Raw genomic sequence first — 144,179 nt, forward strand, 5'->3', positions numbered from 1 at the left:
TGATGCGACTTACCAGCAGCGAGAGATGTGAAACTCTGCTGGCGATGACGTAGCTCCGCCCTTAATGTCACGCGCATAATTGCGAGTGATGCAACAGCCAATGGCGAGTTTGCCCATTTAAAGCATGAATTTAACAACATTTAAACTCCGTTACATATATATATATATATTATAAAGTTGTGAGGAAGAAGTTGAAACATGAAGCAAAATGGACTTGAAATTGAACTGAAAATGAACGAGTCCCTATGGACCTCTGCTGGATATATGTGGTCATTGCACATTCTTTCTTTAACTATAATATCTTAAGATTTTCCTCTTACTGCAGATGCCAGTTCCCTTTCAAGGGAACTTCGAACTGCGTCCTCTAGAGGTCGCTATGGGGAACTCCATCTATGTGACCCGTGTCTGAAGCATATATACAAAAACACCAAATTTTGGCCGGCGACAGTCTATGACGTCACTCCCGGTGCGACCATAGTATAAGAGGGCGCCGGGAGAAAGCATCATCCTCTTCTTCGTCTTCAATGACTGGTTTGTTTGAAGCGTACATTTACGAGGTAAGAACGTTTTTTCTAAACTTATTATGGCGAGCACTAGCAAGGCGTTCAAGAGATGTGTGCATCCGTGTCCGCGTTATCTGACACCTGATGACTCGCATAATCTTTGCGTCTTTTGTTTGGTTGAAGAGCACGCACGCGGCGTTCTCGAGGGAGCAGTTTGCGTGCACTGTGAGCGTTTTTCTATGAAAAAGCTCCGCTCTCGTTTGTCTCTCTTTTTGAGGAAAGAGGGACAGCCATCTTCTTCTCACGGCTCAGGACCCTCTGCTGCTGAGGCACGGAGGAAAATGAGCTCGTGGGGCTCGCAGGTGAGTTAGAGAAGGGGCTTTCCTTCTCGCGCTCATCAGTCGCGGGCGAGGGCGAGCTGCTGGATGACGATGACGCGATTTCGCTGACGTCATCTGATCCAGCGGCTAGTGCTCTGCTGGGCTCTGCCCAGGAAGAGCAGGAGATGTCTGAGGGTGAAGAAGTCGAGACTGAGCTCTCTCAATCCTCCTGCCCTGCGTATGATGAGTTGTTGGAGGTTATGGAACGCGCCTCGGCGAGGCTTGACTTGCCGTGGAAGCGGGCCAAGGTAGTGGCCCCACGAGGTCATCTCGATGAGCGCTATCTTTCTGGCCAGCTCAAGTGAGCCTTCCTTTCCTTCCTGATCTTCATGCGGAGGTTGAGAAGGAATGGAAAAAGCCGTTTTCCTCTCGTATTTATAGATTGGATGCCCCCCATAGAAGCGTATATATAGCGGATGCCCCCCATAGAAGAGACGCTAGCTAGCTATCTCTCTGAGGGCAAGACATCCTCTCTTCAGGTTCCTTCCTTGCCATCTAAGCCCCTTCAGACTACATCTCGCTTAAGTGGTAAGGCGTACGCAGCAGCAGGTCAGGCTGTCGCCTCGTTGCACACTATGGCAGTGCTTCAGGCGTATCAGGCTGATCTGAAGGACCTGGATAAAGGTCAGGGTCTTTCACCTGACGAGGTGGCTGAGTTGCGCCGCACCACTGATCTGGCTCTCCGAGCCACTAAGCAGGCCGCCTCTGCTATGGGCAGGTCCATGGCGGCCATGGTGGTAACGGAGAGACAGCTGTGGCTGAACCTGGCAGACGTTGGGAGGAAAGAGAAGGGCTTTCTTCTCGATGCTCCAGTTTCGCCTTCCGAACTTTTTGGTACCTCCGTCGAGGCGGTGGTTGAAAAGTTTAGGGAGGCGAAGGCGCGCTCAGCGGCTTTTAAAACCTTCATCCCGAAAAGGTCCAGGTCTGAACCCAAACAACGCGGGGGTCCTGGCCCATCTAGATCTAAGGATCAAAGGTGGGTGCAGAAGGCTAGTGTCGCGACTCGCACCCCTCCCCCGCCTCCGGGTAGGGCCTCAGGGAAGCGCAGGTCGAAGAGAGGTAGGCAGAACCTGAGGGACGTGGTCCGGATGAGGCGTTCTCAACGCTCTCAACCGGGCCAGGGTGAGAGTTGAGACATCTCTCTTTCCTTCAGGGGGCCTGTACATCTGCCCTCATTTCCCTCTCTAATTCCCCTGCAACCTCCGTTCAATCCACCTAACTGAGGTTAGGTGAGCACCTCCTGCGCTCACATTTTTCATAACATCACCGGACCTATGATGTTTTGTTTAGGTTCTATGTTTTTAGAACCTACCTTACTGATGGTCTGGACCTAAGGCTACTTCTTTCTCCGCCTCTGGTCTGTTCTTATGCGCGGGATCTTTGGAGTACTATCCAATTTTATTCAAAAAGCAGGTGGTATCAGGTGTGGTACTGAGCTACTTTATTACAATGCTTGGCTCTGAGGAGCAGCATTTTCTAGTCTGGCCCTTTTGTTGTTCAAACGAGGCCATGTTAGGTTTAGCTTAGACCTGCCACCCTTATTAGGGTTTTAAGAGCAGTTTCCCTGAGCCCTTGTTGCCTTCTGTTCAGTTACCTATTATCCTGATACTAGTTCCAGCAGCTTGTTCGGGTTGTTAGGTATCTTCTGTTTGTAGGTCGAGCTAGCGTTGCTCCCCTCGCTTAGAATGTGTAGGGTTATTTTGAGCATGCCGCTCCCTCATGAGTAAGTCTGAGCCTCTACCCTGTTGGTCGAGTTGGCATTGCTCCCCTCACTATAGAGGGTTGCCTATGAGCATGCCGCTCCCTGTTGAGCATTTGAGTTTCCTCTCATCAGAGTTGAGCCTCCGCTCCCAGAGCTCCGTTATTCAGAAACCTCAGCACTCAGGCCTTTCTTTAGACCTCCTTGTCAGGTTGTTCTCATAGTTGGTCGAGCTAGCATTGCTCTCCTTACTTAGAGGGTTGTTGATGAGCATGTTGCTCCCTTTTTGAGCTCTCTTTGTTGATTGAGCTGGCATCGCTCCCCTTATTTAGAGGGTCGCTTATGAGCGTGTCGCTCCCTTCTGAGCGTCTGAGTCCCCTCTCATGTTGAGAGTTAAGCTCTCCGCTCTCCAGAGCTCTTTCTTGGTAGAGCTAGCATTGCTCCCCTCTTTTTAGAGGGTCATCTATGATCGTACTGCTCCCTCCAGAGAGCATCTGACAGTACGGTTTCCAAAATCCATATTTGGTGGTAGAGATAGCGTTGCTCCCCTCTTTTTAGAGGGTCATCTATGAGCATGCTGCTCCCTCAGGAGCTCTCTCTCTCTCTCTCTGCTGGTCGAGATAGCATTGATCCCCTCTCTTAGAGGGTTACTTTTGAGCATGCCGCTCCCTTATGAGCGTCTGAGTTCCCTCTCATACTGAGAGTTAAGTTCTCCGCTCTCCAGAGCTCTTTCTTGGTAGAGCTAGCATTGCCTCCCTCGCTATGGAGGGTCACTTATGAGCATGCTGCTCCCTTACGAGCTCTCCCTGTTGGTCGAGCTGGCATTACTCCTCTCTCGATAGAGGATCACCTATGAGCATGCTGCTCCCTCCAGAGAGCATCTGATACAGATAAACGTTATTAAAATCCATGTTATGGTAAGCGCGCACGCTAGTCTCTGTGCACTTTCTGAAAGCCACGCTGTGGTAAGATCGCACACTAAGTGTTTTGCGGTCTTTTCTAAAATCCTGTATGGTATGGGTTACGCGCTGAGGCTTCGTACCATTCTTTGAGTTGGTCAGGCCTCGGTTCTCACCTTGGGCCTCACTCTACTTATGTATGTGCTGAGTATCCTTTCATGCTGAGAGTTAAGTTCTCTGCTCTCCAGAGCTCTGTCTTGGTAGAGCTAGCATTGCTCCCCTCTTTAGAGGGTCACCTATGAGCATGCTGCTCCCTCACGAGCTCTCCTGGTTGGTCGAGCTGGCATTGCTCCCCTCGTTATAGAGGATTACCTACGAGCATGCCGCTCCCTTTTTTTTGGAGCGTTTGAGTTTCATCTCATGCTGAGAGTTGAGTTCTCTGCTCTCCAGAGCTCTGTCTTGGTAGAGCTAGCATTGCTCCCCTCACTATAGAGGGTCACCTATGAGCATGCTGCTCTCCTTGTGGGTCTAGCTGGCATTTCTCTCCTCTCTTTAGAGAGTCAATATAAGCATGCCGCTCCCTTATGAGCGTCTGAGTCCCCTCTCATGTTGAGAGTTGAGTTCTCCGCTCTTCAGAGCTCTGCCTTGGTAGAGCTAGCATCGCTCCCCTAAATATTGAGGGTCACCTACGAGCCTGCTGCTCCCTCCAGAGCATTTGGAGAATAGAATGTGCAAATCCATGTTATGGTAAGTGCGCACGCTAGTCTCTGTGCACTTTCTGAAAGCCACGCTGTGGTAAGATCGCACACCAAGTGTTTTGCGGTCTTTTCTAAAATCCTGTATGGTATGGGTTACGCGCTGAGGCTTCGTACCCATTCTTTGAGTCAGTCAGGCCCCGGTTTTCACCTTGGGCCCCACTCTACTTATGTAGGTGCTCCGCCCTCCAGAGCTCTGCCTTGGTAGAGCTAGCATTGCTCCCCTCATTATAGAGGGTCTCCTATGAGCATGCTGCTCCCTCATGAGCTCTCCTTGTTGGTCGAGCTGGTACTGTTCCCCTCTTTATAGAGGGTCACCTATGAGCATGCCGCTCCCTTCTGAGTGTCTGAGCCCCTCTCATGCTGAGAGTTAAGTTCTCTGCTCTCCAGACCTCTGTCTTGGTAGAGCTAGCATTGCTCCCCTCGCTATAGAGGGTCACCTATGAGCATGCTGCTCCCTCACAAGCTCTCCTTGATGGTCGAGCTGGCATTGCTCCCCTCTCTATAGAGGGTCACCTATGAGCATGCCGCTCCCTTTTTGAGCGTCTGAGTTCCTTTCATGCTGAGAGTTGAGTTCTCTGCTCTCCAGAGCTCTGTCTTGGTAGAGCTAGCATTGCTCCCCTCGTTATAGAGGGTCACCTATGAGCATGCCGCTCCCTTTTTGAGCGTCTGAGTTTCCTCTCATGCTGAGAGTTGAGTTCTCCGCTCTCCAGAGCTCTGCCTTGGTAGAGCTAGCTTTGCTCCCCTCACTATAGAGGGTCACCTTTTGAGCATGCTGCTCTCTCCAGAGCATTTGAAAAGAACGATGTTTACAAATCCATGTTATGGTAAGTGTGCACGCTAGTCTTTGTGCACTTTCTGAAAGCCACGCTGTGGTAAGATCGCACACCGAGTGTTTTGCGGTCTTTTCTAAAATCCTGTATGGTATGGGTTACGCGCTGCGGCTTCGTACCCATTCTTTGAGTCGGTTAGGCCCATTTTCACCTTGGGCCCCACTCTACCTATGTATCCCCAGTGATACTACTTGAACAGGGGCTACTACCAAGGATCTGTTGATACAGTTCCTTCAGCTAGCTCTTGTAGGAGCAAGCAGTAGCCCCTGGGTGGCAGGCCAGGCTTAGTTACTATCCTAAGCGCTTGGACGTATCCCCTTGAAGGAATCCCTTTTCTGATTCCAAGCCTTGAGCTCTACCCTGGGTCCAGGAGCTCTATCATGTGAGTTCCGGGGTATGCAACTCAGGCCTTTGGCCGAAGGGGATAATGTCACTGACAGCCGTCAATTCATCCCAGGGACAACTCCCTTATTCTTTTTGGTAGAGTTGATGCTTAGTGCTCGCCTTTGTGGAATGGCATGCACACCCCTCAGCATGGCGGCGTGGGTATATCGTTCCCCATAGCGATCTCTAGAGGACGCAGTTCGAAGTTCCCTTGAAAGGGAACGTCTCAGGTTACGTATGTAACCATGGTTCCCTGAGAGGGAACGAGACACTGCGTCCTCTAGACTTCAGGCCATGCTTCAGATGCCGCTTCAGACGAAGAAGTGGATGATGCTTTCTCCCGGCGCCCTCTTATACTATGGTCGCACCGGGAGTGACGTCATAGGCTGTCGCCGGCCAAAATTTGGTGTTTTTGTATATATGCTTCAGACACGGGTCACGTAGATGGAGTTCCCCATACCGACCTCTAGAGGACGCAGTGTCTCGTTCCCTCTCAGGGAACCATGGTTACATACGTAACCTGAGACGTTTTCTATGCCTAACATATGGGCCAATATCCAGAAACCTTTTATATTTAATTTAGGTCATAATTCAAGGGATTTTTTCATTGAAAAACAAATCATAAACAAATTTATGGCATAGTTGATTATTTGTGCAGTAAATAGGTAAAAACCTACCAGATTTCCACAAAAACAAGGCATAAATGTATAGCTGACAAGTAAAATAAATAAATAAAATAATATATATATATATATATATATATATATATATATATATATATATATATATATATATATATACACACACGAATGTATAGTTTTTGTCATGACAATAAAGCATACTTAAAATGTTTTAAAAAAAATGAGAGAGAGAGAGAGACAAACACACACACACACACACACACACACACACAGAGATAAAGACACTCTCACCCCAGCATAGTCGGAGCGGAACTCCTGTCGGACAACATCTCCAGGATGCTATGCTCCATCTGACTAGTAAGCCAATTCTCAAATAACTGCTATGATGACTTTTGTTCTACCCACTTAAAAGATAGAAGTACTTGCGTTGTCCAATCTATACAGACTGTGTCTGTTCCCCGAATAGCGAAGTCAAAATATAAATTTAATGCAGGATCTAGAAACAATCTGACCGTGATTAAACCAGAAAAACACAAAATAAATGAACAAAAACAATTTTTAAAACTTGGGCTCCTAAATATTAGATCACTCGGACCAAAAGCAGTTATTGTAAATGAAATGATCACAGATAATCATTTTGATGTACTCTGCCTGACTGAAACCTGGCTGAAACCAAATGAATATTTTGGTCTAAATGAGTCTACTCCACCAAGCTACTGTTATAAACATGAGCCCTGTCAGACTGGTTGTGGTGGAGGTGTGGCAACAATATATAGTGCTATTCTCAATGTTACTCAGAAAACAGGATACAGGAGGTTTAACTCATTCAAATTAGTTCTGCTCAATGTTACACTGTTAGATATGCAAAAGAAATCTCTCTTATCTCTTGCTCTGGCTACTGTGTATAGACTGCCAGGGCCATATACAGATTTCCTAAAAGAATTTGCAGATTTCCTCTCAGATCTACTAGTTAATGTTGATAAACTGCTAATCATCTGAGATTTTAACATTCACGTTGATAATACAAATGATGCGTTAGGACTTGCGTTTACTGAACTAATAAACTCTCTTGGAGTCAAGCAAAATGTCACCGAGCCCACTCATCGTTTTAATCATTCGCTAGATTTAATTATATCGGACATGGACTTGATCTTACCGATATAGATATCGTACCTCAAAGTGATGATGTTACTGATCATTTCCTTGTATCGTGCATGCTGCATATTACTGATATTAATTATATGGCTCCGCGTTATCGTCCGGGCAGAACTATTGTTCCAGCCACCAAAGACAGATTCACAAATAACCTGCCTGATTTATCTCAACTGCTCTGTGTACCCATAAATACGCATGAACTAGATGAAATGACTAGCAACATGGGCACTATCTTCTCTAATACATTAGAAGCTGTTGCCCCCCTCAAATTGAAAAAGGTTAGAGAAAAACGTACTGCGCCATGGTACAACAGTTATACCCATTCTCTTAAGAAAGAAACTCGTATTCTTGAGCGCAAATGGAGAAAAACTAACTTAGAAGTTTTTAGAATTGCGTGGAAAAACAGTATGTCCAGCTATAGGCAGGCTCTAAAAGCTGCAGGGTAGAGCATATCCGCAAACTCGTAGATAATAACCAAAACAATCCAAGGTTCTTATTTAGCACAGTGGCTAGACTAACAAATAACAGACACCACCCGATCTAAATATTCCCTCACAGTTTAATAGTAATGACTTTATGAATTTCTTTACTGATAAAATAGATAACATCAGAAATACAATATCAAATGTAGATTCTACTGCGTCTAGTATTTCAGCTTCATTCATCGCACCCAAAGAAAAACTGCAGTGCTTTACAACTATAAGACAGGAAGAGCTAAATAAACTTATCAGTGCATCTAAACCAACAACGTGTTTATTAGATCCTGTACCTACTAAATTGTTGAAAGAGTTGTTACTCGTAGCAGAAAAACAGCTTCTCAATATTATTAACTCATCGTTATATTTAGGTCACGTCCCAAAGCCATTCAAGGTGGCGGTTATTAAGCCTCTTATTAAGAAACCACAACTAGATTCAAATGAACTGGCAATTTACAGACCCATTTCAAATCTTCCGTTTGTGTCTAAAATTTTAGAAAAAGTTGTGTCTACTCAATTATGCTCCTTTTTGCAAAAAAAATGATCTCTATGAAGAATTTCAGTCAGGTTTCATGCCCAATCGTAGTACAGAAACTGCACTTGTTAAAATTACGAATGACTTACTACTTGCTTCAGATCAAGGCTGCATCTCATTGCTAGTATTACTTGATCTTAGTGCTGCGTTTGACACTATAGACCATAATATACTCATAGATCGATTACAAAACTATATTGGTATTCAAGGACAGGCTTTAAGATGGTTTAGATCCTACCTGTCCGATCGCTACCACTTTGTTCATTTAACACTAGAAATCCCAGAGTTTTTTAACCCTCCTTTAGCCAAGTGGATGCTAACTGGCTAGTCTTTTGGCTATCATTAGCATCAATTCATGTGTAAATGTGGTCATGTGTAAACCTGAGCAATCTGCAGGGGGGTTGGGGGTGTGTGTGTGAATGGTTGCTGGTGGCTTGTTTGTATGTGTGGGGGAGGGAGGGCTGCTAAAAGCAGAGAACTTGATTGAATATGTCTCACATTGGCATGTAGGGTCTTGCCCATGTGTAAACAGGTATGAATTAGCCTGACAAGTTTGGGATCAAGTTTTGGGTGGCTTGCGACCTAAAATCCAAGTACATTTGTAATGTCCTCCCATATCTTGGCAAAGACCCTAGTCGTCCCAGTGGAGAGAGACTGTCTGAAAATGTAGTGATGAGGCTGATGGAACCATTCCTAGACAAGGGCAGAAATGTTACCACGGACAATTTCTTCACATCGCTGTCACTTGCGCATAAACTTCTTAGCCGGAGCCACCATCCTCGGCACAGTCAACAAGATTCGCCGGGAAATCCCTCAATCCGCTAGACACACAGATCGCAATGAATTCACCACTCAGGTATGTTGCAGGTCTTTTGTGGTTCTATGTTTATGTGTTTCTAATTTTTAGAATCAACACCGCCAAGTGTGTCATTGTGTCATTGTGTGTAAAAGTGCTATGAAAATAACAATTTATCTTATTTATTAGGTGTTTTCAACCACTGCTGCTACGCTGACGGCGTATGCGCCCAAACGGAAGAAGACCGTCTACATTCTTAGCAGCATGCACAGCGTGATTCAGACTGATAATACCACCAAAAGGAAGCCAAACACTGTCACCCTTTACAACACCACAAAGTGCGGCGTGGATGTGATGGACCAGATGGTGCGGGAGTACACTGTCCGCACAGGGACACGGCGCTGGCCAGTTGCCGTGTTCTATAACATGATTGACATGGCAGCACTGAATGCACATGTGCTGTATCAAGCATGCACCGGAAGGCAGGAAAGACGGGTGGACTTCCTGGTGGAGCTTGCAAGAGAGTTGGCTAACTCTCATATGTGTGCGAAGAAGGCAAGAAAAGAACAATTGCTTCGGACACAACCCTCCACACCTAGCCCTGGAAAAAGAGCCATGTGTCAGGTCAAACACCAATGCAAGAACAATCATGCCACTGTGCGATGTGTTCACTGCTACAGATACACATGTGGTAAATGCAGACGGGAGATACCATGGCAGTGCCAGGATTGTGAGTGATTGCTGGAATGTACCCACTCACTTTTTAATATTATTTGTAAATATGTGTACAAATGGTTGGTTTCTTTTTTATTTTATTTTGTACTGTTTTTATCAATAAATCTCAGCAACAAAGGAAAAAAAAACATGTGTGTTGATTTCTCCCTAAGATGGCAAAGTGAAACACAAGTTTCCTTGAAGTGGCTCAGCATGGCCCCACATTGTTTACATAACAAAAGCAACTGTTCACAGCTGATTAAGGATATTAGCCTAAAGCCTTCCAGCCCATCGGCTGTCCTGCGGGTTTTATAGGTAGAAAAGCCAAATGGCTGCTCTCTGGGAGTTCTAGTGTTAAATGGAGAGTCATCTCAATTATCCCCAGTAAAGTATGGAGTACCACAAGGATCTGTCCTAGGTCCTCTGCTATTTTCAATATACATGTTGCCCCTTGGAAATATTATTAGAAAACACGGGATAAGTTTTCATTGCTATGTTGATGATACTCAATTATATATCTCAACAAGACCAGATGAAACTTCTCAACTATCTAAGCTAATAGATTGTGTAAAAAGTGTAAAAGATTGGATGACCAATAATTTCTTCCTACTAAATTCAGATAAGACAGAGATATTACTTATTGGACCAAAAAACAGTACACAGAATCTCGTGGATTATAATTTGCAACTAGACGGATGCACTGTTACGTCCTCTAAAGTCAAAAATCTGGGTGTTATATTAGACAGCAACTTGTCCTTTGAAAATCATATCTCCCATGTTACAAAAACAGCATTCTTCCATCTCAGGAAAATGGCTAAGCTTCGAAGCATGCTACCTGTTTTTGATGCAGAAAAACTAATTCATGCATTCATGACCTCTAGACTGGACTACTGTAATGCACTGCTAGGTGGTTGTCCTGCATCTTCAATAAACAAGCTACAGATAGTCCAAAATGCAGCGGCTAGAGTTCTTACCAGATCAAGAAAATATGATCATATTACTCCAATTTTACACCCAGCAGGCACCGGACGTCAATATGACGTCAGATTGACGTTGGACCCCAACGTCGGAGAGACGTTGTATTTTGGTTGAAAGTGAAAATCGGGTTGACGTCAGAAACCAACGTCAGATTGACGTCAATCTCCGACGTTGGACAGACGTTGCATTTTGGTTGAAAATGAAAATCGGGTTGACGTCAGAACCCAACGTCAGATTGACGTCAATCTCCGACGTTGGACAGACGTTGCATTTTGGTTGAAAATGAAAATCGGGTTGACGTCAGAACCCAGCGTCAGATTGATGTCAGAACCCAACGTCAGATTGATGTCAGAAACCAACGTCAGATTGACGTCAATCTCCGACGTTGGACAGATGTTGCATTTTGGTTGAAAATGAAAATCGGGTTGACGTCAGAACCCAACGTCAGATTGACGTCAATCTCCGACGTTGGACAGACGTTGCATTTTGGTTGAAAATGAAAATCGGGTTGACGTCAGAACCAACGTCATATTGACGTCAGAACCCAACGTCAGAATGATGTCAGAACCCAACGTCAGATTGACGTCAATCTCCAACGTTGGACAGACGTTGCATTTTGGTTGAAAATGAAAATCGGGTTGACGTCAGAATCAAACGTCAGACTGATGTCAAAACCCAACGTCAGATTGACGTCAATCTCCGACGTTGGACAGATGTTGCATTTTGGTTGAAAATGAAAATCGGGTTGATGTCAGAACCCAACGTCAGATTGACGTCAATCTCCAACGTTGGACAGACGTTGCATTTTGGTTGAAAATGAAAATCGGGTTGACGTCAGAACCCAACGTCAGGTTGATGTCAGAACCCAACGTCGGATTGACGTCAATCTCCGACGTTGGACAGACGTTGTATTTTGGTTGAAAATGAAAATCGGGTTGACGTCAGAATCAAACGTCAGACTGATGTCAAAACCCAACGTCAGATTGACGTCAATCTCCGACGTTGGACAGATGTTGCATTTTGGTTGAAAATGAAAATCGGGTTGATGTCAGAACCCAACGTCAGATTGACGTCAATCTCCGACGTTGGACAGACGTTGCATTTTGGTTGAAAATGAAAATCGGGTTGACATCAGAACCCAACGTCATATTGACGTCAGAACCCAACGTCAGTGATGTCAGAACCCAACGTCAGATTGACGTCAATCTCCGACGTTGGACAGACGTTGTATTTTGGTTGAAAATGAAAATCGGGTTGACGTCAGAATCCAACGTCAGACTGATGTCAAAACCCAACGTCAGATTGACGTCAATCTCCGACGTTGGACAGACGTTGTTTTTTGGTTGAAAATGAAAATCGGGTTGACGTCAGAACCCAACGTCAGATTGACGTCAGAACCCAACGTTGGACAGACATTGTATTTTGGTTGAAAATGAAAATCAGGTTGATGTCAGAACCCAACGTTGGACAGATGTTGCATTTTGGTTGAAAATGAAAAATGCAACATCTATCCAACATTAGAGGTTGACGTCAATCTTACATTAAGTTCTGATGTCAACCTGATTTTTGTCAGCCTCCAACAGTGGACAAACATTGCATTACATCCCTATCGAAACTGGCCATTACCACATTTGTTATCAACCTGTGAATACAAAAGGAAGAGGAGTTAAATGTCCAAATAATTAATTATACATAACACATTATGAACCGCTTGTTATAGTTTGTGTTAGGTTTGTCATATCTAATGTAGATGTCACATTGGTTCTACTGTGGTGCTAGATGGAAGATCATGGGCCCACCCAAATTGCTATGCTTTTATCTTCTGAAGACAAAACTGATATTGCACAATTTTGAAACCTAAAACCTTCCTGGTGTTAATGCTAAAAGGCAGTGAGGAAAAATCTCTAAACATTTACTTGGGTCTGTTGTATGTACACAAAAGTGAGAGAACAAACAACTGACTGAGCAAATTATGACTCTTATATGGTACCAAAAGCAATGTTTTGGGATATTTCATACTATGAGTTCAGTAATATCAGCAGTCTGTCATTATTTTGTAAGTTGGCAATATTAGCACACATTTGCAAACAAGGCTTGACATTAACATAGAATCATCCCGTATTTAAGGCATATGAATGGTATTCCACATCACATCAATATGAGCGTGGTTTGTCCCATTTTTTTATTTACTTCAATTTTATGTTTTTTGTTTGGCAACCGTTACTGCCAGTCATTTGACCGTTTCTTTATTTTTTTTAACAGTGTAAAACTGTTATTTTATCGATTTTTTACTGACCAATTAAATAAAGTGATATCACTAAACCGTGTACAGAGGAACACTGTCCTTTCACAGATTTTCCTAGATTATTATGATCAAACGCATTCAATAAAGTGCTAAAAGTAAAATACTAGCCTAAACGTTCTACAGAGAAACACTTCTTATTTTACAGGTTATTAAAAAACAAAAAATTATAGTGTTAAAGGATGCTGACAATTGTAAATTAAACGTTTTATTTTGAAAGACAAAATACAAAGTCTCTACATATACTGTACAAAACTGAAAATGTAATCATTCAGTTTTTGAAGTAAAACAGTGCAAATTTGAAAGGAAATACATTTCAACATTTAAAATACTGTACCAATTAACAGAACAGTTTGATGAGAAGTTAATGAGTTGAATTAAATATTCTCAGCACAAGCAATACAAAACATCTAGAAGTTTCAAACGACTATTAATTCTAAAGGCTGGATTACACTACATGACTTTTCAAATCTGAACAGATTTTTAAAACACTAGGCATCATACATACAGTCAGGTCCATAAATATTGGGACATCGACACAATTCTAACATGTTTGGCTCTATACACCACCACAATGGATTTCAAATGAAACGAACAAGATGTGGTTTAACTGCAGACTGTCAGCTTTAATTTGAGGGTATTTACATCCAAATCAGGTGAACGGTGTAGGAATTACAATAGTTTGCATATGTGCCTCCCACTTGTTAAGGGACCAAAAGTAATGGGACAATTGGCTTCTCAGCTGTTCCATGGCAAGGTGTGTGTTATTCCCTCATTATCCCAATTACAATGAGCAGATAAAAGGTCCAGAGTTAATTTCAAGTGTGCTATTTGCATTTGGAATCTATTGCTGTCAACTGTCAAGATGAGATCCAAAGAGCTGTCCCTATCAGTGAAGCAAGCCATCATTAGGCTGAAAAAACAAAACAAACCCATCAGAGAGATAGGCCAAAACAACTGTTTGGAACATTCTTAAAAAGAAGGAACGCTCCGGTGATCTCAGCAACACCAAAAGACCCGGAAGACCACGGAAAACAACTGTGGTGGATGACCGAAGAATTCTTTCCCTGGTGAAGAAAACACCCTTCACAACAGTTGGCCAGATCAAGAACACTCTCCAGGAGGTAGGTGTATGTGTGTCAAAGTCATCAATCAAGAGAAGACTTCACCAGAGTGAATAGAGAGGGTTCACCACAAGATGTAAACCATTGGTGAGCCTCAAAAACAGGAAGGCATCTAAAAAAGCCTTCACAGTTCTGGAACAACATCCTATGGACAGATGAGACCAAGATCAACTTGTACCAGAGTGATGGGAAGAGAAGAGTATGGAGAAGGAAAGGAACTGCTCATGATCCTAAGCATACCACCTCATCAGTGAAGCATGGTGGTGTTAGTGTCATGGCGTGGGCATGTATGGCTGCCAGTGGAACTGGTTCTCTTGTATTTATTGATGACGTGACTGCAGACAAAAGCAGCAGGATGAATTCTGAAGTGTTTCGGGCAATATTATCTGCTCATATTCAGCCAAATGCTTCAGAACTCACTGGACGGCGCTTCACAGTGCAGATGGACAATGACCCAAAGCATACTGCAAAAGCAACCAAAGAGTTTTTGAAAGGAAAGAAGTGGACTGTTATGCAATGGCCAAGTCAATCACCTGACCTGAATCCGATTGAGCATCCATTTCACTTGCTGAAGACAAAACTGAACAAGCAGGAACTGAAGACGGTTGCAGTAGAGGCCTGGCAGAGCATCACCAGGGATGAAACCCAGCATCTGGTGATGTCTATGCATTCCAGACTTCAGGCTGTAATTGACTGCAAAGGATTTGCAACCAAGTATTAAAAAGTGAAAGTTTGATTTGATTATTATTCTGTCCCATTACTTTTGGTCCCTTAACAAGTGGGAGGCACATACGCAAACTGTTGTAATTCCTACACCGTTCACTTGATTTGGATGTAAATACCATCAAATTAAAGCTGACAGTCTGCAGTTAAAGCACATCTTGTTCGTTTCATTTGAAATCCATTGTGGTGGTGTATAGAGCCAAAAATGTTAGAATTGTGTCGATGTCCCAATATTTATGGACCTGGCTGTATACTGACTTTGTAAATCGTGACAAAGGAAAACTGGGCATCATACACTACATGACCGAGGATCATACACTACCAGACTTTAAAGTTGTTCTGAGCACAACAAACTCACTCAGAAACATGAGCCTTGGAGACGCGTGACAAATGGAAAAAATATACGTTCTAAAATCGGCTGAAAATATCAAGCATTTTTGATATCCTCCAACTTGATAGAATCTGAGTCTGAAGCTAAAAAACCGGAGTCTGTGACTATCATACACTATGCGATTTTCTGTTGAATCGGTCAACTATCAAATCTGCAGACTGGCTCTGACTTTCGGCAACTAGTGTCAACTTCTCCAGACTGTAAATTGGCGGAAAATCAGGACAAAAAACGTGTAGTGTATTCCAGGCCTAATTATATATGATGCCCAGCTTTCCTTTGTCATTATTTACAAAATCGGTAAGTGTATGATGCCTGGTGATTTAAAAATCTGTTCAGATTTTTAAAAGTCGTGTAGTGTATTCCAGGCTTAAAGGGATACTCCACCCCAAAATGAAAATTGTCATTAATCACTTTCCCCCATGTCGTTCCAAGCCTGTAAAAGCTTCATTCATCTTCGGAACACAATTTAAGATATTTTGGATGAAACCCGGGAGGCTTGTGTCTGTCCCATTGACTGCCAAGTAAATTACACTGTCAAGGTCCAGAAAAGTATGAAACACATTGTCAGAATATGTTATGTAATGTTATGAAGCGATGAGAATACTTTTTATATAGAAATACAACAAAAATAATGACTTTATTCAACAATTAGGCACCGTAACGTCTCTTCTGCATCAGCACAGCGCCATTTTGGAGATTATGCCCTGGACGCAAAACACATACACTCTTCTGTATCAGCCTTGACACAGGGATGCGCTGTTTGCGTTCAAATCAAAGCATAAATCAACGCAGAAGACGCATCCCTGTGTCGAGGCTGATACAGAAGAGTGTATGTGTTTTGCGTCCAGGGCATAATCTCCAAAATGGCGCTACGTTGACACAAACAGTATTCTTGTCGCTTCATAACATAATGATTGAACCATTGATGGCAGACGGAGTATTCTGGCGATGTGTTTCATACTTTTCTGGACCTTGACTGTGTAATGTACTTGGCAGTCAATGGAACATTGACAAGCCTCCCGGTTTTCATCCAAAATATCTTAAATTGTGTTCAGAAGACGAACAAAGCTTTTATGGGTTTGGAACAACATGGTGGTAATTGATTAATGACAAAATTTTCATTTTGGGGTGGAGTATCTCTTTAAAACTGTTTCATTATTCAGATGTAAATTTGTGTAAACAAATTTCCTGAAGAGGAATTCTTGAGAAGCAATTGAAAAAATTAGGGTTAGTAGTTAGGGTTAGTATCATAATTTTTTTCTTTGAAAAAGATTGTGCAGGGAACTGTACTTTAGCTTGTATTATCCCAATCAGGTTTATAGTGTTTTTATCAATATTCGATTGACCCTTTTGGGCTACAATATAGCTCTGATAATATATGTGGAAAAAAATGACATTGCATTTTAATCCTGAATACTAGCTACACAAGTGTAATAAAAAGTAAAATCAAAACATACAAATAAAGGTCCATGATTCTGCACCAGAAGTGACAGACACAGTAGATAAAGAGCAGTCCTCCAAATCTGAAGTAATCAGCTGGATCCTTGCTGCATCTGGGGGTTAAAAACAAAACAAAAAAAAATATAGCTGCAAGCAGCGATTACGGGCCCAAGCCGTCAGCATACGCCACCCCGGTGGCATCGATAAAACGGTGCCCAGCGAGCACACACATTACAGTAACCCTCTGGCAGTTTGGTTTTAAGGGATACAGCAATTAAAGGGTTATTCCAAACCATCAACTCTGTGAAACACACACACACAGAACAACATATAAAACTTTAAATTCTGTGAAAATATATTTTTCATTGGTAGCTGATGTTAGTTAATGCATTTACTAATGCTAACAAATGAGAAATTATTATAGTTACCAAAGGTTTTAATGATTTATAAGCATTTTTTTAATGATTTATTTTTCCATTAACTAACATGAATAATTTTTTTCTAACACAAATGAATAAAGTAAAAAATATATTGTTAATATTTAATGTTATTTGTGAATTAACCAATGTTAAAAAACAACATTATTTAACTGTTGTTAATTTACATCATTAATAAATATATACCATTTAATGTTTATCAAAATCAATTCCAAAATGTGTTAATATATTATTACATTTTAAAGTTTTATCTTTTGAACATGACTATTTTTCTAATATTAAAAATATTTTGTTCATTGTTAGTTCATTGTAAGTTCATACTATCAATGAAGAATTAACATGCTGTAAAAAATATTAATGCATTCCCTACTGTTAACAAATGAGACTTAATTATCAGAATCAGAATCAGAATCAGAATGCGAATTATAAAGTGTTATCAAAACCTTTAATGCTTTATAAGCATTTAAGGATTTTATTGAGAAGTTTAAACAGACCCTCTCTCTCTCTCTCTCTCTCTCTCTCTCTCCCCCTCCCCCTCACTGAACTCACACAGTCAGTCACCCACCCAGTCACCCACCGCACACATTAGAAGCACAGTGACAGGAGAACTCTGATAGTTTTAATTTTCTGCTCTCCATAGTGTATTGTAAATTCATGAAATTAATCACATATCCTCAGACTGTCTTGTTCTGTGTATGTAATTTTTTATGAAGTGTTTGGAAGCTGCTCTTAAAAGATAAAAAAAAAACGTTTTCTCTTTTTCTGTAACTTTAATAAATTGCCATTAAAACACTGTTCAAGATATCCTAAATCCGTCCGCAATTTAGCATCTTCAGTATTTTGGCATCATGAGAAAAAATGTTTGGTGTGATTTCTGTGTTTCTGCTTGAAGGAGTATGAATTTGTTTACAGCCCGTTTTAAAAACAAAACCCACATTAAAATAAATATAGCCGACGTCCTGTTGGTCGTAGCTAATGACTGTGAATTAGAAAGTTGTCCGGATTAATAAGAACAATTTATGTACCGAGTTTGGTGTCTGTACCTATCATTATATATATATATATAAACATGAATAATTATATACCATTTAATGTTGATCAATATTAATTCCAAAATGTGTTAATATATTATTAAATTTTAAAGTTTATCTTTTGAACATGACTATTTTTCTAACATTAAAAAGATTAATAAATGCTTTAAAAAAAATTGTTCTTTGTTAGTTAATACTATCATGGAAGAATTAACATGCTGTAAAAATATATTTTTCATTGTTAGTTCACGTTAATTAATGCATTTCCTAATGTTAAGAAATGAGACCTTATTATAAAGTGTTATCAAAATCTTTAATGATTTATAAGCATTTTTTTAAGATTTTAAAAAACAGACCCCCTCTCTCTATTTTTTTTGTATTCAGCACAAACTATGCTACAATAGTATGTGACCAAGGTGGATGTACATGTTTGCATTTGTTAGAAAAAAAATATTATGCGTGGTTAGTAAGTTTTGGGGGAAAAAAAGTAGCTGAAATAAGGCATAAAAGCCACACTAAATCGTCCTGAATAAGACTTTTGTGTAATCAGTCTTCTAGGCTAGAATATTTACTTCACAATTATGCGAAAATCATTCAGCTTACTCATTCACAGAAAACAATATATTGATTTAAATTTTTAAAGACATGTTTTGTGATAGAAAGCGTATATGCCAGGGAGTGGTAATGTCCTTGAATATTAAGTGATTCTCACCTGAGAGACAAAGGGCCCTCCCCTAAAGCTGCTAATGGCCCATCAGTGTGACTGTGACTGAGGCAGGTAAGACAGAGAGTGTGAGGAGACTGAAAAAATTGGGTTTTTAAATTATTTGTATTTTATTTACAACACAGTATAATCAAAACATACATAATGAAGGTAAAAGACACATTATTGTGCACACTGATCTAACCACAGAGATGTGAACAGACTTTGAGTCATTCCTGCAACAGATTCTGTTCAACAACATTTACTTATTTCCATGGATTCAAGAAGAAAAAAACATAATCAGTAGTCAAGGATCTTGTTTTACCATATAATATCAGTGTAGTTGACCATCTGATGTTGGTACAGCGCTCTCAGAGGAAAACATCTTGAAGAAAGTCATCAGGATTCATCTGTGGTTCAGGTACCTGATTCAATAAAATACAAACAACCAAAAACATTTGTGAGCATAGACTCATGCATGCTTTGTACTATCGTACACAAAAAAAGACATTTTATATCTGAGAAACTAATTATTATTGTTTAGTACGTTATTAAAATCTATTTTTGAACAGAGTAGGCTAAATAATAAACATGTTGTAAACATACTTAGACTCGTAGCATTCATCATTACAATGTACTCTCATATTACTTTTATTGTTTTATATAGAGCATGAAAACAACAGTTTGGGGAAAAAAACCCAAAAAAAACAACTATGATTTTGTAGTCATACTGTCACGAATCTGGTCCATGCTCTCCCGGTTAACCACCACCAGAGGTCACCCGCTCACCACATTGACTTTCACTCACAACACACTGGACTCCATTTCCCACAATGCATTGCACAGATCACAGCTGTCACCATTCTCACATCACACACCTGATGCTCATTTCACAATCACCACCACACACCATATAAGCCTGGGACTTGCTCTTGCTCAGGGCCGAGTATTGTTAGCGCATATCACTCATCTAGAGATAGCAACTTTACAGAGCCATTCTTATAGTCTTAGTCTTGCCTTGTTTTCCTGCCGTGTTTGACCCTGCTCTTGTTTCCTGGATTTACCCTTTGCCTCTGCCGTTTGGACTCTGTTCGCTCCCTGTTTGGATTATTGCTCTCGTCTCTGGATTATCTCTCTGCCTTGCCCCTTTGGATACTGTTCGCCGATCGTTGACCCACGCTTGCTCCACGGATTGCTCTGTCTTGCCCTTGCCATACCTGTTTGCCGATGTCTGACCCTGCCTGTTTCTGACCATGTTTCTTAATAAAGCTTTGCACATGGATCCGCACGTCTCACGTCTCGTCAGCCCCGTAACAGAATACTCGGACACACAAGGATCCAGCGGCTTTTCCAGAGGACATTGGCCAGGTATGGACTGTGCACGACTGTTATTAACCCTCGAGCAGGGCTCGCGACCGCTCGAGGATTATATTCAGGAGTATTTAGACCTTGCCTATTTTTCTGATCTGCCGGACTACGCACTCATAGATTTTTTCTGTGAGGGCATTAATCAGCCGCTCAAGACTCAGTTAATCCGCGAGGGTCCCCGTTCATCTCTCAGTCAATTTATGGACTATGCCTTGCTGTGTGTGGGCTCTCCGTTCACTGTGGGTGTTGTGGAGGAATGCAACACCGCACTCGCTCACAAAATGGCGGCAACAACAACACCCCTTCACGTCGTCGCTGTCAAGCCAGAGTCTGCTCACGTCGTCGCTGTCAAGCCAGAGTCTGCTCACGTCGTCGCTGTCAAGCCAGAGTCTGCTCACGTCGTCGCTGTCAAGCCAGAGTCTGCTCACGTCGTCGCTGTCAAGCCAGAGTCTGCTCACGTCGTCGCTGTCAAGCCAGAGTCTGCTCACGTCATGCCTGCCAAGCCAGAGTCTGCTCACGTCATGCCTGTCAAGCCAGAGTCTGCTCACGTCGTCGCTGTCAAGCCAGAGTCTGCTCACGTCGTCGCTGTCAAGCCAGAGTCTGCTCACGTCGTCGCTGTCAAGCCAGAGTCTGCTCACGTCGTCGCTGTCAAGCCAGAGTCTGCTCACGTCGTCGCTGTCAAGCCAGAGTCTGCTCACGTCGTCGCTGTCAAGCCAGAGTCTGCTCACGTCGTCGCTGTCAAGCCAGAGTCTGCTCACGTCGTCGCTGTCAAGCCAGAGTCACACCACGTCTCCGCTGTCAAGCCAGAGTCACACCACGTCACAGTGCTCCAGCCAGAGTCTGTCACACCCAAGGATTCAAGGTCGGTCCTTCGAGTTCTGATATCCAGTGTGATGGACCCACCACTGATGTCAGTGCGAGTAGCTGGCATTCCCAGGGCCTCAACCCTGTCTGTTACAGAGACTGTTCCCCTGACCTCAGTACTTCCCGTTATGGCGGTTGCCATTTTGAGTGTGTGGGCTGCACACTGTGCTCCTGAGGCCTCTCCTGTCCACGAGTCTGCTCCAGTGCCTCCAGAGGTGGCGGCTTCCGCTGCAGAACCTCCCGAAGTGGTGGCACCCGTCCCTGAACTCGCTGTCTGCCCTGTCACGGCCACGGAGGCCGTTCCTGACCTCATGGTCTGCCCTGTCACGGCCATGGAGGCTGTTCCTGAACTCACGGTCTGCCTTGTCATGGCCACGGAGGCCGTTCCTCACCTCATGGTCTGCCCTGTCATGGCCATGGAGGCTGTTCCTGAACTTACGGTCTGCCCTGTCACGGCCACGGAGGCCGTTCTTGAACTCACTGTCTGCCCTGTCACGGCCATGGAGGCCGTTCCTGAACTCACTGTCTGCCCTGTCACGGCCATGGAGACAGTTTCTGAACTCACTGTCTGCCCTGTCACGGCCATGGAGGCCGTTCCTGAACTCACTGTCTGCCCTGTCACGGTCATGAAGGCCGCCCCTGAACTCACTGTCTGTCCTGTCACGGCCAAAGAGGCCGTCTGTGAGCTCACGCCCTGTCCTGTCACGGCCAAGGAGGCCGTCTGTGAACTCACGCCCTGTCCTGTCACGGCCAAGGAGGCCGTCTGTGAACTCACGCCACGTCCTGTCACGGCCAAGGAGGCCGTCTGTGAGCTCTCGCCCTGTCCTGTCACGGCTAAAGAGGCCGTCTGTGAGCTCTCGCCCTGTCCTGTCACGGCTAAAGAGGCCGTCTGTGAGCTCTCGCCCTGTCCTGTCACGGCTAAAGAGGCCGTCTGTGAGCTCTCGCCCTGTCCTGTCACGGCTAAAAACGCAGTCTATGAATCCTCGTCCTGCCCTGCCACGCCCCCTGAGATCATGAATGCTCTCCCTGTATTGTCTGTCTCTGCTCTCCCTGTGTTGTCTGTCTCTGTTTCCCCCAGATCTCAGACTCTGCCATGGTTTCCTGCCCAGTCTGCTTCCTGGCGAGGGTCTTCTGCTCAGGTCTGGTGGTCCTCTGCCCCGCCATGGTGGTCTTCTGCTCGGGTCTGGTGGTCATCTGCTCCGCCGTGGTGGTCTTCTACTCCGGTCTGGTGGGCTCCTGGTCCGTCTACTCCGCCCTGGTGGGCTCTTGCTTGGGTCTGGTGGTCGTCTGCCCCGCCATGGTGGTCTTCTGCTCGGGTCTGCTGGTCGTCTGCTCCGCCGTGGGGGTCTTCTGCTCGGGTCTGGTGGTCGTCTGCTCCGCCGTGGTGGTCTTCTACTCCGGTCTGGTGGTCATCTACTCCGCCCTGGTGGGCTCCTGGTCCGTCTGCTCCGCCCTGGTGGGCTCTTGCTCTGTCCTGGTCTCCGGTTCCGCCTGGGTGTCCTGCTCTGCCGGTTCTGCCTCAGTCCCCGGTCTTCCCACTTCCTCACGGACCTGGCCCTCCGTCCCTCCCCCTGTTCCGCCTCCACTCCACCGCCCTCCTGGAGTATTTAGGAGCGTCTGGAAGCCGCTCCTTGGGGGGGGGCTATGTCACGAATCTGGTCCATGCTCTCCCGGTTAACCACCACCAGAGGTCACCCGCTCACCACATTGACTTTCACTCACAACACACTGGACTCCATTTCCCACAATGCATTGCACAGATCACAGCTGTCACCATTCTCACATCACACACCTGATGCTCATTTCACAATCACCACCACACACCATATAAGCCTGGGACTTGCTCTTGCTCAGGGCCGAGTATTGTTAGCGCATATCACTCATCTAGAGATAGCAACTTTACAGAGCCATTCTTATAGTCTTAGTCTTGCCTTGTTTTCCTGCCGTGTTTGACCCTGCTCTTGTTTCCTGGATTTACCCTTTGCCTCTGCCGTTTGGACTCTGTTCGCTCCCTGTTTGGATTATTGCTCTCGTCTCTGGATTATCTCTCTGCCTTGCCCCTTTGGATACTGTTCGCCGATCGTTGACCCACGCTTGCTCCACGGATTGCTCTGTCTTGCCCTTGCCATACCTGTTTGCCGATGTCTGACCCTGCCTGTTTCTGACCATGTTTCTTAATAAAGCTTTGCACATGGATCCGCACGTCTCACGTCTCGTCAGCCCCGTAACACATACAGCCTAGTATGCATGATTTTATAGAAGCTGTTATGATTCTGCAGCATAGACTCATGTATGCTGTGAACCACAAAAGGATGTACTTTGTACTATAAAAAATATTTTATATCTGAGAAACTATTTATTATTGTTTAGCACTTTATTTAAATCTATTTTTTGAACAGAGAAGACTATTCATAATGAACATGTTGTAAACATACTTAGACTCGTAGCATTCATCATGTTACAATATACTCTCATATTATTGTTTTATATAGGGCATGAAAACATCATCGTGCCGTAAGAAATTTAAATACAATGAATTGTCCATCATATTACAGTTTTACAGTTTGGGAGAAAAACAACTATGATTTTGCAGTCATGTATACTCACGTATGCTGTGAACTACAAAAGGATGTACTTTGTACCATTAAAAAAAGGATATTTTATATCTGAGAAACTAATTGTTATTGTTTAGCACGATATTAAATCTATTTGTGAACATTAAACATTCTTAGATGCGTAGCATTCATCATGTTGTCCTTTGGGGAAAACCCAACTAAACGCGTTCAGGTTTGGCACAATAACACGCTAACTAATGCAAAAAAGAAGCATTTACTTACTTATCAGATCGATCGATGTATTCTGGACTCTGTAACTCTCCTCTCATTCTGAGGTAAATCCAGCCTTTACTCAGCGCGTCTTCTTCCAGAAACTTGTTTGTTGTTGGGCGTCTCCAAGCGCGCGCGCGTCACGTGGTTATTTACATGTGAACACGAGGGGGGCGGGATCTCATTAGAAATAATGAGTTAGACTGGACAGACTGAACATCGTGTCGGTTTCATACGGATTACTTTATCACAGAACATTTGTTTTCGGCAACACTTACTTCAGTTGAAAGCAGACACGCCAGGCTTTCTATAGATATAACTCTCATGTTTCTGTGTTGAGTATTTGCTGAGTTACACTTCATTTTAGTGACACGTTACTATAAACATATCGCGGAGAAGGAGAAGACCGAGAGCGCATCCTGTTTGTTTTCTTTTTTCCCCAAAACCACAAAGTTTTGTTGTAATCGTGAGTGTACTGAAAAAAAAGTAGACACTTAACAGTTTCGATTGATGTATAACACTTATTTGTGTGACCAAAATCAACAGAGCATTTTTAGTGTCTTTTGCACTTATCGTAAAAAAACCGAGTTCGTATCGCCGGCGATACAGCCAACCCCAAAGGGTTAATGATTTATAAGCATTTAAGATTTTAAAAAACAGACCCTCTCTCTCTTTCTCTCTCTCACCCACTGGCTCAATCCACACAGTCACTCACACAGTCACTCACACCCCACCCCTCACTCAGAAGCAGGCTGGCAGGAGCTCTCACTCAGAAGCAGTATAACAACTGTCTGATAGTTTTTAAATTTTCTCCTCTGCATAGTGTATTGTAAATTCATGAAATTAATCACACATCCTCAGACTGTATTGTTCTGTGTATGTAATTTTTTTATGAAGTGTTTGGAAGCTGCTCTTAAAAGATAAAAAAAAAAAAGTTTTCTCTTTTTTACTGTAACTTTAATAAATTGCCATTAAATCATCGTTCAAGATATCCTAAATCCGGCCGCAATTTAGCATCTTCAGTATTTTGGCATCATGAGAAAAAATGTTTGGTGTGATTTCCGTGTTTCTGTTTGGAGGAGTATGAATTTGTTTACAGCCCGTTTTTAAAAAAAACCCACATTAAAATAAATATAGCCGACGTCCTGTTGGTCGTAGCTAATGACTGTTAATTAGAAAGTTGTCCGGATTAATAAGACCAATTTATGTCCCGAGTTTGGTGTCTGTAGCTAAAACTAACCCCCCCATTTTTGACAAAAGGTGGCGCTATAGAGTGCCTCTTCCACGCCCGTTTATGAGCTTTTTCCAGTGTCTAACTATCATTAATACTGATATGTGTGTTGAGTTTCATGACATTCTAAACATGTTATCTGCCTCAAAATCACCAGAAACGAATTTTCAACTTTGACACGTTGCCATGGCAACATAATTTTAGATATCAATATTCCCTTCACAGTTTTACATCGGCCGTGTTTTGACATTATTCTGGTGAAGTTTGAAGCAAATCGAGTACAAATAAAATGCTGAATTCAAAGCATTTTGAAAACGACACACTTCCTGCAGCCAGTTGGTGGCGCTATAACTTTCAGTCATAATAGTCACATCTATCCGATCGGCATCATACAACGAACAAATCACTGAAGTTTGATCTACATCATACAATGTATGTGGACGATATTACGCATTTCCTGGGTCTCATTTTTCGCCATAACTTCATCGCCTCGCCACGGGCAAACCGTTCGACATATCAAAAATATCTTCGCAATTTAGCGTCCCCAATGTCTTGAGATCATGTTCACCGAGTTTGGTGGCAATCGTATGGAAATCCTCAGAGGAGTATATCAAATTCCAGAGCATGTGCTTTTTAAACAGCCCTGAATAGCAGACTTCCTGTTGGGCGGAGCCTATGACATGCTGCGCGGAAGTTGTTTGGCTCAATGAGTTCTATATGTGTACCGAGTTTCATATGAATACGTGCAAGTATGTGTGAGCTATACATCAAGTTTTCTGACAATTTTCCAGGGGGCGCCGTAGAGCCCCTGTGCCACGCCCGGGTCCCAGCCTCAGCGGCGTCCTAATGGCCGCAGGTTCCAATGTGCGTGCCAATTTTCAAGAGTTTTCGGGCACGTTAAGGCCCCCAAAAGTGCCCGGATGATTTAAATAAAAAAAAAAAAAAAAAAACCTTAGGGGAACAATAGGGCCCTGCGCCTTACTGGCTTGGGCCCTAATAATCCTTAGGGGAACAATAGGGCTCTGCGCCTTACTGGCTTGGGCCCTAATAATAATCCTTAGGGGAACAATAGGATTTATATACCTAAAAATACAATAAAAAAAGACGACAGATTTATTGAAAAGTCCTTAAAAAGGAGGATTCCATTTGTGTACCTTTTCTTTAAACAACATTTGACATTATGAGATATTCTGACTAATTTAATTATTTAGCTGTGACCTAATGGTTAGAGAGGCAGACTTGTAGCCTGAAGGTCATGGGTTCGAGTCTCAGTCCTGGCAGGAAACCCACTAGTGTAAACAGGGCTTGAGGTACCCTTGAGCAAGTTACAAGTTAACCCTACTTGTAATTATAAATACATTTACATTTAGCAGACGCTTTTATCCAAAGCGGCTTACATTGCATTCAAGTTACAGTTTCTACATTTTATCAGCTCTTGCTTTCCCTGGGAATCGAACCCATGATCTTGGCGTTGCTAGCGCCATGCTCTACTATTTGAGAGATGTAAAAAATGGCAATTAGTACACAAAAAAAAAAAATATATAATATTTTTATCAATTGCTAAAATGCTAATACCTGTATATTTATAACTAATAAAATTATTAATCTGTTTACACTGCTTTTCTATCACACGTCGGTGATGTCTAACAAATGTACTTGAGGAGATCATTAAATTACTCAAGTATCTTCATACTTCATCCACCTTATTCCTAAACGCAGAAGTAAGCCTATGGGCGAGACTTCAAGTTCATTAGCCTTAAATAACAATAACAACATGCAGTAAATAGTAAAACTGTATGTATTACAAACCAGTGTGTTCATAATTAAGATAATACACTAAAATAATATGGTATGACAAACCAATTTGCAATATCAAGCAGCAAAACGAGCAGTTCTGTACAGCTAAAAAAGTAAAAATATCTGGAAGCAAGACCCATAAAATCTATAAATGGGCCATTTTTATGTGAAGAATAAGGTGGATATGATGAAAATGATGTCATCATTTACTCACTTATGTCTTTTCCAACCTGCATAACTGACTTTTTTTTTCTGTGGAACACAAAAGAAGATTAAAAAAGACATGAGGGTTAGAAAATGATGAGGGAGTTTTGATTTTGAGTGAGCTAAACTCAAGAATTAAGTTTGAATCAGAGTGGTGCCTTGGTGCAGAGTTTGCCTGCTTTGCCCATGTTCACATTTCAGCACATATACCCACTGAGCAAAGACACGTCCAAACGACGTCAATTTAACGTCTTTGTCGTACGTTCAAAAGACGTCCACTGAGTAGCCAGAATGAAAGTTTTTGCAACGTCTTTTTTAGACGTCTTTTTGGCGTTCAGTATTAACGTCCATATGACATGAATATTTAACGTTCAATAGACGTCCTCTGAGGGGCCAGAATGAAAGTTTTTGCAACGTCTTTTTTAGACGTCTTTTTGGCGTTCAGTATTAACGTCCATATGACATAAATATTTAACGTTCAATAGACGTCCTCTGAGGGGCCAGAATGAAAGTTTATGCGACGTCTTTTTTAGACGTCTTTGTAGCGTTCAGTATTAACGTCCATATGACATAAATATTTAACGTTCAATAGACGTCCTCTGAGGGGCCAGAATGAAAGTTTTTGCAACGTCTTTTTTAGACGTCTTTTTGGCGTTCAGTATTAACGTCCATATGACATGAATATTTAACGTTCAATAGACGTCCTCTGAGGGGCCAGAATGAAAGTTTTTGCAACATCGACGTTCATTCTAGTCATAGTAAAGGCAGTGTGCAGAAGTACTGCTTTAAAATTGTTAATAATAAATTAATACCCCTTACCTGTCCAAGACATATAGCAAAGACATTTTAGTAGCCTTATTTGCAATTGGAAATATGTGATCTGATCAATTAAAAAGGGACAGAAAAAAAATAGTTTGAAACGACAAGTGAGCACTTTTTTTAACCATCTTTAATGACCTTTTCAGCAAAATATTAACAAGCTGATAAAACTAAATTCTAAAAGCTAAATTTAACTCTCAAGTGAACAACAACAACAAAAAAATCCCCCAAGACCCCTATAGTCAAGTAAATTCACCTTTATTTATATAGTGTTTTTACAATACAGATGGTGTCAAAGCACTTAACAGTATCAAATTGGAGGATAGAGTGTTAGTAATGTATAATGATAAGATTACACACTCAATTTTCAGTTAAAGGCATTTCATTATTGAATTAAGAGATGTCATTGTCTAGCTCAGTTTAGTTTAAATAGTATCTGTGAAATCAAATTGACGATAATCGCTAGAAATTAAGTGTCCCAAACTGAGCAAGCCAGAGGCGACAGCAGCAAGGAACCAAAACTCCCTCTGTGATAGAATGGAGAAAAAAACCTTGTGAGAAACCAGGCTCAGTCGGGGGTCAGTTCTCCTCTACAATGGAAATAAACACAAATGCCTTACAGTACTCATTCAAAAGTCCTCAGTTATTTTCCACCCCTGTATGCCCTCCATCTCCCTTCCTCCCAGGTGCATGTTTGAGATGTTCTGCTGCAAGATGCTTTATTGTAGCCTCTGTAGCTTCTTTGTCCCATTTCATGACTGCAGCTGCAAGAGTTGAACAAAAACAAAAATTACAAATATGTAAAGAAACCAACTTATTAATAGGTTTGCAGTGGGCAAAACCATTAATATATGCAGACCAATAATATATTTTTTGCAGAGAAATGTTTAGATACTTCTCAGATGAACTGAATAATTTGTTTTCCCTGAAGATCCTCCGCTAAATGTATATAGGGTTTGAAATTAACAGTCCTCTGTCTGTGCCGCCTTCATTTACTTGGCAATTTTCATCTCTTTCACTTTAATTCTCGGGCACTGACTTGTTCGCTAAACTGAGCATCCAATCAGATTTCTCTCTCTTACCGACAGTCCCGACACCGATTCAACATGTCAAATTAGGCAAACTACCGCTGACGTGAGCCCGATGAGAGCTGAGTGGAACACACCAAACAAACTAGCCCGACAGACTCGGACTGATGGCCCAATGGCCGACTGTCGGCTTGGTGTGTCCCAGGCTTTAGGCTACAGACAAATGAGTTGTTTTTTTCCCAAGGGTTGGAGCTAAACTCTAATGCTTTTGAATTTGAAGTTTGTCCAATAGGTTACCATTTAAAAAAAAAAAAAAAAAAAAAAAAAAAAGGTCCAAGATCCAATTAGGTATACTTTTATTATAATAACACTAACAGAATATTTTTCTTAGTTAAGCTTTTTTGAGCATTCAGTTGCCATTGAAATTAAGATTCAAGGCCAGATTTCTTTTCTGGTTTTGGCCACGCATCTCAGGTTCGACTTGAGTGCAACGCACAGATTTTTTGACTTGCCTCTAATGTTCCTTAATTATTTTTTCTTGCTGAACAAAACTATTCTCTATTGGGTGAACATTCTATATAACAGACCTGTACAGCATGCACAAACACAGAAAAAGTGTGTAACTTTTAATTATGATGTGGTATTTATATTTGATTTGACCCTTGATGTAACTAAATGATGCACATTTAAATTTACCTGAGAAAACTTTTAAAGTGCTGTGTTACTTACCAAGAAACTCTATTAAAAATCCTTAAAGTCTTACACAGAACATTTCAAATCTTTATGTACATTCAATTTTTTTAAAGTTTATTAAAACTGTGCACAATTTATTTATTTCAATTTAAGTTGCAATTAGATGTCATCTGATTATATTTGAGGACACCCATTTGCTGACACTTGTCACAGTCATGATATGCATTGTGTAACTTGATTGTATCACACACAACATATGTGTGAAGAGTTCAGATGCAAAAGCCTCCAAGTGCCATCTGAAATTCTCTTCTAAAATGGCCATTTTTATCAGGCTCCTATATTTATATTAAGCTATTTTACTTTAATTGCATAGAAAATGACCTATACATTGCTATTACTGAACCTAGGAGCCTGATAGAAATGCTCATTTTAGATGAAAATTTCAGACGGCATTTAGAGGCTGTTGCTTATGAACTCTTCATATATATAAGGTTTTCTGCTTGAACAGAAACTTACCTTTTTAAGCCTTGTGCTTCAACCTGAAAGAGATTAAGAAGAATATTCGTTATTACAAAACTAACGTTAATTATATAAAATTATATCTTTGTTGATCAAATGAGAAATACTCCGATATATCGCTCTGACATGAAATAACAGTTATATAAATCAGATTAATTTCAAGATTACTTGCACTGCTAAGCGTTCCATATTTTAAATGTTGCACTCCACAACTGGCGCCAAACCCAATAAGTTAAGTTACTCTCCTGGAAACACTAAAGCGCCTTAAATTGTTTTGGTTAACATTACTTAACAATAATAGGCATTAAAAAAATAATTGTTAATTTTCGGTCTTCTGTCCGACTATATGACGCAATGATTCATTATCATGCGTTGATACTAACAAGATATAATATTAACCATGGAAATTTTAACCTGCAAAATGTGCGTGTCACGTTACAGAAACGAGGTCTGGGTCCAAGAATGCAGGGAGGTGTCTTTAATAAAACAAACTAACACAAAGGCCAACCCGGCACAATAAACAGAAACCAAAACAAAACATAAGCAGATCTCAGAACAGGAAGCAGGACATGAATCACGGGTAACAAACATATAATGAAAGCACACAGAGTGGTGAGAAGGTGGAAGCTATATAGTCCGTGGTGATGGGGATCAGCTGTGGGTGTAATGATTAGCCAGGTGTGTGCAATGAAACAGGTGTATGCGTGTAATCCTGTGAGTGGAGTCCGGGAGGAAGGGAGATGGCGACCTCTGGTGGGGAAGGGCAGACCTGCAGTCCGGCCTCGTGACAGTACCCCACCTTAAAGGAACGGCTTCCAGACGTTCCCCAAGATCCAACAGTCCGGAGGGGGGTGAAACAGTGAACAGGGGGAGGGATGGCGGGCCAGGTCCGTGTGGGGGCAGAGGGTCTGGAGATGGAGGCAGCGCAGGAAGCCAGGGCGGGTCTGGAGATGGAGGCAGCGCAGGAAGCCAGGGCGGGTCTGGAGGAACGGACCAGGGGGGCTCCAGCCCAACAGGAACCCCAGGGCCCAGCCAGGGTGGGGCCGGAGGGACAAACCAGGCAGTGAGTTTAAGAACGGCCTCTGTGGCCGTGACAGGGCAGACAGTGAGTTCAGGAACGGCCTCTGTGGCCGTGACAGGGCAAACAGTGAGCTCAGGAACGGTCTCTGTGGCCGTGTCAGGGCAGACAGAGAGCTCAGGAACGGTCTCTGTGGCCGTGACAGGGCAGACAGTGAGTTCAGGAACGGCCTCTGGCAGGGTAAGGAGCTCGAGTGGAGCCGGCAGGGCAAGGAGTCTGGGTGGCGCCGGCAGGGCAAGGAGTCTGGGTGGCGCCGGCAGGGCAAGGAGTCTGGGTGGCACCGGCAGGGCAAGGAGTCTGGGTGGCGCCGGCAGGGCAAGGCGCTTGGGTGGCGCCGGCAGGGCGAGGAGCACGGGTGGCGCCGGCAAGGCGAGGAGCACGGGTGGCGCCGGCAGGGCGAGGAGCTTGAGTGGCTCTAACACGGCCTCCTGGCCAGCAGTGAGCTCTTGGGAGGCCTCCTGGCCTTGTGAGACGGAAGCCTTCTTCCGTCTCTTCCTCCGTTTCCGGGAGCGGGATGCCGTGGCATACTCAGCCTCCACAGTGGGCGCCGCTGCGGCATTCTCGGCCACCTCTGGGGGATAGAGAGCGGCCACCGCCGCCTCGGGAGCGCTGTGCACGGCCACCGCTGCCTCGGGAGCGCTGCGAGCGTGCCCCGCCGACATCTCCGCCGCTAACTCCACCCTGAAGGCTGAGCCGCTCACCTGAAGAATCCTGTCGATGTAACCATCCAACGACTCCTCAGGGTCCCAGTATGGTGCTCGGGACCTGAACGGCTCAGCTAGACCACTCCAGAAAAAGACCACCAGACACTCCTTCTCAACGGTCGACTGCCGAGCCAACCCGATGAACTCCTTGGAGTAATCCTCCACGCTCCGATCCCCCTGGCGCATGTTCAATAACCTCCCCGCTGGACCCATCTTTGTTGCTTTCATTCTGTCACGTTACAGAAACGAGGTCTGGGTCCAAGAATGCAGGGAGGTGTCTTTAATAAAACAAACTAACACAAAGGCCAACCCGGCACAATAAACAGAAACCAAAACAAAACATAACATAAGCAGATCTCAGAACAGGAAGCAGGACATGAATCACGGGTAACAAACATATAATGAAAGCACACAGAGTGGTGAGAAGGTGGAAGCTATATAGTCCGTGGTGATGGGGATCAGCTGTGGGTGTAATGATTAGCCAGGTGTGTGCAATGAAACAGGTGTATGCGTGTAATCCTGTGAGTGGAGTCCGGGAGGAAGGGAGATGGCGACCTCTGGTGGGGAAGGGCAGACCTGCAGTCCGGCCTCGTGACAGTGCGTCCACGGTCGCAAAGTCTCATAGAAGGTTAACCCCAATTGGTTACGATCATATTTAGAGTAACTTACAAATTTCAAAACATGCTGAAACCTAGACACTGGATCGGGATATTTGTGTTAATGTGATGGGCCTGGAATGCCCGCGCAAAATGCCGCCATCGGCATCTAATGTCATAAACTTAACTGGAAAACACAAATTTTTTTGTTTTTACTTACCTGTTTGCTTGCATTCAAATTTTCGGCGGTGTCTGTCGATCGTACATCTGCAGAATCTCTTTTCAGTTGACGTTACGTGTGACGTCACTGACGTGGCGAATCGATTTTGATACGCTAGCTGGATAAGAGTCCGACTAAATAAAATATTTGCCAATTCTGTGTATTTTTTTTTCTGTCTGTATGTGTGTGTGTGTGTATATATATATATATATTTATTTTTATTTTTTTTTACATTTTGAAAGCATGTTCTCTGCAAATACAAATTGAGATTAAAGTTAACACCCATTGTATGGCCATGAATGTATATCATTTTGGCTTTATGCATAACCTATAAGACTTCAAACAACTTCAAAAAAAGCGAAAATAGACTAAACTTGTTGACCTTATTTGATGCTGGAATGATGGAACTATTGCTATCGACTGTATGAAAACATTTAATATTTGAAATATTTGGGACAAGACCGGGTACATTTTGGTCCAAATATTATTTACAACATTTGGCCTATGTCTTGCAGCATATCTGCTTGGTTCATGGCTATGCCAGTTTATGCAAAATCTGGGTCTTAGTGAAATAAATACATATGTATAGGGTTGCACAATTTTTGGGAATATTTAAGTGCACTCCATGGGAATTAATGAGGGGTATTTAGGCTTTGTATAACTAAAGCAAACATTATCACTGTGATTTAAAAATGTAATGATAATAGAGAGAAAGACCTTTATTGGCAGGTATGTTTACACATAAGATGAATATGTTTTGGTGACAGAAGCTTCCACAGCACAAACAGAATGACAGTGGCAAGACACAGATAATAAAAAGAACAAAAATGTGTAAATAGGAAATTACAATATATACAAAAAAATAAAAGATATATAATACACAATATACAAAAAATTAGGATATTAAGATGGTATCTGTGTGTACAGGTATGTTATGTACAATGCAAGGAAATGTAAATAAAGTGTGTTAAATAAATGTATAAATAGTGTTGTGTATTACACATTTATTGTAAAGTTGTTCATAGATTGCCTGAGGGAAGAAACTGTTCCTGTGCTGGCCGTTCTGGTGCTCAGAGCTCTGTAGCGTCAGCCCTTTTGCTCTCTCTGGATGAGTTCAGTTCTTGGAGAGTGGGGAGGGTACCAGTGATTTAATAACTGAGATAACTGAGCTAAACCAGACAGTTATTGAAGTGCAGAGGATTCAATGATGGCAGAGTAGAACTGTATCAGCAGCTCCTGTGGCAGGTTGTACTTCCTCAGCTGGCGAAGGAAGTACAACCTCTGCTGGGCCTTTTTAACAATGGAGTCAATGTGAATGTCCCACTTCAGGTCCTGAGAGATATGGTGGTGCCCAGAAACCGAGAACCAGTTTTGCATGTCCAGAAGACGTCCAAGATGGGTCCTTTTGAGACGTTCAGATATTGAACCAGTTGTACACGTCCACAGACGTCCAAGATGGGTCCTTTTGAGACGTTCAGATATTGAACCAGTTGTACACATCCACAGACGTCCAAGATGGGTCCTTTTGAGACGTTCAGATATTGAACCAGTTTTGCATGTCCAGAAGACGTCCAAGAAAATCCCTAGTGAGACGTTTAGATATTTAAACAGTTTTGCATGTCCAGAAGACGTCCAAGAGGGGTCCCCATCAGACGTTCAGATATTGAACTAGTTTTGCACGTCCACAGACGTCCAAGATGGGTCCTTTTGAGACGTTCAGATATTGAACCAGTTGTACACGTCCACAGACGTCCAAGATGGGTCCTTTTGAGACGTTCAGATATTGAACCAGTTTTGCATGTCCAGAAGACGTCCAAGAAAATCCCTAGTGAGACGTTTAGATATTTAAACAGTTTTGCATGTCCAGAAGACGTCCAAGAGGGGTCCCCATCAGACGTTCAGATATTGAACTAGTTTTGCACGTCCACAGACATACAAAAAAAGTCTCCATCAGACGTTCAGATGTTGAACCAGTTTTGCACGTTGTGGCGGGAGGAGCCAACGACAGACACAGTGGGCGTGGCGTCAAGCCTCGGAGAGGTTTTTATTAAACAATATTTAAAATAAAGTGTCCAAAGGGGGAAAAGTGTCCAAAATAAACGGGAATCTGGTGTCCTCGTCGTGCTGCGGGGCTGTGCAGGAGGGCAGTGTTCAGGAGGGAAGGGTCCAGGGAAGGGGCGGAGTCCGGTGGCCGCACGCGCTCCCCTCTCGGGGCCGGGAGCGAGTGGCGGCGGCGTCTCTGGCGCGGCTTCGTCCATCTTCGGGATCCCGGCACTTCTGGGGGACTCGGCGGCTCGGCATCCTAGCCCGTCAGCCGCCTAACGGGTGCGGCAGTCCTCCTCGACGCTCCCTTCCTGGACCCACGAGGACACCAGCGTGCATGCACGGGGGAGAGACCGGTCTCCCGAGGAGAGGCGCGTTCGGCATTTAACGGCGGCGGTGATGAGGCTCTATTCACGTCAGGTGCGCCTCATCACACGCCGCCAGCCATGGCTGTTTCAGCGCCCCTCCTCTCTCACACACCCACTCCTGTCGGGAGCCTGGTGAAGGGCGGCGAATACGGGACGGGGTGGTGATGATAGACAGGGGGGAGGCAGCCGACTCGTCACATTCCCCCCCCCAAGCGACATCCCCGTCCTAGGGTCGCCGCCCACGCAGGAGTGCTACCTTCCTCAACCAGGCTCCAGCGGTCGGAGTGGGCGGGGCAGGGATTCCTCTCCGGGCAACGCTCCCTCTCGCACCGCGCCGGAACCGGGACAGAGAAACCGGGTATTAGTTGTCAGCCTCAACCAGCCACAGGGTAAATGACCAATAAAAAGAACGTCACTTACCCCTTTGGTGGCTGGGAGGCTGTCCCCGTCGTTCCTCTGTCCCCATGCAGGTTCCACGGCTTTTTTTTGCGAGCGAGAGGGGATGACGTCATCAGATGTTGCCCAACTGCGCTGTCTAGGCTCCGCCTGCCCGCATTCTCCACCACTGTGGCGGGAGGAGCCAACGACAGACACAGTGGGCGTGGCGTCAAGCCTCGGAGAGGTTTTTATTAAACAATATTTAAAATAAAGTGTCCAAAGGGGGAAAAGTGTCCAAAATAAACGGGAATCTGGTGTCCTCGTCGTGCTGCGGGGCTGTGCAGGAGGGCAGTGTTCAGGAGGGAAGGGTCCAGGGAAGGGGCGGAGTCCGGTGGCCGCACGCGCTCCCCTCTCGGGGCCGGGAGCGAGTGGCGGCGGCGTCTCTGGTGCGGCTTCGTCCATCTTCGGGATCCCGGCACTTCTGGGGGACTCGGCGGCTCGGCATCCTAGCCCGTCAGCCGCCTAACGGGTGCGGCAGTCCTCCTCGACGCTCCCTTCCTGGACCCACGAGGACACCAGCGTGCATGCACGGGGGAGAGACCGGTCTCCCGAGGAGAGGCGCGTTCGGCATTTAACGGCGGCGGTGATGAGGCTCTATTCACGTCAGGTGCGCCTCATCACACGCCGCCAGCCATGGCTGTTTCAGCGCCCCTCCTCTCTCACACACCCACTCCTGTCGGGAGCCTGGTGAAGGGCGGCGAATACGGGACGGGGTGGTGATGATAGACAGGGGGGAGGCAGCCGACTCGTCACAACGTACATAGACATACAAAACAGGTCCCCATCAGACGTTCAGATATTGAACCAGTTTTGCACATCCACAGACGTCCAAGATGGGTCCTTTTGAGACGTTTAGATATTTAAACAGTTTTGCATGTCCAGAAGACGTCCAAGAGGGGTCCCCATCAGACGTTCAGATATTGAACTAGTTTTGCACGTCCACAGACATACAAAAAAAGTCTCCGTCAGACGTTCAGATATTGAACCGGTTTTGCACGTCCACAGACATACAAAAAAAGGTCTCAGTCAGACGTTCAGATATTGAACCGGTTTTGCACGTCCACAGACGTACAAAACGGGTCCCCATCAGACGTTCAGATATTGAACCGGTTTTGCACGTCCACAGACGTACAAAACGGGTCCCCATCAGACGTTCAGATATTGAACCGGTTTTGCACGTCCACAGACGTACAAAACGGGTCCCCATCAGACGTTCAGATATTGAACCGGTTTTGCACGTCCACAGACGTACAAAACGGGTCCCCATCAGACGTTCAGATATTGAACCGGTTTTGCACGTCCACAGACGTACAAAACGGGTCCCCATCAGACGTTCAGATATTGAACCAGTTTTGCACGTCCAGTAGACTTCCAAAAGTGGTTCTGAACTGACAGACGTTATACAGACATGATCTGAACGTCTCTCTGACGTCACATGTTTGCTGGGTAACGGCACATGATCATTAAAGCATTATGAATACTCACTTTTACAGAAGATCATATGGCAGAATCCCAAAACCTCTGGACCATGAGAGGGAAAACACACACAAATATTTAACAGGTTTAATAAAACAATAGTAATTGTTGACTTACTGACAGAGACAGACAGGCTTACAAAAAGTTTGGCTACTCACCAGCTTTATACAAACACTTAGCAGTAAGTTGGATCCGAAAGCATGGTTTGCATAGTATTCTTCAGGTGGTTTCATGATCTCTCTGTTGAACACATGTCAGTTGTTCATGTTCCAGAGTGAGACATTTTATTTTACAATAAAATAACAATATCGTTATTTTTACTATTTCATTCTGTTATTAAAAATAAGATCAGCAAAAGGCGGCCTTCAGTACTTAACTCATATTAAGGTCAAGCATCCCGCTATTTATTCTGTCATTCATGTGTATGTATCTATTACATAAACCTCCAGAGCTTGTAGTACTAACGCTACGCGGATATATTTACATTTCGCGATATAAAAACAACAACAACGAGTCACTTTTAATCATGCCCAAGACATCCTCACACAGCCTTATCTGGACAGTATTAAAACATAATAACAAAACACAGTAACAGATTATGTCATCGCGATTATCATATCACTTTAACAGTAACAAAAAAACAATTATAAAAGGTACTTACCTTCTCTGTTTCCATTATGTGTCCATAGCCATTGTGTCTGTGTTCTCAATCGACACCGCATAACTCAAAATCGGTCAAAATAATAACTCATCTGTCAGATATGAGACAATCATGTGAAAGCCATTCCTAGAGCACTGAACGGAGCAGGACTGCAGATAAACAGAGCTGCTGTAATGACTGAGCTCAATATTCAAATCTGAGCGGGAGGAGGCGTGCCCTGCTGTCATTGGTCAGATTCCTGGATGACATTCAGATTAACCAATCACGAACAAAGCAACATAGAGAGACGTCAAACAACATTGTAACTGTAGAAAAAAAATGTTTTAAACAAAAGATAGCAAATATGTATTGATTTTTTTTTAGGCTGTTACATGTAAGTAATTGGTAAAATTATGTTTTCACTTATGCTCACAACCAGGGTCAGGCACATTTGTGCCATTCACTATTCACCTATAATTTCCATATGAATTTACAATTAAAATAGGGTTAGGTTTAGGAGTACAGAGAAGGTGTGTACATGTCTGGCTATACTTGTAAATTACAGTTACATTCACATGGAGGAAGTCATGGCCAAATGGTTAGAGAGTCGGACTCATAATCGAAAGGTTGCGAGTTCGAGCCCCCGGCCGGCAGGAATTGTAGGTGGGGGGAGTGAATGTCCAGCGCTCTCTCCACCCTCAATACCACGACTGAGGTGCCCTTGAGCAAGGCACCGAACCCCCAATTGCTCCCCGGGCGCTGCAGCATGGCTGCCCACTGCTCCGGGTGTGTGTTCACGGTGTGTGTGTGTGTGTGTGTGTGTGTGCATTTGTTCACTACTCACTGCTGTGTGTGTGCACTTGGATGGGTTAAACGCAGAGCACCAATTTCGAGTATGGGTCACCATACTTGACAATACGTCACGACTTTACTTTTTTTTTACTTTACTTTACATGACCAATGATGACCCTTTTGAACTTTAACAAATCCCTTGCCTCAACTGTATAACCACTCTTATGCCTAAATGCAGCTGTGCCTACAACTGTGGCATTTTCTATATCTGACCCTTTGCTGTAAGTGTTACACCACCTGTTGGTTTAGGTTTATTCCTTTGTCCACAGTAAAACTTACTACAAACACTGTCATAATTGCAACATTTGTCTACAGATTACACTGTTGACTGCAGTGGCAATGCTGTTACAGCATTCGTGGTATGGGAAAATGTAAACTGTAAATGTTGATGTGCGACTAATTCAACAATAATTGAGGCCTTTGATAATGAATATACTCTTATTCATTTCATCACTGTATTGCTTGCAACAGCAAATGACTCAAGGTGTTTCCATAACGCAGACATGCACATTTGACAAATTGAGGATTCTACATTTTCCATATTTGAATGTATGTTTTCTACACATTGCATGGAATGTATGCATTCCAGTCCTCTCAGACCCTTTTCTCTATGCTCTTGTTTTTTTCTCATTTCAAATTTCTCAGTAGGTATAGGGTTTCTCTCACACAAATAACAAATGCATACTGATCAGATAACATACCAATATTTTTCGATGGCTGTATGACGTGTTTGTGAAGTCAATGTTTTTTTGTTTGTTTTTGTTTGAGCTTTTAAAGATTATGCATACTTTTCTCTGTTCACAATTTCCATTGCAAAGCAATTTGGTTCAGCTGGTGTGTGAGCAGAGGCATGAAAGTTTCAAGCTGGAGAGTAGTGCAGCTTTAAAAAACAGAGTATGCATATTTTGATGTAATGAAATAAGTCAGCTATATTTGTGTTCAGAATTGCAGAGTTTAAATGTAAAAACACCTAAATATAAAACTGATATGATGTGCTTTAAAATTACAAAGAAAAATGCTAAATAGCTAGTATGGACATAAACCTTTAATGAGCTACATATTACAGATTATTTGTGTGAATTTACATTAATTTATATGCAATTTAAGACAACAGAAAAAAATTGAGTATAAATAATACAACCATTTTCCTGTCTTAAAAAATTAGAACTACTATCATTTGTGATTAATAACATTTATTAATTTATAGAAGTTGTTCTAAAGAATTTTGCTAATAATTTAAAATAACAGAAAAATACTGTAACAGCATTAAATGTGCAGTTCTCTTGTGAAAATTGTTGTTGTTTTTTTTACCTCATGACTATATCAGTATTTGACATCAATATGACATCGGCTTAAGACGTTGGCTCGACGTTGGATTTTGGTTATTTTATGCCACAACCTAATACTAACTATAGATCAACGTCAAACAATGTTATAATTTGACGTTGTGTGGACGTTACCATTATGACGTCTAGGCGACGTTGGGTTTTGGTTGCCATACCCGACGACTGTATATCAGTATTTGACGTCAATATGACGTTGGCTTAAGACGTTGGCTCGATGTTGGATTTTGGTTAGTTAATGCCACAACCTAAAAACAACGTCAAATGATGTTAGAATCTGACGTTGTGTGGACATTACCATTATGACGCCTAGTCGACGTTGGGTTTTGGTTGCCATACCCGACGACTGTATATCAGTATTTGACGTCAATATGACGTTGGCTTAAGACGTTGGCTCGACGCTGGATTTTGGTTAGTTAATGCCACAACCTAAAAACAACGTCAAATGATGTTAGAATCTGACGTTGTGTGGACGTTACCATTATGACGTCTAGGCGACGTTGGGTTTTGGTTGCCATACCTGACGACTGTATATCAGTATTTGACGTCAATATGACGTTGGCTTAAGACGTTGGCTCGACGCTGGATTTTGGTTAGTTAATGCCACAACCTAAAAACAACGTCAAATGATGTTAGAATCTGACGTTGTGTGGACGTTACCATTATGACGTCTAGGCGACGTTGGGTTTTGGTTGCCATACCTGACGACTGTATATCAGTATTCGACGTCAATATGACGTTGGCTTAAGACGTTGGCTCGACGTTGGATTTTGGTTAGTTAATGCCACAACCTAAAAACAACGTCAAATGACGTTAGAATCTGACGTTGTGTGGACGTTACCATTATGACGTCTAGGCGACGTTGGGTTTTGGTTGCCATACCTGACCACTGTATATCAGTATTTGACGTCAATATGACGTTGGCTTGAGACGTTGGCTCGACGTTGGATTTTGGTTAGTTAATGCCACAACCTAAAAACAACTGAAGATCAACGTCAAATGATGTTAGAATCTGACGTTGTGTGGACGTTACCATAACGACGTCTAGGCGACGTTGGGTTTTGGTTGCCATACCCGACGACTGTATATCAGTAATTGACGTCAATATGACGTTGGCTTTAGACGTTGGCTCGACGTTGGATTTTGGTTAGTTAATGCCACAACCTAAAAACAACGTCAAATGATGTTAGAATCTGACGTTGTGTGGACGTTACCATTATGACGTCTAAGCGACGTTGGGTTTTGGTTGCCATACCTGACCACTGTATATCAGTATTTGACGTCAATATGACGTTGGCTTTAGACGTTGGCTCGACGTTGGATTTTGGTTAGTTAATGCCACAACCTAAAAACAACGTCAAATGATGTTAGAATCTGACGTTGTGTGGACGTTACCATTATGACGTCTAGGCGACATTGGGTTTTGGTTGCCATACCCGACGACTGTATATCAGTGTTTGACGTCAATATGACGTTGGCTTAAGACGTTGGCTCGACGTTGGATTTTGGTTAGTTAATGCCACAACCTAAAAACAACGTCAAATGATGTTAGAATCTGACGTTGTGTGGACGTTACCATTATGACGTCTAGCCGACGTTGGGTTTTGGTTGCCATACCCGACGACTGTATATCAGTATTTGACGTCAATATGACGTTGGCTTTAGACGTTGGCTCGACGTTGGATTTTGGTTACTTCACAACACAACCTGAAAACAACTAAATATCAACGTCAATTGATGTCGGTCTTGGACGTCAAATAAACGTTGTCATTAGACGTTGGCTTGACGTTGAATTTTGGTCACCTGACGTCGCGACCTAAATCCAACCTAATATTAACGTCATATGACGTTGTGTGCCTGCTGGGCAGTCTCTGCACTGGCTACCTATTAAGTTCCGTATCATTTACAAATTATTATTACTTGCCTATAAGGCCCTAAATGGTTTAGCATCTGCGTACCTAACTTGTCTTCTACCACGCTATATCCAACCCGCTCTCTAAGGTCACAAAACTCTGGACTTTTGGTAATACCTAGGATAGCAAAGTCCACTAAAGGAGGTAGAGCTTTTTCACATTTGGCTCCCAAACTCTGGAATAGCCTTCCTGATAACGTTCGGGGTTCAGACACACTCTCTCTGTTTAAATCTAGATTAAAGACACATATCGTTAGCCAAGCATTCACATAATGCATCTTATAATCTTGTACTGCAGTTATATCTGATCAGATGTACATTATTATTATTCTTTAGCTTGGGTTGAACAATTCATTTTTGCTTAGATGGAACAGCATCAAGAGTTTCTGGGTAAAGTCAAATGCATTGTCCAGCTCTTTTGGGGAACTTAGATCCAAGCCGTACGTTAGTCCAAAAAGCATGACAAATGCATGAGCCGATGTGGGGAAATCGTTTACTAGGTTACCCAAGGTATAATTTCAGTCTTCTCTGAGCCGAAGAATAACTGTTGAACTGTCACTAACGGAGAGGAAACAAAGGGATAAATCATCAGCGTCTGGTTCATCAGATTGTTCTACCTGAAGACAAAAACAGAGTAATGTTACTCTAAACTTCCAAAGGCTGAATGCTAATAAGCGACATATGTTTACATCTACCCCAAACCGTCATATCCCACACAATCCTTCTGTCACTCCTATTTGCACTAATATTTTGGATCCGTTTGAACCTGTAACTTTGTCTTTTTTGCAAGATATCGTAGGTCAGCTTAAACCATCTGGATCTACCCTGGATTTTATATTTAATTTAGTTCATAATTCAAGCGATTTTTTCATTGAAAAAAAAAAAAAATCATAAACCAATTTATGGCATAGTTGATTATTTGTGCAGTAAATAGGTAAAAACCTACCAGATTTCCACAAAAGCATGGGCCGGAAGCCCGGAGTATGATGTTAGAGGGAACCCGCGATGAATCAACCATCAAATAAGCCCAAGATAAGACTGCTTTTGATGAGAATTATTGTTCTAATAGCGTCTGATAGTTTAATACATAAAACAGCCTATATTAGAATATCCTATTAAAATATAGGCTAACTAAGAGTTTATTATTGATGTTACGTTTTATTGGTGCTGTTGTTTTGTTTTGTATTTTGTTGGTTTTATTTACTTTTTAAAATTCATCTCTTGTTCTAAAAAAATTAATAATTTGTGATAAATATATTTTTTTAATACATAGTTTGTGATTACAGGCATGTCTTTTAGTGGTGACTTGTAAAATTTCTGCAAATTTATGTATAATAATTAGCAAAAGCAAACAATTCAAAATATATCAGACAACAACAAAAATACATACAAAATTACAGAGTTTTAATCTATTTTAGAATGTTTAAATATATATTCACTATATATATATATATATATATATATATATATATATATATATATATATATATATATAAATATATATATCATAAAGTTGTGAGGAAGAAGTTGAAACATGAAGCAAAATGGACTTGAAATTGAACTGAAAATGAATGAGTCCCTATGGACCTCTGCTGGATATATGTGGTCATTGCACATTCTTTCTTTAACTATAATATCTTAAGATTTTCCTCTAACCTGCAGATGCCAGTATTCTATGCCTAACATATGGGCCAATATCCAGAAACCTTTTATATTTTATTTAGGTCATAATTCAAGGGATATTTTTTATTGAAAAAAAAAATCATAAACCAATTTATGGCATAGTTGATTATTTGTGCAGTAAATAGGTAAAAACCTACCAGATTTCCACAAACACACAGCATAAATGTATAGCTGATGAGTAAAAAAAAAAAAAAAACTATACTTAAAATGTTTTTAAAAAAATGAGAGAGAGAGAGAGACAAACACACACACACACACACACACACACACAGATAAAGACACTCTCACACAAACACACAGAGACAGAGAAACAGAGGGAGACAGAGAGACACTGACACACAAACAGAGAGAGAGAGAGAGAGAATTTGAATTTTAAAACTCAATTTTATTACAAATCAATTGAAAGTCAATACATCATCAATAATGTTACAAAGAACATTTTTTACCATCTTTGTTCAAAAACATCAGGTTTTTTGTTGTTTTATAGTAACGAAAGTCAACTAAAACTCTTGACTTAACCAAGATTGAAAAGAGCATTGTAACATCTGTGTCCACATTTCCTTCCATTTTCCTTTTTCTACTTAAATAAATTGCCATTTTCGTTTGGCCTAGCAAGAAGTTGAGCAATTGACATTCAAAGGAACATTTTCTCGAATACTTAAAACCACAAATAAAAGTTTCCATAGAAAACAATTCATCAAAACACATAAACAGATCATGTAACAAAGAAAATAAAGGTCTTAATCTACTATAATGCATAAAAGCATGAAACACTGTTTCTCTTTGTAAGCAAAAAAGACATTCTTGATTGACTTCTCGATTCATTATTGAAACAAACGCGTTGACAGCAATAATACCGTGTAAGACTCTCCACTGTAAATCACCTGTTTTTTTACTTAATGGTGACTTATAAAGTGCTCCCCACTCAGGTCTAACATCCTCACTTAAATGTAAAACATTATGCCAAGGTGTATCTATTTTTCCATCAAGACTCTTCTTATTAAAGACTTTTACACAGCACCTGTACATTGTTTTACTAGATGCTCTTCTTTCTCCCGAAAAAACTAAATTATTACACTTTAAAAGAAAACCATTACACATCTCCAGATCAGGAACCAAACACAAACTTGGAAAACAGTCCTCTTTCACCAGCTGAATCCGCCCTTCAGCAAAGTCTTTGATGATTCTGAGTTCTGCTTCAGCGATGTTTTCCTTCCACTTCGTCAACAGCTGAGTTGTTACTCTTATTGATTTCAGATTCAGCTTTTCCGCCATTGCTTTGTGATTAGAAAAGTCAGGTCCAGTAATGTGAATAAGTCTCTCAAGAGTGATGGCATTGTGCTTGATAAGCAAGTCCGTCAAAACAGGAAAGAAATTTTCACTTGATACATCCAAACGTGAACCAAAAATCAACGGTTCCTGTAGAGTCCAGTACAAAGAGTCAGTCTTTTCACCTCTCAAATCTTTAAAATGTGACCACACCTTAAACAAGTTACTATAATAAATGGGTAACTTAGATAAAACCAATTTCTTGGGGTCCATCCAAAACAAAGACTTGTCTAGGCCCAAACCTCCACAACACTTTAAAATGATGGAGGCAGCTAAACTCCAGTTTTCATTAACAGGGTTATTAATAAACCTTTGTACAAAGTTCAGTCTAAAAGCTGCCGCTCTACTCTGCAAATGAATCAGGCCTTGTCCCCCTTCATCTTTGGACAAAAACAACACACTTTGTGGGACCCAGTGTAAATTATCCCAAAAGAAATTAACCAGAATGGATTGAACTTTTCTTAAAAGAAGTGGCGGAGAATCAATGCAAGTCAACCAATGTCAAAGAGTGGAAGCTGCTAAATTATTGATAATTAAAACCCGTCCTCTGTAAGACACATTAGAGATTAAAAACTTCCATTTATTCAGACGACCCACTATTTTTTCTTCTACACCTTCAAAATTTTTCCGAACAGCCAAATCATCCCCCAAATAAACACCGAGGTATTTAAACCCATCTTTGCCCCATTTTAAACCCACAGGGAGGGTAGGATGTCCATTTGGCCATTTACCAAATAAAAAAGCCTCACTTTTTTTCCAGTTTACTTTGGCTGAATATATAGACATTAAATCCCTTAAAAGTTCTGTTATTTTAAACACATCCCCTTGTTCTTTAATGAGAATAACAATATCATCAGCATAAGCTGATAATTTAAAAACACTCTCACAATTGGGGATGTTAACACCCTTTAGTTCAGCTCTAAATTTTCCCAACAGAGGTTCAATTGCCAAACTGTATAGCATGCCAGACAGAGCACACCCCTGTCTAATACCTCGAAAAACTCTAAAGGGAGCACATAAGTCACCATTAACTTTCAGTAGACTTTCAACATCACAATATAAGACCTTTAACTTATTAATAAAATTTTCATTAAAACCAAAAGCTTTTAGAACACCCCACAAATAACTGTGCTCCACTCTATCAAATGCTTTTTCCTGATCTATTGATATTAAACCAAAATCAATATCCAAGAACTTACCAATATCAAGAAAATCTCTAATAAACGAAACATTGTCAAAGATCTGCCTACCTGGAACACAATAGGTCTGATCAGAATGAACGATTTCAGCTAAAACCTTACTTAACCTATTCGTAATATTTTGGATATAATTTTATAATCACTGCATAGCAACGAGACAGGCCTCCAGTTTTTGATGTCACTAAGGTCTCCTTTCTTAGGCAGTAGAGTGAGGACTGCTCTGCGGCAGCTCAGTGGTAGTCTTCCACTGCTCAGACGCTCATTGATGACAGCAAACAGATCTGCACCAATCTCAGGCCAGAAAGACTTATAAAAGTCTACAGATAGACCATCTATTCCGGGTGCTCTGCCGCTTTCTATGCTCTGAAGAGCTTTCTGTAGCTCCTCTAAAGACAAAGCTCTACCGAGCTCTCCATTGGCATCATCTGATACCTGAGGTAGACCCTCTAAAAACACAGTATCACTGTGTGGCCTGTGTGCAAGTTCACTGCTATACAGATCTTTATAAAATTCTGCTGCTCTTTTACGGATTTCTGTATGGTCTGTTAAAAGTGTACCATCCTTAGAGCGTAAGCCATAAATACATCTTCTTTGACCATTTTTTTTTTCCCGATTAAAAAAGAATTTTGTGGGTACATCCATCCACTCTATACTCTGAAAACGAGATCTGATCAGTGCCCCTTGTGCTTTCCGGTTTAAAAGTTCAGACAAATCTTTCTTTTTTTTTATCTAAAATTGCAATAAGCTCTTGATTTTATTCAGTATTAATAGATTCTTCAAGCTTCTTTATATCGTTTTCTAAGTGTACCATTAAATCATTACGGTCTCTGGTGATGTTGTAAGAATACTGTTGACTCAATTGCTTAATTTGTACTTTCCCAAAGTCCCACCATTGCTGCAAAGACTGGAAATCAGACTTTTTGGTTCTAAAATCTCTCCAAAAAAAACTAAAAATATCCCTAAAATTCAGATCAGTCAATAAATTACTGTTAAAATGCCACAGTGCACTTTTGGGTTTAATGGATTCCAAAGTTAGGGAACACCAGACTAAGCTATGATCCGAAAAACTGACTGGAATGATATAACAATCTCTAAAGATATTGAGTTGGTGACTAAAACCATAGAATCTGTCCAGCCTTGCTAGGGACAACATGTTGTTATAAGAATGGACCCAGGTAGACTGTCTATGTGTCTTATGAAAATTTTTCCAAATATACACTAAATCATGCTTTTCAATTAATTGGTTTAACCTTTTTCGAGAAGCCATGTGAGGCTCAACATGATTCCTATCAGATTCATTCTGTGTACAATTAAAATCCCCTCCCAACAAGAACAAATCTTCAGTGTTACAATCACTTATTGCTTTACACAATATATTTAAAAAAGACATTCTTTCAACTGCATTAGTAGGAGCATAGACACACACAAAAACATAAAATTGATTTTCAAATTGAGCTCTTATCTTTAAACATCTTCCTTTAACAATTTCCTCCACCTGGTAGGATATTGGTATAAAGTCCTTTGAGAACAGAATAGCTACACCTCCACTTAGAGATGTGTTATGACTACAAACGGATAAACCCTCAAATTCACTCGCCCAGTCAGCTTCATTTGAAGCATCACTATGTGTTTCCTGTGCAAATAAGACATTAATTTTTTTTAAATTAATTAGTTCATATAGTTCGAACCTTTTCTTCCCTTCACGTGCTCCATTTAAATTGAGAGAAGCAATGTGAAACTCCCTCATCAAAGAGAAGAAAAGGATACACAGGAAACACAGAAAGAAACTCATCTCAAAAGTATTGGTTTAATTTTAATCAGTATCAACACCAATGCCCAACTGAAGATTAACTTTGGTAATAAACTTTTTCAGCCTATAGACCTCCTGATCAGAAAACAGACCCTCGCTCCTAAAGATTTTTGCTTTCTCAGCAAATTGTTTCAAATCTGGAAAATGTTCAGAAATGCGCACATTTCTTGCATTCTTAGTCACTCTTAAAAAGAGCTTAATGTCATCTACAGTGTAGGATTGAGTAGTCGACTCATCTTGGGAATGATCGAAGGAAACACTACATTCAGAAAGATCAGTTTCGCTCTCTGTATCAGTTTGATCAACATTTTCTGCTCTTTTTGGTTTACTGTAGTGACGCTGCTTCATTCTCCTTTTTTGTGGTGCCTTAAAAACACACTCATCCTGTTTTTTTAGATCCTGATCTCCTTCCAACTCCATATCTTGACTCTTATCAGAATTCTGCGCATCTCCTAAACCATCAATTGACTGTGTCTTATTCACTACAGGAGCTTCATCCATAGCCATTACTGTCAGTCCTTCACCACTTATTTGTTTTGAAGCTGCTGCAACACCTGATGAATCTGTTGGGTTTACAACCTTAGATGTTTCTGCACTGTTGTGCCCAACATCAACAGATGTTACAGGCAACTCCTCTCTAACATTTTCCCCTTCAATCACACCTGTTTTCTCAGTCAATGCAGATGAAGCATTTTGCTTGGACTTATCCTCCTTTCTTGGACAAGCTCTCGCAAAATGTCCAAAATCACCACAATTTAGACACTTCATGTTATTAGTTGTAGCAAAGATAGCATAGTTGAACTCTTCGTGCTTAAGATTGAACGTTAGGTCTAATTCTTCCGTGCTATCGTTTAAAACCATGTACATGGAAGTCGTTTTGGAGAAGTCGTGGCCTAATGGTTAGAGAGTCGGACTTGTAATCCGAAGGTTGCAGGTTCGAGTCTCCGGCCAGCAGGAATTGTAGGTGGGGGGAGTGAATGTCCAGCGCTCTCTCCACCCTCAATACCACGACTGAGGTGCCCTTGAGCAAGGCACCGAACCCCCAACTGCTCCCCGGGCGCTGCAACATAAAATGGCTGCCCACTGCTCCGGGTGTGTGTTCACGGTGTGTGTGTGTTCACTGCTGTGTGTGTGCACGTTGGATGGGTTAAATGCAGAGCACGAATTCCGAGTATGGGTCACCATACTTGGCTGAATGTCACTTCACTCACTTTCACGAAGCGTCTAAACGACACTACATGCTTCAGTAAAGGTGATTTACAACCAATTTGAATCATCTTTATAGGTGAAATCATCTTGCCATACCGCTCTAACATTTGTGCAAGTACGTCATTTTTAATGAAAGGCGGCACGTTCGAAAGAATGACTTTCTTAGATGGCAAAGACAACGGCAACACAGAAAAAAATACATTGTCAATCACAACACCACTCTCAACCACATTGTTTGCTAATTCGGTGGTTCTCAAAAAAACAACAACCGCGTTGTTCATCCTCGAAGCGGATATCACATACCCCACCACTTCACCTACTGCCAAACTACAGTCCTCTACACTTTCCTTTAACACAATTTTAACGCCGTGACGGCGTGTGAGGAAGTCAAAACTCCTCGCGCCTGAAATCATTCTGCCAGTAAAAAAATACTGGCAGATAGACAACCTGCACAGACTCAGCTCTAAAACAAATGTCTAATGTCTAGTACAAGTGAAAGGACGAAAAAATAGAAAAAAAGAAAACTTTTTGGCACTACGGCCAGAAAGAAAATCACACACTCACCACACTCCGTTCACCCGCTCACACGCTCAGCAAACGCTCACGCTCACGCATGCGCAAAGAGAGAGAGAGAGAGAGAGAGAGAGAGGGAGAGAGAGAGACCATACAGTTGGGTTGAAAACTCACAGAGACAAACACACACACACACACAGACATTCACACTCAGAGAGAGAGAGATAGACTATACAGTTGGGCTGAACACAGCGCTGAAGAATATCAGAAAGCACTTAGCTGCCAAAAAACAGAAGCGCTGGTACAGATCTGGCCACTGAGATTGCATCAGCATACTGATTTAATTAGCCCTACTAAAAGTAAATTAAAAAGCAACAAATTGAGTGATGCCAAAGTGGTCATTCATGCATGCACTGTAAAACCAGATAAGTTAAAAATAGATAAAATTAAAATGAAAACTGATTACATCAAAACTTTTAAGTTATTTTAACTCAATTGGATAAGTTAAAGAAACATCCTTTTTGTAACTCAAGTCACCCTTATTTATCAAAGCACTGCACAATATCAAAAAAAAAAAAAAAAAAAAAAAAAGGAAAATAATGTGTCAATAAGTTTAAATAGTGTCTTTGCAATAAGGTCGGCGATGTCGCTGGAAATGAAGCATCCCCAACTAAGCAAGCCAGAGGCGACAGCGGCAAGGAACCAAAACTCCATCGGTGACAGAATGGAGAAAAAAACCTTGGGAGAAACCAGGCTCAGTCGGGGGGCCAATTCTCCTCTGGCCAAACAAACCAGCAGTTCGGTTCCAAACTGCAGTAAGTCAGATTGAATGGGCTCAGCTGGTTCCAGTGGTCTTTTCCGATGGCTGTCTAAGTGGCGGGGTCCTCAATGGGGATCTGTCTCTGGCGTTCATCCAGGTGTCTGGCCTCTGCCTACGATCAGGGACACATACGTCATCTCCCGGCGCTGATCCTCCATCTCAGGTGTTCGGTCATCTCAGATCATGTAATGGTTAGATCCAGACTGAAGTTCTGTAATTCCTAGCTACCACGGGATGTTAATCCCGTGGCAGAAACGGAGAGACAAGCAGAGACATGATTAGCGTAGCTGCTGTTCCATCTAAGCAAAAATAAATTAAATTGTTCAACCCAAGCTAAAGAATAATAATAATGTACATTTGATCAGATATAACTGCAGTACAAGATTATAAAATGCATTGTGTGTATGCTTGGCTAAAGAGATGTGTCTTTAATCTAGATTTTGTCACGGTTCATGAATTCACTGGTTTCTTCATGTCTCGTGCATTGTTGTTCTCTGTGTGTGTGTGTGTATGTGTGAGTGGGCGTCGCCGCCCAGTGCTCATCAGTGCGCCAGCTGATCTCATTACCCGCACCAGCTGCTGCCAATCCACTCACCTATAAAGTCTCACCGCACTCTCCTGTCTTTGTCAGATCGTTGTTTGATGTCCTCCGTATCGTGCTTCGTGTGTCGTCTGCTTCAATGTTCCTGGTCCTCGTCTGTCTGGAGTCTTCGTGGTTTTCGTCATCTGGATATTCACCGTCACTGGATTCACCGTCACCACTCATCATCAGCACGCTGTCCATCTTGTCCCTGCGTCACCATCCCATCCGAGAGACTGTGCTGTGCTCATGTCATCAGACTAAATAAACATCTTTGTTTCACCTGCATCTCTGCTTCCTCCTTCTTGTCGTGACAGAACGATCTGACCTACATGGAAGCAGCAGGTGGAACTACTTCTTCACAAGAGGATTTTCTAAGATCCAGCGTCTCTCGGATGGATGCCCAGGAAAGGAGCATGAAGGAGTCGGGACAGGCGATTCGTGCTCTTGTGGCGCAGGTGTCTGAGCTCACCCAGCAAATGCAACATCTGCAAAGTCCCGCTGCGCCACCCACACCGCCAGCTCCCTTCGTACCACCGGAGAGCGTCTCCCAGTCAGAGCCCCGCCTACCAACTCCGGAACTATACAGCGGTGAGCCGAACTTTTGCCGTGCCTTTCTGACTCGCTGTGCTATGCATTTCTCCCTGCAGCCCAAGACCTTTGCCAGCGAGCAGACCAAGGTGGCGTTCGTGCTCACGCTGCTGACTGGGAGAGCAGCATTATGGGGAACAGTGGTGTGGGAGAACCAGGATCCATGCTGCGCCTCGTTTCAGACACTCTCCGCCGAGATGAAGAGAGTGTTTGACCGCGCGGTCGCTGGGAGAGAAGCCGCGCGGAGTCTGGCGGATCTCAAACAGGGGGAGAGATCCGTCTCTGACTACTCCATTGACTTCAGGACCTTGGCGGCAGAGTGTCAGTGGAACGAGGAGGCGCAGTGGGATATGTTCCTGCATGGGCTGGCTGATCGCGTCCAGAAGGAGATCTATGCCCTGGACCTACCCCCCACACTCAATGGGCTTGTCGATCTGGCGTTGCGTGTAGACTCCCGGCTCTCTCGAGTCGAGCGGCGGAGGTTACCCGCTCGGCTTCCCGGGGAGACGTCTACACCACGAGCCAGCGGCAGGGACACGGTCAGTCCCGTCTACGATCACGAGCCCATGCAGGTCGGGCGAGCTCGGCTTTCCCGGGAGGAGAAGGAGAGGCGGAGATCCCAGGGCTTGTGCCTGTACTGTGGCACGGCAGGACATTTCGCCCACAACTGTCCAGCAAAGGGGGCAAGCACGACAGTAGGTCTGAGGCTACTGTCGGGTGGGATCTCCGCTGAGAAGACCTCATCGACATCTACACTCCTCCCGGTAAGACTACGATGGTCAGCCCACACTCAGGACTGTCCCGCACTGCTGGATTCTGGGGCTGAGGGTAATTTCATGGACTCTGCTTTTGCACATAGGACTCAAGTTCCCCTTCGACCCCTCACACAGACCATCGCAGTTCACGCCCTCAATGGCCAAGCCCTTCCCATCATTTCCTTCACCACCGGACCCGTCACACTCATTGTATCTGGCAACCACTCTGAAACCATCTCCTTTTACATTCTGGACTCCCCCCCTCGCACCCATTGTTTTAGGTCACCCCTGGCTCATCAAGCACAACCCCAGAATCGATTGGCAGCAGAGAACAGTATCGGAGTGGAGCAGTAAATGTTATGAGTCTTGTCTTATGTCTGCTTGTCCGTCTGTTTATGTTTCTACGTTTCAGGAGGAGGCAGTGGATTGGTCAAACGTGCCCACGGAGTATCACGACCTGAAGGAGGTGTTCAGTAAGTCTTGGGCTGCTTCTCTCCCTCCACATCGTCCCTATGACTGTGCTATAGAGTTACTGCCAGGTACGTCTCCGCCTAAGGGCAAATTATATTCACTTTCTGTTCCAGAGAGAGAGGCTATGGAGAAATATATTTCTGATTCTCTAGCAGCAGGGTTCATCCGTCCCTCCTCTTCTCCAGCGGGGGCGGGGTTCTTTTTTGTGGGGAAGAAGGACGGGTCCCTGCGACCTTGTATTGATTACCGGAGACTGAACAACATCACGGTAAAGAATACTTATCCTTTGCCGTTAATGTCTTCAGCCTTCGAGAGATTGCAGGGAGCGTCTATTTTCACAAAATTGGATTTACGTAATGCTTATCATTTGGTCCGCATTAGGAAGGGGGATGAGTGGAAGATTGCTTTTAACACCCCTAGGGGGCACTTTGAATACTTGGTCATGCCCTTCGGGCTGTCCAACTCCCCAGCGGTCTTCCAGGCACTCGTCAATGACGTGCTGCGAGATATGGTAGATCAGTTCATATATGTTTACCTGGATGACATACTGATTTTTTCTTCATCTCTCCAGGAACATGTGCAGCACGTCCGGCGAGTGCTTCAGAGGCTGCTAGAGAATGGGCTTTTTGTCAAGGCGGAGAAATGCGCTTTTCATGCACAGTCTGTTCCTTTTCTAGGGTACATTGTGTCGTCCGAGGGAGTGCGCATGGATCCTGACAAGGTTAAGGCTGTGGTGGAGTGGCCAAGTCCAGATTCCCGTAAGGCCCTACAGAGGTTTCTGGGCTTCGCCAACTTCTACCGGCGTTTTATTCGCAATTTCAGCCAACTAGCCGCGCCTCTGACCGCCTTGACCTCCCCCAGGACTACGTTCAGGTGGTCAGACGCAGCTGAGGCTGCGTTTGCCAAACTGAAGGGCCGCTTTGTTTCAGCCCCCATCTTAGTCACCCCTGATCCATCACGTCAGTTCGTGGTGGAGGTCGATGCGTCAGAGGTGGGGGTAGGTGCAGTGCTATCCCAGCGCTCTCCGGCGGACGACAGAATGCATCCATGCGCGTTTTTGTCCCATCGTTTGTCCCCTGCCGAGAGTAATTATGACATTGGTAACCGAGAGTTGTTGGCAGTCAAGTTAGCATTGGAGGAATGGCGTCACTGGTTAGAAGGGTCGGGGGTACCTTTTATCGTATGGACCGATCATAAGAACTTGGAATACATTAGAACTGCCAAAAGATTGAACTCCAGGCAGGCTCGGTGGGCACTTTTTTTCGGACGTTTTGATTTCACTCTCTCGTACCGCCCGGGTTCCAAGAAGATCAAACCCGATTCCTTATCACGTATTTTTGACCGTTCCGATCGCCCGTCTACTCCCGAGTGCATTTTTCCAGAGACACTAATTGTCTCCACACTCACATGGGAGGTCGAATCGAAGGTCAAAACAGCCTTACAAGGGGTAACGCCTCCGGTCGGCTGCCCACCGAACCGGTTATTTGTGCCGGAGGGATTACGGTCCAACGTTATTCAGTGGGGTCATTGTTCCAATGTGGCTTGTCATCCAGGAGTCAGTCGCACTACATCTTTAGTCAAGCAACGATTTTGGTGGCCACTTATGGCTCGTGATGTTCACAGTTTTGTTTTGGCTTGCTCAGTTTGTGCCACTGGTAAGACTTCCAATAGACCCCCAGATGGGCTCCTTCAACCGCTGCCGGTCCCTTCAAGACCCTGGTCCCATATCGCTCTAGATTTTGTCACCGCCCTCCCACCCTCTCAGGGTAACACGGTAGTTTTAACCGTGGTGGACCGATTCTCGAAGGCGGCCCACTTTATTCCCTTGCCCAAATTACCCTCAGCCAAGGAGACAGCGGTAACAGTCGTTGACCACGTCTTTCGGTTACATGGCCTCCCGACGGACGTGGTTTCCGACAGAGGTCCCCAATTTGTGTCCAAATTTTGACGAGAGTTTTGTAAGTTGCTGGGTGCTACTGTTAGTCTGTCCTCAGGGTTTCATCCCCAGAGCAATGGTCAAACTGAGAGAGCCAACCAGGATTTGGAGAGAACGTTGCGATGTCTGGTCTCCAAGAATCCTTCCTCATGGAGCCAACAACTGTCAATGGTGGAGTACGCCCACAATTCGTTACCAGTGTCATCTACGGGCCTGTCTCCGTTTGAATGCAGTATAGGTTACCAGCCACCAATTTTTCCTAGTCTGGAATCCGAAGTCGCGGTTCCCTCCGCCCACGCCTTTGTCCAGAGGTGTCATCGCACTTGGACTAGAGCCCGCGAGACTCTACTCCAGGTGGGAGCGCGCACCAAGGCCAAGGCCGATCGCCACCGGTCTAGACCTCCCGTATACGTCGTCGGTTCCAAAGTGTGGCTTTCTACTAAGAACATTCCTCTCCGCTCCGTGTCTAATAAACTTGCTCCTAAATTCATTGGCCCGTTCGCTGTCACCAAGATCATTAGTCCGGTGACAGTCCGCCTCAAACTCCCTCCAGTGAACAGGAGGATTCATCCCGTTTTCCATGTGTCCAAAATTAAACCCGTGTTTTATGCACGCATAAATCCGCCAGCCCCGGTTCCCCCACCGCCGCGACTCGTAGAAGGGGAACCCGCTTATTCGGTCAATCGTATTCTGGACTCTAGGAGGAGGGGACGCGGATTCCAGTACTTGGTGGACTGGGAAGGTTACGGTCCGGAGGAGAGAAGTTGGGTACCTGCTAGAGACATTCTGGATCACTCCCTTATTGATGATTACAATCGACAGGTAAGGGAGTCTGGGAACGCCAGGAGGCGTTCCTAGGAGGGAGGGTACTGTCACGGTTCATGAATTCACTGGTTTCTTCATGTCTCGTGCATTGTTGTTCTCTGTGTGTGTGTGTATGTTTGAGTGGGCGTCGCTGCCCAGTGCTCATCAGCGCGCCAGCTGATCTCATTACCCGCACCAGCTGCTGCCAATCCACTCACCTATAAAGTCTCACCGCACTCTCCTGTCTTTGTCAGATCGTTGTTTGATGTCCTCCCAGATAGCAGACGGATGTGGGCCACTTCAGGCATTGATGCGGCACTGGTGGCCTTCTTATGGCCCGCATCAAATGTGTCTGAGCCTGAAGTGGCCCACATGTAAAATGGCAAATATGGCCCAAAAAATGTAAATCACATCTGGGCCATTTTAGGCAAAGATGCGGCACTCATGACAATGTGTAATCTGAATCTGAGCCTAAAGTGGCCCATATGATAGATAATAAACATGGCCCAAATATGACAAACCAAATGTGGGCCACCTATGGCAAAAACGTGGCACAATTGACAATGACTAATCTGGATGTAAACCAAATATGGCCCACATATGTTTCAGCAAATGTGGCCCAATTATCTTAAAACATATCTGGGCCAGGTTGGGCAAAGATATGGCACAGTGGCACTGGCTCATCTGGATGTGAGCCAAAAGTGGCCCACATATAATCCTGAAAATGTGGCCCAGTTATCTCAAAACATATCTGGGCCCGGTTTGGCAAAGATATGGCTCAGTGAATACTGGCTCATCTGGATGTGAGCCAAAAGTGGCCCACATATAATGTCGCAAATGTGGCCCAGTTATCTTAAAACATATCTTTGCCAGGTTTGGCAAATATATGGCACAGTGGCACTGGCTCATCTGGATGTGAGCCAAAAGTGGCCCACATATAATGTTGCAAATGTGGCCCAGTTATCATATAACACATCTGAGCCAGGTTTGGCAAAGATATGGCACAGTGACCACTGGCTCATCTGGATGTGAGCCAAAAGTGGCCCACATATAATGTTGCTAATGTGGCCCAGTTATCTTATAACACATCTGGGCCAGGTTTGGCAAAGATATGGCTAAGTGACCACTGGCTCATCTGGATGTGAGCCAAAAATGGCCCACATATAATGTTGAAAATGTGGCCCAGTTATCTTATAACACATCTGGGACAGGTTTGGCAAATATATGGCTCAGTGACCCCTGGCTCATCTGGATGTGAGCCAAAAATGGCCCACATATAATGTTGAAAATGTGGCCCAGTTATCTTAACACACATTTGGACCAGGTTTGGCAAAGATATGGCTCAGTGACCACTGGCTCATCTGGATGTGAGCCAAAAGTGGCCCACATATAATGTTGCAAATGTGGCCCAGTTATCTTATAACACATCTGGGCCAGGTTTGGCAAAGATATGGCTCGGTGACCACTGGCTCATCTGGATGTGAGCCAAAAGTGGCCCACATATAATATTGAAAATGTGGCCCAGTTATCTTATAACACATCTGGGCCAGGTTTGGAAAAGATATGGCTAAGTGACCACTGGCTCATCTGGATGTGAGCCAAAAGTGGCCCACATATAATGTTGCTAATGTGGCCCAGTTATCTTATAACACATCTGGGCCAGGTTTGGCAAAGATATGGCTAAGTGACCACTGGCTCATCTGGATGTGAGCCAAAAATGGCCCACATATAATGTTGAAAATGTGGCCCAGTTATCTTAAAACACATCTGGGCCAGGTTTGGCAAAGATATGGCTCAGTGACCACTGGCTCATCTGGATGTGAGCCAAAAGTGGCCCACATATAATGTCGCAAATGTGGCCCAGTTATCTTAAAACATATCTTTGCCAGGTTTGGCAAATATATGGCACAGTGGCACTGGCTCATCTGGATGTGAGCCAAAAGTGGCCCACATATAATGTTGCAAATGTGGCCCAGTTATCTTATAACACATCTGGGCCAGGTTTGGCAAAGATATGGCACAGTGACCACTGGCTCATCTGGATGTGAGCCAAAAGTGGCCCACATATAATGTTGCTAATGTGGCCCAGTTATCTTATAACACATCTGGGCCAGGTTTGGCAAAGATATGGCTAAGTGACCACTGGCTCATCTGGATGTGAGCCAAAAATGGCCCACATATAATGTTGAAAATGTGGCCCAGTTATCTTAAAACACATCTGGGCCAGGTTTGGCAAAGATATGGCTCAGTGACCACTGGCTCATCTGGATGTGAGCCAAAAGTGGCCCACATATAATGTTGCAAATGTGGCCCAGTTATCTTATAACACATCTGGGCCAGGTTTGGCAAAGATATGGCTCAGTGACCACTGGCTCACCTGGATGTGAGCCAAAAGTGGCCCACATATAATGTTGCAAATGTGGCCCAGTTATCTTATAACACATCTGGGCCAGGTTTGGCAAATATATGGCTGAGTGACCACTGGCCCATCAGGATGTGAGCCAAAAGTGGCCCACATATAATGTTGCTAATGTGGCCCAGTTATCTTATAACACATCTGGGCCAGGTTTGGCAAATATATGGCTCAGTGACCACTGGCTCATCTGGATGTGAGCCAAAAGTGGCCCACATATAATGTTGCTAATGTGGCCCAGTTATCTTATAACACATCTGGGCCAGGTTTGGCAAATATATGGCTCAGTGACCACTGGCTCATCTGGATGTGAGCCAAAAGTGGCCCACATATAATGTTGCTAATGTGGCCCGTTATCTTATAACACATCTGGGACAGGTTTGGCAAATATATGGCTCAGTGACCCCTGGCTCATCTGGATGTGAGCCAAAAATGGCCCACATATAATGTTGAAAATGTGGCCCAGTTATCTTAACACACATTTGGGCCAGGTTTGGCAAAGATATGGCTCAGTGACCACTGGCTCATCTGGATGTGAGCCAAAAGTGGCCCACATATAATGTTGCAAATGTGGCCCAGTTATCTTATAACACATCTGGGCCAGGTTTGGCAAAGATATGGCTCGGTGACCACTGGCTCATCTGGATGTGAGCCAAAAGTGGCCCACATATAATATTGAAAATGTGGCCCAGTTATCTTATAACACATCTGGGCCAGGTTTGGCAAAGATATGGCTAAGTGACCACTGGCTCATCTGGATGTGAGCCAAAAGTGGCCCACATATAATATTGAAAATGTGGCCCAGTTATCTTATAACACATCTGGGCCAGGTTTGGCAAAGATATGGCTAAGTGACCACTGGCTCATCTGGATGTGAGCCAAAAGTGGCCCACATATAATGTTGCAAATTTGGCCCAGTTATCTCAAAACATATCTGGGCCAGGTTTGGCAAAGATATGGCTGAGTGACCACTGGCTCATCAGGATGTGAGCCAAAAGTGGCCCACATATAATTTTGCAAATGTGGCCCAGTTATCTTATAACACATCTGGGCCAGGTTTGGCAAAGTTATGGCTAAGTGACCACTGGCTCATCTGGATGTGAGCCAAAAGTGGCCCACATATAATATTGAAAATGTGGCCCAGTTATCTTATAACACATCTGGGCCAGGTTTGGCAAAGATATGGCTCAGTGACCACTGGCTCATCTGGATGTGAGCCAAAAGTGGCCCACATATAATATTGAAAATGTGGCCCAGTTATCTTATAACACATCTGGGCCAGGTTTGGCAAAGATATGGCTAAGTGACCACTGGCTCATCTGGATGTGAGCCAAAAGTGGCCCACATATAATATTGAAAATGTGGCCCAGTTATCTTATAACACATCTGGGCCAGGTTTGGCAAAGATATGGCTGAGTGACCACTGGCTCATCTGGATGTGAGCCAAAAGTGGCCCACATATAATGTTGCAAGTGTCACCCAGTTATCTTATAACACATCTGGGCCAGGTTTGGCAAAGATATGGCTAAGTGACCACTGGCTCATCTGGATGTGAGCCAAAAGTGGCCCACATATAATATTGAAAATGTGGCCCAGTTATCTTATAACACATCTGAGCCAGGTTTGGCAAAGATATGGCTAAGTGACCACTGGCTCATCTGGATGTGAGCCAAAAGTGGCCCACATATAATGTTGCAAATTTGGGCCACATTTGGAAAATATACGGCACAGTCAGCATTGGCTAATCAGGGTGTAAGTCTAACTTGGCCCACATTCGAAATATGCCCCCCAAAAATGTAAACCTACGTGGTAAGTCCATTTCTGGCTTAGATGCAACACTTCTGACAATAGCTAATTTAGCTTAAAAAGGACAGACTTTGAAACTGCCTTGAATTTTTTTTTAACAACGTTTAACAATATTTTTTGGTATAGATGCAGCAGGCACTTAGGCTTTTTTTCACGCGACTGGTGTGTTTATTCAATTGTTTTCAATGGGAGTGCCGCGTTTTTAAAACGCCATGCATTTTTATGGCTATAAAGCGCTGAACACTCAGCGTTTTTTATAGATCGGCGAGAGTTAAAGAATGTTAAACTTTGGTTAAAACACTCATTACTGTCACTTTCTACCAGACCGTCCAATCACAATGGAGGAGGGGCGGGAAAAATACCACACCGACCAACTGTCACAACATTCTTTCTGTACAACATCAAATAGCAGAGTAGATGGAAAAATTATATTTCTGGTTTCCGAACATACGTGTCTATACCATATGACATCCGTACTATACAAACATTATTATTATACAAATTATCAGCGAAATCAGTTACAAGTAAACTGTGCTACGGATATTCTGTATAGCAACAAAGCGTCTCAAAAAAAAAAAAAAAAAAAAAACAACAACAAAAACGCTGCACTGCCAAAACACTTTCAATCGCCCACAGCTAGGCGTTTTCAGTAGATTGCCTAGCATTTTCGGCTGACTAAAAACGTTTTGGTGGACATGTCCTTAGGCTGGATGTGAGGCTACATGTACTTACATCTATAACATATATGCTATTGCTGACATATGTTTTGTAGGTAGAGTGTCTCGAAAAGTTCAAGTGTCTAAGTTCAAACTTATGAAGAGTTTTTTATGGTTTTGGGATGTGCAAGAAGATACTTTAGTTGCTGTTTGTGCAGAGCTTGGGGCACAATGATTTTGCCAAGTACTGTATCAACATATTTTTGTTGATCTTGGAACATCATTCCTGTCCATAAAAATAGTCCTAACCCTAACCCTGCAATCAGAGGGAAATGATAATAACACTGATCTAGAAGCATGGTTGAAAGCCTAAACTTGGCATAACTTCAAACTTCAATTCTAATTGGTCGATATGAATGCTGTTCCAGGATCAATAAAGATGTTGAGCCAGGAACATGTTGTAGCCTACTCGGTGAAACCTTGCTTATCTTGCTAGCAGTGTCATATAGGCCTAACTTCTAGAGCAGACACGGATAAACTTCCAATGAGGCCTGAAGATGAGTTAAAATTATGACAAATTAGTCAATCAAGATATTTCTTATTATTTGGCTATTTTTATAACAAATGTACTGGATTTGTTGTGGAGAATAGGACTATAAGGAGACATTGAAGTCAAAAAGGTTGTGATTCACTGTTCCTATGTGTCTCAAGTGACCCCACAAAGGGTAATATTTGAAACCCCCTTAAAATATTCAAATATTTAAAAATAATCCAATTAAAATATTCAAATATTGAAAATATATTAAAAAAATAATATTTAAAAAATGAAATAAACATTTTAAATAAATAAATAAACATTTAATTTTATTACATTCAGGGTTCTCAAGTTTTATCAAAATCTTGATGCGGTTAGGGGAGGAGCCCTAATGGAGCCCCAATTTTACCCATTGTTCATAATTAACCAGCACAAATTGAAATTATAACAATTGGTAAATCTGATAAATGACAGAGCAATTCATCACATTAAAAATACTCTTTAATGTTATATTTCAAAATGACAAATATACACAAATTACAAAAATATAACAAGTTGCTCAAGAGTACACACTCCAGCTTATGAAATGTGTTTTGTGTTGTAAGTGTTTGTTGCACATTTTGATGCCTTGATAACAGGGGTAGGGGGCTCCCAGACATTTTCACTGTCATAATGGATGCCAGTGTTCCGTCCAGAGCCAACCTGTTTCTAGTTTTGGTTTTGTTCAAACCTATCTCCATCAGGACGTGTGTTCGCGCGATGTTGTTGGTTGCCTAGTAACGAACTTAGAGTGGCCGAGAATGTTCCGTCAACTTTGTTCGCGCATCTATGTTGCCTACACGTGCTGGCAGCAGGAAACTTCACTTTGGCTGTATCCGAAATCGCCCCCGGTTGGCATTGCCTTTTCAGCGTGAGAAATACACGGTGTGGCGTACAGCGTGTGAACTGGTTGAATTGCGTGTGTCTCACGCCCACATTTCTGGCTTAATATAATTTACATTTATACAACTGTCATTTTTAGGCTATAAATAATCTTTCTTAAAGATAAAAAATATATAATTTTAATTGACATTATAATTGATGAAATACGATTAAATGAACGGCAAAGCTCTTGTGAGAAAATATTATTATTTTGATAATTAACTTTTTCAGCCCCCTGCATTCATGAAAAAATTGTCACATTTTTTTGCTTCAGCTTACTTATTTATTAGAGATACGATCTCTATTTTGTTTATAACAAAATATTTACTGCATTTGAAGTTGTCTTTGAAAAAAAAAAATCAAACTGATTCGGCCCTTTAAATTTAAACAGCCGTAAGGCGCGAAAAAGGCGCTCGAAACCAGAAGGATTGTCGGTTGGAGGGAGGACGAATACAACAAACAATCAATCAAGGTAAGATCGATACATTTATATTTTCTTAGCGATTGCTTCGTTATATCCATGTTGTATGAGTTAATGGAATAACTTCTAATTTCGAAGTAACATTATTTTGGCAGTTTATAGCTCTAAGGTAGATCTATTATGGTTATCGAATGCGAAATGAACAAGTATCGATTGAACGGCGCGCCAATACATTTAGATTTGCTCATGTTGCTCCGATCTTGCCAACCTTCAGTCAGTTCTGCACGGTGAAAGGATTTAACTCTTGTCTTATTTTGGCACAACAATGAAAAATGTATATATAATAGCCTATAGTGTAATTTTTCATTCATGTTTATACATTGGGCATACAGTAATACTGCAGTAACTGCACTAGTTTTATTACTTTGTGACAGCATTTTTCGTTAACTAGCAATAATGCACAAATTACTACATGCTTTTTCTTAAAATAATAGCTTTTATGAGATGATTACAAAGTAACAATAGCCTAATAGATATTATTGAGCAAGTTGGTTCAGGTATTATTACTCTATGTATTTCACATTTTTAGTATACCCTAGTAATTTTAAAATTAGTTTGCCTGCTTTTTTTTTTTTTTTTTTTCATTTAATGTTTTGAGTCAGGATGTTTTTCACCTTAATAACACATGTCAATGTGATTTGCTACAGAAAACTGCTGGTGGGAATAAAATGCTACAGTTTAGAGTTCACTGTCACCATTAAGGTAAGCTGCTGATACATTTCATGTGGTACAAAATAAAAAAGTATCAAGGAATTTTTTTTTTGTTTTGTTCGTTTATATAAGCTACAATTTAAAAGTGTAATTTAAAGTGTAAAACTTAAAACTTTAAAGTGTAATTATTATTTTTAAACAGTTCTTATAAATACATACAGTATGTAATTCCATCCCAAAAATTTTTTTGAGGTGACTCAATCATGATCATGAGGTGACTAAAGATTCCCAGTTCCCAGCCATATTATACAATGATTTATTGCTTGTCTTTGTTGAATAATACAGAAGATAAAGAGCTTAAACAACTAGTATATTAAATCACACTATTAGTAAAAAAAAAAAAAAAGTAAAAAAAATAATTTTTAAATAAAAAACACATTTAGATTATTTTCCAAAATCGTTCGACTAACATTATTACTTGTTCGGCCTCAAACTCTGACCATGATGACATTGTGTCACTACTAAAAGAGATTGAATCTGATCTTAGATTTGTTAGTCTACCTCTACTCCGTGTGTTTCTCTGCACAGACCCTGTGCACCCAGAATGCGATCTTCCCAGATGTCCTTCATCTCCACCCGAAACCGCTTCGCCCCCCTCCGCGAGACGGAACGCGATGCTGTGATCGTCGGAGGCTCCTTCGTCCGGCACGTCCGTGCTACGTCAGCTGAAGGTAGAGTGCACACTAACTGTTTCCCCGGTGCTCGTGTTCTCAATGTTTCTGCGAATGTTTACCCGCGATCCTGAAGGGCAACGAGAACATCGGTGCTGTCGTGCTGCACGCGGGGGCAAACGACATCAAGCTGCGGCAGATGGAGACACTGAAGAGGGACTACAGGAGCCTGATCGAGACGGTACGCAGCACATCGCCCGCGGCGACGATCATCGTGTTAGGACTGCTTCCCACGTATCGACAAGGAAACGAAAGGTTCAGTAGACTGTTTGCTTTAAACGAATGGTTATCGTCATGGTGTAAAGAACAGAAACTGGTCTTTGTTAATAATTGGAATCTTTTCTGGGAGCGTCCTAGGCTTTTCCGTGCTGATGACCTGCACCCCAGCAGAGTCGGAGCAGAACTCCTGTCGGACAACATCTCCAGGACGCTACGCTCCATCTGACTAGTAAGCCAGCTCTCAAATAACTGCCATGAGGACTTTTGTTCTACCCACTTAAAAGATAGAAGTACTTGCGTTGTCCAATCTATACAGACTGTGTCTGTTCACCGAATAGCGAGGTCTAAATATAAATTTAATGCAGGATCTAGAAAAAATCTGACCGTGATTAAACCAGAAAAACACAAAATAAACGAACAAAAACTATTTTTAAAGCTTGGGCTCCTAAATATTAGATCACTCGCACCCAAAGCAGTTATTGTAAATGAAATGATCACAGATAATCATTTTGATGTACTCTGCCTGACTCGATAAAACAAAAACAACAAGCAGCCGAAAATGAATAGTGGAATAAAGTCGTTATTTTTGTTTGTTTTTTTGCGCACAAAAAGTATTCTCGTCGCTTGATAAACTTATGGTTGAACTAACATGAACAAACAGTGAATGACTGTAACATTAAAAAAGCTTAATAAATAATGCAGTTCATGTTAGTTAATACTAGTTAATACATTAATTAATGTTAACAATTAAGGCCTTAGAGTTACCAAACTGTTTAATGCATTGGTAGTTCCAGTCCATTTTTTCCCCATTCAGTATTAATGTGCTATTGCTATTAAAACACTATTGTAAAATCAGCATTCAACAGTGTATTTTGTTTTTGTGTGTATCCAATAAAGGCTTGCAAGATTGCCATGATGACACAGATGGCCCAGCCAAGGTGGTCAAATTCTTTAATTTTGGATGGCTCCATTTGCCAATGTCTTCTAGTGTGTTTACTTCTGCGTTGTCTGTTTTTTTTTGGATGACCAACTGGAAACATGTTTTGTTTTGTTTTTTGTTTAGTTCTAAGATGCTTTATATGCACATATTTTGTGTTTTTATTATTATTGCTATTTTTTTTTTTTAGATTGCTTTCCAGTTTTGAAAATGGAAACTTGCACTTGGTTGTTCTTTGACAATATTAATAAATAATGCAAATGTTTTCAGAAATGTGTTTAAATCATCTGTTGTAACTTCTCTTAACATAAAAAGGGGGCATTTTTAATATCCATGTTTATATCTCTTAGTGTCAATGATATGGCACAGCATGCACACACAAAAACACACAGTTATGGTTTATTTATGTAATTCTTGGCTAACATGCGGCTGAACAACTGGCCTACTTGTGGAGCAGATCTGCAAACAGGAGTGCATTGCAAAAGTGCCACCATTCCATGCTGCATGAGGAATGTTGGGAAAGACCAGGGTTTGTATAAAAATCAACTGTGGCCAGGTGTGGTTTATTTGGTTTGTTGTTGGGTTACATGTGGCATTGCTATGGCTTAATTGTGGCCCAAATCTGGCAAGCAGGAGTGGACTGCCTTAAGTGCCATAATGTTCATCTGGCCCACATACCGCGTGGAATGATGGCACTTGGGCGGTCCGCTCCTGTTTGCCAGATTTGGGCCACAATTAGGCCAAAGCAATGCCGCATGTCAGCCGTAAACAAAACAAATGAAGCAGAACTGGCCCACATCTGGCCCAGACACCAAAATTGCTGTGGCCCAGATCTGGCCCACACTTGACATTTTCATCTGGCCCACATACCGCGTGGAATGATGGCACTTGGGCGGTCCGCTCCTGTTTGCCAGATTTGGGCCACAATTAAGCCATAGCAATGCCGCATGTCAGCCGTAAACAAAACAAATGAAGCAGAACTGGCCCACAACTGGCCCAGACACCAAAATTGCTGTGGCCCAGATCTGGCCCACACTTGACATTTTCATCTGGCCCACATACCACGTGGAATGATGGCACTTGGGCGGTCCGCTCCTGTTTGCCAGATTTGGGCCACAATTAGGCCAAAGCAATGCCGCATGTCAGCCGTAAACAAAACAAATGAAGCAGAACTGGCCCACATCTGGCCCAGACACCAAAATTGCTGTGGCCCAGATCCGGCCCACACTTTACGTTTTCATCTGGCCCACATACCGCGTGGAATGATGGCACTTGGGCGGTCCGCTCCTGTTTGCCAGATTTGGGCCACAATTAAGCCATAGCAATGCCGCATGTCAGCCGTAAACAAAACAAATGAAGCAGAACTGGCCCACAACTGGCCCAGACACCAAAATTGCTGTGGCCCAGATCTGGCCCACACTTGACATTTTCATCTGGCCCACATACCGTGTGGAATGATGGCACTTGGGCGGTCCGCTCCTGTTTGCCAGATTTGGGCCACAATTAGGCCAAAGCAATGCCGCATGTCAGCCATAAACAAAACAAATGAAGCAGAACTGGCCCACATCTGGCCCAGACACCAAAATTGCTGTGGCCCAGATCCGGCCCACACTTGACGTTTTCATCTGGCCCACATACCGCGTGGAATGATGGCACTTGGGCGGTCCGCTCCTGTTTGCCAGATTTGGGCCACAATTAGGCCAAAGCAATGCCGCATGTCAGCCGTAAACAAAACAAATGAAGCAGAACTGGCCCACATCTGGCCCAGACACCAAAATTGCTGTGGCCCAGATCCGGCCCACACTTTACGTTTTCATCTGGCCCACATACCGCGTGGAATGATGGCACTTGGGCGGTCCGCTCCTGTTTGCCAGATTTGGGCCACAATTAAGCCATAGCAATGCCGCATGTCAGCCGTAAACAAAACAAATGAAGCAGAACTGGCCCACAACTGGCCCAGACACCAAAATTGCTGTGGCCCAGATCTGGCCCACACTTGACATTTTCATCTGGCCCACATACCGTGTGGAATGATGGCACTTGGGCGGTCCGATCCTGTTTGCCAGATTTGGGCCACAATTAGGCCAAAGCAATGCCGCATGTCAGCCGTAAACAAAACAAATGAAGCAGAACTGGCCCACATCTGGCCCAGACACCAAAATTGCTGTGGCCCAGATCCGGCCCACACTTGGCCAGTTCTGCTTCATTTGTTTTTTTTTTACGGCTGACATGCGGCATTGCTATGGCTTAATTGTGGCCCAAATCTGGCAAACAGGAGCGGACCGCCCAAGTGCCATCATTCCATACGGTATGTGGGCCAGATGAAAGTGTCAAGTGTGGGCCGGATCTGGGCCACAGCAATTTTGCTATCTGGGCTCCGTATCGTGCTTCGTGTGTCGTCTGCTTCAATGTTCCTGGTCCTCGTCTGTCTGGAGTCTTCGTGGTTTTCGTCATCTGGATATTCACCGTCACTGGATTCACCGTCACCACTCATCATCAGCACGCTGTCCATCTTGTCCCTGCGTCACCATCCCATCCGAGAGACTGTGCTGTGCTCATGTCATCAGACTAAATAAACATCTTTGTTTCACCTGCATCTCTGCTTCCTCCTTCTTGTCGTGACAGATTTAAACGGAGAGAGTGTGTCTGAACCCCGAATGTTATCAGGAAGGCTATTCCAGAGTTTGGGAGCCAAATGTGAAAAAGCTCTACCTCCTTTAGTGGACTTTGCTATCCTAGGTACTACCAAAAGTCCAGAGTTTTGCGACCTTAGAGAGCGGGTTGGATTATAGCGTGGTAGAAGACAAGTTAGGTACGCAGGTGCTAAACCATTTAGGGCCTTATAGGCAAGTAATAATAATTTGTAAATGATACGGAACTTAATAGGTAGCCAGTGCAGAGACTGTAAAATTGGAGTGATATGATCATATTTTCTTGATCTGGTAAGAACTCTAGCCGCTGCATTTTGGACTATCTGTAGCTTGTTTATTGAAGATGCAGGACAACCACCTAGCAGTGCATTACAATAGTCCAGTCTAGAGGTCATGAATGCATGAACTAGCTTTTCTGCATCAGAAACAGGTAGCATGCTTCAAAGCTTGGCAATGTTTCTAAGATGGAAGAATGCTGTTTTTGTAACATGGGAAATATGATTTTCAAAGGACAAGTTGCTGTCTAAAATAACACCCAGATTTTTGACTTTAGAGGACGTAACAGTACATCCGTCTAGTTGCAAATTATAATCCACAAGATTCTGTGTACTGTTTTTTGGTCCAATAAGTAATATCTCTGTCTTATCTGAATTTAGTAGGAGGAAATTATTGGTCATCCAATCTTTTACATTTTTTATACAATCTATTAGCTTAGATAGTTGAGAAGTTTCATCTGGTCTTGTTGAGATATATAATTGAGTATCATCAGCATAGCAATGAAAACTTATCCCGTGTTTTCTAATAATATTTCCAAGGGGCAACATGTAAATTGAAAATAGCAGAGGACCTAGGACAGATCCTGTCCTTGAATACCAATATAGTTTTGTAATCGATCTATGAGTATATTATGGTCTATAGTGTCAAACGCAACACTAAGATCAAGTAATACTAGCAATGAGGTGCAGCCTTGATCTGAAGCAATTACCCAGCTAGAAATTTTTTGTTCTAAAAATGTTCTAAGAACATTACCATTAATTGTTCTATCAATATTTTTAGCGGGTAGTTTTATTTTGGTTCCCAGAACGTTCTCTCAGAAGATAGGATAACATTCTCTAAAAACATTCTAAAAATGTTTATTGATAACAGTGTTAGAACATAATTCCCTAACATTCTTACAATGTTTTTAGCGGGTAGTTTTATTTTTGTTCCCAGAATGTTCTCTCTAATGGTAGTATAACGTTCTCCAAAAGACATTCTAAAAATGTTTATTGATAATATTATTAGAACATTATTCTCTAACATTCTTATAATGTTTTTAGCAGGTAGTTTTATTTTTGTTCCTAGAACGTTCTCTCAAAAGATAGTATAACGTTCTCCAAAAGACATTCTAAAATTGTTTAGTGATAATATTGTTAGAACATCATTCCCTAACATTATTAAAATGTTTTTAGTGGGTAGTTTTATTTTTGTTCCCAGAATGTTCTCTCTAATGGTAGTATAACGCTCTCCAAAAGACATTCTAAAAATGTTTATTGATAATATTATTAGAACATTATTCCCTAACATTCTTATAATGTTTTTAGCAGGTAGTTTTATTTTTGTTCCCAGAACGTTCTCTCAAAAGATAGTATAACGTTCTCCAAAAGACATTCTAAAAATGTTTATTGATAATATTATTAGAACATTATTCCCTAACATTCTTATAATGTTTTTAGCAGGTAGTTTTATTTTTGTTCCCAGAATGTTCTGAGAAATGATAGGATAACATACTCTAAAAACATTCTAAAATTGTTTAGTGACAACATTGTTAAAACATTATTCCCTAACATTCTTATGAAGTTTTTAGTGGGTAGTTCTATTTTTGTTCTTAGAACATTCTTCTAAAAGGTAGGATGACATTCTCTAAAAACACTCAAAAAAAAGTTACGTGATGACCTTCTGTAAATGTTTAGTCACAACATTATTAGAACATTATCCCCTAACATTCTTCTAAAGGTTTTAACAGGTAGTTTTATTTTTGTTCCCAGAATCCTAAACACACACACACACACACACACACACACACACACAAAGCTTAGCTATTACATTGTTAAAACATACAATTTTATTGATCTCAAAAATAAAACATCAAAATCTAACAGGTTTATAAATGGCATCCACATAAATTATTACTAGTTTTACATGCAGTAACTGCTCAGCATCACATGTTGAAGAACTCAGTAAAGTGCAGTGCATAATCAAGCGTCTGGCTGTTGTTTGCTCAGAGTGGTTCTTGCAGAAAAATAATACAGTCGTCTGTATTGATAGGTGTTCAACTGTTCTTCTCCAGTTTTCCAGCTGCTCTCCCAGTTAGCAGCACTGAGCTCTATTCTCTGTGTGCATGATAGAGTTCTTCCTCATGGCCTATAACAGAGGAGCATACAACAGTGTAAACAGAAAAAATACAAATACACATTACATCTTAAGATCACAAACAATACTGACATTGAAAGCTTTAGAAATTAGCCAGCCTAATTAGTATTCAGAAACTATGTAAAGACTAATTTATTGAAAGTATAGATATGAACCCTTATGAGTATCTATATTGTTTCTATAATTTAAAACACAGCTACGTAATCCATTATACATTAATAACACAACTACAGGCTAAATTTGTGAACAACATTGACATTGGCTTGAAAAGCCTGAACCTTTAGCCAAGACTTGAACTCAGGTCACTTTGTGCACAGCTGTAGCATATGTCAGAACGTGGGCCACAAGGCTATTGCTCCGACGTAACAGCTCATTTTCATCATTTATATTGTCTATGGATCATTACATTTCTTACAGATTTCAGATATAAAGTGGCACTGTATTTGAAGTGTGAATTTTTCAGTTCAAGTTTGTTTGTATAGCGCTTTTCACGATACAAATCGCTGCAAAGCAGCTTTGCAGAAAATTAAGTTTTGATTATATTTAGTAGTAGCTTATCAGTGGTGACTATGTCAAGCTGATGTACAGGTGCATATCAATAAAATAAAATGTCGTGAAAAAGTTAATTTTTTTCTTGTAACATTTCAAAAAGTGAAACTTTCATATATTTTAGATTCATTACATGTAAAGTAAAACATTTAAAAAAAAAAAAATAATTTTGAGGATTAGAGCTTACAGCTGATGAAAGTCAAACATCAGTTTCTCAAAATATTAGAATATTTACATTTGAGTTTCAGTTAATGGCCATCCCTACAGTATAAATTCCGGGTATCTCTTGTTCTTTGAAACCACAATAATGGGGAAGACTGCTGACTTTGAAGACGAACATTGACGCCCTCCACAAAGAGGGTAAGTCACAGAGGGTCATTACTGAAAGCTGTGGCTGTTTACAGAGTGCTGTATCAAAGCATATTAAATGCAAAGTTGACTGGAAGGAAGAAATTGGGTAGGAAAAGGTGCACAAGCAACAGGGATGACCGCAAGCTTGAGAATACTGTCAAGCAAAGCTGATTCAAACACTTGTGAGAGCTTCACAAGGAGTGGACTGAAGCTGGAGTCGGTGCATCAAGAGTCTCCACGCTCAGACGTCTTCAGGAAAAGGGCTACCAAGCCACTTCTGAACCAGAGACAATGTCAGAAGCATCTTACCTGGGCTGTGGAGAAAAAGAACTGGACTGTTGCTCAGTGCTCCAAAGTCCTCTTTTCAGATGAAAGTAAATTTTGCATTTTTTCATTTGTAAATCAAGGTCCCAGAGTCTGGAGGAAGAGTGGAGAGGCACAGAATCCATGTTGCTTGAAGTCCAGTGTGACGTTTCCACAGTCAGTGATGATTTAGGCTGCCATGTCATCTGCTGGTGTTGGTCCACTGTGTTTTCTGAAGTCCACAGTCAACGCAGCCATCTACCAGGAGATATTAGAGCACTTCATGCTTTCTTCTGCTGAGAAGCTTTATGGAGATGCTGATTTCATTTTCCAGCAGGACTTGGCACCTGCCCACACTGCCAAAGGTACCAAAAGCTGGTTCAATGACCATGATATTACTGTGCTTGATTGGCCAGCAAACTCACCTGACCTGAACCCCATAGAGAATCTATGGGGTATTGTCAAGAGGAAGATGAGAGACACCAGACCCAACAATGCAGATGAGCTGAAGGCCACTGTCAAAGAAACCTGGGCTTGCCACGCCGAATTGAGGCAGTAATTAAAGCAAAAGGAGCCCCTACCAAGTATTGAGTGCATATACAGTAAAAGAACATACTTTCCAGAAGGCCAACAATTCACTGAAAAAGTTTTTTTTATTGGCCTTATGAAGTATTCTAATTTGATGAGATGAATTGTGAATTGGTGGGTTTTTGTTAAATGTGAGCCTAAATCATCACAATTAAAAGAACCAAAGACTTAAATTACAAACCCGATTCCAAAAAAGTTGGGACACTGTACAAATTGTGAATAAAAACAGAATGCAATGATTATTAATTAAACTGAGAAAATGTATCATTTTAAGGGAAAAATAAGTTGATTTTAAATTATTATTATTATTATTTCATGGCATCAACATCTCAAAAAAGTTGGGACAAGGCCATGTTTACCACTGTGTGGCATCCCTCTTCTTTTTTATAACAGTCTGCAAACGTCTGGGGACTGAGGAGACAAGTTGCTCAAGTTTAGGAATAGGAATGTTGTCCCATTCTTGTCTAATACAGGCTTCTAGTTGCTCAACTGTCTTAGGTATTCTTTGTCGCATCTTCCTCTTTATGATGCGCCAAATGTTTTCTATGGGTGAAAGATGATGTAGATGATGATAACTTCAAACTCTTTGCAATTTTTCTCTGAGAAACTCCTTTCTGATATTGCTCCACTATTTTTCGCCGCAGCATTGGGGGAATTGGTGATCCTCTTGCCATCTTGACTTCTGAGAGACACTGCCACTCTGAGAGGCTCTTTTTATACCCAATCATGTTGCCAATTGACCTAATAAGTTGCAAATTGGTCCTCCAGCTGTTCCTTATATGTACATTTAACTTTTCCGGCCTCTTTTGCTACCTGTCCCAACTTTTTTGGAATGTGTAGCTCTCATGAAATCCAAAATGAGCCAATATTTGGCATGACATTTCAAAATGTCTCACTTTCAACATTTGATATGTTATCTATATTCTATTATGAATAAAATATAAGTTCATGAGATTAAGTTTATGAGTAAATTATTGCATTCCTTTTTTGTTCACAATTTGTACAGTGTCCCAACTTTTTTGGAATCGGGTTTGTACTTCAGTTCGTGTGCATTGAATTTATTTAATACACGAGTTTCACAATTTTAGTTGAATTACTGAAATAAATTTACTTTTCCACCACATTCTAATTTATTGAGATGCACCTGTACATGTGGCAGAGATGTACCGTAAAAATCAATTAAAGACGTAATCAAACAGACGATGAACACTAACAGCAATAAGTTGTAATCAAACTTTTCTCAGTATTGTGAGATAAAAAGTTGCAATTGTCAAATTCTGACAGGAAAAATGTCAGCTCACAATTCTGACATTTTCTTGCAACTGTGTGTTTATACATTACAATACTGAGGAAAGGAAGAAAAAAAAGAATTGAGAATTATATCAGGGTGTCTACAGACCTTTTTAATACCACCTTTCGTGAAATTTAAGACTAAACCTGTGATGGAAATACACATTATATTACATGCATGTGTGATATTTAATGTTAAAAGAAAACAAAATATCCTCCTGAACCCCAAGCATAGCATTTTGTTCACTGTAATGAACAAAGACTTACAGCATGTAAATCAGGCAAACACAACAAATAAACAGGGAAAGAAATTAAATATCAATATTCCCATGAAATATTAGATATTCTAATGAAAATGTTGCTAATTACTACTCCCATTATTACTACTATCTCCACTTCTTTTTTCATTTATTTATGGCTATTTTACACACATAATGCATAAAATAATAGTATATCAATTCATTATGTTTTATCTTTCATAACAGTTGAGAATCATCTTTATACAAAGTTTGGTTAACAAAAATCCTGAAACATAAAAATTGATTGATTGATTCCGTCAAAAATTGTTTTTGCCAATACATGTCTTTTGAACAACACATAAAATGTCCCCTAAAAGCCTAATTTCACAAAACATTTTCCCCCTGGTTATCAGGAGGATATTATCACTGTCAAAATGCTATCCATTATTACCATACAATGAACTTTTCATATCAGCAGACAATATCCCATACAAAATATCCTCACAAAAGCACTGCATCACCAAGATTTTTGGTGGTATAAACATAAGAAGCTATATTTTCATCAGTGCTCTATCAGCTTTTACATGCTTAAATCTTCTTATTTTTTTATATTTAACCCAGGATGTTATTTACCTTAATAAAGGCCATTTTTTTTAACATTAATAAATGTATGCATCATCTTTAATGTCTAATAATTAGTTAACAAAACAAAAACAAAAATCAGAAAATCAAAATGCACTTATAGGGCTGTTGCCAATCAAATAAAATGTACAGTGCAAAATTACAACTGCAATAACATTTTGAATAGGCCTATAGAAAAAAGATATGCTGAGGAAAAAGCATACTTTTAAATACACTAAACCGCCAGTAGATGATGTTAATTTGCTTATTAATTTAACCGATTGGTTGGTTCAAAACGCTGTACTAAAACAATACGGAGTGTTTCTTGGAGAATGTGAAATACTTCTGCTGTCATGTTTCTTTGGAACTATTTTCAATGGTGAAACAGAACAAACCAGTCAATATTGTGCCTAAAATTAACTTGTTTGTTGAACTAAAATCAAGGCAATATTTGCACTCGTGAAAATATTGAGCAAAATAGCTCCCTTGTCATGGTATGTTACTTAAATATATTAAACATGTTAAATTTTTACCTCTGTATGTTTCTGTTTCTGTGAATTTCTTTATGAGTGCCGTTACACATTTCAAGCCTCAACAACAGCTGTTTGCGTTGAATGTAATAAAATCAAAAGAATCATTTTAACCCACGGCCACCGGTGAAATCCGAGAGCTCTCTGACTCTCCATAGACAGCAATGGTACTACCACTACAGTCAAGGCACAGAAACATAGTAAGGACGTCGTTAAAATGGTCAGTGATTCAATCATAATTTTACGAAGCTACGAGAATACTTTTTGTACCCCCCCCCCACCAAAAAAAAAAAAAAAAACGATTTTATTCAACAATTCTTCTCCTCCGTGTGTGTTCCAGAGATGAACGAAGGTCTTACGGGTTTGGAACGACATTAGGGTGAGTAATTAATGACCGAATTTTCATTTTTGGATGAGCTATCCTTTTAAAGCTCTATAGGAGGAGTTAAGAGTTGAAAATTTCAGTCTCTAAAGAAAACATAATAATAATAATAATATTAAGTTTAAATAGGTTAATATACAATGATATACTTTAAAGCCTTACCTAAGACTGCTATTACCAGTACATTCAATATTTGCTAAACTAACAAATCAAAACAGTCTTAGAATTAATGCTTATTTCCCATTACCCCATTATGAATTACTGAACGATTATTAACTTTTAAGTTCAAAAGACAATCAAATTAACACTTAAGTAGCAAATGTACAGTATTCATATGCATAGAACATAATATTACAGTAAAACTACAACAGGAGTTGTCAAACCTGTCCTGGAGGACCCCCTTCCCTGCACATTTTGTATGTCTCCATCATCAAACACACCTGATTCGACTCATCTTGTTAGTAGAGACTGCAAGAACTAAACTGGGTGTGTCTGATAAGGGAGACATACAAAATATGCAGGGCTGGAGGTCCTCCAGGACAGGGTTGAAAACCACTGCACTACAGTATAGGGAACATATTCTCTATTAACTACAATTTTTGCCTTAATTAACTCCCAATTTACTGCTTATTAATAGTTGGTAAGGTAGTTTTTGTAGCATTTACATTTAGGTATTGGGTAGGATATAGGGATGTAGAATAAGGTCATGCAGAATAAGGCATTAATAAGTGCTTATAATATACTAGTAATATGCAAGCTAATAAGCAACTAGTTAAAAGTGAGAGTTGAACTCTACACTAAAGTGTTATCAATATTAATGTCACCAAGAAAGTAGAAACGGATTACAGTACCTTTGTTGTAAAAGGAGATATTTTATTGCTTCATCAGTGTTCATCTTCAAGCAGGCAGTTTGGGTTCTGGATGAAAACAAATCTAACGTTAGTTGTTATTCAAAAGCAGCATTACACCCCAAATTAATGCAACTGTCACATAGTACTGAATGTGCATGTGAAACAAAGGTATAAAGATAAAAAAAATCATGTCATTCTCGATTGAAACTGATTTTTGTTTGTGTAAATACGTAAAGGATAAAAAAGAAATACGTAAACTGAAAAATACATTAATAAACGTACAGTCCAGTAATTATTGTGGAAGGGAGAGTTCCGCTGACCGCTGATACAGGTTTGTTGTGTGGTCCACACACTGTAACTCACCAGCGAGTAAAACATCCTCCAGCACCTCTGTGTCCGATTCCGCCGCGTTTGAATGTGAAAGACTCCGAGTCCCTACTCACTTAGTTCTGTCAGATAACACCATCCCGACCACGAACATTTTACTCCAATTTCTTCAACAACCGTTCGGGCGGCTCGTCGATTTCAAATGTTCCTACGTCACGAGAAAAGTACGCAGTGATTGGTGGTTTTAAACGGCAATCTACCGTGGCCCAATCAGCGCTTCTCGTCTCCTGTAGGGGATGAAAGTAACACCTTTTTTTCTCTCTCTCTCTCTTTCAAAATCACTTTTTCAAACATAACTCACACACACACAAAAATTAAAAATACCTATAACAAATATACATCATGTAAGATAAAGCATTACATTTTACAAATAACATTTTTTAATATGAGAGATGTTTTTGTACATTTCTTGTTTCTAGTAACTGATGTCAGTGAGTCATAAAATATATTAAGTTCTTTACAAAAAAACTTAAAAGAGGGACTAATAGACGTTATTTTTGCTTTATGTATATGAAACTTCCCAAGAAGAATTATCACCTTTAAAGTGTTGTCAGCTACCTCTGATCCAGTAAAAGTAACACTTTTTGTTTGAGCATCAGTAACTCAGTGGTTGTTTGTGCTAGATCTCTCAAACTTTGATATATCGTAGCCCATTTGTCTACTACAAATAAAACTTACTTGCATGTGTACTGCATAATCACAGATTGTGTGCGTTAATGTCAAATACAAAGAGTTCCGTTGTTACAACCTACCCCTCTACTGGGGTGAGTTGTAACGCAGGCTGGGGATAGATGTAACAGTGTGAAGTAATTTGCTGAAATAAGACCCACACTTCCAGTTTATGTCAAAACTTGATTGAAGAACAAAGAATAATCAGTTCTGAATAAAGTGAATCATTTAAAGTGACAAAAACATTATACTGTATTGAGTGTATTCCTTTTAGGACTTTAAATTTAGCACAGAAACAAACTGTGTGTGTGTGTGTGTGTGTGTTTGTGTGTGTGTGTGTGTGTGTGTGTGTGTACTGCAGTCACTAGCTGTGTTGCCATCTACCTATTTTAATTGAATTTTGGAATGTCATATGAAAAAAAAAAAATGCTGGATGGAAATGTCAAGGTGTGCATAAATTCTAAACGTGCACAAAAAAACAAACAAACAAACAAATGTATATGCTCATTTGAGGCGGATAGTGTTTTTATCCAGTAAGAAGATAAGCACATAAACTATGATGGAAACACATTTTATATAAATCCCTTGATGTGCAACAAAAACCTCACATGACATTGCCTCAACAGAGGACGTGACTGGATAACTGGACTCATTGGAATCATAAGGAGTTGGTTGTAACATTTTTAATGAACTGTTACAACTATCCCCACCCCAAGCAGTCATAACATAGTTAACTGTTTTATCATTTGGGTTTTAAGTTAGCATGAATGCAAAGTATCAAATTAAACTAAACAGCTACTTTAAGTTTTGTAAGTCAAATAATTGTATCTACAACATAATGATTACTAGGCAAAAAATAATCTTAATGAAAAAAAATGGAAAGAAAAAAATATCTATAATGTTGCTCACATTCACATTCACATGCCACTTCTCCTGTAACATTAAAAATGTGAATGGAGTGTATGATATTGATGACATCACCACAGCTCCTTTCTGACTTGTCAGACTGACAGTGTTTCAACTAACCCCATGTTACAACACTCCCCGGTCTCCCCTAAACACATTTGCAACAGTTCAGAACTGCAGCCAAATGCCAGACTTGTTCTTCCTTTTGTAATCAGCTGACTTCTGCTGACCACTCAAGAATTTTAATGCATCTTTGATGAATTTGATCACAAAAATGGTTTTCTGTAGTGTGTTTTGGGACACGTTCCATTAGGATTTATTGGTTTTAACAAGCCACCAATAGGAGACCAATTACCAGTAGAGACCAACAGGAACCATTACAGTTTCCATTAAAACCAGTCGAATTACCATTATAACCAGTAAAACCATTACAAATTCTATGATGATTTCTATTGGTTTTTTTCAACATTCCCCAAATATCCTCAAAATATTGTGAGCTTTTGTTAACACATATCATGAGATTTTGTCATCTCAGGCAATAATATCCTCAAAACATTTTATGAATGTTGTTTTGACTCCTTTGTAATTGTGCCAATGATTTATAAAAGATCATTCTACATTCTGTTCAACATCCCTAAAACATCCTCAAAATGTTTCAGGCAAAATGTTCTACTTTTGTTAAAACATCACTTAACAGGTATGTTTTATTAAAAACATTTTGTCGTCTTAGTCCTCACAATGTCCTTAAAACATTTTACAAATGTTACTTTGATAATGTTCCTCCTTTGTTATTATGGAACATTGTGCCAATGTTTTATAAATGATCATTGTACAACCTTTTATCTCAACAACATCCTCAAAACATGCTTAAAATGTTGCATGTGTAATGTTCTAGCTTTGTTAACACGTCACATTACAAGAAAGTTTTTTTCAAGAATATTTTGTCATCTCAGGCCTCAGTGATATCCTCATAACATTTTCTTAATGTGGCTGAGAGAATATTCTTCCTCTATTATTATGGAACATTGTGCCAATATTTTATTGCGAACATGGTATAATCTGTTTTCTCAACAACATCCTCAAAATGTTGCCAGTAAAATGTTCTAAACTGAACCAAATTGGGTTCTTTGACTTTTAACAATAGCAGAACCCTTTTTGGTTCTAGAACTCTTTTTTAATAAGGTTCCGTAAAGAACTGTGCTTTGACAAGTTTTATAAGACCTGGTGTTACAATTTATTTCCAATTAATCAGTAAATATATTTAAATTATTAATATTTGTATTTACATTATTTTATATATTATTTATTAATATTAATTTTCACCCCTATATCTACCTGATTTTATAATATCTTGTGGCTTCTATTTAGGTTTTACATAAATAAATAAATAAACAAACAGCATATGTCAATATTTTTTTAATGGAAAAGTGAGGGGAAAATGACAGTGCTCAAACAACTGTTATTAGCTGAAACATTAATAAATACCAGTTGACACTGAACATAATATGGAATTAATGAAGATCAAATTCAAGTGAAATATCTTCACAATGTCTTTATGTGCATCTTTATGTTTCTCTTTGCTGATGATGATGATGATGATGTAGGTAGGATGTGACAGCTTCTGAAATGCACAGCTGAATTTAGAGTTATAATGTGTCCAATTTTTTATGTAAAACAATTAGAACAAAATGGACAGTATGTGAGCCCTTTATAATGTTAAAAGAAAATTTGATATAAGGTCTTGGGATAACTTAAATGTTATTTATGACTGGGTGTTTCTGCATAAAGTAATTCAAATCATTAATGGATCATTATTTCAACATTTCTGTTAGGCCGATTTACATAGTGAAGAGAAAGTAAGTATCTTTAACTGAACAGAGCTGGTCACATAGATTTTCTGTTCAACTAAAAAGAGAAAAAGACATGATTGGCATGAAACTAGTTACAATTTGAAAGGTAAAATGTATAGAAATTTTAAGAAATTAATCATTTACCTCTTAAGAGTGTGTTGAAAGTCTGTCTTGAGCTCCAGAAAACCAGTAGCAGCTTTGATAGTTACAGATTTGAAAAACAAATGGTGGGAAAAAATAACCCTAAACTTTAAAGCAAAGAACCGTCTCAGCAGTTAAAGTATGGTTATAAAAAGAGCTGTTTCTAGCTGTAAAGAACCTTTAAAGAACCATATTTTTTGTAAACACAAGAACATTCCCAAACGTTTTATAAAAAAAAATATTACACCAGCTCAGGCCTCAATTACATCCTTATAACGTTTATCTAACGTGGCGTAATCTGTTACCTCAAAAAAACATCCTCAAAATGTTGCAGGTGAAATGTTGCAGCTTTGTTATTACATCACATTACAAGAATGTTTTATAAAAAAACATTCCATCACCTCCGGCCTCAATGACATCCTTATAACATTCTCCTAATGTGGCTGAGGGAATGTTATTCCTTTGTTATCTTGAAACATTGTGCCAGTGTTTTATTGAGAAAATTGTATAATGTTACCTCAACAACATCCTCAAAATATCCTCAGAATTTTGCAAATAAAATATTCTAGCTTTGTTAATACATCACATTAAAGAAAAGTTCTATAAAAAAAAAATCCATCACCTCCGGCCTCAATGACATCCTTACAATGCATCCGGAAAGTATTCACAGCGCTTCACTTTTTCCACATTTTGTTATGTTACGGCCTTATTCCAAAATGGATTAAATTCATTATTTTCCTAAAAATTCTACAAACATATCCCATAATGACAACGTGAAAGAAGTTTGTTTGAAATCTTTGCAAATTTATAAAAAAATAAAAATCACATGTACATAAGTATTCACAGCCTTTGCCATGACACTCAAAATTGAGCTCAGGTGCCTCCTGTTTCCACTGATCCTCCTTGAGATGTTTCTACAACTTGATTGGAGTCCACCTGTGGTAAATTCAGTTGATGATTTGGACATGATTTGGAAAAGGCACACACCTGTCTATATAAGGTCCCACAGTTAACAGTGCATGTCAGAGCACAAGCCAAGCAATGAAGTCCACGGAATTGTCTGTAGACAGGATTGCTAGAGCGGGCTGCCTGGCCAAACTGAAAGATCGGCGGAGAAGGCCCTTTTAGTCAGGGAGGTGACCAAGAACCTGATGGTCACTCTGAAAGAACTCCAGCGTTTCTCTGTGGAGAGATGAGAACCTTCCAGAAGAACAACCATCTCTGCAGCACTCCACCAATCAGGCCTGTATGGTAGAGTGGCCAGACAGAAACCACTCCTCAGTGAAAGGCACATGACGGCCTGCCTGGAGTTTGCCAAAAGGCACCTGAAGGACTCTCAGACCATGAGAAACAAAATTCTCTTGTCTGATGAAACGAATGTTGAACTCTTTGGCAAGTGTCATGTCTGGAGGAAACCAGGCACCGCTCATCACCTGCCCAATACCATCCCTAAAGTGAAGCATGGTGGTGGCAGCACCATGCTGTGGGGATGTTTTTCAGCAGCAGGAACTGGGAAACTAGTCAGGATCGAGGGAAAGATGAATGCAGCAATGTACAGAGACATCCTTGATGAAAACCTGGACCTAAGACTGGGGCGACGGTTCATCTTCCAACAGGACAACGACCCTAAGCACACAGCCAAGATAACAAAGGAGTGGCTACAGGACAACTCTGTGAATTCCTTGAGTGGCCCAGCCAGAGCCCAGACTTGAACCCGATTGAACATCTCTAGAGAGATCTGAAAATGGCTGTGCACCAACAGTGCACATCCAACCTGATGGAGCTTGAGAGGTCCTGCAAAGAAGAATGGGAGAAACTGTCCAAAAATAGGTGTCGAGCTTGTAGCATCATGCTCAAAAAGACTTGAGGCTTTAATTGGTGCCAAAGGTGCTTTAACAAAGTATTGAGCAAAGGCTGTGAATACTTATGTACCTTTTTTTTTTTTTTAATTAGCAAAGATTTCAAAAACTTCTTTCATGTTGTCATTATGTGGTATTGTCTGTAGAATTGAGGAACATAATGAATTTGATCCATTTTGGAATAAGGCTGTAACATAACAAAATGTGGAAAAAGTAAAGCACTGTGAAAACTTTCCGGATGCACTGTATAAAGTTCTCCTAATGTGGCTAAGAGAATGTTCTTCCTTTGTCATCTTGAAACAATGTGCCAATGTTTTATTGATGACATTATATAATCTGTTACCTCAACAACATCCTTAAAATGTTGCAGGTCAAATGTTCTAGCTTTGTGAATATGTCACATTACAAGAACGTTTTTAAAAAATATTCCACCACCTCTAGCCTCAATGATGTTCTTATAATGTTTTGCTAATGTGTCTGAGAGAATGTTCTTCACTTGTTATCTTGAAACATTGTAACAATGTTTTCTTGACAGCATTATATAATCTGTTACCTGAACAATATCCTTCAAACATCCTTACAATGTTGCAGGTCAAATGTTCTAGCTTTGTTAATATGTCACATTACAAGAACGTTTTATAAAAATATTCCACCACCTCAAGCCTCAATGATGTTCTTATAATGTTTTGCTAATGTGGCTGAGAGAATGTTCTTTCTTTGTTATCTTGAAACATTGTAACAATGTTTTACTGAGAACATTGTATAATCTGTTACCTGGACAACATCCACAAAACATCCTTAAAATGTTGCAGGTAAAATGTTCCAGCTTTGTTTACACTTAACATTATAGGAACATTATCTGAAATGAGAAACATTCTTAAAACATTTTTTGAACATTACATTCAATTGTTTTCTCTAAAACATCAACCAAACCTGTACGGAATTTTAGCCAAAGTTCTGAGAACGTTCCCTGCTAGCTGGGTAGTAAGTCATTCGTAATTTTAACAAGTGCAGTTTCTGTACTATGATTGGGCCTGAAACCTGATTGAAATTCTTCATAGAGATAATTTTTTTGCAAAAAGGAGCATAATTGAGTAGACACAACTTTTTCTAAAATTTTTGACATAAACGGAAGATTTGAAATGGGTCTGTAATTTGCCAGTTCATTTGAATCTAGTTGTGGTTTCTTAATAAGAGGCTTAATAACCGCCACCTTGAATGGTTTTGGGACGTGACCTAAATATAACGATGAGTTAATAATATTGAGAAGCGGTTTTTCTGCTACTGGTAACAACTCTTTCAGTAATTTAGTAGGTACAGGATCTAATAAACACGTTGTTGGTTTAGATGCACTGATAAGTTTATTTAGCTCTTCCTGTCTTATAGTTGTAAAGCACTGCAGTTTTTCTTTGGGTGCGATGAATGAAGCTGAAATACTAGACGCAGTAGAATCTACATTTGATATGGTATTTCTGATGTTATCTATTTTATCAGTAAATAAATTCATAAAGTCATTACTATTAAACTGTGAGGGAATATTTAGATCGGGTGGTGTCTGTTTATTTGTTAGTCTAGCCACTGTGCTAAATAAGAACCTTGGATTGTTTTGGTTATTATCTATGAGTTTGTGGATATGCTCTACCCTGGCAGCTTTTAGAGCCTGCCTATAGCTGGACATACTGTTTTTCCACGCAATTCTAAAAACTTCTAATTTAGTTTTTCTCCATTTGCGCTCAAGAATACGAGTTTCTTTCTTGAGAGAATGGGTATAACTGTTGTACCATGGCGCAGTACGTTTTTCTCTAACCTTTTTCAATTTGAGGGGGCAACAGCTTCTAATGTATTAGAGAAGATAGTGCCCATGTTGCTAGTCATTTCGTCTAGTTCATGTGTATTTATGGGTACACAGAGCAGTTGAGATAAATCAGGCAGGTTATTTGTGAATCTGTCTTTGGTGGCTGGAACAATAGTTCTGCCCAGACGATAACGCGGAGCCATATAATTAATATCAGTAATACGCAGCATGCACGATACAAGGAAATGATCAGTAACATCGTCACTTTGAGGTACGATATCTATATCAGTAAGATCAAGTCCATGCGATATAATTAAGTCTAGCGTATGATTAAAACGATGAGTGGGCCCGGTGACGTTTTGCTTGACTCAAAGAGAGTTTATTTGGTCAGTAAACGCAAGTCCTAACGCATCATTTGTATTATCAACGTGAATGTTAAAATCTCCGACAATTAGCAGTTTATCAACATTAACCAATAGATCTGAGAGGAAATCTGAAAATTCTTTTAGGAAATCTGTATATGGCCCTGGCGGTCTATACACAGTAGCCAGAGCAAGAGATAGGAGAGATTTCTTCTGCATATCTAACAGTGTAACATTAAGCAGAAGTATTTAGAATGAGTTAAACCTCCTGTATCCTGTTTTCTGAGTAACATTGAGAATATCACTATATATTGTTGCCACACCGCCGCCACGACCAGTCTGACGGGGCTCATGTTTATAACAGTAGCTTGGTGGAGTAGACTCATTTAGACCAAAATATTCATTTGGTTTAAGCCAGGTTTCAGTCAGGCAGAGTACATCAAAATGATTATCTGTGATCATTTCATTTACAATAACTGCTTTGGGTGCGAGAGATCTAATGTTTAACCTGTTAACCTTCGCCTCCATTGTGGGCCTCACAGGTGAAAATAACCTACCTAAATTAAAATGGTAACAGTTCCTGACAAAGTGTGCTACACAAACAAATTAGGTATCTTTGGAAAGAAGACACTCTGGGCTTTACTATCTATCATAGTCTCATTGTCTTTCGGATGAGACGTTAAACCGAGGTCCTGACTCTCTGTGGTCATTAAAAATCCCATGGCACTTCTCGTAAAGAGTAGGGGTGTAACCCCGGTGTCCTGGCCAAATTCCCTCTACTGGCCCTTGTCTATCATGGCCTCCTAATAATCCCCATCCACTTGATTGGCTCTATAACTCTCTCCTCTCCACCTGTAGCTGGTGTGTGGTGAGCGCACTGGCGCCGTTGTGCAGTGGCTGCCGTCGCATCATCCAACTGGATGCTGCACACTGGTGGTGGTTGAGGAGAGACCCCCCACATGATTGTAAAGCGCTTTGGGTGTACAGCAATACACAATAAGGCGCTATATAAATGCTTCATTCATTCATTCATTCATTCATTAATCATCCAGAGTTGATAATGCTCAAAAAGATAAAAAGTTATAGACACTGACGTGCCTTGAAAAATATTTTTCCACACTGAATGTTTTTTTTATTTCATATACAAATACATGAAATAAGTCCTGGAGCAATGCAGAAAAGTAATGGATCGAAAGCCACAGGTCTCATGAGTTCATATTTCAAATTTGAAGAAGATACCATGTAAAATGAGATTCCTGCAATATTTTTTCTGAAACTATTTATAGTCCTCCCACGCCCCTGTTTGAGGAAAAATAACCACCAAATGGATTGCAGAATTATACAAACTATTTTAGTCATTATACATATTCCTGCATTGTTTTTCAATTATAAAATAATAGACAGATTTATTTGAGCACTAAAAAATACAAAAATAATTATTTGAGTAATAAAAAAGGAAAAAAAATAGAAAAAAATGCTTTGTATATAGTATGTATACTGAAGTATTCTGATTGCCAGACATGAAGTGATATATTGCCAGACATGGTCATAGAGTCAGTAAACACACGCTGATGTGCTTCCATTCAGATGATAATCATACAGATGGGCCATATAATCAATAATAGCTGATCAATGAATCACAATGATAGCCGTCATAGAGTCGGTTATAAACACGCTGATGTGCGTCCATACAGATTATAATCATGCAGATATGGCCACATTCCCCACACAATACACACACACACACATATATAAAAAATGTAGAAGAAAAAAAAACTGTTTCAGATGACAGCGTCACAGCGTGCGTTACGCTTTCAGGAGGGAGCGCCAAATTCAAATAATCTATTTTCCGCTTTTCTGAGACTTTTTTTTCCGTGGACGGTCTCATTCTCTTTGTAAAACTGTATGCTACAGCACCGTGTTGTTTTTTTTACAACCAAGACGCTGTTTTTGAGCGTAATTTATTCCATAACGGACGCGAACAATAACTCTCCCGAAGAAATGAAACGTAATCAAAGGAATATTCATCCTTATTACAATGTTATTGTTTTGCTGGACTAAAAGTGCTCGCTGGGATGTTGTTCTGTGGACCCTTACCTCTCTAACTAAACTGGGATTTCAGCAGTGGACGCGTTTGTGGCTCGTTATTACAATGAATCTGGTACGTACTGCTTTTTTATTCTGCCTGTTTTGATGTGTATTGCTTACACAGATCAGTGTTAATTTCGTTGACGAAGACTACGACAAAAAATATTCGTCAACTAACCTTTTTTTTGTGACTAGACGAGACATTGACGAGCTAAAACTAATATCTGATGATAAAAACTATGACGAAATTTATGCCATCTTCGTTAACAAGACGAGACGGGACTAAAATCTTATTTCAGGACTACCGGACATTCAAAATACATCCTATAGGCTAAGTTAACTGCCTTCTCTTTCAAAATGTGCGTCTCTGTCATTGGATAAGGTGCGTTTGCATGGCAGCCGCAGTGGACGGATAGGCTACCAAAACGCGATCTAGCGATCTGAAACAATGGCCTCAGCACCCGAAGGGTTAGGGAGTGGGTGACCAGACGTCCCGTTTTTCCCGGGAGTCAAAATTCATTGTCGATTAACTTAAAGTCAGTGAAGGTGCGATAGGCAGAAACGCGCTGATAGAAGTGCTCTCTCTGGCGCACGCTCCACTTCTTCATTTCTCATACAGCGCGCGATCAGTTCTCAGTGCTCAAATACACACACAGCAGTCCAAATGTCTCTCATGTAGAGCATCTCACAGAAATACAGTCCGTTATGGTTTAAGTGAGCTTAAACAGGTGGGTGAAAACTGAATGTATGTCAGTAGGCTATTACATACATACCTTCCGTCTTAAATGGACAGCATTCCTAATTATCTGTCATAAATGTTAACCAACAAAAGATGTTAAATAAATGTATACTTGTTAAGTAAACCTACTGTATCTGAAAAATGAGTTTAATTTATATCTCTACCAAAAAATGAAAATTTATTCCAGTTTTTCCAAATTCAATCCTTGATTCAAATTTCTCATAACTAAGCTTAATTGATTTGGTCTAAAGAGAGAAGTATTGATGACTATTTTTGTTGGAATACTACATATAAAATAGCTTCCAAAATAAATGTTGGTAACTGCAGTTTGACTAAAAGTAATGACTAAAAGTTGACAAAAATGCAATGACTTTTCGTCGACTAAAACTAGACTAAAACTATGAAAGACTCAAATGACTAAAATGTGACTAAGACTATTAAGCATTTTCGTCTCAGGTTAAAGACTAAGACTAAATCAAAAATGCCTGCCAAAATTAACACTGACACAGATGTAGCAAATACATTCCTTATAAGCTTTCCATCGGAAAACAGCGATCTGTCGTCGATGCTTGAGGCTTAGACCCTCAGAATGATATATAGTTTGTCAAGATTAACGATATCTTTCACGTTAAATTCATTCATAAACATTAAACTAGTGGGGAAAAAAACGCTTCAGTGCGCTGTCGCTCTGGTGAACGTAAACAGGTTAAAAGGATGTACTTCATACTATAAAAAATATATTTTATATCTGAGAACTAATTGTTATCGTTTAGCACGTTATTAAAATATATTTGTGAACAGATTATTAATAATAAACATGGTCTAAACATTCTTAGATGCGTAGTATTCATCGTGTTGTAGTTTGGGAACAACCCAACTAGTAATGTGTTCAAGTTTATGTCACAATAACACGTTAACTAATGCAAAACATAAACATTACTTACTCATCAGATCGATCTTCTCTACTTGATGAACTCTTGCTGTTATTTTGAGGTAAATCCAGCCTTTACTCAGCGCGTCTTCTTCCAGAAACTAACAGTATAGCAGCGATGAACAGTCTCCGTGTTTATGTTGTGTGTCTCCAGGCGCACGCGGGTCACGTGGTTATTTACATGTGAACACGAGGGGCGGGATCTCATTAGAAATAATGAGTTAGACGGGACAGACTGAACATCGTGTTGGTTTCATACGGATTACTTTATCACAGAATATTTATTTTCGATATGACTTACTTCATTTGAAAGAAGACACTTCAAGCTTTCTATGGAGATAACTCTCATGTCTGTGTGTTGAGGATTCGCTGAGTTACACTTCATTTTAGTGACGCATTTTATTGTGTAATTCAGTAGTAAAATACAGAAATGTTATTATCTTATTAATATTACTGAAAAGAGAATGTAATATCAAAGTATTGAATAATATGTTAAAGTAGCATAGACTGTGGGTCATTGTGAGTTCACATGGTAGTTCATTGTGAGTTTACATGATGCCAGGTGCAGGGAAGGCCACCAGACATCAAAGAGGATAAAATGGTCTCCAGACAAGGGGAGGCCCTATATATAAAAAGGGAGTTTCCGCAATATTCCACCATTAGGATGGAGGAGACGGCAAAATATTGGTGGCGAGCCAAAAAAGATATGGCAAGTAAAAAATAGAAAGAACCAAGGTCAATACATTGTCAATACATTGTCAGAGTGTATAAAATGGAGCATCTGAACAAACAAAGACCAGAGAGACAGTGGATGTGGCGGCTGACTCTTCGGCTTTGTTACTTTGTAATAAAGTCTTCCTTTGACACCTGAAACTCTGCTGTTTTGAGCCTTTCTAACTTCACTGACTGAGATCCAGACGAAGAATAACCCCGGCGTGCCACAACAATTTCTGAAAACAGATCGCGGAGACGGAGAAGACAGAGAGCGCACCCTGTTTGTTTTCTTTATTCTTCAAAAGCACAAAGTTTAGTTGTTATTATGAGTGTATACAAATAAAAGTAGACCCCTTACGTAATTATTTCTCAGGGGGACGTAAGTGATTTTCACCATATACAGGGGGTAGTTAGTGATTTAATTGCCGTCCGAATCCAAGACGCCTGTGTTTTTCTCTCACCACCTCCGTAAAAATCCCCGGCCGAATTATCTACGGTTTTTGACAAACACCAAGGTTGTGTGGTAATTTAATTGCCTTCCGAATCCACATCTCTGAGTTCACGAGAAGAAATCGATTCAAATTCAGCATTTAACCCCATTTTGAACACTCCCGAACACCGTACGTCTGTTGTACTTCGGTGTAATTTGCATAAATATTTATTCTGAAATGCTGGAAAGTATTTAAAAGAATAATACTTCATAACTGCTCCACCACAGCGAGTGAAAGCAGAAAGAGAAAAAAGCACGTAAACATTCGAAGTGGGTCTTTTATTATGGCAGCGGCAAGTATGCAATACAATTTTAAAATGTGTATCATAAACTGTCAAACGTATCAAACGTATAATTATATACAACCATAGGGCGTATTCCTATTCTAAACAGGAGATTAAATAATCAAATAAGAAATAGGATTATACATTATAAAATATGCTTGGAATAATAAGAATATATTTTACATAATAATAAAAATAAATTCTTTCTATTTACAGCACACAATCACGTGACTGGCCACGTGAGCAGCGCGTTCGCAGGATCACTGAAATCACTCCTCCACTGTGAATAAATTGCCGTCGAATCCATGAGTTTTATCACTGAGAGGTGATTTGTAAATTAATCTTTACAGACGTCCATATGAGAAACAATTACCGTCCGAACCTGGCTTTATTCCTCAGATCGGAATGTAGATCGTATTCAAGCCTGAGGCAAACACTGATTAATTCCGACGCACCGTCCTCGCGGAAGGTAAACAAGCAGATTTACACGATCTTCCATCACCCCGCAAACCAGCCAACCTCACTCCTAAATCCACTCCAGCCGCCAATAGATCGAGGAAAGCCCGAAATCGCCTCGCAGACACTACCATTGTCCCGCTAAAGACCCGGCTCCCCGCAAGCGTCGGGTCTCTGCCGCAGGCCTTTAACGAGCCTGGGCCCCGCCCCAGTAAAAAAAGCCTCACTCGCTTCCTGCTTCGGCTCAGCCTTCACCGCGTTTCTGCCGGCCGCAGCGTCTCATGCAGCCGGGCCTCTAGCTTCTGTTTCCAGATGCTAGCGCGAGGCAGCCTCCGCTAGCGGCGCAGCCACCAGTGTTGCCAAATAATCAAGTAAATTCGCTAAAGGCAGGTAATTTGTTGATGAAAGTTGTTAAAGGACGTCGCGACATCATTGGATGTTAATGCCACTATGTAACCATGGCGCAAGTGCTTGGGATACACACTGGGATTACTCAAACTATCCTTATTTTTCACCAGCATTTTTACCCATAAACATTGCATTTCAATAAATGGATAGAAAAGATGAATAAGATTCAAAGATGATAAGCTTGCAACACAGACCCACACATCTTTTTCTCATACTCTCCCTTTTTTTAACGCTTCTATCAGTTTCCCAATAGGCCATAATCATTTGTATAAAGTATCAAGAGTAAGTAGCATATGGTTTTGTTAAACTTAATATAATGTATTAAACAATATCATGCACATACGCATTACACCAAAGCCTACAGAGGGCTCCAATAGCTAGACAATCGTCTATATCGGTGGTTCTCAGGGCCCCCGGCCACTGCGCGTCTTTGTGTGTCTCTCTCACGGGCTGCGCCCATTTCAAGTCTTGCAGACTCTATCAATGAGCTGATGAGTTGGATCGGGTGTGTCATGCGGGGGGGGGGGGGGGCATGCGGACCCCGGGATGTGTTGGGAACCACTGGCCTATATGCCACCGTGCGATCTTATCCTCGTTCGGCTAAAACATCCATACAAATGTCCACCTAATCTCTAACATTTGTCCATTTTTTTACGACAGAAATGCAGCATCAGTCGTAAATTATTTTACCTAGCTCGTCTTCTACCACGATGGGGTCCAGCCCGCTCCCTAGGGTCGCAGGGCTCTTGGACTTGGTGGTGCCTAGGATGGCAGAGTTCACTGGGGGAGGTGGAGATTTTTCACGTTTGGCTCCTGGGCTCCGGAGTAGCCTTCCTGGTGGCGTTCGGGGTTCGGACGCATTCTCTCTGTTTGGATCTGGATCGGGGACGCATCTCTTTGGCCAAGCATTCACGTGATGCATTTTGTAGTCTTGTACTGCAGTTATATCTGATCAAATGTACATTATCATTATTCCTTAGCTTGGGTTGAACAAATCATTTTTGCTTGGATGGAACAGCAGCTACGCTAATTATGTCTCTATTTGTTTCTCTGTTTCTACCATGGGATTAACATCCTGTGGTAACTAAGAATTACAGAAGCTTCAGTCTGGATCCAACCCTTAAATAATCTGAGATGACTGAACACCTGAGAAAAATATAATGCCAACCCCTCAGAGGATGACAATATACAGACAACATACAGAATTACCCAATTTTTCCATAAGTTAAATATATTAAGGTTCTGCAATATATAAATATATTGTGGAAACTTAATTTCCTGTAGAGCTGCTTTGCAACGATTTGTATCGTAAAAAGCGCTAGACAAATAAACTTGAACTTGAACAAACTATTGGATATGGAAATCAATAGTTGCCATTTTTTCAAATTCTCCATTATGTTCAGCCGTTTCACTGGAATAATCTGTTCAGTTTTCCCCTAAGCGACGCAAATTAAACGAGGGTTCATGATCAGCTCTTCGTTGACCGCCATCTCAGCATTAGCCCATTGGAGTGGCTGATAGGAAATTCTGGGGTAAAAAACACCTAAACGATTTGTCAGCTCCGCATAACTATGCGTTTCGGCACAAACACCTCGATTCCCCTCGACGAATTCTCTCCCAATAGTAGGACATTGATCATGCAATCCATGATAAATCATGGGTCTTAGCACCTGGCTGGCAAAAGTCGACATCACCTCAGCTTCTAAGCCATACCCATCCATTCGGCGAGGCTTACCTGTCCGACACAGCGAGTATTGATCCCCTGTCAGATGCCGGCGAGAACCTCCCGGCTGAGCTAACCTTGCCTTTTTCTGTCCAACTACCAGCAAAGCTTATCTGTCCGATGCATGAGTATTGATCTCCCGTCGGACGCCGTTTTCATTTTAGCCTTTGTCGGGTTTCTGAGATGCTCAGAGCTCACCATCTCCTCTAAATTCGATCCGGACACCAACCCCATTATCTCAGACCTAAGAGTTCTCTATAGCAAAACCGTTTCACAGAGGAGAGGAGAGAGAGGATTAAAAAAAAATAATAATAATAATAAAAATTGGTGCGAGCCTTCCAGCCTTTCTTAACTTACCTTTTCAAGTCTCACGCTTGGCGAGGCTCAGCCTTCTGACACCGTGAATCTTCGCATCTTGTCAAACACCAGCCAGAGCCTCCCAGCCAGACAACTTACCTTTTCCACCCTGCGGCCGGAGAGTCTTACCCATCCAGGCTGCGAGCTTCCATCTCCAGTCAGATGACGGCAAGTGCCTCCCGGCCACCCGATTTTACCTTTCTGTCTTTACCTGTCCGTCACAGTGAGTCTTGATCTCCCGACGGATGCCGGCGAGAGCCTCCCGGCCAGACAACCTTACCTTTTCTAGTCTCACGCCTAGCCATCTGACACAGCGAGCATTGAGCTCACGTCAGACGCCGGCGACAGCCCCCTAGCCAGACAAGCTTACCTTTTCCATCCTACGGCCGGCAAGACTTACCCATCCATGCTGCGAGTGCCAGTCTCCAGACAGATGTCGGCGAGGTCTCCCGACCACACAAACTCTACCTTTCTATCTTCACTTGTCCGACTCAGCGAGCCAGATCTCCTGACGGACGCCGGTGAGAGCTATCCCGGCCAGACAACCTTACCTTTTCAAGTCCCACGCTCAGCAGGCTTACCCGTCCGACACCGTGAGTATTGTGCCCCCGTCGGGCGTCGGCGAGAGCCTCCCAGCCAAGACAGACTTTCATTTTCCGTCCGCTCAAGCCACAATATCAAACCCTCGTCGAAAGCCACACAGCCGGTCGGTCAAGAACTTAGCTTTCAGTCCATCACCGGCGAGCCTTAAACATCCGACTCGTGAGTATTGATCTCCCATTGGATGTCGCGAAAGCCTCCCGGCCAGACAACTTCACCTTTTCCTCCTACGTCAGCGCCGCTGGCCCATCAAACGGGTGAGCAAGCCCACCAGTTTGACGTCAGCTAAGCGTCCCAACCTGACTTTACCTTTCCTTCTTTACCTGTTCGACACAGTGAGTCTTGATCTCCCGTCGGACGCCGGCGAGAGCCTCCCGGCCAGACAACCTCAAGTCCAGCTGGAGATGCTTACCCGTCCGACACAGTGAGTATTGGCCTCCCGTAGAGCGTCGGCGTCGGTCTTGGCCACCCACCTAATTTTCTGTCCGACGGGCGACGAGGCCTAGCTTTCAAGGGTCTCGTCCGCCTGCCGAACACCGTCCAAGTGTCTCTTCTAGCCTCACACCTTTTCCTCCCGCCTGGCGAGGCTTACCCGTTCGATGCTCTGTGAGTCTCAATCTCCCATCGGATGCTGCGAGAGTCCTCCCAGTTCCGGGTTTTCTCTTCTCCCTACTCGTCGGCGAGGCTGTCCGTCTGACATCGTTGTCTTGATCTCGTGTCAGTCGTTGACGCTGGTCTCCCGGTGGGCTACTATGCTTGCCGCCCGCAAGTGAGGCTCATCCATTCGATGTCGTGAGTCTTGATCTCCCGTCGGATGTCGCGAGAGCATCCTTACCGGGCGTCCCAAACTCTTTTTATCTGCCAAGCCGATGGGACCCACTTGTCCGATGTTGGAGTATTGAGCTCAAGCCGGAGGCTTCATGGGCCCCCTCGGCCAGACAACCGCCCTCTGTTCTCTGATTAGCAGGGGCTGACAGCCAGTAGAGCCCGTACGCCGACTCCGTGAACTATCCCACTGCAGGCAACTCGGGTCCTCCTGGTCAGGGCCTTAACCAGCTGCTCCTCCATCGGCGGGCAGGGCTCACCCGTCCCAACGGGATGAGCACACCGTTGAGCTTCGGTCGAGGCCTCCCCGACCGGTCGCCCTAAACCACGCAGTTCACACCAGCGACCGGTGGGGCCTAACCATGCATGCCAATACGCTCCCTCAACGCTCATAGGCTCCCCCGGCCCTGCAATACTGGCCACTCCTCGTAACTAGCTCCCGCCAGATCTCTAGTGCGTGTTTTGGGGGGGGGATCTCAGTCTGGCGGCTGTCCTACACCCATTGCTTTTTGGGGGATACTCTGGGTTCGGGCCATTCCCGAGCTCAGAGCCCTTCCCCAGGACAGCACGCCAATTACGTATTACCATACTCGCCAAATACGCATTGCGTAACTCGTGCTAAATATATGTAAGTGTGAACTCGTGAAAAGACTTGAGAACAAAGTAACAACATCTTGTCCAGACTTCTGCTCAATCTTGTTTTTTCTACTTGTATAAACAGCTAATTTAGCTTGACCCAAAATAAAATTCAGTAATTGACAAACATAACGTTTCTTCTTCACATACTTGGCACCCAATACAAAAATTTCCATTGAAAATGTTTCATTAAAACAACCAAAGAGACTTCTTAATGCCATAAATAAATGGTTTAACCTGGTACACAGCATAAAAACATTTTCTCTTTCAAAACAAAAAGGACATTCAGAACTCACTTCAGGGTTTAAAATAGAAACAAAAGCATTTACAGGAATTGCACCATGAAGAACTCTCCATTGTATATCTCCTACTCTCTTTGCTAACGGTGGCTTATACAAAACTCTCCATTCTGGTTTAACAATCATCTATTTTGAGGAAAGAACACCATGGAGTATCTATTTTATTGTTTAAACGCTTCTTATTAAAAATTAGAACACAAGCTTTATACAGAATTTTCCCAGTAACTGAAAAAAATCCAAACACAAAGAATTACCAGCTTTTGAAAAACATCCCATACAATCATCCAGTTTGGGAGACAAAAAAATAACTGGAAAAGAGTCCTCAACAATAGGAGCATTTACTCCTCCACCAAAATCTGCTAATGATTCCCTCTCTTCAGTTGATAAAACAGACCGCCACTTTGTCAATAATTGAACAACTTTACGGATCGAACAAATTCCGAGATGAGAAGCTACTTGCTCAGTGTTCATAAAATTAGGTCCAGCCACCTTTAACAAATGACTTAAAATAATGGTCTTAGATTTGCAAAGCAAATTATTCAGTCCAGGAAAAGTGTGATCACCAACAGAAACATCCAAACGGGCCCCATGAATTATAGGTTCATTTAACAACCAGAAGAGAGAGTTCGTAGATGGTGCCCTTTGATGATTGAAAAGACTCCAGACTCTAAAAAGGTTGCGATAAAAAATTGGTATGTTGGCCAAGTCCAATTTTAGGGGGTCCATCAAAAAGAGAGCTTTGTCCAGCTGAAGACCTCCCAGCCTCCGTAAAATTGCACACGCAGTAGCTCTCCAGCTGAAATCAGTTGATCCCAACAAAAGTCTCTGTATGAATTGCAGACGAAAGGCTGCTGTCCTGCTTTGCAGGTTTACTAACCCCTGCCCGCCTTCTTCCTTTGAGAGACCCAGTGTAATTTATCCCAAAAAAAATCAACTAATAAAGCTTGAATTTCTGTTAACAATTTTGGAGGTGGATCAATACAAGCTAGTTTGTGCCAGAGAGATGAAGCAACTAAATTATTAATTATTAAAATACGCCCCTTATAGGACATACTTGGGGCCAACCACTTCCATTTAGCTAAACAACCTTTAAGTTTTTCAACAACACCATCCCAGTTTTTCTGTACAGTGATCTCATTTCCCAAAAAAACTCCTAAATATTTAAGACCTTGTGTATTCCACTGTAAACCTTCAGGAAGTCTTAGCCTCAAACTCACCCACTTTCCACACACTAAAGCTTCACTTTTATTCCAATTTACTTTAGCAGAGGATAGGACTTTAAAATCCTCAAGTTATTTTAATAAAACCTCTACATCATTTTGTTTATTGACCATTACAATTACATCACCAGCATAAGCTGATAAATGGACGTTACAGTTAAAACCAGGTATTTGTACACCATTCAAATTAATTCTTATCTGCTGCAATAGAGGTTCTATTGCTATCGAATAAAGCATCCCTGACAAAGAACACCCTTGTCTGACACCTCTACCAGCTTTGAATGGAGTGCATTAGCCACCGTTCACTTTCAGCAGACTCTCAACATCAGTATACAGGACTTTGATCTTACTCACAAACTCTTGGCAAAAGCCAAATGCTTCTAAAGTTTTCCACAGGTAATTATGTTCAACCCGATCAAATGCTTTCTCTTGATGTAGAGAAATCAGAGCACAATCCAAATTGAATAACTTGGAAACATCAATAAAATCTCGCAATAAGGAAATATTATCAAAGATAGACCTACCAGGTATGCAATAGCTCTGGTCTGGGCAAATGACTTGTTCTATTACCTCTGTTAGTCTGTTTGCCAATGTTTTGGAGAGCAGCTTGTAGTCTGTACACAGAAGGGACACAGGCCGCCAGTTTTTGATGTCAGTCAAGTCTCCTTTTTTGGAAGGAGTGTAAGAACTGCTCTACGGCAGCTCAACGGCAGCCGCCCTTCGGCCAAGCTTTCATTAAGCACTGCAAGCAGATCCTCCCCCAACATTGACCAGAACGACTTATAAAAGTCTACTGGGAGACCGTCGATGCCTGGAGCCTTCCCTGACTCCATACCCCTCAGGGCTTTGTGCAACTCCTCTAGGCTCAAGGCCTTGCTGAGTTTCAATTTGCCTTCTTCAGACACCCTTGACAAGTTTTCAAAAAAAACATTGTCGATATCAGGCTCCACGTCACATTCACACTTGTACAGTTTATCATAAAAACAAACAGCTCTCCTTCTAATTAGATTAGATTAGATTAGATTCAACTTTATTGTCATTTATGCAGAGCACAAGTACAGAGCTAATGAAATGCAGTTAGCATCTAACCAGAAGTGCAAGAATATAGTGTTTTATATACATATAAGTGCAGAGTAAATGAAGATATGATTTACAGAATGTACAGTGGAATTGCTATATACAGTATTGAGCAGAGTATATACAGAATATAAATAGGAATGCAGTGTAGGGATTGTATGTACATTATGAACAGAGCAATGTAGGATTATATATACACATTATGAACAGCAGAAACGTGAGAACAGTGGTAATAAATACAGCTGGATGAGTGTGCAAAATATTGATAGAACAATGTATTCTATGCAAAATAGCAGTAGTGCAATATTTTATAGAAATAGTTTACTGTGCTTTGTATAGTAACAACTTTATACAGTTTATAGTGTAATAACTTTAACAATGTGCAGTCTGTGCAAAATATGAGTAGTGCAAATGCATGTGTGTAAAGTACTGTGACCAGTGCAGTAATAAGCAGGTGCAGGTTAGATTGGTGGTGTGGCGTTCAGAAGTGTTACAGCCTCGGGGAGGAAGCTCTTCCTGAGCCTACTAGTGCGAGAGCGTAGGCACCTGTAACGCCTGCCGGATGGAAGGAGGGTGAAAAGTCCATGGTTAGGGTGAGAGGCATCCTTGATGATGTTTCTTGCCCTGCCCAGACAGCGCTTATGATAAATGTTCTCAATGGAAGTTAACTGGGTGCCGGTGATCCGTTGAGCAGTTTTCACCACCCGCTGGAGTGCTTTGCGGTCAGATGCGGAGCAATTGCTGTACCATACTGAGATGCAGTTCGTGAGTATGCTCTCAATGGTACAGCGGTAGAATTCCACAAGGATCCTGGGATTCAGGTGAACTTTCTTAAGGCTCCTTAAGAAGTAAAGGCGCTGCTGTGCCTTTTTGACCAGAGTGGAGGTGTTATGGGACCAGGTGAGGTCATCAGAGATGTGGATGCCAAGGAACTTGAAACTCGACACACGCTCCACTACAGCTCCGTTGATGTAGATGGGTGTGTGTGCATGACTCCTAGTCCGCCTGAAGTCCACAATGATCTCCTTTGTCTTCTGGGTGTTTAGTTGTAGATTATTGGTGGCACACCACACAGCCAGGTGCTGCACCTCATCCCAATCTATCACTAATATCAATAGGGTCAGTTAATAAAGTGCCCGATTCAGAACGTAGTGCATGAATTAATGTTTTCTGTCCAGTTTTCTTTTCTAAATTAAAGAAAAATTTAGTTGGAGCATCCATTTGGTCAATATTTTGAAAACGGGACCGCACCAGAGCTCCTTTCACCTTACCCCCCACCAAGTCACTAAGTTGGGTCTTTTTCATTGAAAGAGCTTCCAAATGGCTCTTCTCCCCAGTCAATTCAAACAACTCCTGAAGCTTCACTATTGATGCCTCCAAGGTTTTCATATCTCTTGAAACCTGTACAGTGATATTTCGAGTGTGCTGTTGACAAAGCTGCTTAATTAGTACTTTTCCAAAATCCCACCACTGTCTCAAAGATTGGAAAGAATTCCTTGTGGCTCTAAATGATTCCCAAAAGAATTTAAGTGTGTCTTCAAAATTCTTGTCACACAACAGGGAGGTATTAAAATGCCAATAGGCACTCTTTGGTTTGATGGAATTCAAAATAAAAGAAACACACACCATACTGTGATCAGAAAAACTTACAGGAACAATAAAACACTTACTAAAAAAAACACATTGATGTTTAAAAGTATAAAACACGATCTAATCTTGCTAAAGACAAAACATTGTCACGAGTATGAGACCAAGTATATTGACTTTGATTGCCATTAAAATGCCTCCATGTATCACTCAACTCATGTGTTTTAATAACTTGGATAAGTCTCTTACGGGAGGGTTCATGGGGCTCAATATGATTTCTATCGATTATCAGTGCAATTAAAATCTCCTCCTAAAAATAGAAACTCTCCATTACTACAATTTTGCTAAATTAAATTGAGGTTATTCAAAAACAACATTCTCTCAACTCCTGAAGTAGGAACATAGACACAAATAAATACAAAGACATGATTTTCAAACAAAGCTTTAACCTTCAAAAGTCTACCTTTTATAATTTCATCAACATCATAAGAAACTGGTCTGAAACTTTTAGAAAATAAAACAGCAACTCCTCCACTTACAGCAGTATTATGGCTTAGCACAGAGATGCCATCCCATTCTCTTGTCCACTCAACAGCATTCTTTAAATCACTATGAGTTTCCTGAAGAAAAATAATATCTAACTTTTTCTGCTTAAACACCTCATATAATATTGCTCTTTTTCTCACATCTCTTGCACCGTTTATATTTACCGATGCTATACTGACTTCACCCATAAAAATTAGAAAGGGAAACAAAAAGAACAAAGCTCTAAGCTTCATTAGATTGGCTTTATTCAGCACCATCACTCATTTCAGTATTAAGTTTAACCACTAGTTTCTTTAACCGGTAGACTTCCTTATTGGTAAACAATCCTTCAGTCATCAAACACCGTGTTTTTTCAACGAACTGTTTAAGGTCAGGAAAGTATTCATTCACTCGTACCCCTCTTCTATTTTTAGTTGCTTTGAGAAACAGTTTAATATCTTCCAAATCATAACTGCTACTCACCCCTTCACACTGCGAAAGGGAGACGCTAGAATCCGATTCACTGTCGCTTTCTATATCACTCTGACCTACACATTCAACAGAGTCCAATTTCTTTACAAATTTAGAATCACAGGTATTAACACTTTTCTTTCGTTTGCGAGGCACTTTGAACAGTGAACTCTCAGCCTCTGAATCGATGCCAACATTCTCACACACCATTACAAGCTGCTCGTCTCCCTCAATAATATCCGAATTAGAGACTGTCAGACCTTTCAGGACAATCTTATCTTCACCAGACCCAGTGGTCTCTGCATTATTTGCTTCCTCATTAACAGATTCGCTCTCCACGATCATCTCTGACTGAACTGTTTGTGGCTCTTCTGCAGCTGCTTCAGGCTCAGCATGTTCTATCACGACCGCTTCTGCCTCGGCTTGATCCACCGTGGGCCGCACTGTCTCAGGAGGACCAGCCGTGTTATTTGAGTCTTGTGTAGCTATTGAGGTTTCCTTTTTTTCAGGACAATCTCGGATTAAATGTCCTACTTTATTGCAAGCGAAACACTTCATTTTCCCCGTTGCCGCATAGACAACATCATAATCAAACTCATCAATCTTATATTTAAACGTGAGGTCCAATTCAGCATCATCTTTTATAATCATGTAAGCAAACCGTCTAAATGAAAAGACGTGTTTTAACAATGGAGATGCACTTCCAATGGGGATTTTTTTGATCGGAGAAACCAATTTACCATACCGGGAAAGAGACTGGGATAACAACTGGTCACTTATGAATGGAGGAACATTAGACAATGTCACTTTTTTAGATGGCATTGAAAGCGGGAGAACGGGAGTAAACAAACCATCAACGACAATTCCTCGCTCAACCAACTCATTAGCTTTATCCACAGTTTTTAAAAAGATAACCACAGCATTATTCATTTTTGAAGCTGACAGAATACTTCCATGACCAACAGCTTCCCCTATAGCAAGACAACTGCAGACGCCACCTTCACTGCATGACGCCGCGTGAGTGCATTTAACTCCCGCGAATCCGGAGCCGTCATGCTTCCTCAACAGTCAGCACACGGCCCGGAGCTCTCTCTCACCAAGATTAATTTTAAATAGAAACAAAATAACCACTCAAAAAAAAAGAAAGAAAGAGAAAAGAAAAGAGCTTAAAGCACACTTATTTATGGCTCAGTAACCACAAACTCGCACTTACAATCAAAGCCGCTCACACTCACCGCACGCTCTCCACACACTCACTCCACAAACGCCGATGCATGCGCACGAGAGAGAGAGAGAGAGAGAGAGACAAACACACACACACACACACACACAGATAAAGACACTCTCACACACACAAACAGAGAGATAGAGACGCACACACACAAACACACAGAGGCAGAGAGACAGAGAGACACTGACACACAAACAGAGAGAGAGAGAGAGAGAGAGACCATACAGTTGGGTTGAAAACTCACAGAGACACACACACACACACACACACACACAGACATTCACACTCAGAGAAAGAGATAGGCTGCATCCGAAACCGCATACTCAACGAGTAGGTACTTTTTTTCAAGAAGTACTTACTTAACGAGCGCTAAAAGAGTACGTACTCTACAGCCAAATCTCGTTGAGTATGAGTGAGATCCGCCAAATTTACGTTATCATGTGATCTATGACGTTATTACAAGTGCAAAAACAAAAGATATGAGTGACAGGTTTAATTCATCTATCTGTAAATATTCTGATGCTGATGAAATTGGCTAATTTTTGGTCTTGTTGAAGAAAAAGCTGCTCTTATGATTGCAGTAGCCTATAACCCACAAATTTTGGGTTGATTTAAGTTTTTCTTTTTTAACTCAACTAATATAACCCTACAGTTTCATCCTTAAAGAAATAATTTTTTATTACGAAAAAACAAAATCGTTCATCCACATGCAAAACTGGCTTAAATCTCCTTTGTTTTCCTCTTTTTCTTGTTAAATGTTGCTCTCGTTTCAACAAGAAACGAGAGGGTTTCTCCTTATTTTTATATTGTAGACATCCATCGATTAGTGATGAAAAAAATTGCCGCAGTAGTGGAAACAACACGAGACTGTGCTGCGACTGAGAGCAGCTCGATGGTGTTTAGTGTCCCGCAGCAGCAGCAGCTGAATAGTTCTGCGTTCAAATCAGGGCCGGCTTTGCCGACAGGTGACACAGGCCGCCTGGGGCGCCATCTGCTGGACGGGGCGCAAAATTGCAGAATAAAAAAAAAGTTAATTAAATGTATGTATCGTATTATGAAAGCTGCGCACACGCTGTACACTTTTACTGTGCACTGTCCACACACTGCTTGTATTTGTCCATTTCTTTTACTAGATTATACAATCCTAAAAAACGACTGAGTCACTCTGACAGCTGTCAAACTCACGTGCGTTGCTCAGCAACCGGGAGTGGCGCAAAAACATCTGACAGCTGGTTTTAGCGCTTTAAATGATGGGGTAAAAGGTCCCCCCCTTGGCGGTTGTGGGCTATAAATGATCATATATATATAATCTTTTATAACTTTTTTATAACTTTTTTTTTTTAATAACTATGGAATAACTGTGGAGTTGCTTTTTCCTAAAGAGGGTGGGGGGGGGGCACTCTCGCCTTGGCCACCAAATAACCTAGAGCCGGCCCTGGTTCAAATGCACACAACAGGCTAAAGCTTGCTGCAAAACCCCAGCAAACATAACCATGAATGTGTCTGCGGGAAATAGCTAGTAAGGAGATGTTTGAATTATTTACTAATAAACTGTTTTCTGAGTCTGTGTCGCAAGGATGAAGTTGTTGATCCTGACTCGCCGTCTCCTCATTAGACGCGCCTTTAGAGAGAAATGTATCTTTTATTATAATCATAATCATAATCAATAAAGAGTTTTTGTTTTCAATTTTTTTATTTCGTTAAGTGATCATTTAAAGCTTTCTATAGATATATTTATCATGTCTGTGAGGCATGTATTCGCTCAGCTTCGGTTCATTTTTGTGAAGCGCTCCTAAGACGGCAGAAAGCGCATCATGTTTGTTTTCTTTGTTTGTGCACACAAATACAAGTACACCCTTTACAGGTCCGAATGATGTATTACTCTTACCTTTATAAAAAAATTAAAAAAAATGACAGCATAGGCTATTTTAATTAGTTTCCACTGAAAACAATGCAAGTGTTTGCGCTGGTGCCTCCATGTCCTGCAGAGCGCGCTTTAGCTTCCACTCTCCGCACAAACTTATATATATATATAGCCTACATTATTATTATAGCGCAGGTTTAACGTTTAAACATTGTTATATACTATTTTATTTTTGGCAAGTTGTGATGATTTGTGAAGGCTAAATTGATCAAACATAGGCTATGATCAGCTCATGCTGCTGGCCGCTTGGTCGTTACTTAAAAAAACAAAAACCAACCTATTTAACGAACAAAAATGCTCCAAACGGTTTTCTAAATTAACTTAAAAAACAAAACCAAATATAATAATTTTGCCATTACACACACAACTGAACTATTTTAATAGCCGAAACAGTAGTATAAACTGTTTTAGGAGAAGGGGTGAAAAAAAGACTGGCTCGGGTCGGACACGGGCCGGTAATTCTGATAAGCTGTCGGACGTGGGACGGGCTAGGGCCTGAGCTTCTCGGGCCAGGGCCAACATTTTAGGCCCGTGCAATTTTAATGCATTATAATTATATTAATTTTATGATTATTCAAAGATATTTAATCTTTTTGTCCCTGTGTATATAATCTCATACTATGATGTACGCAAACCAATTAGTTGTTTCCTTTTTTTGTGTGTTATTATGATTGTTCATTGTTAAAGCTACTATCTTTCCCTGAGCTTGTATATTCTGCAGCAATAATAAATAATAATAAAAATTAAATAAGAGCGACAGACGCACAAACATCTCAAAGCATCAATAAATCCACAACCCTACCTAGTATGTTTTCCTCCATGTTTGTCATTTCTGTGTCAATCAGCTGCTCAAAGATCTTACCTTTGGAGAGGATTGTTGATTTTACTGGAAAAATGTAAGTATTACTACTTAGAAATTAAGATTCCTTCAGAATGCATTGGTTGCCCAACACTTATGAACAATAATAATGATAAATTATTCCTCCATTGCAAGAAAGCCCTCCATGAGCGCAAGATTAAATTCGGCATGCTCTACCCTGCACGTCTGAAGATTTTCATCAGTGGACAGAATCCACAGGTGTTTGATGACCCGGAAAAATCAATGGACTACATCGAGAGACGTTGAGGTACATGTTTGACACTCTTTCAGCACATCATTCGATCTGGGCGCATCATGGAGGTGCTCTGGAAATTACAAGACTTTGTTATCCGTACGTTCGGGAAAGTAATGGTATATGAGATAGTGGGTGTGTACATGCGAAATGGCAGACCTCTGTTTTGTTTTTGGACATGGATAAGACCAGTTCAAATTACCGGCTATGTATATCACAAATTATTTGGAAGTTGACTCTTGAGTTTATATTTCTCATAGCTGGGACAAGTTTCGCTAAAAATGTCAATTTTTGTATAGAAATCCCAATGTCTTGTTGTTTTTCTTTATTTATATAATACCTGAACATAATTTCATATACGATACTTAGGACAGTGGGCCTTCTTGCTGCCCGTGTTCCAAAGTCATGGACCTAAAAAATTCACTTTTTTGTTTTATTTTAACAATGTCTCTGGTTCTACTGTTTTTTGGGCCAGATTGGTCTGCAGTTTGCTGGTTATTGATATCACCATTGGTTGATATTATGTTCTTCTTTTTTTTTTCTTGTTAAGATGTATAATTTATGTAGCACCATGGATCTTATGTTATAATAGAATGGCCACTTATTCTATTCTAAAATACATTAAGATTGCTTTAGGACATTATATTATTCAACTTGGAATGTGAACGGCCTGGGTTGTCCAATTAAAAGGAAGAAAATACTGGGTCATCTGAAAACTAAAAAACAAGATGTAGTATTCCTGCAGGAAACACATTGCTGTCCTCAGGAATCAGTTAAGCTATGCAGGGACTGGGTAGGACACGTGTTCTTTAGCGCTGGATCATCTAAAAGTCGAGGAGTAGCTATACTAATTAACAAAAGCTTACAGTTCAGGCTTAGGAGGGAGGTTAAAGATGAGGATGGCAGAATAATTATAATACTAGCAGAGATACAAGGACATACTTTGATACTTGCCAATATATATGCACCCAATATTGATCACCCGAATTTCTTTATAGACTTAGAAAATAAGTTGCATGACATTGGACAGTATCCCATAATCCTGGGAGGCCACTTCAATTTAGTTTTAGATCAAATCCTTGATAGAAGTACACCAACATCAAGTAGAAAGCCTGACTCTGTTTTGCTGGTTAAGAGAATGTGTTCATCTATGGGTCTAACAGATGTGTGGAGGCTGAACCAACGGACAGAGATTATACTTTTTATTCAGGAGCCCATAACTTTTATTCAAGAATAGATTTTTTTCTAATTGCTAGCTCCTTGCTTCCTGCGACACTATCCTGTGTAATTGATAGTATTCTGTTGACAGATCACGCTTTGGTCAGTCTACAAATGACCCCATATCAGGAAGTAGAAAGATCACAGATGTGGCGTTTTAATTCATCGTTATTACAAGATGTGGGATTTAAGGAAGATCTTCGAGCCCAGATAGGGCTATATTTGGAGACCAATGTCCCCACAGCTCCTTCGGCCATAGTGGCCTGGGAGGCCATGAAGGCCTTTCTAAGGGGCTTTATTATTCAATACTCTTCTTATAAGAAGAAGGTCAATGCTGCTAAACTTAAAGATTTAGAAAGGGAAATTAAGAACACTGAAGCCAAATTTAAAAGGAATATATCTGAACCTATTTTAAAAGAATTGACCCACCTTAAATATGAATATAATACTATAATATCCAAAAAAACTGAATATCTTCTGTTTAGGGCCAGGCAGACTGTTTTCAAATCTGGGGATAAAGCAGGGAAATTCCTGGCTAGGTACGTTAAACAAAAAAATTGCAAATCTTCGGTAGCAGCAGTGATGACTGGAGATGGAAGCCTGGCAACCAAATCTAGGGAAATATATGATGTATTTAAGAAATTTTATATAAATCTTTATACATCTGAAAATACTGGCACAGATAAAGAGATAATGTCATTTTTTAACAAATTAAACCTTCCTCAGCTGAGTGTCTCACAACAGGAGGAATTGGATTTACCTATTAGTTCACAGGAGATACTTTATGCAATTAAGTCCCTACCATCAGGTAAATCTCCAGGTCATGACGGGTTTACAGCAGAATTTTATCAAATGTTATTCAGAAGACCTATTACCATTATTTGAAAATATGCTTGCTGAAGTATTTAAATTTGGTCAATTACCTTCCTCCCTAAACCAAGCAATTATTACTCTTATAGTTAAAAAAGATAAAGACCCGACTGATTGTAAAAGTTATCGGCCAATAAGCTTAATATCTGTTGATTGTAGACTTTTATCTAAAATACTTGCAAATAGACTGGATAAAATACTTGGGTCACTTATCCATCCTGATCAAGTCGGCTTTATTAGACAGAGAATTTCTTCTGATAATGTGAGACGCCTTATAGATATTATGTGGTCGGTGCGGGACTCAAATGATCCAACAGCAGCTATTTCAATTGATGCTGAGAAAGCGTTTGATAGGCTGGAATGGAGATATATGTTTCATACACTTAAAACTTTTGGATTCGGTCAAACATTTCTCAGATGGATAGATATTCTTTATAAAGACCCACAGGCTGCGGTGAGAACAAATGGTCTGATTTCCTCTTATTTCACACTTAGTAGAGTTACCCGGCAGGGATCTGCATTGTCACCGGGGCTTTTCTGTCTAGCTCTTGAGCCTCTTGCGGCAGCTATTCGTAAGAATCAGAATATTCAGGGAGTTAAAATTAATGAGTTTACACACAAGCTTCTGCTTTATGCGGATGATATTTTGTGGCTTGCTTCGGATCCAGTTAGATCTGTTCCAGCATTACTGGACGTTATTGAATCGTTCTCTAAGATATCAGGGTATAAAGTCAACTGGTCCAAGTCAGAGGCCCTTCCATTGACTTTATACTGCCCAAAAACGTTATTTCAGGCGGGGCAGTTTCAATGGCCTACTGAAGGCATAAAATATCTTGGTATCCTTTTTCCTCACCAAATTGATAAAATAATCGAAAAGAATTTGGACCCACTCTTTAATAATATTTCAATAGATATAGATAGATGGTCACCATTATTCTTATCATTATGGGGAAAGGTTAATGTCCTGAAGATGAACTGTATTCCGAGGTTGAATTATTTGCTGCAATGCCTTCCTATTGCAATACCCCAAAAGTACTTTAAAAGGTTTGACCAAATTTGCAAAAAGTTCTTATGGAATCAGAAGAATCAGAATGAGCTTTATTGGCCAAGTATGTTTACACATACAAGGAATTTGTTATAGTGAAAGAAGCTCCACGGTGCAACAGAAGGACAGTAACAGGACAGGACACAGGTAATGAAACAAAATAACAGGAAATAGCCAATAACCAATGTACAAAGCAGCAAAACAAAAATAAAAAATACACAATATATAATATAGGCGACTATGTATGTACAGGTCAAGTATGTGCAAATTAGAAATGAGAAAATAAAATAAGTGAGTGTGGTGAATGGATAATGTATTAGTTGTGTGTTCTACGTTTATTTATTGAGTGTTCATGAGATGTATTGACTGAGGGAAGAAACTGTTCCTGTGTCTGGTCGTTCTGGTGCTCAGAGCTCTGTAGCGTCGACCAGATGGTAAAAGTTCAAAGAGGTTGTCTGCTGGATGTGAGGGGTCCAGAGTGATTTTACCAGCCTTTTTGCTCACTCTGGATAAGTACAGTTCTTGGAGAGTGGGGAGGGTTGTACCAATGATTCGCTCAGCAGTCCGGACTACCCTCCGTAGTCTTCTGAGGTCAGATTTGGTAGCTGAGCTGAACCAGACAGTTATTGAGGTGCAGAGGATGGATTCAATGATGGCAGAGTAGAACTGTTTCAGTAAGTTCTGTGGCAGGTTGAACTTCCTCAGCTGGCGAAGAAAGTACAACCTCTGCTGGGCCTTCCTGACAATGGAGTCAATGTGAATATCCCACTTCAGGTCCTGAGAGATGGTGGTGCCCAGGAATCTGAATGACTCCACTGCAGTCACGGTGCTGTTCATGATGGTGAGTGGGGGGAGAGCAGGGGGGTTTCTCCTGAAGTCCACGATCATCTCCACAGTTTTGAGCGTGTTAAGCTCCAGGTTGTTAAGACTGCACCAGACAGCCAGCTCCTTAACCTCCTGTCTGTAAGCAGACTCGTCACCTTCCTGGATGAGGCCGATCAGTGTGGTGTCGTCTGCGAACTTCAGGAGCTTGACAGAGGGGTCTTTAGATGTGCAGTCGTTGGTGTAGAGAGAGAAGAGCAGTGGGGAGAGTACGCAGCCCTGAGGAGCTCCAGTGCTGATGGTTCGAGTGCTGGATGTGAATTTGCCAAGCTTTACTAACTGCTGTCTGTCTGTCAGGAAGCTGTTGATCCACTGGCAGACGGAGGTGGGGACGGAGAGCTGAGTTAGTTTATTTTGAAGGGTTTCCGGGATAATGGTGTTAAAAGCAGAGCTGAAGTCCACAAACAGGATCCTCACATAAGTCCCTGGTCTGTCCAGATGCTGCAGGATGAAGTGCAGCCCCATGTCGACTGCATCATCCACAGACCTGTTTGCTCTGTAGGCAAACTGCAGGGGGTCCAGTAAGGGTCCAGTGATGTCCTTCAGATGAGCCAGAACCAGTCTTTCGAATGATATCATGGCTACAGACGTTAGTGCCACAGGTCTGTAGTCATTAAGTCCAGTAATTTTGTGTTTCTTTGGGACGGGGATGATGGTGGAGCGTTTGAAGCATGAGGGGACTTCACACAGCTCCAGTGATCTATTGAAGATCTGTGTGAAGATGGGGGCCAGCTGATCAGCACAGGTTTTTAGGCAGGCTGGTGACACACCATCTGGACCAGGTGCTTTCCTTCTTTTGTTCTTCCTGAAGACCTGGCACACATCGTCTTCGCTGATTTGAATTGTAGGTGTGGGGGAGAGAGGGGTTGCTGGAGGTGTGAATGGTTGTGTGGAGGGGTGTTCTGGGCGGGTGTGGGGTGATCGTTCAAAACGACAAAAGAACTCGTTTAAGTCGTCTGCCAGGTGTTGATTCTCCAGAGTGCTGGGGGGTGGTGTTTTGTAGCTGGTGATGTCCTTTAATCCTAGCCACACTGAAGCCGGATCACTGGAAGAGAATTTGTTCCTGAGCTTGTCAGAATAATTCCTCTTTGCCACTCTGATCTCCTTTTCCAGTGTGTATTTGGCCTGTTTGTACAAGACTTTATCCCCCTTTCTGTGAGCATCTTCTTTGGCCTGACGGAGCTGTCTGAGTTTGGCAGTGAACCATGGTTTGTCATTGTTGTAGAATAGATGAGTCCTGGTAGGAATGCACATGTCCTCACAGAAACTGATATAAGATGTTACAGTCTCTGTGAGCTCGTCCAGGTCATTTGCCGCAGCTTCAAAAACAGACCAATCAGTCAGGTCGAAACAGGCTTGTAAATCCCGCTCTGTTTCGTTAGTCCATCTTTTAACAGATCTTAATACAGGCTTCGCAGACTTAAGTTTCTGCCTGTAGGATGGAATAAGATGAACCAAACAGTGATCAGAGAGTCCTAAAGCTGCTCGTGGAACCGAGTGATATGCGTCCTTTATTGTTGTGTAACAGTGATCCAATATATTACTGTCTCTGGTGGGACATGTAACATGCTGTCTGTATTTTGGCAGTTCACGGGAGAGACTTGCTTTATTAAAGTCCCCAAGAATGATTAAAACAGAGTCCGGGTGTTGTTGTTCACTCTCTGTGATCAGATCAGCGAGTTTCTGTAGAGCTGTGCTCACGTGCGCTTGCGGTGGAATGTAAACACTCACGAGAATGAACGAGCAGAACTCCCGCGGCGAATAGAACGGCTTGCAGTTAATGAAGAGCGTTTCTAGATCTGAACAGCACATCTTCTTTAACACAGTTACATCTGTACACCACCTCTCATTGATGTAAAAGCATGTCCCGCCGCCGCGCGATTTCCCCGTTGATTCTGTGTCCCGATCTGCTCTTATCAGCTGGTAATTAGGCAGATGGATCGCGCTGTCCGGTATGTCGCCATTCAACCAGGTTTCCGTGAAACATAGAGCAGCAGAGTTAGAAAAGTCCTTGTTTGTCCGGGAGAGCAGAAGGAGTTCGTCCGTTTTGTTGGGTAGAGAGCGGAGATTCGCCAGATGGATGCTAGGTAACGCCGTTCTAAATCCGCGCTGACGAAGTTTCACGAGCGCGCCGGCTCTCTTTCCCCGTCTGCGCCTCCTGTAGCGTTTGACCAGAGCTACGGCTCCGCCAACTACAATGTCCAGCAAAACGTCCGAAAAGTCAAAAACCGGTAGAAGATTTTGTGGTGTGTTCTGCCGAATGTTCAGCAGATCATCCCTGGTAAAGCTGATCTTATTTGAAAAACAAAAAACAGGAAAAACAAACAAAAACAATACAAACACTGAGGAGCAACGCACAATAGCTGCCATCAGCGGCGCCATTTTGTATTTGTGTATTGGCAAACGTGCAAGGATAAAATTAGAAAGGCTTCAGGTGCCAACCAATAAAGGTGGTATGGGTCTCCCCAAATTAGCCCTATATCATTATGCCTTTTGCTTAAGACATATTGCTCAGTGGACATTGCCACCTGAGAGAGCTCCTCCCTGGTTGGAGATTGAATGGAGACTATTCTCACCACTTTCCCCTATAAATGCTCTGTCTAGCAACATACCCTCCAAATTAAAATCTCACCCTATCATATCCAATCTCTGTAATGTATGGAAGAAGTTTTCTAAATTTTTTAATATTAATGTCTATCTTAACTCTGAATCCTGTATTTGGAATAACCCAAAGTTACATATTAATAAACATTCCCTTCTATGGAAAGATTGGATAGAAAAAGGAATTATTACATTAGCAAATCTATATGACAGGGATAGTATGAAGTCATTTGAAAGGTTGGTTGGTGAATATAATTTGCCCAGAAATAATTTCTGGAAGTATTTACAAATGCGTGACCTGTTAGTTACTGTCATAAGGAAAGGAATAGAACCTCAGCAGTCAAACCTTATCTCTCGGATTACGAAAATAATGGGTTTGGGACATAAAGCTGCGTTTTTTTTTTTATGCAATGTTATTCCAACAGACAGTTACTATATCTTATGCAACAATGTTAATGAGGTTGCATCAGCATACTGATTTAATTAGCCCTACTAAAATTAAATTAAAAAGCAACAAATTGAGTGATGCCAAAGTGGTCATTCATGCATGCACTGTAAAAACAGATAAGTTAAAAATAGATCAAATTAAAATTGAAAACTGATTACATCAAAACTTTTAACTTATTTTAACTCAATTGGATAAGTTAAAGAAACATCCTTTTTTTAACTAAATGTTACCAAGTCATTTTAAATGATATTAACTTAATCTTGCATGTTACTATTACATTATTGATCAAGTTAATTTTTAATAAAGACTACCTTTTTAAGCTTTGTTCAAACATTGAGGAAACTCTACTGACAAAAGTTCATTTTTAAGACTCAACACTCTGGTTCTCAGATTCCCATCCTCCAGACCCATCAAGAGTTTCTGGGTAAAGTCAAATGGATTGTCCAGCTCTTTTGGGGAACTTAGATCCAAGGCGTACGTTAATCCAAAACCATGACAAATGCATGAGCCGATGTGGGGAAATCGTTTACTAGGTTACCCAAGGTACAATTTCAGTCTTCTCCGAGCCGAAGAACATAGAAACTGTTGAACTGTCACTAACGGAGAGGAAACGAAGGGATAAATCACCAGCGTCTGGTTCATCAGATTGTTCCACCTGAAGACAAAAACAGAGTAATGTTACTCTAAACTTCCAAAGGCTGAATGCTAATAAGCGACATATGTTTACATCTACCCCAAACCATCATATCCCACACAATCCTTCTGTCACTCCTATTTGCACTAATATTTTGGATCAGTTTGAACCTGTAACTTTGTCTTTTTTGCAAGATATTGTAGGTCAGCTTAAACCATCTGGGTCTGCCCTGGATTTTCTTCCCCCTAAGTTTTTTAAAGAAATATTTGAGTTGATTGGATCTAATGTTCAAATTATTATGGACACTTGCCTTGTGAATGGGTTTGTACCAGACTATTTAAAAAGCCCAACTTAGATCCAACAGTTTTGTCAAATTTTAGGCCAGTTTCTACCCTTTCTTTTATGTCTAAGATTCTGGAGAAAATATTATTTTATCAACTGCAGAGCTTTCTGAACGGAAACAACATTTTTGAAGCATTCCAGTCAGGTTTTAGAAAATACAATCTATATCTTCCATTGATATGAAAGCATTTTAATCTATGTATTTCTGCATGTCCTCTATATGCGCCGTTTTTGATGAGTGCGCGTGTGTATAAATCCCTAAGGGCACCCCGGAGTATGATGTTAGAGGGAACCCGCGATGAATCAACCATCAAATAAGCCCTAAATAAGACCGCTTTTGATGTATATAATTATTTTTCTGATAGCGTCTGATAGTTCAATACATAAAAGAGCATACGTTAGAATATCCGTTTAAAATATAGCCTAACTAAGAAAGAGTTTATTACTGTTGTCACTGGCCTCACTGTTTTAATTGATCCAGCTATCCAGCCGCTAAACACTTCCACAATAAACTCCACGAAGGTGCAATTTATGAAGTTTAATCATGAAAAGTGTGAAACTACAAAGAAGAGAAAAATACACAAACAGTGTGAAACTACAAAGAAGAGAAAAATACACAAACATGAATTTCACAAAATAGATAAATCATTAAATAAATGAGCATTCTCAAACACAAGGCAAAGAACCAACAACAATACAGTGGTATCAACAGCATAGATTAATACTTTGCAAACTTGAGTAGAAAAAGGTAACAATCATACTGAATTAAATGCTACATTACATAGCACAACAATAAAGAACTCAATGCGCACTTAACAAAATCAAACAGTCACTTACAGATATTGCATTTCAAAGGGCTTTGATAAGCAAGATGAAGATGGATCTCTGCAACCACATGGAGCACCTTGCACAACTAAACCACTGAAGAAATATGGCCTACTTCCTCTTTAAAACAGGAAATCATTGGAAAACTAAGGAAACCCAAAACTAAGTAACAAAATAAAAGTCCTTGTTGAAACCGAAGTTTAAAGTCCAGCACACTCCCCGCCTGGGGTATGTAAAGACCTCATTTTAGTTTTTAGTTTTTTTTTTTTTTTACTCCAATATCTTAGGGGGAGTAAAGCAGAACCACTTCTGATATAGGGCGGATAAAGTTCTTCTGCACGCCTTCTCTGATAAATTTCAGCTCCACTTTCCTCACAAGACTATCTTTACTAGGTAGTGTTTTTGCAATGATAGCCATAGGCCACTGATTTCTCTCTGCTTGGCTATCTTTCATCAACACAATGTCTCCTTCCTTGAGACAAGGCTTCTTGTCTTGCCACTTCTGCCTACTCTGTAGAGTGGTAAGATACTCATGGCGCCATCTTGTCCAAAATGTTTCTGCAAGATTTTGAACTCATTTCCACTCAGCCTTGAAAAGATCTTTATCTGTAAACTCGCCAAGAGGCGGAGGGATCGAACAGGTTTTCTGGGTCAATAGAATAGCAGGGGTGAGTATTAAAGGAACTTCAGGATCTGAAGATACTGGCACGAGAGGGCGTGCATTAATGATAGCAGAAACTTCAGCCATGAGGGTTACAAGAACGTCGTGTGTGAGATGCAGGGACTTTCTTTCAAGCAACATACAGTCAAGAATACGTCGGACTATACCCACCATCCTTTCCCAAGCACCTCCCATATGTGACGCATGGGGAGGGTTGAATATCCACGTACAAGCATGTTGTTGTAGATACTTCTGAAGATCAGAGCCTGAAGTTTCCTTATTCATCTTGAGCTCCTGCACTGCTCCAATAAAGTTTGTGCCACAATTAGAACGTATCTGCTTAGCAGGTCCCCTTATTGCAAAAAAACGTCTCAGAGCATTAATGAATCCACTTGAGCTCAATGTCTCTACAACTTCAATGTGCACTGCTCTTGTGCACATACAAGAGAAAATGACTGCCCATCTTTTGGAATTGGAGCACCCTCCTCTGGTGCGGCGAGAAACAACCTGCCATGGTCCAAATACATCGACTCCTACATATGTGAAAGGTGGAGCCACTTGAAGTCTTTCTGCGGGCAAATCTGCCATCTGTTGGAGCTCTGTAGGACGACGAAGCTTTCTACATGTCACACACTTGTTAAGTAGACTTCCAATGCATCTTTTGGCACTCATCAGCCAATACCCTGCTGCTCGTATTGCTCCCTCAGTAAAATGCCTTCCTTGATGCTTGACTGCTTGATGGTAGTGTCGAACAAGCAAAATTGCAACGTGATGTTTCCCAGGAATGATCACAGGATTGCATTCTTCCTTCTCAAGACCTGCCTGAGCAATACGGCCTCCAACACGCAGAAGACCTTTGTCATCCAGAATAGGATGAAGTTTCCGTATACTACTTTTAGATGAGAGATTGCATCCCGCTTTTATATCACTTAGCTCTTCTGGATAGGCTACATTTTGAACGCTCTTTAGGATAACAATCCTGGCTTTTTCCAACTCTTCATTTGTAGGACTATTACTACAGAGATGCCATCCACTACATCTTAGCTCCTTTGTTGAATGGGAGAATGACTGGGAGATGTGGCTTAAACGAGCGATCGCTCTGATTAGCTTACTCAAGCTGGAGAAGCGTTCAAAACGCTCAGGAGTCAGGAACTGATTAGGCACTGAAGTTAGACATGAAATCACTTGTGGTCGGATTTCTGGATCTACTTCAAAATCAACAAAGTCATAATCCTCTTGAAGCAAGGCGTTTAAAGTTGGAGATTTCAAAAGGAAATCTGGCCCTGTAAGCCAAGTTGTACTACTGAGACTATCAGCTGATACAGATCTAGACCCATGATCTGCAGGATTGACATCTGATGGAACATAGTTCCATTGACTAGGAGTAGATGACTGAAGAATTCGTTGGATTCTGTTGTTCACATACACATAAAAGCGTTTTGTTCGATTATGAATATAACCAAGAACAACCTTACTATCTGTGTAGAACTGGATACTGTTGAACTGCAAGCCTATTTCTTCTACAACCATGTCTGCGATCTCAACTGCTAGAACTACTGCACAGAGTTCTAATCTCGGAACAGTCAGATCTGGCCGTGGTGCCAACTTTGTCTTTCCAAACACAAAGCCAGTATCGGCTTGGCCATTTCGAGATGTGGATCGCAGATAAGCTACAGCTGCAACAGCTTTCACGATGCATCTGCAAATATACACAATTCCCTTATCTGAACCTCTGAAGTAGGAAAAGATGAGTAAGTTCGTGGTATCTTTAGATCTTGCAAATTTTGTAAGGAGTTCCTCCATCTGATCCATTCTGGCTTTACGTCATCTGGTAATGGTGAATCCCAGTCTTCAGCGTGCATTGAGAGTTCCCGAAGCAACAGCCTGCCTTTGATGGTAACAGGAGCAATGAAACCACATGGATCATATAAGCTGTTTACGGTTGACAGTACACCTCGCCGTGTGAATGGCTTCTTATCGTCAATAGCTTGGAAAGTAAATGTATCCGATGCTAAGTTCCATGACACTCCTAGGCTACGCTGGACTGGAGCATCTTCAAAGAAGAGGTCGACATCTTTGATATCCACGGCCCGATCTTCAGGGTGAAATGCCTCAATCACTGCAGGTCGATTAGAGATTATTTTATGTAGCCTAAGGTTTGCTACTGCAAGCATGTCTTGAGTTTGCTTCAGAGCACTAATAGCTGTGGTCTCATTGGGGAAGGATTTCAGAGCATCATCAACATAGAAATCATGTTCAACAAACTCTTTAACTTCACTGTCGAAGTTCTTTTCTTCCTCTTTGGCTGCTCTATGCAAACCATATATGGCAACAGCAGGAGAGGGACGATTGCCAAACACATGTACACACACTCTATATTCCACTATTTCTTTACCAGGGTCATTGTCTTGATATCAGAGAAAGCACAGGAAATCTCTGTGATCCTTTCTGACTAAAAAACAGTGGAACATATGCTGAATGTCAGTGGTAATCGCCACTGGCTCCTTACGAAATCTTAGCAACACTCCCAGGAGGGTATTGTTGAGATCTGGCCCCTTAAGTAGGATATCATTCAATGAGACTCCATTATAAGGTGCACTGGAGTCGAAGACCACACGGATCTTGTTTGGCTTCTTCGGATGATATACACCAAACAAAGGCAGATACCAGCACTCTTGGTCTTTCCTGAGCGGGGGAGCAATTTCTGCATGGCCGTTAGAGAACATGTTGTCCATAAATTCAAAAAAATTAGCTTTCATCTGAGGACGTTTGTCCAAAGTATGACGAAGTGAGGATAGACGGTTGTAAGCATACTCTCTGTTATATGGAAGCCTTCTTCTGGGAACTTGAAATGGCAAAGGAGCCACCCAGCCATTGGATTCATCCTGATAGAACTCTTTGTCCATTAAGCGTAGAAACCTGTCATCGTCCACTGACAGTGCAAGCTTGTGATCTCTGGATGTACAAACAAAGATTGATTGGCCTAGATTCTCGCTTGCCTTTGAACGACGATGACCGACGATGAATGTCCCGCAACAGGACCAAACTGCAGCCGAAACCAAATGTTCATGCATGTCCTTTGGCCTAACTTCAAAACAAGCCCGCACACCAAATTTCGAGTCGATCGGACCAAGAGGCGTATGATTGGCACACCTGTGTAAAGTTTCAGCCCCGGCGGCCTCCGCCTCGCCGGGTTATAAGCGAAAAACCTTACCCGCCCCCGGACTGAAATCGGGTTTCGGGGCGCCATTCTGAGCGATTTTTCGTGCTGATCGCGGTGACGTACATTTTTTTTTGTATGAACATTTTTTTTCTCCCAAAATTTGAGATTATTCAGCACGTGAGCTGCATAACTCCCGCTTGAGTATTGACCGCCACAAGCCAATACGGCAGCCGAAGCGAAATAGCCCTCAAATAGCCGATGAAAGTCCCGCAATCGGCCAAAACTGCAGCAATGTGTGTGTGTGTGTGTGTGTGTGTGTGGGAGAGAGAGAGAGTGTGAGTGTGTGTCTCTGTGTTTCTCTCTTTTTTTTTTTTTTCTTTTTTTTCAAGAATCTTTATTTAACAAAAAGATTAATCACATCAAATCACATAACATCAAATTTCACAATTTTTAAACCATTTTATAAAACGAGTGCAAAATGAAGTTAATTTTCAATAACAGAACACAAAGCTCCTCTATGACACCATATTCTTTCAAACATTTTAAGGAGTCCATAGCTTTATAAAAACGAAAATCAATTAAAAGCCTTGATTTGATCATAGCTGCAAACACGCTTTCAACATTATGATCAATTCTTTGCTCAGTTTTATCCAATATTTAGCCATTTTGGCTTTACCCAAAATAAAATTAAGCAACTGACACTCACATTCTTTCTTTTTTTTAACATATTTAACCTGTTAGCCAGTACACTTTGGAAAGAAGACACTCTAGGCTTTACTATGCATCATCCAGAGTTGATAATACTCAAAAGATAAAAAGTTATAGGCACTGACGTGCCTTGAAAAATGTTTTTCCATACTGAATGTTTTTTTGTTTTTTTTTTCATATACAAATACATTAAATAAGTCCTGGAGCAATCCAGAAAAGTAATGGGTTGAAAGTCACGTATCTCATGAGTTTCTATTTCAAATTCGAAGAAGATACCATGAAAAATGAGATTCCTGCAATAATTTTTCTGAGAATATTTCTAGTCCCCCCCACCCCACCCAGCTTTGAGTTTTCCAGTTCTGTACAAGATACTAAAATAACTCACCCTAGGCGGGGACAAACTGGATGAAACTCGGGGCAAAATTGTTATTTTTACAAATTTGGGTGTGCATGATTTCAATTTCTTCTTTTTCCCATTTAGAGAAATCTCGGGTATTTAGAGGTCCCCATATCTCACTGCCATATAGTGCAATTGGTTCGATTATTGCTTTTAGGATTTTTAGCCAGGTTTGAATTGGAATTTCATACTGAATTTTTTTTTGATCATGTAGAAGACGCTCAGTGCCTTTGCTTTCAGTGCATTCACAGTCAGATTGAAGTTTCCTGTTGAACTGATTTTTAGTCCCAGATAGGTGTATTCATGGGTGTGTTGGAGGACCTGGCTTCCTGCTCTGAAAGTGTATACATTTCTGGAGATCTTTTGCATAGGCTTGCAAAGTTGTCCCTGCAGTATGTGAGCAGAAAAGTCCCCCCCCCCCCCCCCGTCTGATGCAGTTTTCACCTGTGATCACAATTATAGAACAATGCATTGCAAGAAAAAAAAAACCTTGTTAATACATGTCAAGTTTGCTAGACACTGTGATCTACAGCAAATAGAGAACGAGAAAAACTTTCTGCTGATTTGTCCTAAATATCACAATGTGAGGGAAACATTTCTCCCCAGATCTGAAGCCTTGATCCCATTATTTACTGAACTTAGTAATACTGAGAAAATGCCCTTCTGACATGGAGAAGATGATAACACAGCTCCAATGGCAGCAAAATATTTATTAACCATTCACAATGTTAGATGTTAAACATGATTATCCTGAAACTGACTTACTTTATCTTTTCATTTATTTAGATGGATTATTTATTATTATTTATGTTGTTGTTATATATATATGTTAATGCTTTGGCAACATTGTGTTACATAGTCATGCTAATAAAGCTGAACTGAATTGAAAGAGACACTCACACACAAACAGAGAGAGAGAGACCATACAGTTGGGCTGAAAACTCACAGAGACGCACGCACACACACACAGTGAGAATTTTAGAATTTAAATACACCTTTATTTAAAACAATAAGTTGTTCACAATAATATTACAAACTCACAAACCAAGAACAAATATAATATCAAGTCAAGTCAAGTCTGCATTATTGTCAATTCTTCCACATGTACACCACATACATACAGAGAATTGAAATTGCGTTACCCTCAGACCCTTGGTGTAAACAGTTAACATTAAACACGTTCAAATACAGATAATACGGTTTAAACATATGTACATACAACTCTATAGCTATACAAGTAAGGACATTGTAGAAAAAAATAAAGAAATAGATAAAGTGGCATAAGGCGCATGGCAGATAGTGCAAACCAGTTAAATAAAAACAAAACTGTGCAGATATATTTGTAGTGCAAAAAGAGCTTATCAATCTGAGAACATTGTAGAAAAAAAAAAAAAAAAAAAAAAAGATAGATAAAGTGACATAAGGCACATGGCAGAATAGATGGAGTGCAAACCAGTTAAATAAACCAAAACTGTGCAGATATATGTGTAGTGCAAAAAGAGCTTGTCAGTCTGTTAAATTGACAGGAGAACAGTCTTTTTATGAGACTATCCGAGGAGGTAGTTTGCAGTCAATGCAGGATGAGGTAGTGGTAGTGATCAGTCCAATGCTGCACAAGTGAGAGGTGCTGGTCACAGTTTGTAAGTAGGTGGGGGTGGCTGGTCCTGGGGGGTGTGGGGAGCCGTGGGGGGGGGGGGTCTCATAGTGTCAGAGTTCAGTGTTGTATGGGGTAAAAAGAGGGGAGGGGGGGCAAGGACGGGAGGGAGTTCAGCTTCCTGACAGCCTGATGTATGAAGCTGTCCTTCAGTCTGCTGGGCCTCGCCTGGAGACTCCGCAGTCTCCTCCCTGATGGCAGCAGACTGAAGAAGCTGTGTGTCGGGTGGGTGGGATCACCTGCAATGCGGAGGGCTTTGCGGGTGAGACGGGTGCTGTAAATGTCCTGGAGGGAGGGGAGAGAGACACCAATGATCTTCTCAGCTGCTCTCACTATTCGCTGACGTGACTTGCGGCAGGATGCGTTGCAAGCGCCATACCACACAGTGATGCAGCTGGTTAGGATGCTCTCGATGGTGCCTCTGTAGAAGGTGCACATGATGGGGGTCGGGGCTCTGGCTCTTCTGAGTTTGCGGAGGAAGTAGAGACGCTGCTGTGCTTTCTTGACCAGTGCTACAGTGTTGTTAGTCCAGGAGAGGTCCTCTGTGATGTGCACACCCAGGAACTTGGTGCTGCTCACTCTCTCCACAGTCGCACCGTTGATGGTCAGAGGGGCATGCTGAGTGTGTACTCTCCTGAAGTCAACAACAATCTCCTTCGTCTTCTCCACATTCAGAGAGAGATTGTTGTCACTGCACCACCCGGCCAGGCGGCTCACCTCGCTCCTGTAGTTTGTCTCATCTCTGTTGCTGATGAGACCCACCACAGTTGTATCATCCGCAAACTTAATGATCAGGTTAGAGTTGTGTGACGGTGTGCAGTCGTGGGTCAGCAGAGTGAAGAGGAGGGGGCTCAGCACACATCCTTGGGGGGCCCCAGTGTTCAGTGTGATGGTGCTGGATGTGTTACTGCCAATCCGTACTGCTTGAGGTCTCCCGGTCAGGAAGTCCAACAGCCAGTTGCACAGAGAAGTGTTGAGCCCCAGCTGGACCAGTTTGTGTGTGTGCTGTTGAGGGATGATTGTGTTGAATGCTGAACTGAAGTCTATGAACAGCATCCTGACATATGAGTCTTTTTTGTCCAGATGTGTGAGGGCTGGGTGGAGGGCAGTGGCGATGGCATCATCGGTCGAGCGGTTGGACCTATATGCAAACTGGAAGGGGTCAAGTGAGGGGGGGGGGCAGACTTGATGTGGTGCATGACTAGCCGTTCAAAGCACTTCATGAGAATAGGAGTGAGTGCTATTGGACGGTAGTCATTGAAACAGGATGGAGATGACTTCTTCGGGACTGGAATGATGGTGGTAGCTTTGAAGTATGTGGGGACAACGGCCTGATTTAGCGAGATGTTGAAGATGTCTGTGAAGACATCAGTGAGTTCCACTGCACAGTCTCTCAGTACACGTCCAGGAATGTTGTCAGGACCCGGAGCTTTGCGTGCATTGATCCTGCTGAGGGACCTCCTCACGCTGTCCGGGGACAGCGTCGTCACCTGGTCGCCGGGAGGAGGTGGAGTCTTCTGTGCAGTGGTGCTGTTTTGTGCCTCAAAGCGAGCAAAGAAGGCATTTGGCCCAGACAGTGATGGACTTTGTGACTGTTACATCATCATTGCACACCTTGTAAGCTCCTCTCTGGGTGGTGTAAACAAAGTCCAGGGTATTTTTTCCCCTTGTTGGAAAGTCTATGTGTTGATGTATTTTTGGGAACACACTCTTTAAGTCTGCGTGGTTGAAATCCCCGGCCAAGATGAGAAAAGCATCTGGGTGGGCTGTCTGCTGATCACTGGTGTGCTGGTACAGTTCATTTAGCGCCTCACTCCTGATGTTGTTGTTGGAGCTGGGAGGGATGTATACAGCAACTAGCAGTATGGCTGAATATTCCCTCGGTAGATAGAACGGCCGGCACTTAATAATCATAAACTCCACCAGGGGTGAGCAGTGTTTGCAGACCACAACAGCATCGCGACACCATGCATCATTGATGTAAACACAGAGACCGCCGCCGCGGATCTTACCTCCCTCGACGAGAGCTCTGTCAGCTCGATAGCATGTTAGCTGGTCGAGCTGTATGGCGCAGTCCGGTACGCTGTTGTTAAGCCATGTTTCCGTAAACACAAAAACACAACAGTCTCTTACAGTCCTCTGAGTGGAGCGGAGTAGTCGGATGTAGTCCAGTTTATTGTCCAAAGAGCGTACGTTCGCCAGTACGATGGTGGGGATAGCTGGCTTGTGTGGGTTGGCCGCTAGCCTAGCTCGGATACCTCCGCGCTTACCCCTCTTCTGCTTCCTCTCACGCCGCTTGTAGCGCCTCCGCTGTGGGCGAGATGCAGTAGTGGGGGTCGGTGATGGAGTAGGCTTTCGGAACAGACCGAGGTCCCGCAGCTCTTCGGCGTGTGCTGAGTTTAACTCAAAAAATGTGATTCTGCCGACATCGAGCAGAAACTCACGACTGTATGCGCGCTTACAGACAGGTAGACGAGACGAAGATGTGCAAAAACATTGCGACTTACAAGACAAAAAACACGAAAACACCGTTCTGTCGGGAGAGAGAGAAGCCGCTGCGATTGTGCGCGCCGCCAATATATACTATTCATGTTAAAATGAGACACATTTTAAAAGACATGCATTAAATCATCATCATCATCTACTGTGCAAAGGACCTCATTTTTCCCACAAATGTACATGAAAGATTCTACACACTTTACCATTTTATAATAGGCATGCTCTATTCTAAGCCGAGCCGCCACCAAGCCTTTGAAGACCATCAACACATCCACAGAACCATGTCCTAACAACTTATTCTTTCTGGATTTCCATATAACAAGTTTTGCTGTACCAGACAAAAAATTGAGTAAAATCAACTGACTTTTCCTTTTTTCTTTATACCTTGGACCATATATAAACATTTCATAAGAAAAAGCTTCACCAATTTCAATGAACCATTGAGATAAAAATGAAAACAAATCATTTAGCCGAGCACACTGTACAAATAGATGAAAAACCTTTTCAACCTCTTTACAGAAGGGACAACCCACCCCTACCGAAGGATCAATGTGCACCACGTATCTGTTTGTGGCAATCGCTCCATGAACGATCCTCCACTGAAGGTCTCCCGTTCTTTTGTCAATGGGGCGTTTGTATAAGGACCGCCAGCAGCCTCTAGGGGAGGAAAGAATTCCAAAAAAAATCAGTCCATTTATTTTGTAGAAAATGAATCCTACAAAAATATATTTATTTTATTATTTAGCTTTTAGGGAATCACTCTTAAGAGTTGATCTTCATATGATTAATTGTTATCAATCATAATGTACAACTTATGCCTTGTTAACGACTTGTCCAGCAAGCATTAATAACAGCAGTTATCTTTTAACACGTTGTTTATTTCATTCGTGGCCAACGATTAAAATAAATCAAATAGTTAAATTGAGTTAGCTAAGTTAGCTCATGAGCGTAGGTAAAACGCGATCTTTTTGGCAAATAGTTACGACATGTTAAATCACATAACACAGACAAAGATTTCTTAATAAAGTCAAAGTTTTATTCACTAACTCTAATACACTACTGACAACACAAACAGACAATATAACATACACACAAATACGTTGCAATGGGAGCGAGTTGTTTATATCTGAAGAGAGGGAGACTTAGGTTTTAATGCTAGCTTTTCACCCTGAGGAAACTTATAGACAGAACCATGCTATATTTAAACAGCAACAGAGAGGAATCCCGGTTTCAGTCAGTAAAGAGATTTTGCCTTACTTTGTCTTTTGCGTTGTTTCGATCGAGCTCAGTTCAGGCTTTCTTCAAAGGTGAAGTCCGTCCCTTTTGTTCAGCTTGAGACGGATCGCGTGCGGACTGGCTGCTTGGGAGGTCGTGTGACTAGCGCACTCTTCAGTGGTTGGTTGTCTCGTTCTGACGTAATGGCGCTCAGGAAGCCGATTCAGGTCTTAGCTTCCAATGTTAAAGTTCTTTCAAAGTTTAACTGAGACTTGGTGTTAGTTGCTTTGCTTCGCCGTGATGTTCGAGGCCTGAAGCGCTTGCAGCGTGAGCAGAACGAGAGACCCGCGAGGCGTGTGTGGCCTCCTGTTGTTTCAACTCCAACTCAACTCTCATGGTTGAGTATCCGTTTTTAACGGGACGATTTGGGGTCCGCCTTTTTGGCGCGTGGCCCAATCGCAAGCGTCTCTGTGGGCGGAGCCCCGCCCTGCAGAGTTTCGTGTTGCATACATTATCTGCGCAAGTATTTTATCACATAAAAACTTATAACAGCAGACTTCCATTCATCTTGTAAATAGGCGTTAATGAAAAACAGATAAGATTTAATTCATACCACAATATTATTATGCATTAAATCAGCTTTCATCCGAGACCAAACAGTAGCCGTTTAACAGGCACCAAAATACAAATATCCTTTATATTCGATTTCGTAGTTAAGGCATTGATTAAACGATCCTAAATAATCAGAGCATGTGATAATGAACAACTAGTACTCAGGAAGATTATAAATTCTGGAAACAGATTTACCATAGATTTAAAATAATGCAACAGCTTATAAATGTCACAAACAAAACCACCCTTTAATGTATAAACTACATTGTCTATAGTGTTTTGTTTCAGGGTATAATTTCAGTCGCAGAAGCCAGTATAACTTTGTTCTTTTAAAACAACATCTTTCCGGGTGTGGCTCTTTCTTTCTCTTTGTTAGATGAGCGAACATAGACCAGTTGAATTCCTTTGTCTGTTTTAGAGAGCGCAACAGAGAAAAGGCGCGCGTTTTCAGGAATGCGCGTGATAGCCGGGTCATAAGGTCTTTGGTTGGAAAAGTCTGGGAATTGTCTTTAGTTCGAGTCGCTCGTAAAAACGTCATTCTTTACTGCGACTTAATGGATAGAGATTTAGGGAATATGGCGCCAGTAAAGTTTAGGCTCCGGGAAGGGGAGTTCGGAGCGATAGGTTCCGCTGGAATGCGAGCTTTGATCCATCCTTGCATCAGGAATGTGTTGAACCTAGATGTGTGGTATCCTGATCAGGCACTACAATTTGAAGCAAGTCCATGCAAGCGACCAGCATTGGATGCCTTCACACAGGAGATATAGAGGGCTTTTTTCCCCACTTCCTCAAAAACTCCAAGCTGAGGGGTTTCAAAAGACAAAAGACAATTCTCATCATCTTGCCATTCTCCCATGGCAATAGTCACATTCAGAGAAGGGAAAACATAAGGAACCCCCTTTCTCCATTGATCAGTTGCTATAAAGTTATTTGTAGGTCCGCATGCAAAGACTTTAAAATTCCAGTTGTAGCTTGTTTCAGCAGCCTCAGAGATCTCACTCCAGTCCTTTCACTCAATTCCTCTAAGCTCTTGGTCAAAATATGTCCCAGCTTTGTGCATCCCGCAGCAGTGAAACATGCACGCAAACTGGGTCCAGACACAAGTCTTGACGGTAAAAAGTCATTAAGAAAAGTGGCTCTTCAAAAAGCCATAATCCAGCACGTGTGTTCAGTGTACGTGAAATGGTAAACACCTTCCATGCCTCCAGAACTGACTTATAGAAAACAGTCAAATTCACACGGTCCTCATTCTGGAGCTCCATTAAAAACAGATGTTTGTCCAATCCCATACCTCTGACCCTCCTGAGAAGAGCAGAAGCCGTCTTTAGCCATGAAGCATCCGTGTGATACAACAGTCTCTGAGCTGCTTGCAACCGGAAAGCCATTATTCTTTTATAATCTTTTGATAATCATTTGACCCCAAAAAAACTGAGAATATTTTGAGAATATTTTATATTCTGTTGTAAGAAGGGCAACAGGACGCCAATTCTTTAAAAGTGCTAAATCACCCTTTTTGGGTAACAGTGATAAAACCGCATATTGACAGGAAGTTGGTAAAACACCTTCTCTTATCGATTCACATAAAACATCAAAATAATCATGTCCAATGCAGTTCCAAAAACGTTTATAAAAGTCTGCTGGCAGTCCATCTATTCCAGGGGATCGTCCTGAATTAAGTTGTCCCACAGCAGCAGTAACTTCCTCAAATGTTATACCAGCATCCAAGACAGTTTTAGCACCAGAGTCCAGCTGAGGAAGACCCTGAAGAAGCTGTATCATACAGTCACTATTTTCACAGTTCTCTGCAGCATAAAGGCTTGAATAGAAATCCACAGCATGGGTTCTCATTTCTACAATCTTAGACGTTATCCTCCCATCAGGGAGTTTAAGACATGGCATTTGTTTTTGTTGAGCCGCCTTGTATTCCAGATTAAAAAAGAAAGAAGTTGGGGCATCCATTTCTGCTAATGACATGAAACGGGACCTTATCAACGCTCCTTTAACTTTCTCATTTAAGACTAGACCAAGCTCTCTCTTTTTTGTTTGCAAATCATTGTACAATATAGAATTGTATGCATCAACCAACTGCAATTCAATTAAATTAATTTGCTTTTCAAGTGTTTCAATCACATTCTTTATTCTATTACTACAGTTAGCTGTATACCGCTGACAGAATTTTTTTATTTGAGTCTTACCTACATCCCACCACTGTTTCAAGCTTTCAAAAGAACTCTTTTCCTTTTTCCAATCATCCCAAAAGAAAACAAAATTTTCACAAAACGCAGCATCCTGCAGCAATTTAACATTAAAATGCCAGTAAACAGATTTTCTAGGTGTATTTGACATGTTCATTGTCATAATTAAATGATGATCAGAAAAACCCACAGGACAAATGCAACACTCAATTACTCTACTGTTAAAAGATTTTGACACATAGAATCTGTCTAGTCGGGCAGCACTAACTCGATTATTAAAAGCCTTAATCCATGTATACTGTCTATCATTTGGGTGTTTGATTCTCCACATATCCAAAAGCTGGAAATCTTTAATGAGTTTTGACAATGCACCTGAGGACTGTATATGAGGTTCCTCAGTATTACGATCTATAGTAAAATTAATAGTGCAATTCCGATCTCCACCAATAAACAACACATCCTTCACGAAGACACTTTTTAAGACTCTCACTAAGTAGATCTAAAAACTGTAGGCGCTCCTGTCCCACAGTTGGTGCATAAATATTTATCAGAAAAACAAGCAACTCTCGAACTTGAGCTTTAATCACCAACAATCGACCCTTCACTGGTTCCTCTATACCTATAATATCCGCCCTTATTTTTGAAGAAAAAAAAAAATGCCCACACCTCTACTTAAATTTGTACCATGACTAAGTATTTTATGTCCTTTCCACCACAAATTCCTCTCAACTTCATTCATCAAGTCACTATGAGTTTCTTGGAGAAAGACGATATCAAGTTTTTTTTTGCTTAATTATTTCATAGACTGTAGCACGCTTTACACTATCCCTCCCACCATTAATATTTAAAGAGCCTATCCTCAAATCCTCCATATACAAAATTAAGATGGGAAATAAAGAACAAAGCATGATAGAAAAGCAAAGAAAAGACACCGTGTAATACATGGTTTACAGTTTTTTTTGATTCACTCTCTCTTATTCATTGCTTTACTTTTTCTGATATTAGTAAGAAGCTTTTTCAAACGAAAACGCTTCTTCTCACAAAGTTCATCAACCCCAACAGTCTTCTGATTAAAAAAAAAAAAAAAAAATCACAGAGTGAACAAACTTATCTACATCAGAGAAGAAATCCTTTATATTGATTTGTTTACCATACGTTTCATCCAAAAAAAAAATCATTTCTTCTAGACTATACAAGTCAAGTTAAGTCAAGTCACGTTTATTTATATAGCGCGTTTTACAATGCAAATTGTGTCAAAGCACTGCACAATATCAAAAAAAAAAAAAATAATGTGTCAATAAGTTTAAATAGTGTCTTGCAATCAGGTCGACGATATCGCTGGAAATGAAGCGTCCCCAACTAAGCAAGCCAGAGGCGACAGCGGCAAGGAACCAAAACTCCATCGGTGACAGAATGGAGAAAAAACCTTGGGAGAAACCAGGCTCAGTCGGGGGGCCAATTCTCCTCTGGCCAAACAAACCAGCAGTTCAGTTCCAAACTGCAGCAAGTCAGATTGAGTGGGCTCAGCTGGTTCCGGTGGTCTTTTCCGATGGCTGTCTAAGTGGCGGGGTCCTCAATGGGGATCTGTCTCTGGCGTTCATCCAGGTGTCTGGCCTCTGCCTACGATCATGGACACATAGGTCATCTCCATGCTCTGATCCTCCATCTCAGGTGTTCGGTCATCTCAGATCATGTAATGGTTGGATCCAGACTGAAGTTCTGTAATTCCTAGCTACCACGGGATGTTAATCCCGGCAGAAACGGAGAGACAAGCAAAGACATGATTAGCGTAGCTGCTGTTCCATCTAAACAAAAATAAATTTTTCAACCCAAGCTAAAGAATAATAATAATTTACGTCTGATCAGATATAACTGCAGTACAAGACTATAAGATGCATTATGTGAATGCTTGGCTGAAGAGATGTGTCTTTAATCTAGATTTAAACAGAGAGTGTATCTGAACCCCGAATGTTATCAGGAAGGCTATTCCAGAGTTTGGGAGCCAAATGTGAAAAAGCTCTACCTCCTTTAGTGGACTTTGCTATCCTAGGTACTACAAAAAGTCCAGAGTTTTGCGACCTTAGAGAGCGGGTTGGATTATAGCGTGGTAGAAGACAAGTTAGGTACGCAGGTGCTAAACCATTTAGGGCTTTATAGGCAAGTAATAATAATTTGTAAATGATACGGAACTTAATAGGTAGCCAGTGCAGAGACTGTAAAATTGGAGTAATATGATCATATTTTCTTGATCTGGTAAGAACTCTAGCCGCTGCATTTTGGACTGTCTGTAGCTTGTTTATTGAAGATGCAGGACAACCACCTAGCAGTGCATTACAATAGTCCAGCCTAGAGGTCATGAATGCATGAACTAGCTTTTCTGCATCAGAAACAGGTAGCATGCTTCTAAGCTTAGCAATGTTCCTGAGATGGAAGAATGCTATTTTTGTAACATGGAAAATATGATTTTCAAAGGACAAGTTGCTGTCTAAAATAACACCCAGATTTTTGACTTTAGAGGACGTAACAGTGCATCCGTCTAGTTGCAAATTATAATCCACGAGATTCTGTGTACTGTTTTTTGGTCCAATAAGTAATATCTCTGTCTTATCTGAATTTAGTAGGAGGAAATTATTGGTCATCCAATCTTTTACACTTTTTACACAATCTATTAGCTTAGATAGTTGAGAAGTTTCATCTGGTCTTGTTGAGATATATAATTGAGTATCATCAGCATAGCAATGAAAACTTATCCCGTGTTTTCTAATAATATTTCCAAGGGGCAACATGTAAATTGAAAATAGCAGAGGACCTAGGACAGATCCTTGTGGTACGCCATACTTTACTGGTGATAATTGAGATGACTCCCCATTTAAAATGAACAAAGTGGTAGCGATCGGACAGGTAGGATCTAAACCATCTTAAAGCCTGTCCTTGAATACCAATATAGTTTTGTAATCGATCTATGAGTATATTATGGTCTATAGTGTCAAACGCAGCACTAAGATCAAGTAATACTAGCAATGAGGTGCAGCCTTGATCTTAAGCATGTAGTAAGTCATTCGTAATTTTAACAAGTGCTGTTTCTGTACTATGATTGGGCCTGAAACCTGATTGAAATTCTTCATAGAGATAATTTTTTTGCAAAAAGGAGCATAATTGAGTAGACAACTTTTTCTAAAATTTTTGACATAAACGGAAGATTTGAAATGGGTCTGTAATTTGCCAGTTCATTTGAATCTAGTTGTGGTTTCTTAATAAGAGGCTTAATAACCACCACCTTGAATGGTTTTGGGACATGACCTATAGATAACGATGAGTTAATAATATTGAGAAGCGGTTCTTCTGCTACAGGTAACAACTCTTTCAGTAGTTTAGTGGGTACAGGATCTAATAAACACGTTGTTGGTTTAGATGCACTGATAAGTTTATTTAGCTCTTCCTGTCTTATAGTTGTAAAGCACTGCAGTTTTTCTTTGGGTGCGATGAATGAAGCTGAAATACTAGACGCAGTAGAATCTACATTTGATATTGTATTTCTGATGTTATCTATTTTATCAGTAAAGAAATTCATAAAATCATTACTATTAAACTGTGGGGGAATATTTAGATCGGGTGGTGTCTGTTTATTTGTTAGTCTAGCCACCGTGCTAAATAAGAACCTTGGATTGTTTTGGTTATTATCTATGAGTTTGCGGATATGCTCTACCCTGGCAGCTTTTAGAGCCTGCCTATAGCTGGACATACTGTTTTTCCATGCAATTCTAAAAACTTCTAAGTTAGTTTTTCTCCATTTGCGCGCAAGAATACAAGTTTCTTTCTTGAGAGAATGGGTATAACTGTTGTACCATGGCGCAGTACGTTTTTCTCTAACCTTTTTCAATTTGAGGGGGGCAACAGCTTCTAATGTATTAGAGAAGATAGTGTCCATGTTGTTAGTCATTTCGCCTAGTTCATGCGTATTTATGGGTACACAGAGCAGTTGAGATAAATCAGGCAGGTTATTTGTAAATTTGTCTTTGGTGGCCGGAACAATAGTTCTGCCCGGACGATAACGCGGAGCCATATAACTAATATCAGTAATAGGCAGCATACACGATACAAGGAAATGATCAGTAACATCGTCACTTTGAGATATGATATCTATATTGGTAAGATCAAGTCCATGCGATATAATTAAATCTAGCGTATGATTAAAACGATGAGTGGGCCCGGTGACGTTTTGCTTGACTCAAAGAGAGTTTATTAGGTCAGTAAACGCAAGTCCTAACGCATCATTTGTATTATCAACGTGAATGTTAAAATCTCTGACAATTAGCAGTTTATCAACATTAACTAGTAGATCTGAGAGGAAATCTGCAAATTCTTTTAGGAAATCTGTATATGGCCCTGGCGGTCTATACACAGTAGCCAGAGGAAGAGATAGGAGAGATTTCTTTTGCATATCTAACAGTGTAACATTAAGTAGAAGTAGTTCGAATGAGTTAAACCTCCTGTATCCTGTTTTCTGAGTAACATTGAGAATATCACTATATATTGTTGCCACACCGCCACCACGACCAGTCTGACGGGGCTCATGTTTATAACAGTAGCTCGGTGGAGTAGACTCATTTAGACCAAAATATTAATTTGGTTTCAGCCAGGTTTCAGTCAGGCAGAGTACATCAAAATGATTATCTGTGATCATTTAATTTACAATAACTGCTTTGGGTGCGAGTGATCTAATATTTAGGAGCCCAAGTTTTAAAAGTTGTTTTTGTTCATTTATTTTGCGTTTTTCTGGTTTAATCACGGTCAGATTTTTTCTAGATCCTGCATTAAATTTATATTTTGACCTCGCTATTCGGGGAACAGACACAGTCTGTATAGATTGGACAGCGCAAGTACTTCTATCTTTTAAGTGGGTAGAACAAAAGTCATCATAGCAGTTATTTGAGAATTGTCTTACTAGTCAGATGGAGCGTAGCGTCCTGGAGATGTTGTCCGACAGGAGTTCCGCTCCGACTCTGCTGGGGTGCAGGCCATCAGCACGGAAAAGCCTAGGGCGCTCCCAGAAAAGATTCCAATTATTAACAAAGAGCAGTTTCTGTTCTTTACACCATGTCCATAACCATTCTTTTAAAGCAAACAGTCTACTGAACCTTTTGTTTCCTTGTCGATACGTGGGAAGCGGTCCTGACACGATGATCGTCGCCGCGGGCGATGTGCTGCGTACTGTCTCGATCAGGCTCCTGTAGTCCCTCTTCAGTGTCTCCGTCTGCCGCAGCTTGATGTCGTTGGCCCCCGCGTGCAGCAACAAATCTATACAACAAATATACAACAAATCTTTATTGAAAACTCCCGAAAAAACTGTCTGAGATGCATTAAATACACTTCCCTGTGAACTACCATCATTTTCACACATAGAGACTTGTGACTCAGTATAATCAGACTGCTCCTCCTCCATTTCCTCATTATTCAAGACGCTTGAAAACGATTCAGTTCCCTCACTTGCACCCCGTTTTAGTACCATTGGTACTAGCTGCTTCTTTGTTAACTTCAGAAACTAGGTCAGAGCTAATCTCTGGGGCTACAAAAGCTACAACATCCTTGTTACGGCCAGCTCGTTTCGACCGAAGTATACAAGCACACTTAATGACTTGCAAGATTTTATTAGTCTTCAAAAATACAAATAACTTAATATAACAAAGTCTAGGGTTCAAAATCAAAGGGGAAAAATCATAATCCAAATGGGGAAGAGAAAATGGTTGGTATGGGCTGTAAACAAATAAAGGCACGCCAAAACAAATGACTTCTCCAGAGGCTGTCGATCCCCTGGACGAAGTGAAGAGGACTGGTGGAAGCCAATGTTTTGTCCTCTCTGTAATTAAGTGGTGAACAGGTAACAGGGGTGTGCAATCTCCCACGCTCTCCTGGAAGAACACCGCCAGCAGGCGAGCAAGTGAAACACAGGGTCGTAACACCTCCCTCCTCAAAAAAGATTCGGTAACGAATCTAAAAAAAAACAAACAAAAAGACAATTAAACACTACCCAGAACGAACACAATAAAAGTTCTTGTGGTCCAGAGGAACGTCGTCTTCTCTTCCTTCAACACCTCTGGGCCCTAGAGATGCAAAGAAAAAGGAACGGACAACGCAGAAATGTTATGCTCTAGAAAGTGTGTCAGCTATAACGTTATCTTTTCCTCGAATGCGTTTAATCTCAAGATGGAAAGGTTGTAAAATGAGACTCCATCGCATAAGTCGCTGATTTCGATTCAAGAAGACCAAAGATTATGATCCGTATAAATGATAATCGGTGCAGCAATTTACAGGCGTAACGAAGGCAGACAACTCCTTCGCACGACTAGTCAAAGGCACCTGCCAATACCCCTTTAAGAGGTCGAATTTATTGACGTAACGGGCAGAGCCAACATGATCGACGCAGTCATCAACTCGAGGTAAAGAGAAACAGTCCGGTTTTGTCACAGAATTAAGTTTTCGATAATCTGTGCAGAATCGATAGGAGCCATCAGGTTTATTTACTAAAACACAAGGAGAACTCCATGAACTGAAACTAGATTCAGCCAGATTATGAGCAAGCAAATAGTTCACCTCTTGTTTCAGCAAATCTCTTTTAAAAGGATTGACTCGATAAGCGTTCTGTTTAACTGGACATGAGGTTCCTACGTCGATATCATGTTCTATGACTGAAGTGCGACCAGGAACGTCAAGGAAAAGAGAGGGAAATGACATCAACTCAGTGACATCACTCCTCTCTTTCTCTGTCAAATAAGAAAGATGAGAGAACAGGTTAAGAAGAATCTCAGAGTTTTTAAGTCGCCCGTCAACTTTCTCCCGAGAAAGAAAACTCTCATCCTCATTCTCTAAAGAATCCCCACTTGTGCTGCAAAAGAGAGGAGACGATTCTGAAAAAGAGTCACAAGAGGTTACCATATTAACAGTAACAGAACGAACAGGAGCTATATACAATTTCAGAAGGTTACTGTGACATTTGTACTTTTTTTCTCCGATCAGGAGTATTCAACAGATAATTATTATCCGAAAGACGTTTAACTACACTGTAGGGGCCTGTAAATTTAGCCTGAAATGGGTTGGCAGGTAGAGGCAACAAAGCCAGTACTTGATCACCCACCTGAAAATGTCTTAATTTAGCTTTTCTGTCAAAATGTTGTTGCATTTTTATTTGAGACTTACTCAACTTCTTTTTAGCGAGAGCTCGTGCCTCATACAATCTACGCCGGAATCCACTCACATAATCTGAAATGTTTTCAGAAGATTTAGACGTTCGCCACCCCTCAGCTAACACAGCCGTAGGTCCTCGCACTACATGTCCGAACACTAATTCATTTGGGCTAAACCCAAGGCTTTCTTGGATTACCTCACGTATCGCTAATAACATCCACGGCAGACCTTCTTCCCAATCCACATCGAGTTCCACACAATATGACCTCAAAAGGGACTTCAGGGTTTGATGAAACCTCTCAAGTACTCCTTGACTCTGCGGATGATAGGCACTAGAAATATTGTGGTTTACTCGAAGTTGACGCAGGGCTTTTGAGAACTGTTTTGACATGAAGTTCGAACCCTGATCAGACTCGCGTTGCAAAACGTCATTGGACACGAAAGGCGGGATATTTGAAATTGTTACCTTTGTTGTTAATATATACATTGGAGAAAGTTGCACAAAAGCATCTTTAACTGTAAGGCCATTTACTATCAAACGATTCACTAAATTTTGTTCCTTCAAAAAAACGACAACAGCCTGATTCATCCGTGATGCAGATACAATGTTCTCGTGACCAATTTGATCACCAACTGCAATTAAAACATCCTCCACTGTGGCATTATCCTCAGGAACACATCTAAACCCATTGCGGAGAGATAATGACGGCGTCTCATCAAGAGACGCCATCCTGCCACACAACTACCACTATATTTACAATTTGTTTCCTAGACCATGTATTTTCTGGAAGGAAAAAGAAAATGTAAATAAGAAAACAAGAAAGTTCTCACCCTCACGCAACAGCTCTCACCACCACCACTACTATCCACAACTCCCAGCATGAGAGAGAGAGAGCGAGAGAGAGAGAGAGAGAGAGGTTGAACAAAGCTTTATTATAACATTCAATCCAAAATTTACAACAAACTCATTACTGTTATTATTTTCTCAACAACAATAAAATCAATTTAAAAATTAAAAACAAAACTCCATCATCAATAACACATATAGCATCATTAATACCCCAAATTCCTAAAAAACTCTCAACATTATTAATTAATTTATAATATGAAAATTCCATTTTTATCCTTCCTTTTACCATGCACTTCAACATCATTTCTGCATCTAATGAACCAAGTTCTAATTCTTTATTTTTCCTTGTTTTCCACATTGCAAGTTTTGCTGTACCAATTAAATAATTTAACAAACACACTTTTCCTCTATCCACCACTTTGTATTTGAGTCCCCCAATAAAAACCTCATTGGAAAACTCTTCACCAAAACCCTGAAACCAAGCATTAAGCAACCTAAAAAGATTTCCAAGTCTCGAACATCTTAAACACAAGTGTTCTACAGTTTCTTCAAGCCCACAAAACCTACACCCCCCCCCCCCCCCCCCCCAACTGCTGGATTCAGATGTGCTACATGTCTGTTTGTAGCTATGGCCCTGTGAATAATCCTCCACTGTAGATCCGCTGTCCGCTTCTCAATTGGAGGCTTATACAGGGCTCGCCACCTATCCCTCACTAAGAAGTCTGGCTCCATTGTCTCCATCCACTTGGAAAAACTGTACCTACCGAGTGAGTTCATGTGAATAACTTTCACTGTAACGTAGTACAATGCTTTTTTCGAAACAATGTCAAACTCTTCCAGTTGCGGGGTTTTAAAAAACAGTATAGATCCATCAAGTCCTTCTTCTTGTTCTCTACTGATATCAGGACTTATTTTGAACCTTGGAAAAACTCCTTTCAGTTGTTGTACCTTCCCTCCAGCAACAAGATTCCTGTAGCTGCTTGGCAGGACAGCAAAAATGTCATCCCTCAGTTTCGAAGCAATTCTTGTTGAGCATAAACCAGACAATTCTTTAAAAGTTTCCACCGAACTCCATCCACCATTATCCAGGAGATGTCCCAGTTTAGTAACTCCATTCTTTATAAGAGTTCTCCGAATGCTTACTGATGACAAAAATCTGGTCTGAATCAGTGGATTATTAAATAAGGGTTCCTCGTTAATCCAGTCCCCAGATTCATCCAACTTTCTCTCCACTTTCAAGACCTTACTCCAAGCTTGTAACATTGACTTATAGAAGGAAGTAAGATTGTTTAGTCTCAGCCCATCCAATTCTAATAAAAACAAATGTTTATCTAGTCCAAAACTTTCAACCTTCTGCAGAAATGCACATGCCATCTGTATCCACGATAATTCTTCTTGATAAAGCAATTTCTGTACCATTTGCAGTCTGAAAGAAGCTATTCGACTCTTCACATCCACCAGACCTTGACCTCCTTCATGTACTGGTAAATGGAGTACTGCAGCTCGAGTCCAATGTTCACCACTCCAGAAAAAGTCTACAATTGTCCTCTGTATGTTGCAAACCAGTTCGTTTGGTGGTTCCAAAACAACAACTTTATGCCACAATGTAGAAGCTGCTAGATTATTTGCCACTAAAACTCTCCCTCTATAGGATAATTGTGGCAATAGCCATTTCCATTTAGACAATTGAGCTGCCACCTTCTCCAGCACTCCCTTCCAATTCTTCTTTTTAAAACTGTCTTTTCCTAAAAAAACACCTAATACATTTATACCCTCCCTCCCCCATATCAAACCTCCTGGAAGTATTGGAGGTCCAGTGTCTCTCCACTGGCCAATAATAAATCCCTCGCTTTTATCCCAATAAACTTTAGCTGAGGAAGCCATCTCATATTGCCCAATGCTTGCCTTCAAAGCCATAACATCATTTTGTCCAGAAATACAAAGAGTTATATCATCGGCATATGCAGACATATACACTTTAAAAGTTTCCTTTACACCTGCAACTAAAAAAACCCCAAGATTCCTCCTTAACTTACATAACAAGGGTTCAATTGCAAGACTATATAATTGTCCAGAAAGAGGACAACCCTGTCTAATACCTCTTGTAACTTTTACTGGAGCGCTTATTCCACCACCAACCTTAATCAATACTGATACATCAAAGTATAACAACTTGACATATGCAATAAATTGATCACCGAATCCATAACTCTTTAACACCTTAAAAAGATAGTCATGATCCACCCTATCAAATGCTTTTTCCTGGTCTATTGACAGGATACCCAAATCAGAATCATTTATACAACCATAATCAATCACGTCCCTTAAAAAACACAAATTATCTATTATTGAACGCTTTGGTATACAATATGTTTGATCTTTATAAATCAGCATATTCAAGCAAGTTTTGAGCCTATTTGCAATAGATTTTGATAATATTTTATAATCTAAACATAATAAAGACACGGGCCTCCAATTTTTTAAAAATCCTAAATCCCCCTTTTTTGGTAACAACGAAAGTACAGCCCTCCTACAACTAATAGGAAGTACTTCGTTTTTAATACTTTCTAATACCACTTCATAAAACTCTTCCAAGTTCTTGCCTCTTCTCATTTAAAATTGTCCCATTGTTCTGTACTCCTTTTTTTTTAATCAAATCCTCCTCCAAAATCGCTATTTCTTTTTGCAAAGTTTGTATGGTTCTTTTCACATTCATAAAGTTATAAGCAGAAACATTTTGACAAAACTCTTTAATTTGTACCTTACCCACAGCCCACCATTGACTAAGATTTTCAAAATCACTTTTTCCTTCCTTCCATTTTTCCCAAAACAACTTAAAACTATCACAAAAACCATTATCTTTTAACATTTTTTCATTAAAATGCCAATAATACTTAGGTCTTGAAGTTTGCTTTATATTAAAATCAAACATGATCAAATGATGATCAGAAAAACCATTTGGCAATATTGATGCACTCATTACCCTATTTTCCACCATTTTACTTAAATAAAATCTATCTAGTCTGGCCCCACTGACCATATTTTCCGCTACTTTAATCCATGTATATTGCCTTACTCCTATATTCCTCCTCCTCCATACATCTATTAAATCATATTTCCCCATTATACTGGACAGTGATTCACTAGAGTGACTATGTGGTTCTTCACCATTCCTATCAATTAAAAAATTAATAGTACAATTCCAGTCCCCTCCTAGCACAAACCAAATATTGTCATCAAATTTTTGAAGTGCTTTATGTAGTTGATCAAAGACTCTTATTCTTTCTAACCCATTATTTGGAGCATAGACATTCACCAACACAAAGGCATGTCCTCCATACTCTATTTTTAATAATAATACCCTCCCTTTTTCAACCTCCTCAGTATATAAAATATTAACATTCAAGCCTTTTTTAAATAATATGGCTACTCCAGCACTATTATTTTTCCCATGGCTTATTACCAGATTTCCTTCCCACCATCTGTTCCACTCAATTTCATTTTCATCATTACTATGAGTTTCCTGTAAAAACACAACATTAACCCGATTTATATGTAAAAACTCTGATACTACTGCTAATTTACCCCTATCTCTTCCTCCATTTATATTTAAGGAACCCACTTTTAAATTCTCCATAAAGAGGTTAAAATACAAAAGGGACAGAGACAGAAGGAAGAAAGAAAACCACATCATGAGAATCACCCAGTGCTTTTTAACCATTACTTTTTAAAGGGCAACGATCCTTTACTTTTCCTCAGCTTCGTAACAAATTTCTTCAATCTAAACCTCTTCTGCTTACTCAATGCATCATAACTCACTGTGCGCTGCAGTACTTTCACTGATACAATAAACTTTTCCACATCTGGGAAGAAATCTTTCACCTCTACCGCTTTACCAAAACTTGTATCCAAAAAATCATTAATCTCATCCAAAGAATACATCTCCTCCATATTTTGAGACCCGATCTCAGAGATATCAGAAAGCATGTCATCATCCCTTGTTTCTTCCTCTCCCACCTCCCCAGATAGCAGACAGATTTGGACCTAATCTGGGCCACTTTGGGCACTTACGGCACTGGCAAGTGTTGTGTGGGCCAAATGTGGCCCAAATTACATGAGCCGGACCTAACTTGTGTTATGGCAAATATTGTGTGGGCCAAAAGTGGCCCAACTGTCATGAGCCGGGCATGAAATAGGTTACGGCAAGTGTTGTGTGGGCCAGACTTGGGCCAAATATCATGAGCCGGACATGAAATAGGTTACAGCAAGTGTTGTGTGGGCCAGACATGGGCCGAATGTCATGAGCCGGACCTACCTTGTGTTACGGCAAATATTATGTGAGCCAAAGGTGGCCCAAATGTCATGAGCCGGACATGAAATAGGTTACGGCAAGTGTTGTGTGGGCCAGACTTGAGCCGAATGTCATGAGCCGGACCTACCTTGTGTTACGGCAAATATTGTGTGAGCCAAAGGTGGCCCAAATGTCATGAGCCGGACATGAAATAGGTTACGGCAAGTGTTGTGTGGGCCAGACTTGAGCCGAATGTCATGAGCCGGGCTTGAAATGGGTTTTGGCAAGTGTTGTGTGGGCCAGGCCTGGGCCGAATATCATGAGCTGGGCTTGTGTTATGGCAAGTCCTGTGTGGGCCAGACATGGGCCAAATGCCACAAGCTGACTGTTTAAAATAGCAAAATCCCAAAGGGATAGTACTAAAAGATCCGTCTTATCACAAAAACAAAATAAGCCTCCACAGCCGACTTGAGCTTCTTACCTTAAGCTGTGAGACTGCTTAATTCATCTTCAGCAGTCAATCATAAACCTTAACACAAACTGAAATTCATTATTATTATTATTTTCTTGCATATATTGTAAATATTCTGATTCACATGTCAACAATGTTAATTGATTATATTTTGTTTATTGTTCTTGTTTAGTAAAATTGCTCAATGTAGGCCTATTATTTGGCACTTTTTAATATCCCACAATGGTGCCTTCAATTGAATACTGATTAAGTAGGATTACAATTTAATTGACAATCGTGAATCATTTAACTTGTTGAAATACTTAGACAACCTCGCATGTGGTCCGGTGAATCTTCACTCAAAAATCAATGCAATCACTAAACTACAGAGCAGCTTTTCCCCCCAAAGCTCCAATGAATAATTTATTTATGCCTGCTATGTCTGCTACTTAGCAGAAGGGAGTTACAAACTCTATTTCACTTTACAACCTGATTTAATTATTATTAGGTGAAGGCAAGAATTGTGTGTAGGCCAGAGGTGGCCGAGTGTTTATTAAAAAAAAAAATAAAAAAAATAAAACCATACACACATTATATATATATATATATATATATATATATATATATATATATATATATATATATTTGCACTGTGTATGTGTGGTTGATTGGATTTTTTTAAAAACACCCCTTTCAGATTAGCTAACTTGGGACAGTTTTTATTATTTATTATTACTTATCGTGTGAAATTGTTTGGCGCTAGAGAGAACATGACAAATGTTATTTATAGATAGATAAATAAAATGTGTTTGTCACTGAAATAAAAAAGAACTGTGAAATATAAAACTAAGAAGGTCCCGCGCGGTTACAGCAGGCATGACACTGCAACAGTACGCATGCGCATATGCGCGTGTATTGGCGGGCGCGCTCTCTGCTTCGCGGTTAAAAAGTCCGGTGGCCGTCTGCAGTTGATCTTTGGGCTTACTGGTAAGTAATTATTATACTGTTACAAAACATTTAACTGTACAATACAAATTGTAATGAGATACTAAGAGTGTTGGTTTGCTAGTAGACGTTAGAAGCATGACTGAAATGACGTTTAGGTATGTTAGCTGACTCTATTAAATAAGCTAACGGAGCTAAAGTTATGTAAGCTAGGTAATGTTAGCTAGCTAAAATTAGCGCCAGATGCCATTTTAGGACACTGAAGTTGTATGTTGAACCGACATGTGCAAATTTATTTAGATATGTTTTTTGTGCACTGCAAACAGGCATACATTCTGGATTAATTATAATAATAACAATCTAATAAACGTTTAAAGAGCGATATATATACTTTTATAGTAATCTGAATGTTTTTATACTAGCCTGATTGTTAGATACTTGCTATGGCTATGGCTTAAGTTATTATTCTGATTTGTGGAGGGATAAAGAGAGATTTCTAAAATACCCTTTGTAAAAATCAATGACTATAACATGAAAAAAATTAAACGAGTTAAACCTGGTTCAGTAAATGCAAGCATTGTGCATGTTAGTCTCATCAAATTTTCAGAAAACTCGTAATATAACAAATCATTATCTCAATGCAAGTAACTGTTAATATTTATTAATTTGGGAAATTTCATTGTGATATCTATTAGTTAAAGTTAAGTTTACTAGATTCTTGTTAATTGCTGTAGCAACATGCCATTTATTGGGCACATATAAACAGGTTTTCTTGCAGATCATTTAATATGTGCCATATGCATGTGCATAGAAGAATTATAAATTATTCATAACTGTAATGTACGCTGCACGTTAAATAAGCCTAAGAAGTAACTAAAAGTAAAATATAGATGCTGACTGTTAATGTTAACTAATATCTACCTGTTCTTGTGTCCCCACCTCTGTCTCTCTCTGTACAGATTAGATCCACAGGAAAATTTCTGAAGGGGTGAACTGAAGAAACAGGTGACATGGACTATTACAAGCATAGCAATTTAAGGAGGAAGGCTAGGAAAAGAGTGGATAATTTAATGCAAAAAATAGTCACTCTGCCATCTGGTAAAGAAGGCAAGAGCATTAACCAGCATCTTGAAAGTCACATTGATGAGCCTGAGCTTAATAGGGAAGGATGTCAACAAGACATGCAAGAACCCCTTGATAGCCTGATTGAAGAGATTGTGCTCAATAGGGAAGGATGTCTTGATATGGAAGACAGCATTGGCTGTAGTGGTTCTAGCAGTGTGAAGAGCGACCATGAAATTTTATTGGGCAGTTTAGGTGACTGGGCAGTTAGATTTGGGGTGTCTTTGGTGGCTCTGTCAGCCTTACTGTCAATTCTTAGGATATACTTTCCCTTCCTGCCAAAGGATGGAAGGTCACTGCTTAAAACAAAGACAGACTACAAAGTGGAGATGCTTGCTGGTGGCTCATTTCACTATTTTGGTATAGTGAATGTCGTCCAAAGAAAGTTCACCAGGTTATTATCCTCTTTTCCAGAAGGCTATGAATTTCTTTTACAGCTAAATTTTGATGGATTACCTCTTTTTAAAAGCTCATCCATTCAGTTTTGGCCCATTCTGGGTAAATTACCAAGACTCTCCAAAAAGCCTTTTGTGATAGCATTGTTTTGTGGGACAGCAAAGCCCAAAACACTGTCTGACTATCTAAAACATTTAGTTCAAGAGTTGAAAAGCATCAGTACTGGCTTTGTTTGTCAGGGCAAAACATTTCTCTTGAAAGTTTGTTCTGTTATTTGTGATGCACCAGCAAGGGCATTTATCAAAGGTATCAAGTCCCACACTGGATATTATGGCTGTGATAAGTGCTTACAAAGAGGAATATACACAAATCACCGTATGACATTTCCTGAGCTCACTGCTGCATGTAGAACAGATGAATCCTTTAGATTAGAAGCAAATGAAGATCACCACCTTACCCATTGTCCTCTGATAGATACTGGAGTTGATATGGTTGCTGGTTTTCCCCATGATTACATGCACTTAGTGTGTTTGGGTGTTATGAGGAGACTTCTTGAACTGTGGGTTGGCACTGCTGGCTCTTTGCGCACCAGAATTTCGTCTTTGCAAGCATCCTTAATCTCTGATAAACTTTTGGCATTAGCTCATCATATTCCATCTGAATTTGCAAGGAAACCTCGGGCACTCAATGAGAGACTGAGGTGGAAAGCAACAGAACTGCGCCAATTTTTGCTGTTCACTGGTCCTATAGTTTTGAAAGGTGTCTTGCTGCCTCAAGTGTATGATAACTTCATGCTTCTTTCTGTTGCTATCTATATTTTAGTTAGCCCGCGGTATTGTTTACAATTGAACCACTTGGCTCATCATTTTCTTGTCTCATTTGTGGAGCATTATGGCTTGCTATATGGTAAAGACCAAGTAGTGTACAACATTCATGGGTTAGTGCATCTTGCTGGTGATGTGAAGGTACATGGCCATTTAGATGGGATCTCTGGCTTCCCTTATGAGAACTTATTGGGTGAACTTAAGAGAATGATAAGGAAAGCTCACAATCCTCTACCACAGGTTATACGCAGGTTATCTGAACATGAACAGAGGGGCTGTGATTTTGATTCACCCATTGAGCAGGAACCCTTTTTAAAATCTCCACATCATGATGGGCCAGTACCAGAGGGCCTTTTGGAAAATGTCAGTCAGTTCAAGCAGTTGACAGCCGATGGTGTCATTCTAAAAACATCAAGTAAAGATGACTGCATTGTCATTGACGGGAACGTTGTTTCTGTGCAAAACATAGTTAGTCATGAAGACAAAGTGTATGCCATGTACCAGGAGTATAGAGTCAAAGAAGCACTTTACAGTTACCCACTCGACTCAAGGGAACTGGGAATATACATCGTCTCTCATTTGTCTCCTGTGATGCACTGTGTAGAGATGGTTAAGCCTGTGCAAAAGTGTGTGCGGTTGCCCTTGGGAGACAAGTTTGCAGTGTTCCCTCTTCCTCACACAAATTAATCTGAAGCACTTGTCTAGTCTTTGTACAAAGTTTATTATAGTTGATCGTTGTAGCATCCTTTTATTTATCATATCTTTAGAGTTTTACTGGCTAATCAGTTTACTTTTTATCAGGAGATGTTTCTCATTGTTATTTTTGAATCTACTAATGAAGTGGAAGTAGTCCCTGACATTTGGGTGAAAAATAACACCTGTTTGTGGCCACCGTACAAACGTGAAGAGACCGTAAAAGCAGTGAAATCACAGGAACCACCTGGAGCACGTTGGACTCCCTACAAAGTACGCATCATATTAAGCAAAGGTAGAAATTCTAAAAGAATATTTCAGATGGCATTTAGAGGCTTTTGTATCTGAACTTCATATAGCATTTAGAGGGCTTTTGTTTTCAAAATTTTATTTTTAAAGTTACATATGAAGAAGCAAGACTCAAACTGCCAGAGGCTGAACGATTCACAGATTTGACAGATTCAGAAGACTCTCCACTCAAACGTAGACGGAGAAGAACGCAAGTTAAAAAGGAGGAATAGAGCCAGAATGGAATGAGCAAAACTCATTTTACAACCTTCCATAATTGTTTCTTATTTAACCTTAAATGCAGGAAGAAGAATGTTGTCCTTGAAGAGGAAGACATTGAAAGTGAGAGGCAGCAAGCATCCACACTACCCAGCCCTCCCGAAATGGCTTCTGCAAAGAAGCGGCCTTTTTCACAGTGTAAGAACGCTAATGTCAATTTTAGTGTCATTTTCATTGTTGGCATGGTTTGAATTTTAACACCGCTTCTCCTACAGCGTCTCCTACAGCCGTCAACTTAGGAAGCTCAGGCAATGAAAGGACTGCTGTCAGTGAATGTGAGTCTGACATTTTTCATGACTAGACTGGAGTAAACAAATGTAGATCAGTTGATCTAACAAAATGACATGCCTTCTAATTCACCGTCCTGCAAATAAAATACAATCAACCCTTTACACTGAATGTCATTTAAATGCAATTGTGAAAATACCTGAAAGTGTTATGAGGGTGAAGGGGTGATGACAGATGAACCCAATCGCAGACAGTTTGCAGGACACACAGGATTTATTGATGACAGAAAACAGAAATCAAAACCCACGAGGGGGCAAAACAAGACAGGGAAGACTATATTAGACTGACTAGACTTAGACTCAAACAAGAAACTAGACAATAGACTAACAGCTAAGACAGGAACAAACTCTTCTTTCCAGACAAGACTTTCAACAGGTTACTTACAGATAGTTTCACACTATGTTTGATAGACAATGAACCAGCACAGGACAGCAAACACAAGGGGATTAAATAGGGAGAAACTAATGAGAGAAACAGGTGACAAGGGTAAAGCAATGATGACTAAACGAGGATAACAAGGGGGGCGGGGCAAGGAACGAGAAGCACATGGCCAGCAAAAGGCCGTGTGTGTGAACATAAAACATGGGTCTGTCATGATTCTGCCACAAGACAAGAGAAAGTCAAGAACAAGATGGCAGAATCATGACAGAAAGCCCAGAGATGTGCCCAAAAATTACAATTGAATGATCAAGATAAATTAATCATAAGATGATGACACCCTGAGCCCCCGCCAAACACGTAGACTGCTATTCTATGGGACACACTGCAATCAGGCCAATACATTTTGAGAGATATTGTCTTTGTGCAAATCAAGTTTTGGAAGAACAGACAGAAACTCAGGCACTGCACTGCTCTGTAAAATTGAAAACACTTCCAAACATGTACTTCCTCAGTGTCATATCCACAAATTCCTGTTATTTTTCTCTGTAGTGTGCTCCAAAAGAAGGTGCAACATAACACCTACCCCACTGTCAAGAATGAGAGAGGATGTTTATTGTGAGTAGACAGAATTCATTGTATCTTTATCTTACATTCCTTACTTCTGGCAGCTTACTTCTCTTTCTGTTACTATAGCTCTCAGTGGAGGAAACACCACACCATCCCAGGTCAGAACTGACCATTCCGGCATATGTGAGTAAATGTTGCATTCAGTTGAAGTTGACAATATGAACATTCAAAAGCTATTTGCATCAAAATGAAA

Source organism: Barbus barbus (genome assembly GCF_936440315.1).
Source record: "Barbus barbus genome assembly, chromosome: 40".
NCBI lineage: Eukaryota > Metazoa > Chordata > Actinopteri > Cypriniformes > Cyprinidae > Barbus > Barbus barbus.